The sequence below is a fragment of the Glandiceps talaboti genome, chromosome 4 (assembly GCF_964340395.1).
Source record: "Glandiceps talaboti chromosome 4, keGlaTala1.1, whole genome shotgun sequence".
In the NCBI taxonomy this organism is placed as follows: domain Eukaryota; kingdom Metazoa; phylum Hemichordata; class Enteropneusta; family Spengelidae; genus Glandiceps; species Glandiceps talaboti.
Genome location: NC_135552.1, coordinates 1,914,495 through 2,040,516, shown reverse-complemented (window position 1 = coordinate 2,040,516; position 126,022 = coordinate 1,914,495). Strand labels below are relative to the sequence as shown.

Here is a 126,022-nt window from a genome sequence, read left to right as displayed (position 1 = left end):
ACTTTACATTTGCACAAATACCTCGAGTACTTTACATTTGTGCAAATACACCAAGTACTTTACATTTGCACAAATACACCCAGTACGTCACATTTGCACAAATAAACCGAGTACTTTACATTTGTGCAAATACACCCAGTACTTTACATTTGTGCAAATACACCGAATACTTTACATTTGCACAAATACCTCGAGTACTTTACATTTGTGCAAATACACCGAGTACTTTACATTTGCACAAATACACCCAGTACGTCACATTTGCACAAATACACCGAGTACATAACATTTGCACAAATAAACCGAGTACTTTACATTTGCACAAATACACCGTGTATGTCACATTTGTGCAAAATACCTCGAGTACGTAACATTTGCACAAATACACCGAGTACTTTACATTTGTGCAAATACACCGTGTACGTCACATTTGCATTCGTGCGTCGTGGTGAGTCATTGTCCCTTCATTAGTCATATTATGTACATGTATAATTTAACAAAAATTACTCAAAATATTTTTAATTTTTTTTTTATTATTGTCATAAAGTATATTAGGTATTATGATGAAAGCTCGTCTGTGCAAAAGTTCAGTCGAGTAAACCGAGCTGAATATCATCCGGAGTTCAGTCGAGTAGGCCCAGCTGAATATCATCCGGAGTTCAGTCGAGTAAGCCGAGCTGAATATCGTCGGAGTTCAGTCGAGTAGGCCGAGCTGAATATCATCGGAGGTCTCCAGACATCTACACAAGGATCACCCAGGTCATTCACTCAACCCGGACAATGTTACAATCTTTACTTGGATCGTGAGTCGGACTGGTTTAGGCGAGGGCGATTCATATTCGGATTTTAAAACCATCTATGAACCGTGATGGGGGACGTTAACAACTTCCAAGAATTCGGGACAATTGTCTGAAGTCACGAAGCCATGGTGGATACCTGGTGAAAGCTTTGGTAGGCTGATTAAATTTTGGTGCAATACGAAGTTAAACCTGTTAACTTATATCAGATATATTTATAAGTAAAACATGTCTGTCAGTTTCCATGGTGAATGTTTCAAGACAATAATTATATTGTATATGTCGTAACTCTAAGTTATAATTTCGACACGGCAATATATGTTATGTCTGCCTTAAATTGGTGACTTTATGTTTACCTGGTGAACCCAATCTATGTCTTGATCAAACTTTCGAATTGTTCTTATAAGTTATGAAAACAACAGTCCTTTTTCAAAAGATCGTATGAGGGCGCCACTATAAACCCTACCAATAACGTTTCAGGATATACTGATTTTTATAAACTATCATTGTGGTTTGTTTTATTGTTTAACAAGGTATATATGTTCCTGAGAATATATCATTCAACCGACTGGCTACAAATCGTCTATCTGATTCCTCACGGAAACATAAACACACCGAGAACTGGGTAATGATCAGATAAGTCCCGAATTTTATGTCGTTTGGCACACACCGGTGAATGTGGGTAGATGTAGCCTGGTTTAATCGGCCCACTCTTACAAACTGGAAACGGTTTCTCCGCCATAAGTTTGACTGCTTCAAGTGTTGCTAAGTACGGTTGCTGTTTATCTTTACTGAACACAACATAGTCTAACCACTCCTGAACATGAGATTTATCTTTAAACTTAAACAAATCATTGTTGTTTGCGTCAAACGTTGTATACACATCACCGACCCGCTGTGGGATTCCGGCAACAAGATTTTCTAGGATGTTCCTTACATGGTACGGATTAGCAATGATGTCACAGTTAAAGTCACCGGCGTAAATCACTGGTTCATGGTACGGTATGTTTTGCTCGTTCATAAACTCTCTCATTTCTTTAGCTTGTGCTTCTCTCACTACATCACGTGATTTGCCAATCTGAGCCTGCATGTGAGTACCAATGATATGATATACGGCTTCCTTGCCAGACACACTTTTCAGTATTTTAGCGTATATCGCTCCTTTTGCAGCAAAAGCATCCGGTTCACCATAGTGTGTTGCCTCAAATATAAGTTCATGCTCTTCTTGGATAAACCATCGGGATGCGATATATACGCCACCGTCTTCAATAACACCGGAATCTCTTGTTCCTACTTTCTGTGTAATGAATGGGAAACCATGGTAACGCATCAAATCTGCCAGGGACACTTTATCAGGGAAACACCCACCCATGAAAACTTCTTGTAATACAACGACGTCTACATCCCCAAGCTGTTGCACAATCTGACGCGGTATTTGGCATGTTCTTTCTCTCTGCCCGTCGTGTACGTACATGTATCCTAGTTCCCGAACATTGTAGGACAACACTTTGAGTACATTGGATGGTGCTGGAGCCCATAGTGACGGGGGCTCAGGTACAACACACATGGCTTTCTTTCCCGTTATACAAGTACCGCCGTCCCCGGTCCTGTCTCTCGCCATACATTCCATCCCAAACAATGCACAGTCTTTGCATTTGCCATTACAAAACGGTGCCGAACCTAATAAAACACAATATAATACAAAATAAATATAAAATTCTCCTTCAGTAACCAATCATTGACCGAATTACAGCTTAGCATATACATCAACGTTACGTTATGGCGTTTACAAGTTTTTTCACTTTTTTTTTCAAAAGTCAACTTTTATCTATATCCCTTTGAAAGAATATATACACCGTACAGCTCACAAAGCATTAGCAAATTCTTTCAACATTTTGTTCTTCTTATTATAATTGATATAAAATATTTCTTCTCTTACTATTTTTTCAATATCTCTTGTTTCCAAAATTCTCGCTTTATATACGGCAAAAGTCGCCACCATCAAGATTAAATTAAATACATCAAAAGTCTTACAATATATTCTGTATCCATACACAATGTGCTTCCACAGCAGTCTTACGTTCATTTTATACAATTGATTGATTATATTTATACATTTTCTCCAGAACTGCTTGACAGCTTTACATTCATAAAGAAAATGTTTACTGTCTTCAATATTTTTACAAATCTCACAGAATGGATTACTCATTATTTTCCATTTAAACAATTTTTCTTTGTGTGGGATTTTGTTGTATAATAAATAATCAAATTGTGCTATTTTTTAAAACTGGCATACATTAAATTTTTTTCTACCCATATTTCCTTCCAGTTACAGTCTTTCCCACAATCCTTTTCCCAAATCTTAGGAGCATACGTTTTAACACCGCTATTATTCACTATGTTCCAGTAAAAATCTTTACATGCAAAATCAAACATGTCTTTGTATTCTCCGTTGAAAGCTCTTTTCTTAACCTGTATCCTACCAAATTCACTGTTTCTTATACGTGTGAAATTGAAACTCACAATTTTAGACAGACATTTTGATTCCGTTTGCTATTTTCTTTCAAATTTCTGGGTGGGGTGGGGAATGAAATCAAATTCAGGCAAAGATGATGTAGACTATTTATTACAAGTTGGAATAGTCAACGACGAACATGATATCAAACTTACCAAGCCATACTTTTAATCTTGGCTTCTCGCTTACACTAAGTTGCAAGGCACCCATTCTGGCAGCTCCAGCCCTATTTTCCAGTGCCATGGGCTTGCTGGGTACACATAATTGCTTGTAACCAGACACGCAACACGAACCATCACCGCACTTTGCAGTTGCTACATGTTCCATGAATCTGACACCGCAATCACTCGGTTTAGTGTCACAAAAAGGTGACGACCCGATCCATTGTTGTCCTTTGACGGTCTCCCTTCTCTGACACCAAACTTTATTCCCTGTCCAACAAGAGTCCTTGAAGTAGGCTACGAAGGTGTCTCCGTTGTCCGTACAGTCATCAGGACTGGCACTGCAGAAAGGTCCAGTGCCAACATCATACAAAGTACCTGAAAGTGGTAATATAGGAAAAATACATGTAAGTGAAATTATCAACTTTTAGCCGTCTACTCTATAAAGGAGACTCTCCCACAACCTCATATCACTATTATAGAGGTATGAATCACAACTAACCCATATCGGACACCCTTTTCACTGCCCTGATGCCGGCAATTCAAGACCAGGACATTGACTTCCATCGCACGCGCGATAACACTCCAACCCTCTTCTTTACCCAACTAATTGCCCTACAGTCTGTGCAGGTACAACGAGAAGTAGAAATAACATTTTGAATATATTTATTTCTGTCATTTCCATAACCTTTATGGTACTACTTTATGTTGGAATCCAAGGTGAAATCAGTGGATTCTCCTTGTCATTAACATTATAATGAAAATTGAAGGTCGGATTTCGATATCGAAGGTACAGCTCTGTTTACAAATTCAGGGCCATTCTTTCCATATCAAATTGTCGCTTCAAAATGAATTGCGGAATAACTGTTACGCTAGTGTCAGTGCAAATGCAATGAGATAATTATATCAAACAACATTTCAACCAAAGAGAACGTCGAACACGATTGAAAGTAGATCTTCAAAGAGTGGATCTTAAACTGCGTACCTAGTTTTAATACTTTTTCAGGGCCACCAAAATATTGTAAAAAGAGACCTACAGTTTTATCAGTAAATGTTTTAATATAATGAACAAGACGTAAATTAGATCGAGAGCATCTTCGGAGTCACTGCATACAGGCGACCTCACGTTGAACGACTTTTTCCTTTGATGTGATACATAATGGTATGTTTACCCTGTCTGTTTCCTGACAAATGTCAAAATAGACTGCTGGATACGACATCGTTTTTTGGAGTTTCACTCGCTGACATTATTACGACTAGTCTTGCTGTCTTCAAATGAAGGAGACTTTCAAGACTACTGTTATTCGCGGAAAATGCAAAGTGCATGTGAACACTTCTTTTGCACTTTCCCGCACAAAGAATTTTGAATTCGCTGCACTGCAGTTACAATTTACAAAAAGTTAATTAAGTCAGCGTACAATATAGAGACGAGGAATCAGAGTGTAAGTACAATCACTTTTGACTTTTGTGAACCATCAATTCAAAACGCGTATGCTAGGAATGTCACGTAAATAACGATTTTAATATATAATATCGCTATGTATTCGAAAAGTTGCTTTTTTTCTTTCTTTTTTCCTAAAAATCTCGGGGTGGGGGGCACCTGCCCCTCCCCCGCAGGCTAGGTACTGAACATTCAATGTCACCGGTGCTCTAAACTGACTATACCATCGGAATATATGAACTAACATAAAATTGACATTACATAGTTATTTCTTGGCATGTCAGGTATGGCATATACTGGAAAATGCAAAGAACTTGGAATTATTTGCACAAAGACATTAGTATTGCAACTGTCACTTCTTTATATTGCAGTTATGTGGTTGTACTGAGTCTCCTAAAAGGGTTATGGACTGTACAATCGATATGGCATGGGTCTCAAATTACCGTTCCATGCCCTATAACTAAAGGTCGGGGTAGTTGGCGTGAGAAACAAGTAGGAAGAATCACTTTGCTGAAAGTCAAAATGTGAGTTCGATTTGACATCCCACGTATTCGAGGTTAGCATGCATGGACAGTCAAATTGAAACAACAAACATGTGTAATGTTGAAGTACCCACACAAACTATCTCAATTCTGAATCAACGATAGACCTTAAGTAAATCACTGATAGAGGGACTGCGTGGGTGCATCATACATCAGCTCACACGTGTTACAAATGGCAGTCTACATATTTCCGAGCTGCGAGATAGTCAAATCAGACAAGACCTTCAGTAGTAATTGATATTGACACATTTAATTCCAAGCCCTGTTATTTTCCATACCAAAACTTGGAAGAGTCACGTCCAACTATCCTCCCCTATTATCTCGGACATTATTGATTGCTTGAAATCAGAACATTAGGTGATAAGATGAAAGCTTTTACACACCATTACTGGTAGATATGGGTCACCAAGATTTAGTCACCATACAAGTGATGGTAAATGTCAAGTAAATGTTCAAATATGCGTCAACTCGTTTACCCATTTTTCAACGATAGTATAAATACATGTAGGTCGGTTGAAACTCTTAATTTACTGATTGTAATAAAGCTAAAATAAAAAGATAGGGTGCTTACCATAAATAGGGTCTATAAATAAGGGTATATAGAACTATTTGTGGTCAAATATGTACAAAGATATACTCATCGGTACTTGATATAGCAGTGTGAGAAGTCACCGTGGTGTATACACTTTGCAGCTACATACGATTTCTATCTATTGTCTATATTATCTACATCTTTCAAATCACTAATTGATAGATATTGGGAATCCACACACACACACACACATATATATAATATTTAATGAGCTATTTAATTTATACTTTTTCATGTAGATTTCTAATAGTGTTACATATCATTTTTCTGAAACTCCAATGATTTATTAAAAACATCTTTGATAAATTCTGATGCATTTTCTTCAAATATTTTACTTCTTGTGTAGGTTAATAATTGTTTGTAATTTTTGTGTTGTACTTTAAGATTTTCTTCTTTATCAGTGAGTTTTAAATTTGAATTCATTATACTCAATACCACAGGCACAGCTGCAACACCAGATAAAAAAACCCAGGTATAGCTGGAACCATTGCTAAGATTGCTGTTGAAGTTAATATACCAGAGGTTATTAATATAGCTTTATTGAATCCACCAAGCAATTTGTATGATCTTCTATAAGCACTACAAACTCGTTGTAAATAGTTAATTAATGTATTTTGTCACTAATCATATATTATATATACATATTTTAGTCAATAATTTTATATATATATATATATATATATATATATATATATATATAATACAGGTTTTGAAAATATGAACAAAATTACATGTTATTGACCCTACAGAACTGTTTCGTGAGGTGTGTATTCCTCACTCATCAGGGGTTTCTACCCCTGATGAGTGAGGAACAGTTCTGTAGGGTCAATAGCATGTAATTTTGTTCATATTTTCAAAACCTGTATATAATTCGCTCTACTAACCGTATTGAGCACTTTTATGTGGTTATATCAACACCCAGTCAATTATTTATATATATATATATATATATATATATATATATATATATATATATAGTTTTGGTAGTACTGGAACTCTTTCTTGGGTTGTCTGATGATCGCACAATGCGTGAAACTCCGAGTTACAACCAAGAAAGAGTTCCAGTACTACCAAAACTATTACGCTCTGCCACTGCGGTATAGAGCACTGTCTTAGCAGATTGATACTCACCGGTGAGTGTCAATCTGCTAAGACAGTGCTCTATACCGCAGTATCCAATATATATATATATATGAAATCAATTGATACGATTCTTTTCAGTGTAATTATTGCTGTATCCAATGCAATGAATCTAAATTTGTATTATTAGAACCTTAAGCTTGATATTGAATTTCAACTGACTGGGTACTTTGGCTCGTATATGAGATTAACACCTTACTGATATGTTAATAAACAGTAAATCATATTCTCCCTTCATATTCATTTTGATACAATCAGTGATTAATATACCTTTAGTTCTTATCTTATTATCATTTGTCATTTGTACGAATGCCGTATGCATGGATAATTTTGTTTGATTTTCACTTTTTTAACCTCAAACACTTTTCGTGTGTGTCATAGAATTACTAGAACTAGGATCTGGTAAATAGTGTCTAATATCAGATACAGTATACACTATTCCGTGGAAATACAAATAGTATATTGACTGTATTTTGCATTTCTATTAGTGTTTCATTGACGTCATCCAAATTCAGATTACAGTAGTGTCCATTGACATTTCAATTCATAACAATGGTTGGAATCTAACCACCTCCATTCTACACGTGTTGTGAGCAAGAAACCGCATATTGTTCGCTAGTGATCCTCAGAACATAATGACAGGGTTGTTTTGACCATACATATACCACGACGCTCTGTGGACTTCGTCATATAAAGCTACGGGGTATCAAACGTGAAGAAATAGTCTTTTAACACGTGACGTTTTTCAGAAGGTTCTCACAATGCTATATGTTGTATATACTTTACGTCATATTATCTAGTATCGACATTTTACGGCCAATCTTTTCTGTTACATGACAGCAATACCACTAAGCAAGAAAATAAAATGACAATTAGTTTGTCACAAAAATTTTGAGAACCAGATTGGCGCAAAACGAAAATCATGTTACTGGTATGTCACAAAACAAGTACATCTAGTGCAAGATATGGGGTTGCAAAACGAAAAACGTGCCACTGGTTTGTCACAAAACAATGTCAAGTACTAGTGACTAGTTTGTTGCAAAAAGACTATCATTTAATAGTTTTCCACCCACAGCTCGCTACAACATATATCTATCTAGGTGTAGTCTAATATAAACATCAGATCAATTCAAAGATAATTTTAATATAATTACTATAGCAGGTAAAAGGGTCTGTAACTTATCTTCTATATTTTTAGGAGAGTACTAGTGGAGAATTTGGTAAATTACTCCCACTTGACTAGGTAAATGATAGGGGTATTGTATCCATACTAGTTATTACGTGTATCAAATAGAATTCAGTTGGCAACGAAGGGGAGGCAATGTCCATGACCAAATTCAACCTTTACCCGACTCTTTATTTATCTAAAGACTGGGCAGGATAAAGACTGCATGCAGTGAGTAAAACAGTAGTGATTCTGACTCATGCCATTTTGAGTACTAGGAGTAACCCGTGTAATTGACAGGGTAGAATAGCCAGCAACCACAGAAGGTGACACCATGTAATAATGTCAGGGACGTGGTATTTTGGAATCAATGGTTTGTGGATCGAATTACTGTGTTACATTGATACACACTAGATGTTAATAGGATACACACATATTGTTCGATTGAGTGAATCGGATTCAGTACATACCATGACGTTACTGTGTTGGTAACATATAATATGCATGTAGTTTAATAACTTCAATAAACAGATAACAGTTGGGGGATGGCCCGTCAAAGTGTCACCAATAACCTTTGGTGTATTTTCAAAGGTTAAACACAAAAGCCTGCTGGTGAGAAAGATCTACACTACTTTCTCAGTATTAGCAGCAATCAAATTAACGCCATTTCTGTTTTTCGATGTCTGGGTTATTTTGAACCATTCCGAAGACGTGTTTTTTCCTTGTTCGATAGAGCAACTAAGCTATGCTAAAGTTTCATCCACGCACGAGTACAAACGGTAATTACACATCTTACACAAGTCACAACGACATGAATGCGGATGGTGCGAAGTTCAGGTTACTTCACATATGTAATTTGCAAAAAATTGTTTTGTTTATATAAAAAAATTGTGTGGTCCCGATTATGCTCAATTTTAGAATAGGGTAGGTAGCAGTGAGTGTTTAGAATCGCGGATCGGGTAGGTAGTACACAAGGTGCCGAGGCTCATTTAGTTCTGTTTACAAATATAAACAAAACAAAATAAACATACAGGTAAACAAACAAAAAACAAAAACAAACAAACAAACAAACAAGTAAACAAACAAACAAACAAACAAACAAAACAAACAAGTAAACAAACAAACAAAATAAACTGACAAATGAGTAGATACATACATGAGTAAACGTGTAAACGACAACAAACCAACGAACTAAACACTGCCCCCCCCCCCCCCCCCCCCATGGTCACATATGGAAATAACCCACGTTATTTCCATATGTGACCATTGGGGGGGGGCAGTGTTATCTACTCATTTGTCAGTTTATTTTGTTTGTTTGTTTACTTGTTTATTTATTTGTTTTTGTTTGTTTGTTTACTTGTATGATTATTTTGTTTTGTTTATATTTGTAAACAGAACTAAATGAGTTCGTGTAGTTATGTTTTCCGTTGTTTTTCATATTGTCTCTGTGTTATTGGTATTGGTTTCTTCTCATTAGATGTAAAGCCATTACAGATTGGAAGAACAATTTTATAATGTCATTTTAAGATGGTGTCAGTTTCCGCATCCACTATTTCTGGCAAGACTTCACAGTTTTCGCGATTGTATTATTTTTTCTCGACTACGTAAAAAAGTTTAGGGTCGGCGTGAAAAAAAACTAGATGGGGTCGGGTAACCGGAACCAAACAATTATTTTAGGCCTAAATGATCGAAAATTAAGTGGAACTTTACTCAGATTTGATGTTAAAAGATAGAAAGTTCTTACATTTTCGAAAGTAACTTGTTTGTCATTTGTGAAATTAAAAACTTGTAAGCGTTTTTAGAAAGAGTGATATCACGGTCAATAACTTTTGACTCGTATTAGAAGGCCTTCCGAGACAACCAGATCTGGTTTTGTATTTCAGCGTCCTTGGCATGGTGAACAACATTCTATCGGAAGGAGAACGAGGTATCATACAAATGTTAACAATCCTAGATCCTTCAAACTTACAAGACTTCAAACATTCTGTTACATAACTCGGCCTTTTAAGTAGTTATATTGTGTTTATTTTTAGATCTAAACTTGAAATGCATCCATTACAGCAAAGCATATTGCTGCATTTCATAAAATTATTGAATAGAAGTGATAAAGAATGGCTAGTGTATGAAAGTGATAAAGAATGGCCAGTGTATGAAAGTGTTCAAGAATGGTCAATCTCGCAAACCAGAGCTGTTATTTCTTCCGCTAAACTTTGAATCAGTGGGTTAAGAACGGTGCCGTAAAACAGGCCGTGGTTTGTGACGATGACGAATGGCCTGCGTATGAAAGTGTTAAAGAATGGCCAGTGAATGAAAGTGTTAAAGTCCAAGTTTTAAACTTACCTCCAAATGTGATAGATATCGCACAAATGATGACGAATACTATCATAAAAATCTCCATAACAGTTCTTCTATTTCTCACAAAAACCCCCAACTAATTTCAATCTGAAGGTTGAGCACGGTAGGCTTTCAAGACGTATTTACAAACCAGTGACCTGAATGTGATGTTGAACAGTGTGGTATTCACCAAGTCTGGATGTGATGTTGAACAGTGTGGTATTCACCAAGTCTGGATGTGATGTTGAACAGTGTGGTATTCAAGTACAATCTGCAACTTTTTCAAAACGTGTAGAGGCTTTATATGTCCTGATAACGATAACAGTTACTGTATGGTGAATCATTTGGATAAACACTGGCTGGCTTCCAAAAAACTTCACCATGGTTTGAGAGGCAAAATGCATGGATAGGGTATACAAAGATAGTTATACGCGTGCGCATTAGGGCAAAGTTTACAGCTAGGAGCCCGATATTAAGACTGTGTTGTCTTGACAACAATTTGCGTAGGACGTTGTGAACGTCGAAACGCCATTTGGGGCAGATTTACTACTGTTAAAGTAAGAATGTTGTGTGATGATTTTAAATCAAACCTTTTCTGGTGAAATAAATGTATATCGTGGTTGTCATGGTGGTCATATTCGTCAGTACACGGTGTACTTCCATTAATCAGATCAGTAGATGTTTACACAAAAAGATTTTTTAAAACTAATATGGAACAGTTGAGGTTAGATATACTAACATTTGAAGCGTTATCTCTCTCTCTCTCTCTCTCTCTCTCTCTCTCTCTCTCTCTCTCTCTCTCTCTCTCTCTCTCTCTCTTTCTTACTTCTATGCGGTTTCTGTTAGTGCCACTCCTAACATGTTTAGTGACCCCTGATACAAAAGGGATACAATAAATAAATAAATAAATATATAAATAATTGCACATCATTATAAATTGACAATAACGAAATTTCGTATACATGGCTATCATATTTTCTGCGTTGTCTTTTATGGTAAAAAATATATAATTTCAATTCGGTATGGGCAACGTAGAACGTAAAATAACCCATGGGGACGCGTAGTATTTCTTTGATTATTCCTTTCCTTGTCTACAGTCTAAATACTAGTGAAACAACGTTTGACTTGAACATATTTTCCCTACCTTTATGTAAAGAACACTATATAGTTATCTTGTAGTATAGAGAGTATATTGTTACATTTGTAGTAGCAGGATTCATGTAATATTTTCCTTAATATCACACAACCCGTATTATTAGGAAAAGTAAATCTAAGCAATAATAGGTGTCCCTTGATATAACCCACAGACTTGACTACCTGAGACAAATTACTGGCTTTCAGAACCTTTTGTGGCGAACGACATTGTCAAACCGGCGAGTAGCCAAATCTATGTGCTCTCTCTCTGTAGTGTGAATATTTATCTATAATGGATTTACTACACTTCAAATATACTCGAAATGACATCGGTTTCCTTTGGCGTTGTTGAATCATTTGACAACCAATGATACATAGTTTTCAGAATCTTCGACGAAAGCAGATTTGATGTATTCATGGTATTGGGGCCTCTATCTGCTACATACTACTGGTATCACTATAAATGGCTGATGTATTCAGTAACTAGGTTAATTGTGTTAATGAATTATCGGTGGATACGATTATTTATTGCTATCACTAAATGATAGCATTTTGACTCAGAGCCCACACTGGCATCTAGACAACAGATGGAAGGATTACATAGACCACCGGAAGTACATCATGTACTCATCGGATGTAAATATATCTTAACTACAGTAATCTGATTTACTTTATTAAAATGGGATTTACTGCAAGATTTGACAGTGTTTACTCATCAATTATATTACCTGATATGAAGGATTATTCACATCAGCTGGTAATCAGCTGGTCAAAAAGAAGGGCAGTGTATGCCAATCTCACATCGTATCCACCAAATGCACCAAACGCTTCGCTGGTACTTGAAGGTTACAAGTCTACAAAAGTGCAATTTCAAAATTTTGAGTTTTCAAAACAACAGTTGTGCTGTACAAAAAAGAGAATTCTTAGTACAGATGTTTCTTATTCATTTGGTGTGACCCATTTTACCACGTTTTGTGTGACCCATTTATTATATACATCGGATACTCTAACAAATTTAATCGAGAATCCAAAAAAGAAATATTATAACAGGTCACCGTGCAAATTTTTGAACAAGGTGTCAATTCAATAATCATTTCAGTCTCTTTTTTTACGGGAAACTAACACGGTGTGAGCGGGGGTGGGTATGCAATACAGTTAATACAGAGAAAGATCAAGAAAATATGTTGGAATTCGAATTTATGAAGTAGAGAAATAACAGTCAAATTGTTTTTACGTCACAAACACAATTTACAAGTCATGAAGAAAATATAACCAGCTTTACATTTGACATCAATTGGAATTTTCAAAGTTTTCAACATGCAACCAGTATGATATCAATTTCTTCCATACTGTGCTATGTCGCCTTCTGAAAGTATTGTTAACACTTTCATTGTACCCAAGGGATGATCTCACATAGTGAGGCGTATAACAGTTTGGCCATAATCGTTCACTTTGTGATACAAGCATGAAATTTGGTACTTAAGGGTCAATGAGTCAGAAAATACGGTAGCCACCCGGAAATCAAATATGGCAGCTATTTTTCAAGATGGCCGTCAACTTAAATTGTTAAAACCTGCTTCTCAGCTTCAAAATGTACTGCGCTTCTTTATCATAAATATTCCACCATCTCTCTATAATTTCTCCTCTCTCTCTCTCTATAAGGGAAGAACCATTTGATTTTGGGGGGTGGGGGGCAGGAGGAAGTGGGTATGGCAGCAAATGTTTTTCCCATCACTGTGACAGCAATTTTTTTTCTATTGTCAGTCCTGTATCAAATTATTTTTTTCAATATGCAGAAGCAATGCAATTTTTTCTTCTTCTCGGTTACCAATTTTGTAACGTGCGGTTCATAACTATACCTACATGTCACTGGTTCACAGCTAACTTGAATTCTGTGTAAGTAGCAATAAGTAGCAGTTAACAATCCATGCTTCTATTTAAGATAGATAGCTGGTAAAAAATCCATGAGGAGCTAACTGCTCACTTGGCTAACTGACCTTTAAACCAATTTCTTATTACCAAACAAAATAATCAAGTTTGAACCAACCTTGGAAAATGCTTCGTTATTTTCAAACTTGATCTAATAACCCACTGTTGGTTATATGGTAAACCCAATGTCATATACTTGTTTAATATTGATAGTGTTAGGAATTCCCATCCCTTTATTACTATCGGCCCTTTTCAAGGCCACCACATCCTCCAAAAAGTGAACTGCCAAACCACTGAACTATTAGTTTCAACAAATAAAGTCTTGAGAATAATCTCCCGATATGGATAGAAGAAAATTTTCAAGACAAACACACGAAACACATTTAAACACTTTGGTAAATTACAAATAAATCCAAGAGAAAATACAAACGGTGGTTTTCCTCTCGTAGCCTCTGTTTGTAGATGTCTACAAACAAACATGGGCTGACATCGCACTCCACAAACTTGAGTGTTACATTATTGAAACATACATGGATAAAATATCACTTTGGACACATTTCAGAGATGAATTATTCGTGCTATGCCATGGCACACAAACTGAACTCAATATTCTGAGTGAAAAGATAAATGAAATGCACCCAACATTAAAATTTTCGTTGGTCAGCTCAGAAACAGAAGTGGTATGCCTTGATTTGGTGATTTACAAAGGTCATAGGTTCAAACAAACCAAAAGGTTGGATATTAAGACGCACGGTACCAAACTAGTCTAGTTCCTATACAGTATCGATCGTTACGATTTATATAATGTGTGGTTATAGAAACCACATTCTGGTCATCCAGACTACACCAAACCAACTGACACTTTTCAGTACCTCCACAGACAATCATGTCACCCAAATTCGGTCTTTAATGGTATTTTATTAAAGGGGAAACAATGAGGTATGAACGTGCAGTAACAAAGAAGATTTCCAAAACAAATTGAAATTCTTCATAAACAAATTGACACAAAGAGGATACAACAAATCAGAAGTGATTCGCTCGTTACATGTAAGGTCCGTTATGAGAATAGGGAGACTTATCTCCAAAATCGGACACCAACTCTAGAGATTCCTCTAGTCTTTAAAACAACATATATAGTTCCACCATCAAAGCGTCTAAACTAAAAGACGCATTAACAAAACATTGGGAACTGTTAGAAAATAATTTAACCTTGAACCAACCAAACCAATCATAGCACAGACAAGAACGAAACAAAAATCTTAAAGACATACTTGTCACAACTAAACTGAAGTCCTCTGCCTCTAAAAGCAAGGCTGAAAATAGCCTTGCTGGTCATAATGTGATTGAAATACTAGCATCTCTGCTTGATGAACAATATTAAATTTTAAGCCAAACAAATGCGAGAATGCTGTCTTGTTCGACATGACTGCGATTGGTGAAGGACTCCAACAGCCGGTCCGTAACGTCTTAAAATAAGGGTCAACTAGGTATCGACCAGGGGACGTATCGCTAATGTCTTCCCTGCTAACCTACCCTAATACCAAGGTCAATAACCTCAAGACAAACCGGTCACTTGGCTAACTGACCTTTAAACCAATTTACTATACCAATTTAACAAAATAATCAAGTTTGAACCAGCTTTGGAAAATGCTTCCACTTATTAACAAACTTGAATTAACAACTCTGTGGTTATATGGTAATCACATTCACTCACCTCATTGCACACTCTCAACCCCTTTTTAACCAACTTAATGTTCTAAATATCTTTCAACTCGGTAAATTTTACTCCTTTATTTTTTGTTTTTGATCTTAGAAATAATCGTTATCCCCACAATTTAGAATTGTGACTGTCCAATTCATATATATCACCCATTCAGCTGCCAGTGGTAACTTCCGTCCACCATCAACAAAACTGAATATCACCCAACATAATTTTATATATGCTTTTACCATGCCCCCTTAAGAGTAAAATGTCAAGGCAAAAATTCAAGATGGAACTAAGAAATTCTATTTTATTAAAGTACTCCATGACTTACAAATTCCAACCCTCGCATTGCTATGTATGGTTTCTCTTTGGTTTGTTCGGTAACATTTCTTGATTTTGTTGTTTTTGTATTGCTTCTCACTTCATCTGTACTGTCCTTGTATTATAAGCACTTTTCATTGAGTTATGTGTATACGTACATGTGTGTATATCGCTGTGTTTATGTTTATGCGACCGAGTACATTTATTTCACTATTGTCTTTATTTTGAGCACTTTACATTATTGAGATATGTATATAAAGGTATATGCATATTTGTGTGTGTGCACACACTTTGGATTTACTTTTCTTCTGAAAGTTCATTGTGTCCCATTATCAATATGAAATGTAGAAAAATGTACAGGCTATGGACAAGACTAGTTCCACTGAACTATTAGCGTGGTCCACATCAGATAACAATTGTACAGGCCATGGACAAGACTAGTTCCACTGAACTATTTCCATGGTCCACATCAGATAACAATTGTACAGGCTATGGACAAGACTAGTTCTACTGAACTATTTCCATGGTCCACATCAGATAACAATTGTACAGGCTATGGACAAGACTAGTTCCACTGAACTATTAGCGTGGTCCACATCAGATAACAATTGTACAGGCCATGGACAAGACTAGTTCCACTGAACTATTTCCATGGTCCACATCAGATAACAATTGTACAGGCTATGGACAAGACTAGTTCTACTGAACTATTTCCATGGTCCACATCAGATAACAATTGTACAGGCTATGGACAAGACTAGTTCCACTGAACTATTAGCGTGGTCCACATCAGATAACAATTGTACAGGCTATGGACAAGACTAGTTCCACTGAACTATTAGCGTGGTCCACATCAGATAACAATTGTACAGGCTATGGACAAGACTAGTTCCACTGAACTATTAGCGTGGTCCACATCAGATAACAATTGTACAGGCTATGGACAAGACTAGTTCCGCTGCACTATTTCCATGGTCCACATCAGATAACAATTGTACAGGCCATGGACAAGACTAGTTCCACTGAACTATTTCCATGGTCCACATCAGATAACAATTGTACAGGCCATGGACAAGACTAGTTCCACTGAACTATTTCCATGGTCCACATCAGATAACAATTGTGTATTTCTTTTGTATATTTGTATCATATATTTCTTTGAAAGTGTAGATTATTTCCGTAATCTGGTGAAATAAATTTCATTCATTCATTCATGAAGGTCTGTGTGTGTATATGTGTTTGTTTGTATGTATGTATGTACCAGTATGCATGCATGTGTGCGTGTGTGTGTGTACGTCTGCGTGTGTGTGTACTACACATACATGTACTGTACATATCTATATGCAATGTTCCATGGCTGTAAACTCCATTAATTGGAGTCAATCTTTTAAGATCGGTAGAAATAAATACATTATCCAATCACAACTATGTTACTCATTTCTATTCTATGCTAATTTCCTTCAAATCTATTTTGTCATCCAGGTCAAATATGGGTCACACCTTTCTTCATGGATTATAAATGTACTTCATTACAAAAAGTAGTCACTTTGTTCAAAAGCTTGATGGATTTCCAACAATTAAAATGAAAAACTGGAAGTAACAAGAAATGAAACAAATGATTTGTCAAAAAGTACTTTACAATACTGAATAACTGTGGTCTAGCTGTCCGCTGCAAATCTGTGAATAGCGCCACCAGTGGTCACACTAAACAATGTTTTGTCTTTCTGATCACTAGAATATAACATATCGGATGTATTTTATCAACATTAACTGTCTATTTTACTTCAATCGTTGAACAATAACTGCATTTAATAGGCTTGCTTCTGCTAATGTCTGGCTGTCATCTGTTAATTCCCGATTAGGAAAAGTTGTCATAAGAGCAAAGACTTGACTAACATATTGAGGTCGTGAGCTGAAAGTCAAATAGTTAAGGAAAGAATTAGTAAACGATTACTACCATGTTGCCATGGACAACCAATATCAAGCTGGTACATTGTGAACTTAGTGTAGTAAAGAAGAAGTACCTAAATGTAATCAGAGCTGACAAATTGCTTTTCTGATTTATAACATCAGTTCCAATGAACACTGTATTGTGTACATTTCATGATATCAGACACACTGTGATTACTGAGTTCCAGTGAACACTGTATTGTGTACATTTCATGATATCAGACACACTGTGATTACTGAGTTCCAGTGAACACTGTATTGTGTACATTTCATGATATCAGACACACTGTGATTACTGAATTCCAATGAACACTGTATTGTGTACACTGCATGATGGCAAACACACTGTGATTACTGAGTTCCAATGAACACTGTATTATGTACATTTCATGATATCAGACACACTTGATTACTGGGGTCCCGTTAGACTGTCGACAGTCGCTCGCGCCTTTTTTTCCTATGTTTTATCTAAACTCCGGTCTGGCGCAACACTAGTATTGCAAACTGATTTCGAGGGCCGAATTGCGAAGCCCGGCCCTCGGTCACTCGGGCCTTCGGCCCTCGATATGAAAGTCTAGGGTCCCGTAAACACTGTATTATGTACATTTCATGATATCAGACACACTGTGATTACTGAGTTCCAATGAACACTGTACTGATGTTTGAGCAAGTTGTCTTGGCTTAAAGTGGTGCCAATTTTTTTCCCCTCACCAGTGAATTGTACACAAAGGAATGTCATTTCAGGATCTTGTGTGTGCATGTGTAAGAAGGTATGCATGTGAATGTGGGTGTGCGTGTGAATGTAGGTGTGCGTGTGAATGTAGGTGTGCATGTGAATGTAGGTGTGCATGTGAAGGTAGGTGTGCATGTGAATGTGGGTGTGCATGTGAATGTGGGTGTGCATGTGAATGTAGGTGTGCATGTGAATGTGGGTGTGCATGTGAATGTAGGTGTGCATGTGAATGTGGGTGTGCATGTGAATGTAGGTGTGCGTGTGAATGTAGGTGTTCGTGTGAATGTAGGTGTGCATGTGAATGTGGGTGTGCATGTGAATGTAGGTGTGCGTGTGAATGTAGGTGAGCATGTGAATGTAGGTGTGCATGTGAATGTAGGTGTGCGTGTGAATGTAGGTGTTCGTGTGAATGTAGGTGTGCGTGTGAATGTGGGTGTGCATGTGAATGTAGGTGTGCGTGTGAATGTAGGTGTGCGTGTGAATGTAGGTGTGCATGTGAATGTAGGTGTGCATGTGAATGTGGGTGTGCATGTGAAGGTAGGTGTGCATGTGAATGTAGGTGTGCGTGTGAATGTAGGTGTTCGTGTGAATGTAGGTGTGCGTGTGAATGTGGGTGTGCATGTGAATGTAGGTGTGCGTGTGAATGTAGGTGTGCATTTGAATGTGGGTGTGCATGTGAAGGTAAGTGTGCATGTGAATGTGGGTGTGCACGTGAATGTAGGTGTGCACGTGAATGTAGGTGTGCATGTGAATGTAGGTGTGCATGTGAATGTAGGTGTGCATGTGAACGTAGGTGTGCATGTGAATGTAGGTGTGCATGTGAATGTAGGTGTGCATGTGAATATACACATTTTAGTAAGACTTGAATGTGTAAAAAGGATACTCTATTATAAATCTTCTAATATCTCCAACAGTGTGTGTATGATTAAACTTGTTTACAAGCCTAGAAAAAAAAGAAGAAAGAATGTTAGCATTAAGAAAGTCTTCAATAAATACAGAATTTACAGATGTTTATGTTTGATATCATTCTATCTGTGGATTGATTCTACTCTTTTATGGTCTTTTACTTTATGGTGAATCCAGCAAATTGTCAGTTGAATTTTATGTTAATTTATCAGCTGTACTGTCCACATGGAGTTGTATATGTGAAATGATGTAAAAGTAACTTTTTACACTGTAGTAGTGTACATGCACATTAGACATTTTCAAATGAAAATTACCCATTCTCGGTATTAAAGCCATTGTATCATTCTATGTCATTCTGTTGACAAAGTGTTTACTTGAAAATTTCATGTAACAAATTTTCAATTTTGTGTTTAGTAATAAAAAAGACATTAGAATTGAATGTTGCAAACCTTGAACCATCTGCCAACCTAACTTGGAGAGTAGTGATGGGTTGAGAAGTATCTAATTGCACTGATGTTGGGGGCGCACTTTCATTCTTTTGACTTTGTGCTGCTGGAGGTTGGCTGACCACAGTTGGTGTTGGACTAAAAGATAAAACACAGAGACAGAAATATAGTTACACATTCTATGATTCTGATATAGTTTTGTTTATAGCACAGTCCATGATAGAGGGACTGTGTTTATAGCACAGTCCATGATAGAGGGACTGTGTTTATAGCACAGTCCATGATAGAGGGACTGTGTTTATAGCACAGTCCATGATAGAGGGACTGTGTTTATAGCACAGTCCATGATAGAGGGACTGTGTTTATAGCACAGTCCGTGATAGAGGGACTGTGTTTATAGCACAGTCCGTGATAGAGGGACTGTGTTTGTAGCACAGTCCGTGATAGAGGGACTGTGTTTGTAGCACAGTCCGTGATAGAGGGACTGTGTTTGTAGCACAGTCCATGATAGAGGGACTGTATTTGTAGCACAGTCCATGATAGAGGGACTGTGTTGATAGCACAGTCCATGATAGAGGGACTGTGTTTATAGCACAGTCCGTGATAGAGGGACTGTGTTTATAGCACAGTCCGTGATAGAGGGACTGTGTTTATAGCACAGTCCGTGATAGAGGGACTGTGTTTATAGCACAGTCCATGATAGAGGGACTGTGTTTATAGCACAGTCCATGATAGAGGGACTGTGTTTGTAGCACAGTCCGTGATAGAGGGACTGTGTTTATAGCACAGTCCATGATAGAGGGACTGTGTTTGTAGCACAGTCCATGATAGAGGGACTGTGTTTGTAGCACAGTCCATGATAGAGGGACTGTGTTTATAGCACAGTCCGTGATAGAGGGACTGTGTTTATAGCACAGTCCATGATAGAGGGACTGTGTTTATAGCACAGTCCATGATAGAGGGACTGTATTTGTAGCACAGTCCGTGATAGAGGGACTGTATTTATAGCACAGTCCGTGATAGAGGGACTGTGTTTATAGCACAGTCCATGATAGAGGGACTGTGTTTATAGCACAGTCCATGATAGAGGGACTGTGTTTATAGCACAGTCCATGATAGAGGGACTGTGTTTATAGCACAGTTCATGATAGAGGGACTGTGTTTATAGCACAGTTCATGATAGAGGGACTGTGTTTATAGCACAGTCCATGATAGAGGGACTGTGTTTATAGCACAGTTCATGATAAAGGGACTGTGTTTGTAGCACAGTCCATGATAGGGACTGTGTTTATAGCACAGTCCATGATAGAGGGATTGTGTTTATGGCACAGTTCATGATAGAGGGACTGTGTTTATAGCACAGTCCATGATAGAGGGACTGTGTTTATAGCACAGTCCATGATAGAGGGACTGTGTTTATAGCACAGTCCATGATAGAGGGACTGTGTTTATAGCACAGTCCATGATAGAGGGACTGTGTTTATAGCACAGTCCATGATAGAGGGACTGTGTTTATAGCACAGTCCATGATAGAGGGACTGTGTTTATAGCACAGTCCATGATAGAGGGACTGTGTTTATAGCACAGTCCATAATAGAGGGACTGTGTTTATAGCACAGTCCATGATAGAGGGACTGTGTTTATAGTGATTGCTACACTGAGGTCAAGGCACTTTCAAATAATTACCTCTTGACAAACTAGCATATAGACTCCTAAAACCACACAGCTGTGTTTGATCTAGGATTTGTACAATAGAAAATACATATCAATTGGAATAAACATAACACAGATAAGTACTTTTCAGAATTCTAGTTGTGATACTGGGGCTTGGAATTGGCAATATTTGTTTTTGTTTAATATATATATATATATATATTGTTTACCTTTCTCTTTGCTTTTAAAAATATCTTTTCCCTACAATAGTACAAGGTGCCATGCAATAAAGTAATGATTTGGAAAGTTTGTGTTGTGTTTTTTTGCTGGTTTGATATAAACCTGCTTTACTATTACTATGGTATTAATTATTTAAGAGTGACCTTTCCAAACTGTGACCTTTCATCGTCCCCACTCACCATGAGAAGAGATCTCTTCAAATCATTAATCTATTACATGTCACCTTGTAGGCAAAACATATTTTTAAAAAGCAAAAAAAAGTAAACAATAAACAAAAAACTGTACAACAAAAATAAATTTGTAAACAACTAATTGTGACTTAGAGGGTACACTGAAGCCAACTAACTGTGACTTAGTGGGTACACTGAATCAAGGCCAACTAACTGTGACTTAGAGGGTACACTGAATCAAGGCCAACTAACTGTGACTTTAATAGTGGGTACACTGAATCAAGGACAACTAATTGTGACTTAGTGGGTACACTGAAGCCAACTAGTTGTGACTTAGAGGGTACACTGAATCAAGGCCAACTAACTGTGACTTAGTGGGTACACTGAAGCCAACTAACTGTGACTTAGAGGGTACACTGAATCAAGGCCAACTAATTGTGACTTAGTGGGTACACTGAAGCCAACTAACTGTGACTTAGTGGGTACACTGAAGCCAACTAACTGTGACTTAGTGGGTACACTGAATCAAGGCCAACTAACTGTGACTTAGTGGGTACACTGAAGCCAACTAGTTGTGACTTAGAGAGTACATTGACTCAGGGCCAACTAACTGTGACTTAGAGGGTACACTGAAGCCAACTAGTTGTGACTTAGAGGGTACACTGAAGCCAACTAGTTGTGACTTAGAGGGTACACTGAAGCCAACTAACTATGACTTAGAGGGTACACTGAAGCCAACTAACTATGACTTAGAGGGTACACTGCAGCCAAATAATTGTGACTTAGAGGGTACACTGAAGCCAACTAACTATGACTTAGAGGGTACACTGAAGCCAAATAATTGTGACTTAGAGGGTACACTGAAGCCAACTAACTATGACTTAGAGGGTACACTGAAGCCAAATAATTGTGACTTAGAGGGTACACTGAAGCCAACTAACTATGACTTAGAGGGTACACTGAAGCCAAATAATTGTGACTTAGAGGGTACACTGAAGCCAACTAACTGTGACTTAGAGGGTAAAATGAAGCCAACTAATTGTGACTTAAAGGGTACGCTGAAGCCAACTAATTGTGACTTAGTGGGTACACTGAAGCCAACTAGTTGTGACTTAGAGGGTACACTGAAGCCAACTAATTGTGACTTAGTGGGTACACTGAAGCCAACTAGTTGTGACTTAGAGGGTACACTGAATCAAGGCCAACTAACTGTGACTTAGAGGGTACACTGAAGCCAACTAAATGTGACTTACCTGCCAAGTTTGTGTCCTTCACCTGTGAATGGTTTAAGTTTAGATTTAGGTGGATTGTACTCTTCATCTCTATGATCTTCCATGTCTAAATTCACTTCACCTCCCTTGGCCATCCGTACTAATTCTCTTGGTATCTCACTGCATCGTAAAATCACAGAAAATTATTATAACCCTCACCCCAAGGACATTTTCTATGAAACCATAGCAAGAACATTCACTACAGGTCAGAACTGAAACAGAAATACAATCCAGTGGATTTGTCACCTGTAGACAAAGATTTGTCCATTTTTTTCCTTGTTTTCCATGTCTGTATGTGTATATGTGGCTGACATAGTGTTTTGGAACTGTTTCAAAAGTTCAAGAGGATGCACAATGAGAATACATTAAGAGAATGCATATCATGAGAATACATTAAGAGAATGCATATCGTGAGAATACATTAAGAGAATGCATATCATGAGAATACATTAAGAGAATGCATATCATGAGAATACATTAAGAAAATGCATATCATGAGAATACATTAAGAGAATGCATATCATGAGAATACATTAAGAGAATGCATATCATGAGAATACATTAAGAGAATGCATATCGTGAGAATACATTAAGAGAATGCATATCATGAGAATACATTAAGAGAATGCATATCATGAGAATACATTAAGAGAATGCGTATCATGAGAATACATTAAGAAAATGCGTATCATGAGAATACATTAAGAAAATGCATATCATGAGAATACATTAAGAGAATGCATATCGTGAGAATACATTAAGAGAATGCATATCGTGAGAATACATTAAGAGAATGCATATCATGAGAATACATTAAGAGAATGCATATCATGAGAATACATTAAGAGAATGCATATCATGAGAATACATTAAGAGAATGCATATCATGAGAATACATTAAGAGAATGCATATCATGAGAATACATTAAGAGAATGCATATCATGAGAATACATTAAGAGAATGCATATCGTGAGAATACATTAATAGAATGCATATCGTGAGAATACATTAAGAGAATGCATATCGTGAGAATACATTAAGAGAATGCATATCGTGAGAATACATTAAGAGAATGCATATCATGAGAATACATTAAGAGAATGCATATCATGAGAATACATTAAGAGAATGCATATCGTGAGAATACATTAAGAGAATGCATATCGTGAGAATACATTAAGAGAATGCATATCATGAGAATACATTAAGAGAATGCATATCATGAGAATACATTAAGAGAATGCATATCGTGAGAATACATTAAGAGAATGCATATCATGAGAATACATTAAGAGAATGCATATCGTGAGAATACATTAAGAGAATGCATATCGTGAGAATACATTAAGAGAATGCATATCATGAGAATACATTAAGAGAATGCATATCATGAGAATACATTACGAGAATGCATATCGTGAGAATACATTAAGAAAATGCATATCATGAGAATACATTAAGAGAATGCATATCATGAGAATACATTAAGAGAATGTGTATCATGAGAATACATTAAGAGAATGCGTATCATGAGAATACATTAAGAGAATGCATATCGTGAGAATACATTAAGAAAATGCATATCATGAGAATACATTAAGAGAATGCATATCATGAGAATACATTAAGAAAATGCATATCATGAGAATACATTAAGAAAATGCATATCATGAGAATACATTAAGAAAATGCATATCATGAGAATACATTAAGAAAATGCATATCATGAGAATACATTAAGAGAATGCGTATCATGAGAATACATTAAGAGAATGCATATCATGAGAATACATTAAGAGAATGCATATCGTGAGAATACATTAAGAGAATGCATATCGTGAGAATACATTAAGAGAATGCATATCATGAGAATACATTAAGAGAATGCGTATCATGAGAATACATTACGAGAATGCATATCGTGAGAATACATTAAGAAAATGCATATCATGAGAATACATTAAGAGAATGCATATCATGAGAATACATTAAGAGAATGTGTATCATGAGAATACATTAAGAGAATGCGTATCATGAGAATACATTAAGAGAATGCATATCGTGAGAATACATTAAGAAAATGCATATCATGAGAATACATTAAGAGAATGCATATCATGAGAATACATTAAGAAAATGCATATCATGAGAATACATTAAGAAAATGCATATCATGAGAATACATTAAGAAAATGCATATCATGAGAATACATTAAGAGAATGCGTATCATGAGAATACATTAAGAGAATGCATATCATGAGAATACATTAAGAGAATGCATATCGTGAGAATACATTAAGAGAATGCATATCGTGAGAATACATTAATACAATTTCCACCATAAGAATACATTAATACAATATACACCATGAGAACACTTTAATACAAAATAAACCATGAGAATACATTAGGAGAATGTATATCGTGAGAATACATTAATACAATTTCCACCATGAGAATACATTAATACAATATACACCATGAGAACACTTTAATACAAAATAAACCATGAGAATACATTAAGAGAATGCATATCGTGAGAATACATTAATACAATATACACCATGAGAATACATTAATACAATATACACCATGAGAACACTTAAATACAATATTCACCATGAGAACACATTAAGAAAGTGCATATCGTGAGAATACATTAATACAATATACACCATGAGAATACATTAATACAATATACACCATGAGAATACATTAAGAGAATGCATATCGTGAGAATACATTAATACAATTTCCACCATGAGAATACATTAATACAATATACACCATGAGAACACTTAAATACAATATACACCATGAGAACACATTAAGAAAGTGCATATCGTGAGAATACATTAATACAATATACACCATGAGAATACATTAATACAATATACACCATGAGAATACATTAATACAATATACACTGTGAGAATACATTAATACAATATACACCATGAGAATACATTAATACAATATACACCATGAGAATACATTAATACAATATACACCATGAGAATACATTAATACAATATACACTGTGAGAATACATTAATACAATATACACTGTGAGAACACTTTAATACAATATACACTGTGAGAATACATTAATACAATATACACCATGAGAATACATTAATACAATATACACCATGAGAAAACATTAATACAATATACACCATGAGAATATATTAATACAATATACACCATCCAGTTTTTCTAATCTGTATTTAATCGTACTACACTAGATGTAAATGGATTTTTTTCTGTCATACTTCAGGTACTAAATGTACCTACATGCTATACATCATTAAAGTGCTACTGCAATTCTATTTCTTTCTTTACACTAATATGTTCATACTGCCCCCTAATGACAGGCATGTATGATTAAATGTTGATTTACTGCATGCGTCATATAGAAATGGGAGGGGGAAAATCTGTACCTCCCAGCCTGCTTCCTTCGACTTTTTTCGTGTTTCCAGAATATGCCGAGCACTCACGTGTTAGCAAAGCCAAAGGTGTTGTTTACATTTGTAATATTACGTCATCCTTGAGGCCAACCTTGTCTTGGTGTTGTTAGCCTAGCGGTTCACTTTGGCAGTACCGTTAGTCGACAATGGTTCAACGTTGTGTTTTCAGAGGCTGCAGTAACACAAAGAGTGATTCGATAACCTTACATTTGGCACACATAAAGGATATAAACTAAAATTTTAGTATTCAAAATTTGGTGTTGTTTCGAGCATTATGAACCTATTTTGTCAGCCACGGTAAATTCAACACAGACGTACGTATGTACCCACAATCACTAACTTGAGAACTTGCAAGGTCAGATTGAAATCTGTACGAAATATAGACCACATAAGGTAGAGACACCAAATTTGGCACAGATAATGAATATAAACTAAAATTTTAGTCCTGAAAATTTTGTGTTGTTTCAACTTCAAGCATCGCAACACACCTTGCCGCAGGACAAAGTTCGACACAGACACAACACAGCTACAATCATTAGCATCGACCATAATTTGACAACTTGCAAATTTCCTGCTATAACATTTATTCAATATAAATACGCATTGTATGGGTTGATAAATACAGAATAAGAAAATTTTTAAAAATCCCTACATCTGAAAACACAAGAAATTACACTATTAACCCAGACTTAATTCAGAAAAGTCCCAAACCTGAATGTCAATATCGCGTCCGAGGTGCTAGATGCTAGATGTGGACCGGGGTTGTTGACTTTCGCCAAAGTGCATCAAGCATGTAAGAGTTGCATTCATAATACACTACAGTGTAGGCCTATTACAATTCCGGGAACATGATGTAGGCTACCATGTCATGTCAAAACACACTCCAATACATGCAGATCACAGTCACAGCACGTGAATTTACGAGTATTTAGGTAGAAAGTGACAGAACAGTGATGTGCAACATGACGAACCAGACATGATATTATACGAGCATTTGCGTTGGTGCATTGCCGCCCACAATACTATAATATGGATGACACATCGAAATGTATGTACAAGATACACATGGATAATATACTGCATGTAAACTCTATCATCCTGAATATTGCCTTTTAGTATGACGAACTCTTTCCATTTACAACAAGTCATTGAAAATGACATACTCCCCGCTATGATTGGGTTTTAAGGAACTGGCAGTTTATGTTGTCATTTTCAAACCTGGTTAATGTTGTTTGGCCTCATATGGTTGTTTTTGATATCACTACTCTGTTCAAGCATGTCTCAGTTATGGCTTTGGACATGAAAACTGCGCCAACAAAATGGCTGCCAGGCAGCCATATCGGATTGTATCACGACGAAAATTGATATGCACATGTATGCCACAGAACACTGTGCTAATACCAACTTTGAATGAGATCTGTTCAAGCATGTCTGAGTTATGGCTTTGGACATTGAAAATTCGCAAACAAAATGGCTGCCAGGCAGCCATATTGGATTGTATCATGACAACAATGAATATGCACATGTATGTCATAGAACACTGTCCTAATACCAACTTTGAACGAGATCTGTTCAAGCATGTCTGAGTTATGGCTTTGAACATGGAAAATTCGCAAGCAAAATGGCTGCTAGGCGGCCATATTGGATTGTATCATAAAACAAATCGACGTGCATATGTATGCCATAGTATATTGCCCCTGTACCAAGTTTGAAAAAAATCGGTCCAGGCAACTTCAAGAAACGGCTGCGGACGGACGGACACACACACAGACAGACGGAACCCAATCCATAAGTCCCTGTCTGGACTTTGTCCGGCGGAGACTAACAAAGTCAACCTCCATGAAGTGAAGAAGCCAAAGCTAGCAAAGGTCAATTTGTATTACTAGCATGTAACAAAGGACGCGTCGCGTCGCCGTCACTCAAACATTCTTTTTCGATGTGCCACTTTGCTTAGAAAGCACTGGAGTGAATTGAATACCACGGAACACGACTACACAACAACACATTGTAAAGACATACTAGTACCAGACAGGACAGGACACTATAGAAGACAACTTTAATACCAATTCTTGTTTAAAAGTCTGTCTTGATCTTGTGTACAGGTGGCCTGTTAAGATCATCATTGCCGGAACCACCCGTCGAACTTTCACTTGTACCATCCGGTTCAAAGGAATAGGGTTCAATAATACCGTCAAAGATGAAAGCTAGGCCGTGATCCTCTTCACTTGAAAAATCTGATGAACATTCGCCGTCCCGTTCGAAAGATACAGTTTCTAGAACTTGTTGTTGTGACTGAGCCTCTATAGCAATGCATGTTAGGAAGGTGAAGTTCAAGGTTATGTGTTCCTACTATGACGACATAACAGGAATGCTTTCATATGCAAATATAAATACTCGCTCAGCAGAAGGTGTCATGAATGTGGAAGCAGCATAATTTCTAACAAGATTTTCACTATTCATGGTCACTTTTTTCTCCTCAACACTATAGAAATGTGTTAAGTGGCTATTTTTTATTGATTTGATGAAAAGTGAAAAATAGAATTGCAGTGGCCCTTTAAATACAAAGTGATTATAGCTTACCCATTTGTAACTGCATTTAAAAATTCTGCATTGTTTGGATCTTTGTATGACCTCATATCTCCATCATCAACACTGAATCCATTTTTCCATAATTTTAAAACTACATGCATCTGTGGGAATAATCACATTACAGGATATAATTTAAGTTTCAATACTTGCTTTGAACGGCATACACTATGACTGGTAATTACAATTCAATACAGTCTGCTTAGGTCAAAGGTCAATTAAAATACTTGGTTCTGATTATATATTTTTCAATATTAGATTTTGGGCAGGTGGCAATAACTCTCTTTCTTAATGTTTAGTTTTTTTTCTGAAACCACATATTGTAACGGCATTATGACTCCTAAGTGGTTATTACTTTTAGATAGTTTTGAATATTTATGACTCCTAAGTGGTTATTACTTTTAGATAGTTTTGAATATTTATGACTCCTAAGTGGTTATTACTTTTAGATAGTTTTGAATATTTATGACTCCTAAGTGGTTACTACTTTTAGATAGTTTTGAATATTTATGACTCCTAAGTGGTTATTACTTTTAGATAGTTTTGAATATTTATGACTCCTAAGTGGTTACTACTTTTAGATAGTTTTGAATATTTATGACTCCTAAGTGGTTACTACTTTTAGATAGTTTTGAATATTTATGACTCCTAAGTGGTTACTACTTTTAGATAGTTTTGAATATTTATGACTCCTAAGTGGTTATTACTTTTAGATAGTTTTGAATATTTATGACTCCTAAGTGGTTATTACTTTTAGATAGTTTTGAATATTTATGACTCCTAAGTGGTTATTACTTTTAGATAGTTTTGAATATTTATGACTCCTAAGTGGTTATTACTTTTAGATAGTTTTGAATATTTATGACTCCTAAGTGGTTACTACTTTTAGATAGTTTTGAATATTTATGACTCCTAAGTGGTTATTACTTTTAGATAGTTTTGAATATTTATGACTCCTAAGTGGTTACTACTTTTAGATAGTTTTGAATATTTATGACTCCTAAGTGGTTACTACTTTTAGATAGTTTTGAATATTTATGACTCCTAAGTGGTTACTACTTTTAGATAGTTTTGAATATTTATGACTCCTAAGTGATTACTACTTTTAGATAGTTTTGAATATTTATGACTCCTAAGTGGTTATTACTTTTAGATAGTTTTGAATATTTATGACTCCTAAGTGGTTACTACTTTTAGATAGTTTTGAATATATATGACTCCTAAGTGGTTATTACTTTTAGATAGTTTTGAATATTTATGACTCCTAAGTGGTTACTACTTTTAGATAGTTTTGAATATTTATGACTCCTAAGTGGTTACTACTTTTAGATAGTTTTGAATATTTATGACTCCTAAGTGGTTACTACTTTTAGATAGTTTTGAATATTTATGACTCCTAAGTGGTTACTACTTTTAGATAGTTTTGAATATTTATGACTCCTAAGTGGTTATTACTTTTAGATAGTTTTGAATATTTGACTCCTAAGTGGTTACTACTTTTAGATAGTTTTGAATATTTATGACTCCTAAGTGGTTATTACTTTTAGATAGTTTTGAATATTTATGACTCCTAAGTGGTTATTACTTTTAGATAGTTTTGAATATTTATGACTCCTAAGTGGTTATTACTTTTAGATAGTTTTGAATATTTATGACTCCTAAGTGGTTATTACTTTTAGATAGTTTTGAATATTTATGACTCCTAAGTGGTTACTACTTTTAGATAGTTTTGAATATTTATGACTCCTAAGTGATTACTACTTTTAGATAGTTTTGAATATTTATGACTCCTAAGTGGTTATTACTTTTAGATAGTTTTGAATATTTATGACTCCTAAGTGGTTATTACTTTTAGATAGTTTTGAATATTTATGACTCCTAAGTGGTTATTACTTTTAGATAGTTTTGAATATTTATGACTCCTAAGTGGTTACTACTTTTAGATAGTTTTGAATATTTATGACTCCTAAGTGATTACTACTTTTAGATAGTTTTGAATATTTATGACTCCTAAGTGGTTACTACTTTTAGATAGTTTTGAATATTTATGACTCCTAAGTGGTTACTACTTTTAGATAGTTTTGAATATTTATGACTCCTAAGTGGTTACTACTTTTAGATAGTTTTGAATATTTATGACTCCTAAGTGGTTACTACTTTTAGATAGTTTTGAATATTTATGACTCCTAAGTGGTTATTACTTTTAGATAGTTTTGAATATTTATGACTCCTAAGTGGTTACTACTTTTAGATAGTTTTGAATATTTATGACTCCTAAGTGGTTACTACTTTTAGATAGTTTTGAATATTTATGACTCCTAAGTGGTTATTACTTTTAGATAGTTTTGAATATTTATGACTCCTAAGTGGTTACTACTTTTAGATAGTTTTGAATATTTATGACTCCTAAGTGGTTATTACTTTTAGATAGTTTTGAATATTTATGACTCCTAAGTGGTTATTACTTTTAGATAGTTTTGAATATTTATGACTCCTAAGTGATTACTACTTTTAGATAGTTTTGAATATTTATGACTCCTAAGTGGTTATTACTTTTAGATAGTTTTGAATATTTATGACTCCTAAGTGGTTACTACTTTTAGATAGTTTTGAATATATATGACTCCTAAGTGGTTATTACTTTTAGATAGTTTTGAATATTTATGACTCCTAAGTGGTTACTACTTTTAGATAGTTTTGAATATTTATGACTCCTAAGTGGTTACTACTTTTAGATAGTTTTGAATATTTATGACTCCTAAGTGGTTACTACTTTTAGATAGTTTTGAATATTTATGACTCCTAAGTGGTTACTACTTTTAGATAGTTTTGAATATTTATGACTCCTAAGTGGTTATTACTTTTAGATAGTTTTGAATATTTGACTCCTAAGTGGTTACTACTTTTAGATAGTTTTGAATATTTATGACTCCTAAGTGGTTATTACTTTTAGATAGTTTTGAATATTTATGACTCCTAAGTGGTTATTACTTTTAGATAGTTTTGAATATTTATGACTCCTAAGTGGTTACTACTTTTAGATAGTTTTGAATATTTATGACTCCTAAGTGGTTACTACTTTTAGATAGTTTTGAATATTTATGACTCCTAAGTGGTTACTACTTTTAGATAGTTTTGAATATTTATGACTCCTAAGTGGTTACTACTTTTAGATAGTTTTGAATATTTATGACTCCTAAGTGGTTACTACTTTTAGATAGTTTAAAATATTTATGACTCCTAAGTGGTTACTACTTTTAGATAGTTTTGAATATTTATGACTCCTAAGTGGTTACTACTTTTAGATAGTTTAAAATATTTATGACTCCTAAGTGGTTACTACTTTTAGATAGTTTTGAATATTTATGACTCCTAAGTGGTTACTACTTTTAGATAGTTTTGAATATTTATGACTCCTAAGTGGTTATTACTTTTAGATAGTTTTGAATATTTATGACTCCTAAGTGGTTACTACTTTTAGATAGTTTTGAATATTTATGACTCCTAAGTGGTTATTACTTTTAGATAGTTTTGAATATTTATGACTCCTAAGTGGTTACTACTTTTAGATAGTTTTGAATATTTATGACTCCTAAGTGGTTACTACTTTTAGATAGTTTTGAATATTTATGACTCCTAAGTGGTTATTACTTTTAGATAGTTTTGAATATTTATGACTCCTAAGTGGTTATTACTTTTAGATAGTTTTGAATATTTATGACTCCTAAGTGGTTATTACTTTTAGATAGTTTAAAATATTTATGACTCTTAAGTGATTATTACTTTTAGATAGTTTTGAATATTTATGACTCCTAAGTGGTTATTACTTTTAGATAGTTTTGAATATTTATGACTCCTAAGTGGTTATTACTTTTAGATAGTTTTGAATATTTATGACTCCTAAGTGGTTACTACTTTTAGATAGTTTTGAATATTTATGACTCCTAAGTGGTTACTACTTTTAGATAGTTTTGAATATTTATGACTCCTAAGTGGTTATTACTTTTAGAGTTTAAAATATTTATGACTCCTAAGTGGTTACTACTTTTAGATAGTTTAAAATATTTATGACTCCTAAGTGATTACTACTTTTAGATAGTTTTGAATATTTATGACTCCTAAGTGGTTACTACTTTTAGATAGTTTAAAATATTTATGACTCCTAAGTGATTACTACTTTTAGATAGTTTTGAATATTTATGACTCCTAAGTGGTTACTACTTTTAGATAGTTTTGAATATTTATGACTCCTAAGTGGTTACTACTTTTAGATAGTTTTGAATATATTTATGACTCCTAAGTGGTTACTACTTTTAGATAGTTTTGAATATATTTATGACTCCTAAGTGGTTATTACTTTTAGATAGTTTTGAATATTTATGACTCCTAAGTGGTTATTACTTTTAGATAGTTTTGAATATTTATGACTCCTAAGTGGTTATTACTTTTAGATAGTTTTGAATATTTATGACTCCTAATTGATTACTACTTTTAGATAGTTTAAAATATTTATGACTCCTAAGTGGTTATTTCTTTTAGATAGTCTTGAATATTCAGTGTACATCTAATACATATGTATGTGTATTAAGTCCCATCAGACACAAGTGGACAAGAGTGAGAACAATAGAGGTGACGAAGAATTTCAGTTTGGTGTTTTTTGGCAATTGTGGAAAAGACATGTGATGTGAAATTATGAAATGACTCTCCAGTGGAATACAATCATGGGCCACAGGAATGAAGCAAACACTAAAACTTTTGAGTATGGATAAGGTCTGGACAGCTGAACCAAACCACTCCAACAGTGAAAACCTAATTGCTAGATTTAAAGAAAAGTTTCTTCTCCACAAAAATATAATGGACACAATGCAGGACAACAAGGACAAACAACATAACCAGATTTAAACTGAATGCCTCCCATAAGGGAATCACTAATTATGCAAACAAATCATTAAACTAAAAAAACTATGGTAACAGGCTTTGTTTTTTGGACAAGCGTGCTTTCTTAGGTGAATGTATGTAAGAGTGTATGATACTACTTAATGCAGTCTTAAGATATAGCCTAATTACTGAAAATCATTAATTATGCAAATTATTCATTAACAGTGTAAGGTACATCAACTAACTTTATAGGACATACACAATTTGTTATGGTTAATGTATGTACTGAATTGTGTTAAAATTGAAGGATGCAGTTGTAAGATATAGCTTAATTACCAAGAATCATTAATTATGCAAATTATTCATTAACACTGAAAGGTACACCAACAAACTTTACAGGACATATGCGATTGTTATGGTTAACGTGTGTACTGAATTATATTGGAATTGAAGTATGTAATCTTAAGATATAGCCTAATTACTGAAAATCATTAATTATGCAAATTATTCATTAACACTGTATGGTGCATCAACACACTTGATAGGTCATATGCGTTTTCTTATGGTTAATGTGTGTACTAAATTATGATGAATTTGAAGAATGTATTCTTAAGATATAGCCTAATTACCAAAAATAATTAATTATGCAAATTATTCATTAACGCTCTAAGATACATCAAGGAATTTTATAGGACAAATGTATGTTGTTATGTTTAACGAATATACTAAATTATATTGAAATTGAAGTATGCAGTCTTAAGATATTGCGTAATTAGTTGATTTCATTAATATGCAAATTTCTCTAATTAAACATTAACAGATCTGGCTCAAAACCTAATCAGGTCTAGCCTTTACCCTAAAGATTATATATCCCAAATTTCATTACAATTGAGCTAGCCAATTTTTAGAAAATGATGACACAGACAGACAGACAGACAGACAGACAGACACACAGACAGACATTCCCCTTTTAATACCTCCCGTACCCTTACGGGTGGTAAAAACAAACTATGTACATATAGACAAATATAGACAAATTAAAACTGATATGAACTTTGAAAACTATTTAGATGACATTAAAAACCCACAATACAGATCAGCAATGACAAAACTTAGAGTAAGTGCACATATTTTACATATAGAAACTGGAAGATACACAAACACCACCTTATCAAGCAGGACATGCCCTGTATGTAAACAAGGTGAAATAGAAGACGAGGAACATTTTTTATTATGCTGTACAGGATATCAAAATGAAAGGAGAGAACTCTTTAACAAATTAAATATATATTCTGGAACAAGCATGGATAATCTCATAAAGATTCTCAAAATGAAAGTCACAAATAAATTAGTTGAAATAAGCAAATTTATTCAACAAGGATTCAAAATTCGAGAATATCATTTGAACAAAAATATACCAGTTGCCTCGTGATATACATTCAACAATTACATTTACATCACTATCTGTATAATCAATATGCTGTGTTGATTTTCACATTGTGAAATTACTGGTTTTTTGTGTATGGTCAATACAAGCATTTTCTTTTTACTTTATTGTACTGTACTGATATTTGGAATTATAGATAAGGTTACAATAAAGTTTATTATTATTATTATTATTATACATACTTACTTTTAATTCCTATATCTCAATGGTATAGAAATATATGTGTTATATAAATGGTATGACCAGTATACTTACATACTTACTTTTAATTCCTATATCTCAATGGTATAGAAATATATGTGCCATATAAATGGTATGACCAGTATACTTAAATACTTACTTTTAATTCCTATATCTCAATGGTATAGAAATATATGTGCTATATAAATGGTATGACCAGTATACTTACATACTTACTTTTAATTCCTATATCTCAATGGTATAGAAATATATGTGCTATATAAATGGTATGATCAGTATACTTACATACTTACTTTTAATTCCTATATCTCAATGGTATAGAAATATATGTGCTATATAAATGGTATGATCAGTATACTTACATATTTACTTTTAATTCCTATATCTCAATGGTATAGAAATATATGTGCTATATAAATGGTATGACCAGTATACTTACATACTTACTTTTAATTCCTATATCTCAATGGTATATAAATATATGTGCTATATAAATGGTATGACCAGTATACTTACACACTTACTTTAATTCCTATATCTCAATGGTATATAAATATATGTGCTATATAAATGGTATGACCAGTATACTTATATACTTACTTTTAATTCCTATATCTCAATGGTATATAAATATATGTGCTATATAAATGGTATGACCAGTATATTTACATACTTACTTTTAATTCCTATATCTCAATGGTATATAAATATATGAGCTATATAAATGGTATGACCAGTATACTTAATATACTTACTTTTAATTCCTATATCTCAATGGTATAGAAATATATGTGCTATATAAATGGTATGACCAGTATACTTATATACTTACTTTTAATTCCTATATCTCAATGGTATATAAATATATGAGCTATGTAAATGGTATGACCAGTATACTTACATACTTACTTTTAATTCCTATATCTCAATGGTATATAAATATATGTGCTATATAAATGGTATGACCAGTATACTTATATACTTACTTTTAATTCCTATATCTCAATGGTATAGAAATATATGTGCTATATAAATGGTATGACCAGTATACTTACATACTTACTTTTAATTCCTATATCTCAATGGTATGTAAATATATGAGCTATATAAATGGTATGACCAGTATACTTACATACTTACTTTTAATTCCTATATCTCAATGGTATATAAATATATGTGCTATATAAATGGTATGACCAGTATACTTATATACTTACTTTTAATTCCTATATCTCAATGGTATATAAATATATGTGCTATATAAATGGTATGACCAGTATACTTACATACTTACTTTTAATTCCTATATCTCAATGGTATATAAATATATGTGCCATATAAATGGTATGACCAGTATACTTACACACTTACTTTTAATTCCTATATCTCAATGGTATGTAAATATATGAGCTATATAAATGGTATGACCAGTATACTTACATACTTACTTTTAATTCCTATATCTCAATGGTATATAAATATATGTGCTATATAAATGGTATGACCAGTATACTTATATACTTACTTTTAATTCCTATATCTCAATGGTATGTAAATATATGTGCTATATAAATGGTATGACCAGTATACTTACATACTTACTTTTAATTCCTATATCTCAATGGTATAGAAATATATGTGCTATATAAATGGTATGACCAGTATACTTACATACTTACTTTTAATTCCTATATCTCAATGGTATATAAATATATGTGCTATATAAATGGTATGACCAGTATACTTATATACTTACTTTTAATTCCTATATCTCAATGGTATGTAAATATATGTGCTATATAAATGGTATGACCAGTATACTTACATACTTACTTTTAATTCCTATATCTCAATGGTATATAAATATATGAGCTATATAAATGGTATGACCAGTATACTTAAATACTTACTTTTAATTCCTATATTCCAATGGTATATAAATATATGTGCTATATAAATGGTATGACCAGTATACTTACATACTTACTTTTAATTCCTATATCTCAATGGTATATAAATATATGTGCTATATAAATGGTATGACCAGTATACTTACATACTTACTTTTAATTCCTATATCTCAATGGTATAGAAATATATGTGCTATATAAATGGTATGACCAGTATACTTAATATACTTACTTTTAATTCCTATATCTCAATGGTATATAAATATATGAGCTATATAAATGGTATGACCAGTATACTTATATACTTACTTTTAATTCCTATATCTCAATGGTATATAAATATATGTGCCATATAAATGGTATGACCAGTATACTTACATACTTACTTTTAATCCCTATATCTCAATGGTATATAAATATATGTGCTATATAAATGGTATGACCAGTATACTTACATACTTACTTTTAATTCCTATATCTCAATGGTATGTAAATATATGTGCTATATAAATGGTATGACCAGTATACTTACATACTTACTTTTAATTCCTATATCTCAATGGTATGTAAATATATGTGCTATATAAATGGTATGACCAGTATACTTACATACATACTTTTAATTCCTATATCTCAATGGTATATAAATATATGTGCTATATAAATGGTATGACCAGTATACTTACATACTTACTTTTAATTCCTATATCTCAATGGTATATAAATATATGTGCTATATAAATGGTATGACCAGTATACTTACATACTTACTCAGTGTTCTGCCGAGGCCGCGGCCTTGCGACATTGGCCCCCTAAAATTACAAATGGCGCAACAATTTTCCCACCTTGCGTCAATTTGGCGCATTCATTTTACGGCAGACACCTAAGTCCAGGGCAAACCCCTGCCCTGGCCGGCGTCAATCCCACAAAAAAGTATACTGACTCCGTAAGCGACAGTTTTGTTGACATCATATAAGATGCAGTGACAACGCGCAGTTCTATTGTTAACATGCAAACAAATTGATTAAAATGAAACAAAAAGATACAACTTTGATAAAACATAATCTTCAATTGAAACATTAGAGGGAGTAGATGAGACGCCGAAATGGACGTCTCTCTTCACATGTTTTGTCTACCGACGCATCACTGTCTCGACCTCTGACCTACTCACTGACGTGTGTGAAACACTGAACTTGCTACGGGAAATCGGAACATCTCTCTGCCACATAAGCCTTAGGAAACCAAATTTTATGGGACAGGTTGTGATTTTCATTTGTTGATGGGTTAAATTAATGGAAACAAAACTGAGTACATGTGTATTTTGATCCCGACAAAGCTGTGTTAGGGGATCGTGTTGCATGATGTTGACAGTGACACATGTGAATGTTGGGCACTGAATCAATGAGTGATCACTGGCATAACCACTCGAGACGGCCGATGCATGTGCGCCCGGTCAGACATGAAGAATGAACTCAGATGAAATAAGAAAATAATTACAGTTGTATTTACAAAGCATCCTAACTTTGACGTTGTTGATAGTTTTAGTTCAAGATCTCTGAGTTTCAAGGACACCTAATGTCAGCTTTCCGTATCAAGTTTACGGTATGTAACTAATGCTGTCATTTGATATAGCAGGACCAAATCATGTTACACAGCCAGTGATGGTAATTAATAAAAATAAATTATTTGAAAGTTTGTTTGACTGTATTATTTGTAAGTTTTTTGTTCACATTTGGTACTTTTTAAAGTCAGGGAGTTTATTTTCTTCAAAATGTTTTTTTTTAAAACTCTTGTCATGAATTTGAAGAGGGAATGATAAACACTGCAGTGTAACAGTTGTAAAAATGAAACAAGTGGTTACAAGATTAGGATTTCTCAAATTTTTTATTCAATCATATGTTCACTAATTTTGAAGTTGTTCTTTGTCCTTGTCTGAGAAAAGGAATCATAAATTTGAGCACTGCTATTCATTGATAGTCAGATTAAAAATTGTGACTACCTGGCTGTCCAATCTTTCTAAACAATATATAATATACTCTGTACATTTGTAGATATGACTTTAAATTACATAATTGTAATTGCCTTCTTTTTCTAAGGTGTAATGTGTAGTACACAATTTTCAAAAAATAGCTTACTGGGAACTGTTATTATGAATGGAATTTTTTTATGTAGTTGGGTAATAGTCTATGTGTAATGGAATATCTCAGACCACAGTATCTCTATAGTGGTCTGAGGTAATATATATAATTTCATAGACAATAAATAATTGACCCCACTCCCTGTCAAATGACCCCACTTTTTGCAACCAGGGGGGCCTTTGTCCCCACTAGTTGGAAACCTTGGCAGAACACTGCTTACTTTTAATTCCTATATCTCAATGGTATGTAAATATATGTGCTATATAAATGGTATGACCAGTATACTTACATACTTACTTTTAATTCCTATATCTCAATGGTATATAAATATATGAGCTATATAAATGGTATGACCAGTATACTTACATACTTACTTTTAATTCCTATATCTCAATGGTATGTAAATATATGTGCTATATAAATGGTATGACCAGTATACTTAGTATATACTTACTTTTAATTCCTATATCTCAATGGTATGTAAATATATGTGCTATATAAATGGTATGACCAGTATACTTATATACTTACTTTTAATTCCTATATCTCAATGGTATGTAAATATATGTGCTATATAAATGGTATGACCAGTATACTTACATACTTACTTTTAATTCCTATATCTCAATGGTATGTAAATATATGTGCTATATAAATGGTATGACCAGTATACTTATATACTTACTTTTAATTCCTATATCTCAATGGTATATAAATATATGAGCTATATAAATGGTATGACCAGTATACTTATATACTTACTTTTAATTCCTATATCTCAATGGTATATAAATATATGAGCTATATAAATGGTATGACCAGTATACTTACATACTTACTTTTAATTCCTATATCTCAATGGTATGTAAATATATGTGCTATATAAATGGTATGACCAGTATACTTATATACTTACTTTTAATTCCTATATCTCAATGGTATAGAAATATATGTGCTATATAAATGGTATGACCAGTATACTTATATACTTACTTTTAATTCCTATATCTCAATGGTATATAAATATATGTGCTATATAAATGGTATGACCAGTATACTTAATATACTTACTTTTAATTCCTATATCTCAATGGTATATAAATATATGTGCTATATAAATGGTATGACCAGTATACTTATATACTTACTTTTAATTCCTATATCTCAATGGTATATAAATATATGTGCTATATAAATGGTATGACCAGTATACTTATATACTTACTTTTAATTCCTATATCTCAATGGTATATAAATATATGTGCTATATAAATGGTATGACCAGTATACTTAATATACTTACTTTTAATTCCTATATCTCAATGGTATAGAAATATATGTGCTATATAAATGGTATGACCAGTATACTTACATACTTACTTTTAATTCCTATATCTCAATGGTATGTAAATATATGTGCTATATAAATGGTATGACCAGTATACTTATATACTTACTTTTAATTAATATATATCTATGGTATATAAATATATGTGCTATATAAATGGTATGACCAGTATACTTACATACTTACATTTAATTCCTATATCTCAATGGTATAGAAATATATGTGCTATATAAATGGTATGACCAGTATACTTACATACTTACTTTTAATTCCTATATCTCAATGGTATGTAAATATATGTGCTATATAAATGGTATGACCAGTATACTTACATACTTACTTTTAATTCCTATATCTCAATGGTATATAAATATATGAGCTATATAAATGGTATGACCAGTATACTTACATACTTACTTTTAATTCCTATATTCCAATGGTATATAAATATATGTGCTATATAAATGGTATGACCAGTATACTTACATACTTACTTTTAATTCCTATATCTCAATGGTATATAAATATATGTGCTATATAAATGGTATGACCAGTATACTTACATACTTACTTTTAATTCCTATATCTCAATGGTATAGAAATATATGTGCTATATAAATGGTATGACCAGTATAGTTACATACTTACTTTTAATTCCTATATCTCAATGGTATATAAATATATGTGCTATATAAATGGTATGACCAGTATACTTACATACTTACTTTTAATTCCTATATCTCAATGGTATAGAAATATATGTGCTATATAAATGGTATGACCAGTATACTTACATACTTACTTTTAATTCCTATATCTCAATGGTATATAAATATATGTGCTATATAAATGGTATGACCAGTATACTTATATACTTACATTTAATTCCTATATCTCAATGGTATAGAAATATATGTGCTATATAAATGGTATGACCAGTATACTTATATACTTACTTTTAATTCCTATATCTCAATGGTATATAAATATATGTGCTATATAAATGGTATGATCAGTATACTTACATACTTACTTTTAATTCCTATATCTCAATGGTATAGAAATATATGTGCTATATAAATGGTATGACCAGTATACTTACTTTTTAAAACGTTTATGGAGACAAAGAAAGTGATGATAAAATTATGAAGGACTCACATCTTTAGGTTTAGGTTGGAATGATCCAGCCGTGCCTGGTATAGGAGCAGTCTCACCCCCCTCAGTATCTCCTAACCTATACCCAGCACCTCTAAATAAAGGTCCTTGGGGCTGACTCCCACTTGGAGCAGGTGTTCCTGCTTCTACCTCCTGGGCACCGTGTCTGTTAGGATAAATACACCAAATTACAGTGATTTACAACAATGGTACATCAACTATCATCAATCAAAGTCAGACACAAACTAAAACTACAACTATTGCAGATCAACTATTGGTAAGCTGTGTTGACAGTGTTGGTACATCCCATCTCATTACATTCATAGTACAGTAGGACAACATTTCTGACAGTGTTGGTACATCTCACCTCATTACATTCATAGTACAGTAAGACAACATTTCTGACAGTGTTGGTACATCCCACCTCATTACATTCATAGTACAATAGGACAACATTTCTGACAGTGTTGGTACATCCCACCTCATTACATTCATAGTACAGTAAGACAACATTTCTGACAGTGTTGGTACATCTCACCTCATTACATTCATAGTACAGTAGGACAACATTTCTGACAGTGTTGGTACATCCCACCTCATTACATTCATAGTACAGTAAGACAACATTTCTGACAGTGTTGGTACATCTCACCTCATTACATTCATAGTACAGTAAGACAACATTTCTGACAGTGTTGGTACATCCCACCTCATTACATTCATAGTACAGTAAGACAACATTTCTGACAGTGTTGGTACATCTCACCTCATTACATTCATAGTACAGTAGGACAACATTTCTGACAGTGTTGGTACATCCCACCTCATTACATTCATAGTACAGTAAGACAACATTTCTGACAGTGTTGGTACATCCCACCTCATTACATTCATAGTACAATAGGACAACATTTCTGACAGTGTTGGTACATCCCACCTCATTACATTCATAGTACAATAGGACAACATTTCTGACAGTGTTGGTACATCCCACCTCATTACATTCATAGTACAATAGGACAACATTTCTGACAGTGTTGGTACATCCCACCTCATTACATTCATAGTACAATAGGACAACATTTCTGACAGTGTTGGTACATCCCACCTCATTACATTCATAGTACAGTAAGACAACATTTCTGACAGTGTTGGTACATCCCACCTCATTACATTCATAGTACAGTAGGACAATATTTCTGACAGTGTTGGTACATCCCACCTCATTACATTCATAGTACAGTAGGACAGCATTTTTGACAGTGTTGGTACATCCCACCTCATTACATTATAGTACAGTAGGACAACATTTCTGACAGTGTTGGTACATCTCACCTCATTACATTCATAGTACAGTAGGACAACATTTCTGACAGTATTGGTACATCCCACCTCATTACATTCATAGTACAGTAGGACAACATTTCTGACAGTGTTGGTACATCCCACCTCATTACATTCATAGTACAATAGGACAACATTTCTGACAGTGTTGGTACATCCCACCTCATTACATTCATAGTACAGTAGGACAACATTTCTGACAGTGTTGGTACATCCCACCTCATTACATTCATAGTACAGTAGGACAACATTTCTGACAGTGTTGGTACATCCCACCTCATTACATTCATAGTACAGTAAGACAACATTTCTGACAGTGTTGGTACATCCCACCTCATTACATTCATAGTACAATAGGACAACATTTCTGACAGTGTTGGTACATCCCACCTCATTACATTCATAGTACAGTAAGACAACATTTCTGACAGTGTTGGTACATCCCACCTCATTACATTCATAGTACAATAGGACAACATTTCTGACAGTGTTGGTACATCCCACCTCATTACATGCATAGTACAATAGGACAACATTTCTGACAGTGTTGGTACATCCCACCTCATTACATTCATAGTACAATAGGACAACATTTCTGACAGTGTTGGTACATCCCACCTCATTACATGCATAGTACAATAGGACAACATTTCTGACAGTGTTGGTACATCCCACCTCATTACATTCATAGTACAATAGGACAACATTTCTGACAGTGTTGGTACATCCCACCTCATTACATTCATAGTACAGTAAGACAACATTTCTGACAGTGTTGGTACATCCCACCTCATTACATTCATAGTACAGTAGGACAATATTTCTGACAGTGTTGGTACATCCCACCTCATTACATTCATAGTACAGTAGGACAACATTTCTGACAGTGTTGGTACATCCCACCTCATTACATTATAGTACAGTAGGACAACATTTCTGACAGTGTTGGTACATCTCACCTCATTACATTCATAGTACAGTAGGACAACATTTCTGACAGTGTTGGTACATCCCACCTCATTACATTCATAGTACAGTAGGACAACATTTCTGACAGTGTTGGTACATCCCACCTCATTACATTCATAGTACAATAGGACAACATTTCTGACAGTGTTGGTACATCCCACCTCATTACATTCATAGTACAGTAGGACAACATTTCTGACAGTGTTGGTACATCCCACCTCATTACATTCATAGTACAATAGGACAACATTTCTGACAGTGTTGGTACATCCCACCTCATTACATTCATAGTACAGTAAGACAACATTTCTGACAGTGTTGGTACATCCCACCTCATTACATTCATAGTACAATAGGACAACATTTCTGACAGTGTTGGTACATCCCACCTCATTACATTCATAGTACAGTAGGACAACATTTCTGACAGTGTTGGTACATCCCACCTCATTACATTCATAGTACAATAGGACAACATTTCTGACAGTGTTGGTACATCCCACCTCATTACATTCATAGTACAGTAGGACAACATTTTTGACAGTGTTGGTACATCCCACCTCATTACATTATAGTACAGTAGGACAACATTTCTGACAGTGTTGGTACATCCCACCTCATTACATTCATAGTACAATAGGACAACATTTCTGACAGTGTTGGTACATCCCACCTCATTACATTATAGTACAGTAGGACAACATTTCTGACAGTGTTGGTACATCCCACCTCATTACATTATAGTACAGTAGGACAATATTTCTGACAGTGTTGGTACATCTCACCTCATTACATTCATAGTACAGTAGGACAACATTTCTGACAGTGTTGGTACATCTCACCTCATTACATTCATAGTACAGTAGGACAATATTTCTGACAGTGTTGGTACATCCCACCTCATTACATTCATAGTACAGTAAGACAACATTTCTGACAGTGTTGGTACATCCCACCTCATTACATTCATAGTACAGTAGGACAACATTTCTGACAGTGTTGGTACATCTCACCTCATTACATTCATAGTACAGTAGGACAACATTTCTGACAGTGTTGGTACATCTCACCTCATTACATTCATAGTACAATAGGACAACATTTCTGACAGTGTTGGTACATCTCACCTCATTACATTCATAGTACAATAAGACAACATTTCTGACAGTGTTGGTACATCCCACCTCATTACATTCATAGTACAGTAGGACAACATTTCTGACAGTGTTGGTACATCCCACCTCATTACATTCATAGTACAGTAAGACAACATTTCTGACAGTGTTGGTACATCCCACCTCATTACATTATAGTACAGTAGGACAACATTTCTGACAGTGTTGGTATATCTCACCTCATTACATTCATAGTACAGTAGGACAACATTTCTGACAGTGTTGGTACATCTCACCTCATTACATTCATAGTACAGTAGGACAACATTTCTGACAGTGTTGGTACATCCCACCTCATTACATTCATAGTACAGTAGGACAACATTTCTGACAGTGTTGGTACATCTCACCTCATTACATTCATAGTACAATAGGACAACATTTCTGACAGTGTTGGTACATCTCACCTCATTACATTCATAGTACAATAGGACAATATTTCTGACAGTGTTGGTACATCCCACCTCATTACATTCATAGTACAATAAGACAATATTTCTGACAGTGTTGGTACATCTCACCTCATTACATTCATAGTACAATAGGACAACATTTCTGACAGTGTTGGTACATCTCACCTCATTACATTCATAGTACAGTAGGACAACATTTCTGACAGTGTTGGTACATCCCACCTCATTACATTCATAGTACAGTAGGCCAATATTTCTGACAGTGTTGGTACATCCCACCTCATTACATTCATAGTACAATAGGACAACATTTCTGACAGTGTTGGTACATCTCACCTCATTACATTCATAGTACAATAGGACAATATTTCTGACAGTGTTGGTACATCCCACCTCATTACATTCATAGTACAATAAGACAATATTTCTGACAGTGTTGGTACATCCCACCTCATTACATTCATAGTACAGTAGGACAACATTTCTGACAGTGTTGGTACATCCCACCTCATTACATTCATAGTACAGTAGGACAACATTTCTGACAGTGTTGGTACATCCCACCTCATTACATTCATAGTACAATAGGACAACATTTCTGACAGTGTTGGTACATCCCACCTCATTACATTCATAGTACAATAGGACAACATTTCTGACAGTGTTGGTACATCCCACCTCATTACATTCATAGTACAATAGGACAACATTTCTGACAGTGTTGGTACATCTCACCTCATTACATTCATAGTACAATAGGACAACATTTCTGACAGTGTTGGTACATCTCACCTCATTACATTCATAGTACAGTAGGACAACATTTCTGACAGTGTTGGTACATCCCACCTCATTACATTCATAGTACAGTATGACAACATTTCTGACAGTGTTGGTACATCTCACCTCATTACATTCATAGTACAATAAGACAACATTTCTGACAGTGTTGGTACATCTCACCTCATTACATTCATAGTACAATAGGACAACATTTCTGACAGTGTTGGTACATCTCACCTCATTACATTCATAGTACAGTAAGACAATATTTCTGACAGTGTTGGTACATCCCACCTCATTACATTCATAGTACAGTAGGACAACATTTCTGACAGTGTTGGTACATCTCACCTCATTACATTCATAGTACAATAGGACAACATTTCTGACAGTGTTGGTACATCCCACCTCATTACATTCATAGTACAGTAGGACAACATTTCTGACAGTGTTGGTACATCTCACCTCATTACATTCATAGTACAGTAAGACAATATTTCTGACAGTGTTGGTACATCCCACCTCATTACATTCATAGTACAGTAGGACAACATTTCTGACAGTGTTGGTACATCCCACCTCATTACATTCATAGTACAGTAGGACAACATTTCTGACAGTGTTGGTACATCTCACCTCATTACATTCATAGTACAGTAAGACAATATTTCTGACAGTGTTGGTACATCCCACCTCATTACATTCATAGTACAATAGGACAACATTTCTGACAGTGTTGGTACATCCCACCTCATTACATTCATAGTACAGTAGGACAACATTTCTGACAGTGTTGGTACATCCCACCTCATTACCAATAGTACAGTAGGACAACATTTCTGACAGTGTTGGTACATCTCACCTCATTACATTCATAGTACAGTAGGACAATATTTCTGACAGTGTTGGTACATCCCACCTCATTACATTCATAGTACAGTAGGACAACATTTCTGACAGTGTTGGTACATCTCACCTCATTACATTATAGTACAATAAGACAATATTTCTGACAGTGTTGGTACATCCCACCTCATTACATTCATAGTACAATAAGACAATATTTCTGACAGTGTTGGTACATCCTACCTCATTACATTCATAGTACAGTAGGACAACATTTCTGACAGTGTTGGTACATCCCACCTCATTACATTCATAGTACAATAGGACAACATTTCTCACAGTGTTGGTACATCTCACCTCATTACATTCATAGTACAGTAGGACAATATTTCTGACAGTGTTGGTACATCCCACCTCATTACATTCATAGTACAGTAGGACAACATTTCTGACAGTATTGGTACATCTCACCTCATTACATTCATAGTACAGTAGGACAATATTTCTGACAGTGTTGGTACATCCCACCTCATTACATTCATAGTACAGTAGGACAACATTTCTGACAGTGTTGGTACATCCCACCTCATTACATTCATAGTACAGTAAGACAACATTTCTGACAGTGTTGGTACATCCCACCTCATTACATTCATAGTACAATAGGACAACATTTCTGACAGTGTTGGTACATCTCACCTCATTACATTCATAGTACAATAAGACAACATTTCTGACAGTGTTGGTACATCTCACCTCATTACATTCATAGTACAGTAGGACAACATTTCTGACAGTGTTGGTACATCCCACCTCATTACATTATAGTACAGTAGGACAACATTTCTGACAGTGTTGGTACATCCCACCTCATTACATTCATAGTACAGTAAGACAACATTTCTGACAGTGTTGGTACATCCCACCTCATTACATTCATAGTACAGTAGGACAACATTTCTGACAGTGTTGGTACATCCCACCTCATTACATTCATAGTACAATAGGACAACATTTCTGACAGTGTTGGTACATCCCACCTCATTACATTCATAGTACAGTAGGACAACATTTCTGACAGTGTTGGTACATCCCACCTTATTACATTCATAGTACAGTAAGACAACATTTCTGACAGTGTTGGTACATCTCACCTCATTACATTCATAGTACAGTAAGACAATATTTCTGACAGTGTTGGTACATCCCACCTCATTACATTCATAGTACAGTAGGACAACATTTCTGACAGTGTTGGTACATCTCACCTCATTACATTCATAGTACAATAGGACAACATTTCTGACAGTGTTGGTACATCCCACCTCATTACATTCATAGTACAATAGGACAACATTTCTGACAGTGTTGGTACATCCCACCTCATTACATTCATAGTACAGTAGGACAATATTTCTGACAGTGTTGGTACATCCCACCTCATTACATTCATAGTACAGTAGGACAACATTTCTGACAGTGTTGGTACATCCCACCTCATTACATTCATAGTACAGTAGGACAATATTTCTGACAGTGTTGGTACATCTCACCTCATTACATTCATAGTACAATAGGACAACATTTCTGACAGTGTTGGTACATCCCACCTCATTACATTCATAGTACAGTAGGACAACATTTCTGACAGTGTTGGTACATCCCACCTCATTACATTATAGTACAGTAGGAGAACATTTCTGACAGTGTTGGTACATCCCACCTCATTACATTCATAGTACAATAAGACAACATTTCTGACAGTGTTGGTACATCCCACCTCATTACATTCATAGTACAGTAAGACAACATTTCTGACAGTGTTGGTACATCTCACCTCATTACATTCATAGTACAGTAAGACAATATTTCTGACAGTGTTGGTACATCCCACCTCATTACATTCATAGTACAGTAGGACAACATTTCTGACAGTGTTGGTACATCTCACCTCATTACATTCATAGTACAATAGGACAACATTTCTGACAGTGTTGGTACATCCCACCTCATTACATTCATAGTACAATAGGACAACATTTCTGACAGTGTTGGTACATCCCACCTCATTACATTCATAGTACAGTAGGACAATATTTCTGACAGTGTTGGTACATCCCACCTCATTACATTCATAGTACAGTAGGACAACATTTCTGACAGTGTTGGTACATCCCACCTCATTACATTCATAGTACAGTAGGACAATATTTCTGACAGTGTTGGTACATCTCACCTCATTACATTCATAGTACAATAGGACAACATTTCTGACAGTGTTGGTACATCCCACCTCATTACATTCATAGTACAGTAGGACAACATTTCTGACAGTGTTGGTACATCCCACCTCATTACATTATAGTACAGTAGGAGAACATTTCTGACAGTGTTGGTACATCCCACCTCATTACATTCATAGTACAATAAGACAACATTTCTGACAGTGTTGGTACATCCCACCTCATTACATTCATAGTACAGTAAGACAACATTTCTGACAGTGTTGGTACATCCCACCTCATTACATTCATAGTACAATAGGACAACATTTCTGACAGTGTTGGTACATCCCACCTCATTACATTCATAGTACAGTAAGACAACATTTCTGACAGTGTTGGTACATCCCACCTCATTACATTCATAGTACAGTAGGACAATATTTCTGACAGTGTTGGTACATCCCACCTCATTACATTCATAGTACAGTAGGACAACATTTCTGACAGTGTTGGTACATCCCACCTCATTACATTATAGTACAGTAGGACAACATTTCTGACAGTGTTGGTACATCTCACCTCATTACATTCATAGTACAGTAGGACAACATTTCTGACAGTGTTGGTACATCCCACCTCATTACATTCATAGTACAGTAGGACAACATTTCTGACAGTGTTGGTACATCCCACCTCATTACATTCATAGTACAATAGGACAACATTTCTGACAGTGTTGGTACATCCCACCTCATTACATTCATAGTACAGTAGGACAACATTTCTGACAGTGTTGGTACATCCCACCTCATTACATTCATAGTACAATAGGACAACATTTCTGACAGTGTTGGTACATCCCACCTCATTACATTCATAGTACAGTAAGACAACATTTCTGACAGTGTTGGTACATCCCACCTCATTACATTCATAGTACAATAGGACAACATTTCTGACAGTGTTGGTACATCCCACCTCATTACATTCATAGTACAGTAGGACAACATTTCTGACAGTGTTGGTACATCCCACCTCATTACATTCATAGTACAATAGGACAACATTTCTGACAGTGTTGGTACATCCCACCTCATTACATTCATAGTACAGTAGGACAACATTTTTGACAGTGTTGGTACATCCCACCTCATTACATTATAGTACAGTAGGACAACATTTCTGACAGTGTTGGTACATCCCACCTCATTACATTCATAGTACAATAGGACAACATTTCTGACAGTGTTGGTACATCCCACCTCATTACATTATAGTACAGTAGGACAACATTTCTGACAGTGTTGGTACATCCCACCTCATTACATTATAGTACAGTAGGACAATATTTCTGACAGTGTTGGTACATCTCACCTCATTACATTCATAGTACAGTAGGACAACATTTCTGACAGTGTTGGTACATCTCACCTCATTACATTCATAGTACAGTAGGACAATATTTCTGACAGTGTTGGTACATCCCACCTCATTACATTCATAGTACAGTAAGACAACATTTCTGACAGTGTTGGTACATCCCACCTCATTACATTCATAGTACAGTAGGACAACATTTCTGACAGTGTTGGTACATCTCACCTCATTACATTCATAGTACAGTAGGACAACATTTCTGACAGTGTTGGTACATCTCACCTCATTACATTCATAGTACAATAGGACAACATTTCTGACAGTGTTGGTACATCTCACCTCATTACATTCATAGTACAATAAGACAACATTTCTGACAGTGTTGGTACATCCCACCTCATTACATTCATAGTACAGTAGGACAACATTTCTGACAGTGTTGGTACATCCCACCTCATTACATTCATAGTACAGTAAGACAACATTTCTGACAGTGTTGGTACATCCCACCTCATTACATTATAGTACAGTAGGACAACATTTCTGACAGTGTTGGTATATCTCACCTCATTACATTCATAGTACAGTAGGACAACATTTCTGACAGTGTTGGTACATCTCACCTCATTACATTCATAGTACAGTAGGACAACATTTCTGACAGTGTTGGTACATCCCACCTCATTACATTCATAGTACAGTAGGACAACATTTCTGACAGTGTTGGTACATCTCACCTCATTACATTCATAGTACAATAGGACAACATTTCTGACAGTGTTGGTACATCTCACCTCATTACATTCATAGTACAATAGGACAATATTTCTGACAGTGTTGGTACATCCCACCTCATTACATTCATAGTACAATAAGACAATATTTCTGACAGTGTTGGTACATCTCACCTCATTACATTCATAGTACAATAGGACAACATTTCTGACAGTGTTGGTACATCTCACCTCATTACATTCATAGTACAGTAGGACAACATTTCTGACAGTGTTGGTACATCCCACCTCATTACATTCATAGTACAGTAGGCCAATATTTCTGACAGTGTTGGTACATCCCACCTCATTACATTCATAGTACAATAGGACAACATTTCTGACAGTGTTGGTACATCTCACCTCATTACATTCATAGTACAATAGGACAATATTTCTGACAGTGTTGGTACATCCCACCTCATTACATTCATAGTACAATAAGACAATATTTCTGACAGTGTTGGTACATCCCACCTCATTACATTCATAGTACAGTAGGACAACATTTCTGACAGTGTTGGTACATCCCACCTCATTACATGCATAGTACAGTAGGACAATATTTCTGACAGTGTTGGTACATCCCACCTCATTACATTCATAGTACAATAGGACAACATTTCTGACAGTGTTGGTACATCCCACCTCATTACATTCATAGTACAATAGGACAACATTTCTGACAGTGTTGGTACATCCCACCTCATTACATTCATAGTACAATAGGACAACATTTCTGACAGTGTTGGTACATCTCACCTCATTACATTCATAGTACAATAGGACAACATTTCTGACAGTGTTGGTACATCTCACCTCATTACATTCATAGTACAGTAGGACAACATTTCTGACAGTGTTGGTACATCCCACCTCATTACATTCATAGTACAGTATGACAACATTTCTGACAGTGTTGGTACATCTCACCTCATTACATTCATAGTACAATAAGACAACATTTCTGACAGTGTTGGTACATCTCACCTCATTACATTCATAGTACAATAGGACAACATTTCTGACAGTGTTGGTACATCTCACCTCATTACATTCATAGTACAGTAAGACAATATTTCTGACAGTGTTGGTACATCCCACCTCATTACATTCATAGTACAGTAGGACAACATTTCTGACAGTGTTGGTACATCTCACCTCATTACATTCATAGTACAATAGGACAACATTTCTGACAGTGTTGGTACATCCCACCTCATTACATTCATAGTACAGTAGGACAACATTTCTGACAGTGTTGGTACATCTCACCTCATTACATTCATAGTACAGTAAGACAATATTTCTGACAGTGTTGGTACATCCCACCTCATTACATTCATAGTACAGTAGGACAACATTTCTGACAGTGTTGGTACATCCCACCTCATTACATTCATAGTACAGTAGGACAACATTTCTGACAGTGTTGGTACATCTCACCTCATTACATTCATAGTACAGTAAGACAATATTTCTGACAGTGTTGGTACATCCCACCTCATTACATTCATAGTACAATAGGACAACATTTCTGACAGTGTTGGTACATCCCACCTCATTACATTCATAGTACAATAGGACAACATTTCTGACAGTGTTGGTACATCCCACCTCATTACATTCATAGTACAGTAGGACAACATTTCTGACAGTGTTGGTACATCCCACCTCATTACATTATAGTACAGTAGGACAACATTTCTGACAGTGTTGGTACATCTCACCTCATTACATTCATAGTACAGTAGGACAATATTTCTGACAGTGTTGGTACATCCCACCTCATTACATTCATAGTACAGTAGGACAACATTTCTGACAGTGTTGGTACATCTCACCTCATTACATTATAGTACAGTAGGACAACATTTCTGACAGTGTTGGTACATCCCACCTCATTACATTCATAGTACAATAAGACAATATTTCTGACAGTGTTGGTACATCCCACCTCATTACATTCATAGTACAGTAGGACAACATTTCTGACAGTGTTGGTACATCCCACCTCATTACATTCATAGTACAGTAAGACAACATTTCTGACAGTGTTGGTACATCCCACCTCATTACATTCATAGTACAATAGGACAACATTTCTCACAGTGTTGGTACATCTCACCTCATTACATTCATAGTACAGTAAGACAATATTTCTGACAGTGTTGGTACATCCCACCTCATTACATTCATAGTACAGTAGGACAACATTTCTGACAGTATTGGTACATCTCACCTCATTACATTCATAGTACAGTAGGACAATATTTCTGACAGTGTTGGTACATCCCACCTCATTACATTCATAGTACAGTAGGACAACATTTCTGACAGTGTTGGTACATCCCACCTCATTACATTCATAGTACAGTAAGACAACATTTCTGACAGTGTTGGTACATCCCACCTCATTACATTCATAGTACAATAGGACAACATTTCTGACAGTGTTGGTACATCTCACCTCATTACATTCATAGTACAATAAGACAACATTTCTGACAGTGTTGGTACATCTCACCTCATTACATTCATAGTACAGTAGGACAACATTTCTGACAGTGTTGGTACATCCCACCTCATTACATTATAGTACAGTAGGACAACATTTCTGACAGTGTTGGTACATCCCACCTCATTACATTCATAGTACAGTAAGACAACATTTCTGACAGTGTTGGTACATCCCACCTCATTACATTCATAGTACAATAGGACAACATTTCTGACAGTGTTGGTACATCTCACCTCATTACATTCATAGTACAATAGGACAACATTTCTGACAGTGTTGGTACATCTCACCTCATTACATTCATAGTACAGTAGGACAACATTTCTGACAGTGTTGGTACATCCCACCTCATTACATTCATAGTACAGTATGACAACATTTCTGACAGTGTTGGTACATCTCACCTCATTACATTCATAGTACAATAAGACAACATTTCTGACAGTGTTGGTACATCTCACCTCATTACATTCATAGTACAATAGGACAACATTTCTGACAGTGTTGGTACATCTCACCTCATTACATTCATAGTACAGTAAGACAATATTTCTGACAGTGTTGGTACATCCCACCTCATTACATTCATAGTACAGTAGGACAACATTTCTGACAGTGTTGGTACATCTCACCTCATTACATTCATAGTACAATAGGACAACATTTCTGACAGTGTTGGTACATCCCACCTCATTACATTCATAGTACAGTAGGACAACATTTCTGACAGTGTTGGTACATCTCACCTCATTACATTCATAGTACAGTAAGACAATATTTCTGACAGTGTTGGTACATCCCACCTCATTACATTCATAGTACAGTAGGACAACATTTCTGACAGTGTTGGTACATCCCACCTCATTACATTCATAGTACAGTAGGACAACATTTCTGACAGTGTTGGTACATCTCACCTCATTACATTCATAGTACAGTAAGACAATATTTCTGACAGTGTTGGTACATCCCACCTCATTACATTCATAGTACAATAGGACAACATTTCTGACAGTGTTGGTACATCCCACCTCATTACATTCATAGTACAATAGGACAACATTTCTGACAGTGTTGGTACATCCCACCTCATTACATTCATAGTACAGTAGGACAACATTTCTGACAGTGTTGGTACATCCCACCTCATTACATTATAGTACAGTAGGACAACATTTCTGACAGTGTTGGTACATCTCACCTCATTACATTCATAGTACAGTAGGACAATATTTCTGACAGTGTTGGTACATCCCACCTCATTACATTCATAGTACAGTAGGACAACATTTCTGACAGAGTTGGTACATCTCACCTCATTACATTATAGTACAGTAGGACAACATTTCTGACAGTGTTGGTACATCCCACCTCATTACATTCATAGTACAATAAGACAATATTTCTGACAGTGTTGGTACATCCCACCTCATTACATTCATAGTACAGTAGGACAACATTTCTGACAGTGTTGGTACATCCCACCTCATTACATTCATAGTACAGTAAGACAACATTTCTGACAGTGTTGGTACATCCCACCTCATTACATTCATAGTACAATAGGACAACATTTCTCACAGTGTTGGTACATCTCACCTCATTACATTCATAGTACAGTAGGACAATATTTCTGACAGTGTTGGTACATCCCACCTCATTACATTCATAGTACAGTAGGACAACATTTCTGACAGTATTGGTACATCTCACCTCATTACATTCATAGTACAGTAGGACAATATTTCTGACAGTGTTGGTACATCCCACCTCATTACATTCATAGTACAGTAGGACAACATTTCTGACAGTGTTGGTACATCCCACCTCATTACATTCATAGTACAGTAAGACAACATTTCTGACAGTGTTGGTACATCCCACCTCATTACATTCATAGTACAATAGGACAACATTTCTGACAGTGTTGGTACATCTCACCTCATTACATTCATAGTACAATAAGACAACATTTCTGACAGTGTTGGTACATCTCACCTCATTACATTCATAGTACAGTAGGACAACATTTCTGACAGTGTTGGTACATCCCACCTCATTACATTATAGTACAGTAGGACAACATTTCTGACAGTGTTGGTACATCCCACCTCATTACATTCATAGTACAGTAAGACAACATTTCTGACAGTGTTGGTACATCCCACCTCATTACATTCATAGTACAGTAGGACAACATTTCTGACAGTGTTGGTACATCCCACCTCATTACATTCATAGTACAATAGGACAACATTTCTGACAGTGTTGGTACATCCCACCTCATTACATTCATAGTACAGTAGGACAACATTTCTGACAGTGTTGGTACATCCCACCTTATTACATTCATAGTACAGTAAGACAACATTTCTGACAGTGTTGGTACATCTCACCTCATTACATTCATAGTACAGTAAGACAATATTTCTGACAGTGTTGGTACATCCCACCTCATTACATTCATAGTACAGTAGGACAACATTTCTGACAGTGTTGGTACATCTCACCTCATTACATTCATAGTACAATAGGACAACATTTCTGACAGTGTTGGTACATCCCACCTCATTACATTCATAGTACAATAGGACAACATTTCTGACAGTGTTGGTACATCCCACCTCATTACATTCATAGTACAGTAGGACAATATTTCTGACAGTGTTGGTACATCCCACCTCATTACATTCATAGTACAGTAGGACAACATTTCTGACAGTGTTGGTACATCCCACCTCATTACATTCATAGTACAGTAGGACAATATTTCTGACAGTGTTGGTACATCTCACCTCATTACATTCATAGTACAATAGGACAACATTTCTGACAGTGTTGGTACATCCCACCTCATTACATTCATAGTACAGTAGGACAACATTTCTGACAGTGTTGGTACATCCCACCTCATTACATTATAGTACAGTAGGAGAACATTTCTGACAGTGTTGGTACATCCCACCTCATTACATTCATAGTACAATAAGACAACATTTCTGACAGTGTTGGTACATCCCACCTCATTACATTCATAGTACAGTAAGACAACATTTCTGACAGTGTTGGTACATCTCACCTCATTACATTCATAGTACAGTAGGACAACATTTCTGACAGTGTTGGTACATCCCACCTCATTACATTCATAGTACAGTAGGACAACATTTCTGACAGTGTTGGTACATCCCACCTCATTACATTCATAGTACAGTAGGACAACATTTCTGACAGTGTTGGTACATCCCACCTCATTACATTCATAGTACAGTAGGACAACATTTCTGACAGTGTTGGTACATCTCACCTCATTACATTCATAGTACAATAAGACAACATTTCTGACAGTGTTGGTACATCTCACCTCATTACATTCATAGTACAATAGGACAACATTTCTGACAGTGTTGGTACATCTCACCTCATTACATTCATAGTACAGTAAGACAATATTTCTGACAGTGTTGGTACATCCCACCTCATTACATTCATAGTACAGTAGGACAACATTTCTGACAGTGTTGGTACATCTCACCTCATTACATTCATAGTACAATAGGACAACATTTCTGACAGTGTTGGTACATCCCACCTCATTACATTCATAGTACAGTAGGACAACATTTCTGACAGTGTTGGTACATCTCACCTTATTACATTCATAGTACAGTAAGACAATATTTCTGACAGTGTTGGTACATCCCACCTCATTACATTCATAGTACAGTAAGACAATATTTCTGACAGTGTTGGTACATCCCACCTCATTACATTCATAGTACAATAGGACAACATTTCTGACAGTGTTGGTACATCCCACCTCATTACATTCATAGTACAATAGGACAACATTTCTGACAGTGTTGGTACATCTCACCTCATTACATTCATAGTACAGTAGGACAATATTTCTGACAGTGTTGGTACATCCCACCTCATTACATTCATAGTACAGTAGGACAACATTTCTGACAGTGTTGGTACATCTCACCTCATTACATTCATAGTACAGTAAGACAACATTTCTGACAGTGTTGGTACATCCCACCTCATTACATTCATAGTACAATAGGACAACATTTCTGACAGTGTTGGTACATCTCACCTCATTACATTCATAGTACAATAAGACAACATTTCTGACAGTGTTGGTACATCTCACCTCATTACATTCATAGTACAGTAGGACAACATTTCTGACAGTGTTGGTACATCCCACCTCATTACATTATAGTACAGTAGGACAACATTTCTGACAGTGTTGGTACATCCCACCTCATTACATTCATAGTACAGTAAGACAACATTTCTGACAGTGTTGGTACATCCCACCTCATTACATTCATAGTACAGTAGGACAACATTTCTGACAGTGTTGGTACATCCCACCTCATTACATTCATAGTACAATAGGACAACATTTCTGACAGTGTTGGTACATCCCACCTCATTACATTCATAGTACAGTAGGACAACATTTCTGACAGTGTTGGTACATCCCACCTTATTACATTCATAGTACAGTAAGACAACATTTCTGACAGTGTTGGTACATCTCACCTCATTACATTCATAGTACAGTAAGACAATATTTCTGACAGTGTTGGTACATCCCACCTCATTACATTCATAGTACAGTAGGACAACATTTCTGACAGTGTTGGTACATCTCACCTCATTACATTCATAGTACAATAGGACAACATTTCTGACAGTGTTGGTACATCCCACCTCATTACATTCATAGTACAATAGGACAACATTTCTGACAGTGTTGGTACATCCCACCTCATTACATTCATAGTACAGTAGGACAATATTTCTGACAGTGTTGGTACATCCCACCTCATTACATTCATAGTACAGTAGGACAACATTTCTGACAGTGTTGGTACATCCCACCTCATTACATTCATAGTACAGTAGGACAATATTTCTGACAGTGTTGGTACATCTCACCTCATTACATTCATAGTACAATAGGACAACATTTCTGACAGTGTTGGTACATCCCACCTCATTACATTCATAGTACAGTAGGACAACATTTCTGACAGTGTTGGTACATCCCACCTCATTACATTATAGTACAGTAGGAGAACATTTCTGACAGTGTTGGTACATCCCACCTCATTACATTCATAGTACAATAAGACAACATTTCTGACAGTGTTGGTACATCCCACCTCATTACATTCATAGTACAGTAAGACAACATTTCTGACAGTGTTGGTACATCTCACCTCATTACATTCATAGTACAGTAGGACAACATTTCTGACAGTGTTGGTACATCCCACCTCATTACATTCATAGTACAGTAGGACAACATTTCTGACAGTGTTGGTACATCCCACCTCATTACATTCATAGTACAGTAGGACAACATTTCTGACAGTGTTGGTACATCCCACCTCATTACATTCATAGTACAGTAGGACAACATTTCTGACAGTGTTGGTACATCTCACCTCATTACATTCATAGTACAATAAGACAACATTTCTGACAGTGTTGGTACATCTCACCTCATTACATTCATAGTACAATAGGACAACATTTCTGACAGTGTTGGTACATCTCACCTCATTACATTCATAGTACAGTAAGACAATATTTCTGACAGTGTTGGTACATCCCACCTCATTACATTCATAGTACAGTAGGACAACATTTCTGACAGTGTTGGTACATCTCACCTCATTACATTCATAGTACAATAGGACAACATTTCTGACAGTGTTGGTACATCCCACCTCATTACATTCATAGTACAGTAGGACAACATTTCTGACAGTGTTGGTACATCTCACCTTATTACATTCATAGTACAGTAAGACAATATTTCTGACAGTGTTGGTACATCCCACCTCATTACATTCATAGTACAGTAAGACAATATTTCTGACAGTGTTGGTACATCCCACCTCATTACATTCATAGTACAATAGGACAACATTTCTGACAGTGTTGGTACATCCCACCTCATTACATTCATAGTACAATAGGACAACATTTCTGACAGTGTTGGTACATCTCACCTCATTACATTCATAGTACAGTAGGACAATATTTCTGACAGTGTTGGTACATCCCACCTCATTACATTCATAGTACAGTAGGACAACATTTCTGACAGTGTTGGTACATCTCACCTCATTACATTATAGTACAGTAGGACAACATTTCTGACAGTGTTGGTACATCCCACCTCATTACATTCATAGTACAATAAGACAATATTTCTGACAGTGTTGGTACATCCCACCTCATTACATTCATAGTACAGTAGGACAACATTTCTGACAGTGTTGGTACATCCCACCTCATTACATTCATAGTACAGTAAGACAACATTTCTGACAGTGTTGGTACATCCCACCTCATTACATTCATAGTACAATAGGACAACATTTCTGACAGTGTTGGTACATCTCACCTCATTACATTCATAGTACAGTAGGACAATATTTCTGACAGTGTTGGTACATCCCACCTCATTACATTCATAGTACAGTAGGACAACATTTCTGACAGTGTTGGTACATCTCACCTCATTACATTCATAGTACAGTAGGACAATATTTCTGACAGTGTTGGTACATCCCACCTCATTACATTCATAGTACAATAGGACAACATTTCTGACAGTGTTGGTACATCTCACCTCATTACATTCATAGTACAATAGGACAATATTTCTGACAGTGTTGGTACATCCCACCTCATTACATTCATAGTACAATAAGACAATATTTCTGACAGTGTTGGTACATCTCACCTCATTACATTCATAGTACAATAGGACAACATTTCTGACAGTGTTGGTACATCTCACCTCATTACATTCATAGTACAGTAGGACAACATTTCTGACAGTGTTGGTACATCCCACCTCATTACATTCATAGTACAGTAGGCCAATATTTCTGACAGTGTTGGTACATCCCACCTCATTACATTCATAGTACAATAGGACAACATTTCTGATAGTGTTGGTACATCTCACCTCATTACATTCATAGTACAATAGGACAATATTTCTGACAGTGTTGGTACATCCCACCTCATTACATTCATAGTACAATAAGACAATATTTCTGACAGTGTTGGTACATCCCACCTCATTACATTCATAGTACAGTAGGACAACATTTCTGACAGTGTTGGTACATCCCACCTCATTACATTCATAGTACAGTAGGACAACATTTCTGACAGTGTTGGTACATCCCACCTCATTACATTCATAGTACAATAGGACAACATTTCTGACAGTGTTGGTACATCCCACCTCATTACATTCATAGTACAATAGGACAACATTTCTGACAGTTTTGGTACATCCCACCTCATTACATTCATAGTACAATAGGACAACATTTCTGACAGTGTTGGTACATCTCACCTCATTACATTCATAGTACAATAGGACAACATTTCTGACAGTGTTGGTACATCTCACCTCATTACATTCATAGTACAGTAGGACAACATTTCTGACAGTGTTGGTACATCCCACCTCATTACATTCATAGTACAGTATGACAACATTTCTGACAGTGTTGGTACATCTCACCTCATTACATTCATAGTACAATAAGACAACATTTCTGACAGTGTTGGTACATCTCACCTCATTACATTCATAGTACAATAGGACAACATTTCTGACAGTGTTGGTACATCTCACCTCATTACATTCATAGTACAGTAAGACAATATTTCTGACAGTGTTGGTACATCCCACCTCATTACATTCATAGTACAGTAGGACAACATTTCTGACAGTGTTGGTACATCTCACCTCATTACATTCATAGTACAATAGGACAACATTTCTGACAGTGTTGGTACATCCCACCTCATTACATTCATAGTACAGTAGGACAACATTTCTGACAGTGTTGGTACATCTCACCTCATTACATTCATAGTACAGTAAGACAATATTTCTGACAGTGTTGGTACATCCCACCTCATTACATTCATAGTACAGTAGGACAACATTTCTGACAGTGTTGGTACATCCCACCTCATTACATTCATAGTACAGTAGGACAACATTTCTGACAGTGTTGGTACATCTCACCTCATTACATTCATAGTACAGTAAGACAATATTTCTGACAGTGTTGGTACATCCCACCTCATTACATTCATAGTACAATAGGACAACATTTCTGACAGTGTTGGTACATCCCACCTCATTACATTCATAGTACAATAAGACAATATTTCTGACAGTGTTGGTACATCCCACCTCATTACATTCATAGTACAGTAGGACAACATTTCTGACAGTGTTGGTACATCCCACCTCATTACATTCATAGTACAGTAAGACAACATTTCTGACAGTGTTGGTACATCCCACCTCATTACATTCATAGTACAATAGGACAACATTTCTCACAGTGTTGGTACATCTCACCTCATTACATTCATAGTACAGTAGGACAATATTTCTGACAGTGTTGGTACATCCCACCTCATTACATTCATAGTACAGTAGGACAACATTTCTGACAGTGTTGGTACATCCCACCTCATTACATTCATAGTACAGTAAGACAACATTTCTGACAGTGTTGGTACATCCCACCTCATTACATTCATAGTACAATAGGACAACATTTCTCACAGTGTTGGTACATCTCACCTCATTACATTCATAGTACAGTAGGACAATATTTCTGACAGTGTTGGTACATCCCACCTCATTACATTCATAGTACAGTAGGACAACATTTCTGACAGTGTTGGTACATCCCACCTCATTACATTCATAGTACAGTAAGACAACATTTCTGACAGTGTTGGTACATCCCACCTCATTACATTCATAGTACAATAGGACAACATTTCTGACAGTGTTGGTACATCTCACCTCATTACATTCATAGTACAATAAGACAACATTTCTGACAGTGTTGGTACATCTCACCTCATTACATTCATAGTACAGTAGGACAACATTTCTGACAGTGTTGGTACATCCCACCTCATTACATTATAGTACAGTAGGACAACATTTCTGACAGTGTTGGTACATCCCACCTCATTACATTCATAGTACAGTAAGACAACATTTCTGACAGTGTTGGTACATCCCACCTCATTACATTCATAGTACAGTAGGACAACATTTCTGACAGTGTTGGTACATCCCACCTCATTACATTCATAGTACAATAGGACAACATTTCTGACAGTGTTGGTACATCCCACCTCATTACATTCATAGTACAGTAGGACAACATTTCTGACAGTGTTGGTACATCCCACCTTATTACATTCATAGTACAGTAAGACAACATTTCTGACAGTGTTGGTACATCTCACCTCATTACATTCATAGTACAGTAAGACAATATTTCTGACAGTGTTGGTACATCCCACCTCATTACATTCATAGTACAGTAGGACAACATTTCTGACAGTGTTGGTACATCTCACCTCATTACATTCATAGTACAATAGGACAACATTTCTGACAGTGTTGGTACATCCCACCTCATTACATTCATAGTACAATAGGACAACATTTCTGACAGTGTTGGTACATCCCACCTCATTACATTCATAGTACAGTAGGACAATATTTCTGACAGTGTTGGTACATCCCACCTCATTACATTCATAGTACAGTAGGACAACATTTCTGACAGTGTTGGTACATCCCACCTCATTACATTCATAGTACAGTAGGACAATATTTCTGACAGTGTTGGTACATCTCACCTCATTACATTCATAGTACAATAGGACAACATTTCTGACAGTGTTGGTACATCCCACCTCATTACATTCATAGTACAGTAGGACAACATTTCTGACAGTGTTGGTACATCCCACCTCATTACATTATAGTACAGTAGGAGAACATTTCTGACAGTGTTGGTACATCCCACCTCATTACATTCATAGTACAATAAGACAACATTTCTGACAGTGTTGGTACATCCCACCTCATTACATTCATAGTACAGTAAGACAACATTTCTGACAGTGTTGGTACATCTCACCTCATTACATTCATAGTACAGTAGGACAATATTTCTGACAGTGTTGGTACATCCCACCTCATTACATTCATAGTACAGTAGGACAACATTTCTGACAGTGTTGGTACATCTCACCTCATTACATTCATAGTACAGTAGGACAACATTTCTGACAGTGTTGGTACATCTCACCTCATTACATTCATAGTACAGTAAGACAACATTTCTGACAGTGTTGGTACATCTCACCTCATTACATTCATAGTACAATAGGACAACATTTCTGACAGTGTTGGTACATCTCACCTCATTACATTCATAGTACAGTAGGACAACATTTCTGACAGTGTTGGTACATCCCACCTCATTACATTCATAGTACAGTAGGACAACATTTCTGACAGTGTTGGTACATCCCACCTCATTACATTCATAGTACAGTAGGACAACATTTCTGACAGTGTTGGTACATCTCACCTCATTACATTCATAGTACGATAAGACAACATTTCTGACAGTGTTGGTACATCTCACCTCATTACATTCATAGTACAATAGGACAACATTTCTGACAGTGTTGGTACATCTCACCTCATTACATTCATAGTACAGTAAGACAATATTTCTGACAGTGTTGGTACATCCCACCTCATTACATTCATAGTACAGTAGGACAACATTTCTGACAGTGTTGGTACATCTCACCTCATTACATTCATAGTACAATAGGACAACATTTCTGACAGTGTTGGTACATCCCACCTCATTACATTCATAGTACAGTAGGACAACATTTCTGACAGTGTTGGTACATCTCACCTCATTACATTCATAGTACAGTAAGACAATATTTCTGACAGTGTTGGTACATCCCACCTCATTACATTCATAGTACAGTAAGACAATATTTCTGACAGTGTTGGTACATCCCACCTCATTACATTCATAGTACAATAGGACAACATTTCTGACAGTGTTGGTACATCCCACCTCATTACATTCATAGTACAATAGGACAACATTTCTGACAGTGTTGGTACATCTCACCTCATTACATTCATAGTACAGTAGGACAATATTTCTGACAGTGTTGGTACATCCCACCTCATTACATTCATAGTACAGTAGGACAACATTTCTGACAGTGTTGGTACATCTCACCTCATTACATTATAGTACAGTAGGACAACATTTCTGACAGTGTTGGTACATCCCACCTCATTACATTCATAGTACAATAAGACAATATTTCTGACAGTGTTGGTACATCCCACCTCATTACATTCATAGTACAGTAGGACAACATTTCTGACAGTGTTGGTACATCCCACCTCATTACATTCATAGTACAGTAAGACAACATTTCTGACAGTGTTGGTACATCCCACCTCATTACATTCATAGTACAATAGGACAACATTTCTGACAGTGTTGGTACATCTCACCTCATTACATTCATAGTACAGTAGGACAATATTTCTGACAGTGTTGGTACATCCCACCTCATTACATTCATAGTACAGTAGGACAACATTTCTGACAGTGTTGGTACATCTCACCTCATTACATTCATAGTACAGTAGGACAATATTTCTGACAGTGTTGGTACATCCCACCTCATTACATTCATAGTACAGTAGGACAACATTTCTGACAGTGTTGGTACATCTCACCTCATTACATTCATAGTACAGTAAGACAACATTTCTGACAGTGTTGGTACATCCCACCTCATTACATTCATAGTACAATAGGACAACATTTCTGACAGTGTTGGTACATCCCACCTCATTACATTCATAGTACAGTAGGACAATATTTCTGACAGTGTTGGTACATCCCACCTCATTACATTCATAGTACAATAGGACAACATTTCTGACAGTATTGGTACATCTCACCTCATTACATTCATAGTACAGTAGGACAACATTTCTGACAGTGTTGGTACATCCCACCTCATTACATTCATAGTACAGTAGGACAACATTTCTGACAGTGTTGGTACATCCCACCTTATTACATTCATAGTACAATAGGACAACATTTCTGACAGTGTTGGTACATCTCACCTCATTACATTCATAGTATGAATATTAATTAGGCCATATTATCTAGGACTCGGACTGTTAAAAAAACCACTTTACTGTGGAGAGAACTTTTCAGTACCCACAGAAACTTTCAAATAGACATTTTTTGATAAAATAAACAAAAGAAAGACCAATCAATCACAACAGTGCATTTGTAAGCCACAAAAAAATACCCCACTATTTGGAATGGGCAAGCACTTTTTGATTTGGGAAAGTACTTTTTGTTTTCTACTTGCCCAGTGGACAAGTGAAATGTTTTCATTATTTCGACCCCTGCTGTAGAAACTATTGCTAGTTGAAAATTAAAGTAACAGTCTGCTCAATGTACAATAAGTATGGGATTTTGGCAAGAGATGTGCATACATACATTTTTCCTTTTCCAACATCACGTTGTAAATCATACTCAACATGCACTCACTCTTTTGCTGCTTTGAACATTTCTTCAACAATTTTGCTAGCTCTCTTCTTTTTACCTGGACCAACTATCTGTTGTCCACTGTAAAAAAAAGACCACATAAAATCAATTTTAAGCAGTGAACCAATCAAATGATTTGTTAGTGATGAACTTGTCTATCACATGCCTTGTTGATAATAAATCTGCCAATCAAATGATGTGTAAGTAATAAACTTACAAATCAAATGATCTGCTTGTCATAAAAATACATTCGCTATTAAAAGATACATTTAACCCATTACAGATGATATTAGAAAACTGATATGCACACATGTCTACCTTAAAAGATAGGCTATGTCTACAAACAATCAGAATTTATATGATCAGTACAGTGCAAAATCAAACTTTTATAACAGTCTAATTCTTGAAAGTATGTCAAAATCTAATAAGCTATTGTCAGCTGTCAAGCAGTCTCTTCCATCTGAATTACAATTGAGTTTGCAATAGTGACAGTAAAATAGTCTGATAAAAGATTTAGGGACAATCACACAATGTCACACAAACTCAATAAACAAACTTTGTTCATTTAAATGGGAGGGGGTCTGGCATCAATGGTGTGACCACTACAACATGGTTTATATCAAAGTTTGTTAATTGACCTTGTGTGACACTATGCAATAGTCCCTTAGTTATTGACCTCGTGTGACACTGTGCAATAGTCCCTTAGTTATTGACCTTGTGTGACACTGTGCAATAGTCCCTTAGTCACTGGCCTTGTGTGACACTGACTGTGCAATAGTCCCTTAGTTACTGACCTTGTGTGACACTGACTGTGCAATAGTCCCTTACTTATTGACCTTGTGTGACACTGTGCAATAGTCCCTTAGTCACTGGCCTTGTGTGACACTGACTGTGCAATAGTCCCTTAGTTACTGACCTTGTGTGACACTGTGCAATAGTCCCTTAGTTATTGACCTTGTGTGACACTGTGCAATAGTCCCTTAGTTATTGACCTTGTGTGACATTGACTGTGCAATAGTCCCTTAGTTATTGACCTTGTGTGACACTGTGCAATAGTCCCTTAGTTATTGACCTTGTGTGACACTGACTGTGCAATAGTCCCTTAGTTATTGACCTTGTGTGACACTGTGCATTAGTCACTTAGTTACTGACCTTGTGTGACACTGACTGTGCAATAGTCCCTTAGTTACTGACCTTGTGTGACACTGTGCAATAGTCCCTTAGTTATTGACCTTGTGTGACACTGACTGTGCAATAGTCCCTTAGTTATTGACCTTGTGTGACACTGACTGTGCAATAGTCCCTTAGTTATTGACCTTGTGTGACACTGTGCAATAGTCACTTAGTTACTGACCTTGTGTGACACTGACTGTGCAATAATCCCTTAGTTACTGACCTTGTGTGACACTAACTGTGCAATAGTCCCTTAGTTATTGACCTTGTGTGACACTGTGCAATAGTCCCTTAGTTACTGACCTTGTGTGACACTGTGCAATAGTCCCTTAGTTATTGACCTTGTGTGACACTGTGCAATAGTCCCTTAGTTACTGACCTTGTGTGACACTGTGCAATAGTCCCTTAGTTACTGACCTTGTGTGAACATTATTATAATTGTATCATGACCATTACATGTACTTGAATGCAGTCAACAGTGTGTTTTACTATCTCCACATCATGATCCCCCCCCCTCCCCCTTAAACTTACCTTCCTCCACGTTCTGAGCCCCCAGCATAAAATGCTTGTCCATCATCTCCACTATCACTATCTTCCTCTTCCCCATGCATATCTGACAAAGTGGCAAATCTGGAACTGAAAACAATTCATTTTTAAACTAGTAAACATTTGGAAGCAAAAGTATAGTTCCAGAGGTGCTGTATGGCTGTAAGTTTAGGGTTGTCAAAATTCATTTACAGAGGTCATGGTTGTGTGGAGATAAAATAAGATGTATTTATCTAAGGGTTGGGACACAATTGGTATTATCGTATATCAAAGGATCATGATAGCTGTCGCATGAAGTTGCAAATGTCATTTAAAACACTAATTCTAATCTTTGATCTATTTTTTCTCAAACTTTTGTTTGAATAATCAAGTTTTTGATTATTTTTTCTAAGAAAAGCTAAAATTGTTTCAAAATAAATATCCAATGATGACTACATTTTCAAAACTCTAAAAAGTTGCGATAAGTACACAGACGTCGAGAAACTGGATGATCTTGTGATACATGAGACTTGCTGTACCTTACTGATAGAGACTCCAAAATCTTGCGATAGTTTGTTACGTCGCTACCTGCCATTTTGAAATTCATGATGAATCATCATCGTGCAAGATAAAATTGAACATAAAACTAATGATCAGACACGATGTCCACACTTAAGCAAAAGGTATTTGAATAAGCTATAATTTTTTATAAAAATACTAGTTGAAGTCTGCAGAATCGTGTTTGACATCACACAGTACATACATACATAGTGTCAGTATCTATGGTTCAGTGTTCACACTCACAGTTAGTCTTTTGTAAATTGTTGAGTATTTGTCATAATTGTAATTAATGGTCATCTACATTGTTCCTTCCTCAAAGACATTTGTATACTTCATAGTCTCTTTTAAGTCAATCAATATGCATGTTGGAAGAAAACTTCACGGACAATAATCAACAAAATGAACAAAATGGGAAAAATGTGTCCCAAATAGCCATCGACCGCTGTGAGCCAAACCCTTATTTACTTCAAAACCCCATTTTGAACTTTAAAACTAAAGATGAACTGAAAATGCTCCCGTATGAGGGTAAATGTTATTAATGTGCTTGCTGAGACTTTGAAATGTCTTTCTGTACTGTCGTACTTTTGTGTAATCAATATCTATAGCAAATTCACTGGAATTCAGTACAGTCCTGGCTATATATCGGTTATTGCAAGAGTTCATCAAATATGGAAATTAACAATTTAATCGATACCATCATATCTTTGCTTGGTCAATATCTTTAGCAAGTCTCATCAAATTTGGTGCAATCTTTATTGGAATAGGCCCTAATTGCCAAAGTTCAATAATTATGCAAATGAGCAATTAATTGACAGCACTAAATTTCATTTAAGAACTATCATATCTCTGTATGATCAATATCTGTTGCAAGTTTCCCTAACTGCCAGAGTTCATTAATTATGCAAATGAGTAGTTAATTGACAGCACTTAATTTGTGTAAGTGTCATTAAATTTGGCCTAGTCCTTTTTAAAGGCCCTAATTGCTAAAGTTTGTTAATTATGCTAATGAGCAATTACTTGACAGCACTTAATCTCATTAAGAACTATCATATCTCTGTATGATCAATATCTGTGGCAAGTGTCATCAAATTTGATAAAGCCATTCTAGATGCATAACTTGACTTACAAACATTCATTAATTATACAAATTAATTAACTTGACACAAGTTAACATCTTTTAGTGATTTTATATCTATGTATGATCCATAGATGCAGCAAGCTTTGTTGAATTTGGTGCAGCCATATGCATATATAGCCCCATTTTTATAAATCATTAATTATGCAAAATATCATTAATTACGCAAGCCACTCCCACCAAAAACTAATCAGCACTAAGTTACAACCTGACAATGCCACATAATGAATTGTAGAACATTTGCTTCAGTACTTTTTGAGATATCAGTGGAACAAAATTTCTGCACAGACAGACAGACAAACAGACTGCCAAATTAGCTCCCATATGGAAGCTTAAAAACGTTACCGTTTATCAATTCACTAACTTAACTTATATAGTCATCTTATCAAATTAACAACAACTCCCCAAGGTCTACTAAGTAGACTAACACCGAAGTATACAGATATATGAGGCAGAAAGCAGCTTGTTTGATAGGCTGGGTGATCTCCTTATGAGGATGTCTCAAGAACCAATCACCTAAAGGGCATACAAGCGTGGTGTCATGGCCGCAGCCCATTCTGGGTAATGACAAATCTATAAATGCTTTACCCACGTGGGGGCACTCTATAGAATGTAGCCACGATGGAGTCAGAAACCAAGAGTTAGAGAGAATTCTAAAGTTTCAGAACAGTAGGGGCGCTCTGGAACTAATTAATGACTTACATCAACACTAAACGGTAAAATACATTGTATTGTTCAGTCCTATCAGACTTCTAAACCACTATAAGATACACTGTGTTGTTCAGTCCTATCAGACTTCTAAACCACTATAAGATACACTGTGTTGTTCAGTCCTATTAGACTTCTAAACCACTATAAGATACACTGTGTTGTTCAGTCCTATTAGACTTCTAAACCACTATAAGATACACTGTGTTGTTCAGTCCTATTAGACTTCTAAACCACTATAAGATACACTGTGTTGTTCAGTCCTATTAGGCTTCTAAACCACTATAAGATACACTGTGTTGTTCAGTCCAGAGGAGATGGATACATGTACGTGTCAGACTCCACCGTTAGAACAATGCAGTTTATTCAAATCTTGACCAGTGCACTGAATACTTCCAGTTTCCGTCTCTCGGTGCTCAGTCAATGTGCTGATACTGTTTCCGTGTCTCGGTGCTCAGTCAATGTGCTGATACTGTTTCCGTGTCTCGGTGCTCAGTCAATGTGCTGATACTGTTTTCGACAGATCCTTTCATAGTGTTATTCGTTTGCAAGTGTTATCACGTCATCTGTAACATGTTTCTTTTGGTAAATGGTAAAGGCTAATTAATTTGCCAAATTCACTGATGATATGCGATATGGACCTTGGATAGTACCTACCCAGTCCAGGCTACCATAGTATTGGTACTCGGTACATTAGTATATTAACATGCATGCACACGGAGTGCAGTATGAAACAAACGACTAGTAAAAGAATATATCACCAACATTTGTTCGAATTGACGTAACTGTCTAAACTTACAAATGTATTCTATGTTAATACGTAACCCTAGGGCAACATGAGCCATGAGTATTCAAGCGATAGCACTGGACAACATGTACAGCGTGCCCTGAGTGTACAAAAATGTACGTACATGGTGATGACCCCATACCCTAATAGGCATACAAAACTACACTGTTGACTGTGTGGTGTGCTGGACTACCGCGTCACAAAGTCTTAGAATTCTTAATTCAGCTTAGTTCTTCTTTCAATAGGACAATTCCTGCTGTATATTCTTCAAACATAGTCCCTATTGCCAGATCAATATTTAAAGAATCTATAAATGATTAAATTTTTATAAAAAATACCGCCAGCACAACTGTACAGTTTTTAAAAATGTTCATCCATATGCTAGTCCATGCTAACAATAGGTGTTCATTTGCTGAATGATTATCCAGTTGCCTATCCAACCATGTTGCTATCTTTACAATATGCTATCATTTGGCTGTTGCTATGGGCGAGGTCATGTTGTTAGATATATTTGCATACATTTTTGTATGTTTTGTATAAATTCCTGATATTATCTGTGCAATATACGTGATCATTTGGCTGCTGCTATAGGCATGGTCTTGCTAGGCATATTTACATACATTTTTTGAATGTTTATTCAATTGTCTATTAATTCCCGTTATCTTCGCAATATATGTGATAATTTGGTTGTTGCTATGGGCATCGTCTTGTTGCTAGGCTCATTTGCATACATTTTTTAATGTATATTCATTTGTCTTTCTATTACTGTTGTTATCTTTGCAATATACATGATCATTAGGCTGTTGCTATGGGCATGGTCTTGTTGCTAGGCAAATTTACATACATTTTTTGAATGTTTATTCAATTGTCTATTAATCCCTGTTGTTACCTTCCGTAAGGAAGGTTATAATATACCGATGAAGTCTGTGTGTCTGTGCGTGTGTGTGTGTGTGTGTGTCTGTATCACCATTTCCGAAAAAACGGCTGCATCAATTCGAACGAAATTTCATAGACATGTTCCGTAGGGTAATGGCCAGAACTGATTAGGTTTTGATTATAATCCGATGAATATTAATGACCAATTTGAGTAATTAATCGATCGAACGAGTATAAAGTTGCTGTCAGATTCAGATTCAGGTAGTGTTATCTTATGAACGTTATATTGAGCGTCAGATGGCCTCAGACCCGAATCTGAATCTGATGCCAACTTTATACTACTGAGAAAGACTCTGTTTTCAGGGGTTTCATGCCAACCTTATTTTGTGTTTCCCTTGGATCTGCACTCTGCATTGGCTGCACAAACACGAGAAAAAAGAAGACCGAGGCAGGGTATTTAAGTGATTCAAACTCACCAGAAAACAATTTGTTTTTCTTGGCCTTAAAATAGGTTTACAATGAGCGCGGAGTTCACAAACAGGTGAAATATTTATCATCGTTTCAATTTCGTCAAATATGGACTTATCATTTTCAAATTTCACACACTGATGCGCAGATGAATAAAGAGAAATCGTATCTTTTTAGATTTTCGATTAGAAGTTTAGGAAGTATTATATTGACCATAACCGTCTCCTTTTTACCGTGTTCTTTTCCGATTTCTCTCGATAACAAACTACCACTGTTTGTTGCAAGGCTTGTACATAATCATTTATCTAGCTCTGTATCTCAGGATATAAATACACTCTCACATATTTATCTAGTGTAATAATCTATAATTTATACCCAAATGTGTGTGTGGTCAAAATATGGAAAATAGACCAAGCCTCGCCTAGCCTACGATGAAAACTTCGAGATAATGTATCAATAATGGTGACCTATACATTGACCTCTATATAATTAGTGTACAGTGAGGGCGTGCCACTCCACAAAATCTTGAGAATGTGTAAACTCATGGTGGGACAGAAGGAAGTTCAACACGCACATGACATATCCCGGGTATGTAGGGGATCACAAAAGCCGAGTGAAGTCAAGGACGGCAAGCTTTCCTGTGCTGAGAATAGGAGGTGTGGCGGGCATTTGAACAACATTTTTGACAACTAACTTTCATTGGGACTTGACGAATCACAGATATAGAGCTAAATTTCTTGCATAAATCCTTACGGAAGGCATTCAGTTTAAATCTGGTTATCTTTGTGAAATACACGACCGTTTGGCTTTTGCTATGGGCGTGGTCATGGTTGCTAGGGTATTTGCATACATTTTTTGAAAGTTTACTCACTTGCCTACCACATGATGTTATTTGACCAAATTATACTGACATTTGGTTGTTGCTAAAGGCGTGGTCATGGTTGCTAGGGCCAATTTTGTCAAAAAATATTTTAAAGAAAATCTGCAGAATAACACTTTCAGAAACATCCCACCAAGTTTCAGACTCATTGACCAAGTACTTTTTGAGATATAAGTTTTTGATCAAAAATGAACATTTGTACACCTAATTTGCATATCACTCATGGAATCATTGTATGCGTAATGTTTCTTCATCCATACATCCCTAGATGCATTCCCATTAAATTTCAGTCCAATCTGCTCATTAGTTTTGGAATGATAGATTTTTGACCAAAAAGACACATTTTTAGCCCTAATTTGCATATTACTGATGGAATCATCATGTCATAACAAATCCTACTTTACACCTTCTTAAGAATGTTCCCACCAAATTTCACACCAATCTGCGCAGTAGTTTCTGAGTTTAAGTTACTTTCCGTATCATGTGCCCTCAAGGAATCTCTGTTCCCACTACACTTTTAAAATGGCTCGTGTAATTCTATTCAAAGGAAAAACTCATTTTTACCTAGGACCTTCAGCTTTATCAACACCTTGCAAAACACTGATATATTTTCCAGTCTCATTAATTTTAGAAAAGATGTCCTAAATGAAATAGTTGATTTGTGAATTTATCGGTAAAGTTATCTTCTTTTATTTTATTTTATTATTTATTTTGTAAATATTGAATACATTTTAAGTCTTATCTAATTTCTGAGTGTCTGTAAATGGGGTAATCCTGTAGACATCTCAAATAATTAAATAATGAATAGAAAGAGCAAATAAATGAAATCTATATGTTTTGCCCATGTTATGTACATGTAGGGAAATCATGTTCTTCAACCACACATGTTATTTTAGTTTTTATGTTGCATCAACATTTGATCGAATGGCATCGGCCTAACTGATGTTTATGTAGTATTTCACAATGGAAAACTGCTAGTAGCAACTAATTTATTTCTATTCTCAATGGCTAAGGCCCCTCTAATTAATTTGTGAACTTGATGTGTTCAAGTTTTTGAAACCAACAACTTTGTTTGGGGCCACAGAACCTGGTGATGCACTTTCAAGATATAGATATCAAGATCATTCATTCTAGTGTGTGTAATAATAGCAGCTCACATTGATGATGTCCAGTTGAGTTCTGCCATGATGATGTTGTGATGTCCTGTGACAGTTGTCATCATCCATATTTCATTTTATGTCAGATGTACAATATTAATAAATCATGTCATCATTTCTTGCAACAGTTCTGTATGTGCATAATACAAATGTACACTACAGGTGTGCCTACAGCACTTCTATGTGTGTAGAATAGACTACTGGAGTGCCTACAACAGTTCTATATCTGTACAAAAGACTATACTGGAGTGCATGCAACAGTTCTATATGTGTAGAATAAACTACTGGAGTGCATACAACAGTTCTATGTGTGTAGAATAGACTAATGGAGTGCATGCAACAGTTCTATATGTGTAGAATAGACTACTGGAGTGCATACAACAGTTCTATATGTGTAGAATAGACTACTGGAGTGCATGCAACAGTTCTATATGTGTAGAATAGAATAATGGAGTGCATACAACAGTTCTATGTGTGTAGAATAGACTACTGAAGTGCATACAACAGTTCTATATGTGTAGAATAGACTACTGGAATGCAAACAACAGTTCTATGTGTGTAGAATAGACTAATGGAGTGCATGCAACAGTTCTATGTGTGTACAAAAGACTATACTGGAGTGCATGCAACAGTTCTATATGTGTAGAATAGACTACTGGAATGCATACAACAGTTCTATGTGTGTAGAATAGACTACTGGAGTGCCTACAACAGTTCTATATCTGTACAAAAGACTATACTGGAGTGCATACAACAGTTCTATATGTGTAGAATAGACTATTGGAATGCATACAACAGTTCTATGTGTGTAGAATAGACTACTGAAGTGCATACAACAGTTCTATATGTGTAGAATAGACTAATGGAATGCATACAACAGTTCTATATGTGTAGAATAGACTACTGGAGTGCATACAACAGTTCTATATGTGTAGAATAGACTACTGGAATGCATACAACAGTTCTATATGTGTAGAATAGACTACTGGAGTGCATACAACAGTTCTATGTGTGTAGAATAGCCTACTGGAGTGCATACAACAGTTCTATATGTGTAGAATAGCCTACTGAAGTGCATACAACAGTTCTATATGTGTAGAATAGCCTACTGAAGTACATACAACAGTTCTATATGTGTAGAATAGACTACTGAAGTGCATACAACAGTTCTATATGTGTAGAATAGACTACTGAAGTGCATACAACAGTTATATATGTGTAGAATAGACTACTGAAGTGCATACAACAGTTCTATATGTGTAGAATAGACTACTGGAATGCATACAACAGTTCTATATCTGTAGAATAGACTAATGGAGTGCATACAACAGTTCTATATGTGTAGAATAGACTACTGAAGTGCATACAACAGTTCTATATGTGTAGAATAGACTACTGAAGTGCATACAACAGTTCTATATGTGTAGAATAGACTACTGAAGTGCATACAACAGTTCTATATGTGTAGAATAGACTACTGGAGTGCATACAACAGTTCTATATTTGTAGAATAGCCTACTGAAGTGCATACAACAGTTCTATATGTGTAGAATAGACTACTGAAGTGCATACAACAGTTCTATATGTGTAGAATAGACTACTGGAGTGCATACAACAGTTCTATGTGTGTAGAATAGACTACTGGAGTGCATACAACAGTTCTATGTGTGTAGAATAGACTACTGAAGTGCATACAACAGTTCTATATGTGTAGAATAGACTACTGGAGTGCATACAACAGTTCTATATGTGTAGAATAGACTACTGGAGTGCATACAACAGTTCTATGTGTGTAGAATAGACTACTGGAGTGCAAACAACAGTTCTATGTGTGTAGAATAGACTACTGGAATGCATACAACAGTTCTATATGTGTAGAATAGACTACTGGAGTGCATACAACAGTTCTATGTGTGTAGAATAGCCTACTGGAGTGCATACAACAGTTCTATATGTGTAGAATAGACTACTGAAGTGCATACAACAGTTCTATATGTGTAGAATAGCCTACTGAAGTGCATACAACAGTTCTATATGTGTAGAATAGACTACTGAAGTGCATACAACAGTTCTATATGTGTAGAATAGACTACTGAAGTGCATACAACAGTTATATATGTGTAGAATAGACTACTGAAGTGCATACAACAGTTCTATATGTGTAGAATAGACTACTGGAATGCATACAACAGTTCTATATCTGTAGAATAGACTAATGGAGTGCATACAACAGTTCTATATGTGTAGAATAGACTACTGAAGTGCATACAACAGTTCTATATGTGTAGAATAGACTACTGAAGTGCATACAACAGTTCTATATGTGTAGAATAGACTACTGAAGTGCATACAACAGTTCTATATGTGTAGAATAGACTACTGAAGTGCATACAACAGTTCTATATGTGTAGAATAGACTACTGAAGTGCATACAACAGTTCTATATGTGTAGAATAGACTACTGGAGTGCATACAACAGTTCTATGTGTGTAGAATAGACTACTGGAGTGCATACAACAGTTATATATGTGTAGAATAGACTACGGGAGTGCATACAACAGTTCTATATGTGTAGAATAGCCTACTGAAGTGCATACAACAGTTCTATATGTGTAGAATAGACTACTGAAGTGCATACAACAGTTATATATGTGTAGAATAGACTACTGGAGTGCATACAACAGTTCTATATGTGTAGAATAGACTACTGGAGTGCATACAACAGTTATATATGTGTAGAATAGACTACTGGAGTGCATACAACAGTTCTATATGTGTAGAATAGCCTACTGAAGTGCATACAACAGTTCTATATGTGTAGAATAGACTACTGGAGTGCATACAACAGTTATATATGTGTAGAATAGACTACTGGAGTGCATACAACAGTTCTATATGTGTAGAATAGACTACTGGAGTGCATACAACAGTTCTATATGTGTAGAATAGACTACTGAAGTGCATAACAGTTCTATATGTGTAGAATAGACTACTGGAGTGAATACAACAGTTCTATATGTGTAGAATAGACTACTGGAGTGAATACAACAGTTCTGTGTGTGTAGAATAGACTACTGGAGTGCATACAGCAGTTCTGTGTGTGTAGAATAGACTACTGGAGTGAATACAACAGTTATATGTATGTAGAATAGACTACTGGAGTGCATACAACAGTTCTATATGTGTAGAATAGACTACTGGAGTGCATACAACAGTTCTATATGTGTAGAATAGACTACTGGAGTGAATACAACAGTTCTATATGTGTAGAATAGACTACTGGAGTGAATACAACAGTTCTGTGTGTGTAGAATAGACTACTGGAGTGCATACAGCAGTTCTGTGTGTGTAGAATAGACTACTGGAGTGAATACAACAGTTATATGTGTGTAGAATAGACTACTGGAGTGCATACAACAGTTCTATATGTGTAGAATAGACTATACTAGAGTGCCTACAGTTCTATATGTGTAGAATAGACTACTGGAATGCATACAGCAGTTCTGTGTGTGTAGAATAGACTACTGGAGTGAATACAACAGTTATATGTGTGTAGAATAGACTACTGGAGTGCATACAACAGTTCTATATGTGTAGAATAGACTATACTAGAGTGCCTACAGTTCTATATGTGTAGAATAGACTACTGGAATGCATACAACAGTTCTATATGTGTAGAATAGACTAATGGAATGCATACAACAGTTCTATATGTGTAGAATAGACTAATGGAGTGCATACAACAGTTCTATATGTGTAGAATAGACTACTGGAATGCATACAACAGTTCTATGTGTGTAGAATAGACTACTGGAGTGCATACTACAGTTCTATATGTGTAGAATAGACTAATGGAGTGAATACAACAGTTCTATGTGTGTAGAATAGACTACTGGAATGCATACAACAGTTCTAAATGTGTAGAATAGACTACTGGAGTGCATACAACAGTTCTATATGTGTAGAATAGCCTAATGGAGTGCATACAACAGTTCTATATGTGTAGAATAGCCTACTGAAGTGCATACAACAGTTCTATGTGTGTAGAATAGCCTACTGAAGTGCATACAACAGTTCTATGTGTGTAGAATAGACTACTGAAGTGCATACAACAGTTCTATATGTGTAGAATAGACTACTGAAGTGCATACAACAGTTCTATATGTGTAGAATAGACTACTGAAGTGCATACAACAGTTCTATATGTGTAGAATAGACTAATGGAATGCATACAACAGTTCTATATGTGTAGAATAGACTACTGGAGTGCATACAACAGTTATATATGTGTAGAATAGCCTACTGGAGTGCATGCAACAGTTCTATATGTGTAGAATAGACTACTGAAGTGCATACAACAGTTCTATATGTGTAGAATAGACTACTGAAGTGCATACAACAGTTCTATATGTGTAGAATAGACTAATGGAGTGCATACAACAGTTCTATATGTGTAGAATAGACTACTGGAATGCATACAACAGTTCTATGTGTGTAGAATAGACTACTGGAGTGCATACTACAGTTCTATATGTGTAGAATAGACTAATGGAGTGAATACAACAGTTCTATGTGTGTAGAATAGACTACTGGAATGCATACAACAGTTCTAAATGTGTAGAATAGACTACTGGAGTGCATACAACAGTTCTATATGTGTAGAATAGCCTAATGGAGTGCATACAACAGTTCTATATGTGTAGAATAGCCTACTGAAGTGCATACAACAGTTCTATGTGTGTAGAATAGCCTACTGAAGTGCATACAACAGTTCTATGTGTGTAGAATAGACTACTGAAGTGCATACAACAGTTCTATATGTGTAGAATAGACTACTGAAGTGCATACAACAGTTCTATATGTGTAGAATAGACTACTGGAGTGCATACTACAGTTCTATATGTGTAGAATAGACTAATGGAGTGAATACAACAGTTCTATGTGTGTAGAATAGACTACTGGAATGCATACAACAGTTCTAAATGTGTAGAATAGACTACTGGAGTGCATACAACAGTTCTATATGTGTAGAATAGCCTAATGGAGTGCATACAACAGTTCTATATGTGTAGAATAGCCTACTGAAGTGCATTCAACAGTTCTATGTGTGTAGAATAGCCTACTGAAGTGCATACAACAGTTCTATGTGTGTAGAATAGACTACTGGAATGCATACAACAGTTCTATGTGTGTAGAATAGACTACTGGAGTGCATACAACAGTTCTATATGTGTAGAATAGACTAATGGAGTGCATACAACAGTTCTATATGTGTAGAATAGACTAATGGAATGCATACAACAGTTCTATATGTGTAGAATAGACTAATGGAGTGCATACAACAGTTCTATATGTGTAGAATAGACTACTGGAATGCATACAACAGTTCTATGTGTGTAGAATAGCCTACTGAAGTGCATACAACAGTTCTATGTGTGTAGAATAGACTACTGGAATGCATACAACAGTTCTATGTGTGTAGAATAGACTACTGGAGTGCATACAACAGTTCTATATGTGTAGAATAGACTAATGGAGTGCATACAACAGTTCTATATGTGTAGAATAGACTAATGGAATGCATACAACAGTTCTATATGTGTAGAATAGACTAATGGAGTGCATACAACAGTTCTATATGTGTAGAATAGACTACTGGAATGCATACAACAGTTCTATGTGTGTAGAATAGACTACTGGAGTGCATACTACAGTTCTATATGTGTAGAATAGACTAATGGAGTGAATACAACAGTTCTATGTGTGTAGAATAGACTACTGGAATGCATACAACAGTTCTAAATGTGTAGAATAGACTACTGGAGTGCATACAACAGTTCTATATGTGTAGAATAGCCTAATGGAGTGCATACAACAGTTCTATATGTGTAGAATAGCCTACTGAAGTGCATACAACAGTTCTATGTGTGTAGAATAGCCTACTGAAGTGCATACAACAGTTCTATGTGTGTAGAATAGACTACTGAAGTGCATACAACAGTTCTATATGTGTAGAATAGACTACTGAAGTGCATACAACAGTTCTATATGTGTAGAATAGACTACTGAAGTGCATACAACAGTTCTATATGTGTAGAATAGACTAATGGAATGCATACAACAGTTCTATATGTGTAGAATAGACTACTGGAGTGCATACAACAGTTATATATGTGTAGAATAGCCTACTGGAGTGCATGCAACAGTTCTATATGTGTAGAATAGACTACTGGAGTGCATACAACAGTTCTATATGTGTAGAATAGACTACTGAAGTGCATACAACAGTTCTATATGTGTAGAATAGCCTACTGAAGTGCATACAACAGTTCTATGTGTGTAGAATAGACTACTGGAATGCATACAACAGTTCTATGTGTGTAGAATAGACTACTGGAGTGCATACAACAGTTCTATATGTGTAGAATAGACTAATGGAGTGCATACAACAGTTCTATATGTGTAGAATAGACTACTGGAATGCATACAACAGTTCTATGTGTGTAGAATAGACTACTGGAGTGCATACAACAGTTCTATATGTGTAGAATAGCCTACTGAAGTGCATACAACAGTTCTATGTGTGTAGAATAGCCTACTGAAGTGCATACAACAGTTCTATGTGTGTAGAATAGACTACTGAAGTGCATACAACAGTTCTATATGTGTAGAATAGACTACTGAAGTGCATACAACAGTTCTATATGTGTAGAATAGACTACTGAAGTGCATACAACAGTTCTATATGTGTAGAATAGACTAATGGAATGCATACAACAGTTCTATATGTGTAGAATAGACTACTGGAGTGCATACAACAGTTATATATGTGTAGAATAGCCTACTGGAGTGCATGCAACAGTTCTATATGTGTAGAATAGACTACTGGAATGCATACAACAGTTCTATATGTGTAGAATAGACTACTGAAGTGCATACAACAGTTCTATATGTGTAGAATAGCCTACTGAAGTGCATACAACAGTTCTATGTGTGTAGAATAGACTACTGGAATGCATACAACAGTTCTATGTGTGTAGAATAGACTACTGGAGTGCATACAACAGTTCTATATGTGTAGAATAGACTAATGGAGTGCATACAACAGTTCTATATGTGTAGAATAGACTACTGGAATGCATACAACAGTTCTATATGTGTAGAATAGACTAATGGAGTGCATACAACAGTTCTATATGTGTAGAATAGACTACTGGAATGCATACAACAGTTCTATGTGTGTAGAATAGACTACTGGAGTGCATACTACAGTTCTATATGTGTAGAATAGACTAATGGAGTGAATACAACAGTTCTATGTGTGTAGAATAGACTACTGGAATGCATACAACAGTTCTAAATGTGTAGAATAGACTACTGGAGTGCATACAACAGTTCTATATGTGTAGAATAGCCTAATGGAGTGCATACAACAGTTCTATATGTGTAGAATAGCCTACTGAAGTGCATACAACAGTTCTATGTGTGTAGAATAGCCTACTGAAGTGCATACAACAGTTCTATGTGTGTAGAATAGACTACTGAAGTGCATACAACAGTTCTATATGTGTAGAATAGACTACTGAAGTGCATACAACAGTTCTATATGTGTAGAATAGACTACTGAAGTGCATACAACAGTTCTATATGTGTAGAATAGACTAATGGAATGCATACAACAGTTCTATATGTGTAGAATAGACTACTGGAGTGCATACAACAGTTATATATGTGTAGAATAGCCTACTGGAGTGCATGCAACAGTTCTATATGTGTAGAATAGACTACTGGAGTGCATACAACAGTTCTATATGTGTAGAATAGACTACTGAAGTGCATACAACAGTTCTATATGTGTAGAATAGCCTACTGAAGTGCATACAACAGTTCTATGTGTGTAGAATAGACTACTGGAATGCATACAACAGTTCTATGTGTGTAGAATAGACTAATGGAGTGCATACAACAGTTCTATATGTGTAGAATAGACTAATGGAGTGCATACAACAGTTCTATATGTGTAGAATAGACTACTGGAATGCATACAACAGTTCTATGTGTGTAGAATAGACTACTGGAGTGCATACAACAGTTCTATATGTGTAGAATAGACTACATTGTATACTAGAGTGCCTACAGTTCTATATGTGTAGAATAGACTACTGGAATGCATACAACAGTTCTATATCTGTAGAATAGACTAATGGAGTGCATACAACAGTTCTATATGTGTAGAATAGACTACTGGAGTGCATACAACAGTTCTATGTGTGTAGAATAGACTAATGGAGTGCATGCAGCAGTTCTATATGTGTAGAATAGACTACTGGAGTGCATGCAACAGTTCTATGTGTAGAATAGACTACTGGAGTGCATACAACAGTTCTATATGTGTAGAATAGACTATACTAGAGTGCCTACAGCTCTATATGTGTAGAATAGACTACTGGAATGCATACAACAGTTCTATATGTGTAGAATAGACTAATGGAGTGCATACAACAGTTCTATATGTGTAGAAGAGACTACTGGAATGCATATAACAGTTCTATGTGTGTAGAATAGACTAATGGAGTGCATACAACAGTTCTATATGTGTAGAATAGACTACTGGAGTGCATACAACAGTTCTATGTGTGTAGAATAGACTATACTATATGTAGAGTGCCTACAGTTCTATGTGTAGCTATGCAGGTGAGTGTGCCCTACAATGGAAGACAACATTTTTTTCTTGTGGCTCAAAGTGATAAACATTTGGTTTTCTTGTGAGCTACCACAATAACAACAATAACAACAATAACATTTGATAGGTCACAAGTAATTGATGTGCTTGAGTGGTGTGTAAAATTGACTAAGAGAGCATTGTTGAGTGGTGTGTAGAATTGACTTAGAGAGCATATTGTTGAGTGGTGTGTAGAATTGACTTAGAGAGCACATTGTTGAGTGGCGTGTAGAATTGACTTAGAGAGCACATTGTTGAGTGGCGTGTAGAATTGACTTAGAGAGCACATTGTTGAGTGGTGTGTAGAATTGACTTAGAGAGCATATTGTTGAGTGGTGTGTAGAATTGACTTAGAGAGCACATTGTTGAGTGGTGTGTAGAATTGACTTAGAGAGCACATTGTTGAGTGGTGTGTAGAATTGACTTAGAGAGCACATTGTTGAGTGGCGTGTAGAATTGACTTAGAGAGCACATTGTTGAGTGGCGTGTAGAATTGACTTAGAGAGCACATTGTTGAGTGGCGTGTAGAATTGACTTAGAGAGCACATTGTTGAGTGGTGTGTAGAATTGACTTAGAGAGCATATTGTTGAGTGGTGTGTAGAATTGACTTAGAGAGCACATTGTTGAGTGGTGTGTAGAATTGACTTAGAGAGCACATTGTTGAGTGGTGTGTAGAATTGACTTAGAGAGCATATTGTTGAGTGGTGTGTAGAATTGACTTAGAGAGCATATTGTTGAGTGGTGTGTAGAATTGACTTAGACAGCATATTGTTGAGTGGTGTGTAGAATTGACTTAGAGAGCATATTGTTGAGTGGCGTGTAGAATTGACTTAGAGAGCATATTGTTCAGTGGTGTGTAGAATTGACTTAGAGTGCACATTGTTGAGTGGTGTATAAAATTGACTTAGAGAGCATATTGTTGCAAGGTTTGCCTACTGAGGATAATTATGTTTGCATAGGTATAATAATGTTAATCCCCAATATGTTTCTATATTCAGGAAAATACTATGGTTTTGTCATTTTTTTTCTTCAACTCACAGTGTCAATGCCGCATTATACATGACTCATATTTTCCTTGGCTGAATGAAGACAAATTTAGTGAATAATATTTTCATTAGCTGTACCTTGGACCTTTTGTAGTTCCACTGCCAGGACCTGTTAACGGTGGTGCTGCTGGCTGATGACTACCCCCTCCTCCAGTGGGTAGTGTGTCTGGTGTGTCATCCATTTCACCCTCATCATAAAATGAAGCTAGGGCTACCTGTGAAACAAATAATGAGCAAGATAGAAGGTTCAAGGTTCACTTCTACTGATCAAAAAGCACTTTACATTCGCATCATTTACACTGGCTACAAAATAAACAAGTCTTGTACATTGGAAGACGTTACATGTATCAATGTAGGTCTAAATACAAATGTACTATGTGAACATTGGAAGATGTTACATGTAGATGTACATGTAGGCCTAAATACTATGTGTACATTGGAAGACGTATTACATGTAGATGTAGGCCTAAAAACTATGTGTACATTGGAAGACGTATTACATGTAGATGTAGGCCTAAATACTATGTGTACATTGGAAGACATTACATGTAGATGTAGGTCTAAATACTATGTGTACATTGGAAGACGTTACATGTATCGATGTAGGTCTAAATACTATGTGTACATTGGAAGATATTACATGTAGATGTAGGTCTAAATACTATGTGTTCATTGGAAGACATTACATGTAGATGTAGGCCTAAAAACTATGTGTACATTGGAAGACATTACATGTAGATGTAGGTCTAAATACTATGTGTACATTGGAAGACGTTACATGTATCGATGTAGGTCTAAATACTATGTGTACATTGGAAGATATTACATGTAGATGTAGGTCTAAATACTATGTGTTCATTGGAAGACATTACATGTAGATGTAGGCCTAAAAACTATGTGTACCCGATACCACACGCCAACTCGTTGGATTTCCTATACATATTGATGAAATGGTTACTGATTTGAATGTATTATCATCACTTGGCAAGAGTGATCATGCCGTGATCAGCTTCACATGTAATTGTTAATTGTTATTATGTAAAGACGTCATGTCAAACACAGTTTAGATACTGCTTAGCTACAGTAAAGGCAACCGTCATGTCAAACACAGTTTAGATACTGCTTAGCTACAGTAAAGGCAACCGTCATGTCAAACACAGTTTAGATACTGCTTAGCTACAGTAAAGGCAACCGTCATGTCAAACACAGTTTAGATACTGCTTAGCTACAGTAAAGGCAACCGTCATGTCAAACACAGTTTAGATACTGCTTAGCTACAGTAAAGGCAACCGTCATGTCAAACACAGTTTAGATACTGCTTAGCTACAGTAAAGGCAACTATGATAAATTAAAGGATTCACTGAATATTGACTGGAATAATGACTTTCCAGACTGTTTACAAGATGTTGAGATGCAGTGAAATTTATTTAGTATGCGTCTACAGAATGCTATTAACTGTCATATCCCACTACATAGAGTAACAAGGGACATTAATCAATAGACATCAAGAGTGCCACTTGATAAAACAATAGTAGCCAAGATTAGAAAGAAACACAGAGCATGGCAAAGTTATATGGAGACTAGAGACATAGCAAGGCAAGCGAAGTCCAACCCAAAGAAATTCTGGAGATATGTAAACTCTAAGTCTAAACTCAAACAAGGAATACCAGAACTAATAAAGAATAATGATGCTGAAAACCAAGATTAGGCTAACTCAGACACAGATAAAGCAGAGGTGCTTTCAAAGTTTTTTACAAGTATTTTCACAACTGAAGATGATAATATAGAAATACCAGATACCCCCATTGAAGACTGAATCTCATCTATAGAAATACCAGATACCCCCACTGAAGACTGAATCTCATCTATAGAAATACCAGATACCCCCACTGAAGACTGAATCTCATCTATAGGAATACCAGATACCCCCACTGAAGACTGAATCTCATCTATAGGAATACTAGATACCCCCATTGAAGACTGAATCTCATCTATAGAAATACTTCCCTGTTGACTACCAGTTTTAAAAAGTGGTAGTCAAAGTGACTACCAACTAAATAAGTTAATTTCGAGCCCTGCTTGAACCAGAGGTTTTTGTTTGATACAGGCTTCATTAAAAGATCAAATGGCCAATATAAAGGTAATGTGTTCATGTTTATCATAATTATTACTGTAGCTATGAGTTGTAATGTATACATGTACTCGGAAATCCACCATTTTGAACACGAACTGAGTGAAGGCATAAGTCAAAACAATTACTAACTTAGTGGTCTCGCCAAGTTCATGGAATAACACCAACAGTTTTAAGAATTTTCAAAACCTACCAATAAATCACATAATACAAATTTTCTTCAGAGGAAACCTGACATATGTGTCATTTTTTTCTAAATTAAATATTCAACCAGTAAATGACAATGTATAATTAAATGGTGTCCATACTTCTGAAAGATGCTCTAAATGGCCTCTCAAAGGTTTCTGTTTTTCAAAAAATTTTCACCATGGGAGAACCCCCCCCCCCCCCCCCGCGCCTGCATAGCAGTCAGGGTGCACGCTACACATGCACTTCTCCGCCTCCTATTATAATTTCTCCCTCTACTTTAAAAATTAATGAAACCCCTGTAGATGGTATCGATGTATCGAGCTGCCCTGAATGTACTTGCGTGATTACGATTCACCGCGGGGCCGCATTAGTCGCGGTGCCGGTTACATGGGGGAAAGGGACGCTTTCGGAGTGGGACCGCTCGGCAGGTGAGGTTGGTACAAAACTATTTCGAGGCCTGTTGAACCCTTGGTTGTACCTCGGGCAGTCTGTATTGTGCCAAGGGCAGTATACAGTAGGATCGCTATTATAGTAGCTGTTCAGCTTGCGGACGGAGTTAGTCTGGACTCGATTCTGATATTGTCCCTCGTGTAGAACTCGTCACAATGTCAAAATAATGTCCCAACGTACTCCGTCTGCACGCTGGACGAGCGGTGTGACATCTTTGTTCATGTGCGCGCGCCACACAATATACATCATGTATTTCTATTTAAAAAGGCAGTGCTAACTTTTGTAACATCTCTTGTTTGGAAACGTTACCTGAAGCTGCCATCCTGATGATTCAAGATAAAATTGTGCTCTGCCGCTATCACAGCCTGTAATATTTGAAAACTGTGCAATCATCGCATCGTGATCCGCCATTCTGACAACTTCCTGGTTTGTTTGTTTGCTTTCTTTCTTTCCTCAACACTCATCGTCGTACATGTCCCACAGGAACACGTAGTTTTGCTTATTTATATTTTCTGTTATTATATTGTTGTTTTCCTAATGAAAATATCACACGAATCCTGCTATTATAAATGTATCAATTTCAATATACGCTCTATACTAAAATATTGATATGTGGAAGCAATCTTGGCAAGTAAGGGAGCGATCAGTTTTTACGGCCGGGGTGGGCCGGTAAATCAGAGGGGGGGGGCACCTGTCGGAGACATCAGAGGTCATTCAAGCTCAAGAATACTCTCGTAAATCTCATCACTGTCAGTAATATCATCGCTTACATAAACAGTTGTTGTATATATCTACCAACACGATCATACACCCGTTATACCAATATTAGTTACCACCCACTTCCTATACACTGAGCTTTTAACATTACTTATCCTGTGTAATAAAGTATTCTGATTTTAGCCACAACTGGAGTGACTCCTCTCTCTCTGTTCATCGTTCCCCACACTCTGCCTCACAACAACCTGCCCTTCTAATGTGCCTAGCCACATTTTGGTGCCGAGACCAGGATTCGTGAGACAGTTTAACTACTTCGCAAACGGTGAAAAAATACAGTACAACACTCGACCACTCCAACAACAGAACTCAAACAATCAAAGTTATGGTGGGATGGACCGACTTGGTTAAGCCAAGGTGACTGGCCGATATGTGAATTATTCGACAGCACAGTCTTACTACAACATGAAATTCACTCAGAATCACAAGATGCTACACAAGTTGACAAGGACGAGAAACCTGCTATTCACAGCATCAGAGAACTCATAGACATAAATCGATACAGCTCGTTAGACAAACTACTAAGAGTTACTGCGCTGGTATTGAGATTCGTGACTGCTACTAAAGGAAAAGACGAAAATTGCGCTACAGGTTCACCCTCGCCAAAAGAAATAAAAGAAGCTGAAAATGTATGGATCAAAACAATACAAGCTGAAACTTTCGACAAAGAAATTGCTGCCTTGTCTAAAAAATCTACAGTGAAAGAACCGCTCGTGACACAACTTCGTTTATTTCTAGACGGAAAAGGAATACTTCGTTTAGGCGGGAGATTACACAATGCCCCAATCGACTACTCTACGAAATTTCCCGCTCTTCTGCCACGAAATCACGAGTTTACTCATCTACTGATTAGACACGCCCACTTTAAAGTCTTTCACGCCGGAATACAGTCTACAGTGACACACATTCGACAACGCTATTGGATACCAAGTATACGCGAAGCTGTCAAGGCGGCGCTTCGAAAATGTGTGACATGTAAGAAGGTTAATGGCAAATCATACGACATGCCGGTATCTCCACCATTACAGTCATGCCGCGTCAACAAAGCCCCACCCTTCACAGTGACTGGAGTTGACTTCACCGGAACTCTCTACGTTACTAACGGTAGCCATGCCAACGAAGGTAAAGCATACATCTGTTTATTCACATGCGCTGTCACTCGTGCCATCCATCTCGAAGTTGTGACAAATTTATCAACAGTTTCCTTCCTCAACGCATTCCGCAGATTTGCTGCAAGAGGATCGCTACCCACTAAGATGATATCAGATAACGCGATGACATACGTCAACGCTGCGGAAGAAATTACAAATTTGTTGAATTCCCGCGAAATCAAAGATTACATGAATAATCATCGTGTAGAATGGATGTTCATCCCCAAACGAGCCCCATGGTTTGGCGGATTTTGGGAAAGATTAATCGGACTGACTAAAACCACACTCAAAAAGGTGTTAGGTCGCGCTCACATCACCTTAGATGAACTCACTACTCTGACAGAAGTAGAAACAATACTCAACGATCGCCCAATCACTTACGCCAGTGACTGCCCGGATGACTACGAACCATTAACGCCATCACTACTACTACATGGACGTCTCATGAATACTCTACCGTACGAACTAATTGACGACGATACGCTAACGGACCCCACATTCACCGTTCGTGATCAGACTACCCTGGTCAAACGTAAGCAACATCTCGCTAATTTACACGAACATTTTTGGCATAGATGGTCCTCAGAGTATTTACCTGCACTCCACGAACGTCATAACCCGAACGGTAAAACGAACAACACCATACAGGTTGGTGACGTAGTACTAATACAAAGCGACGACAAACGGCGCGTTAATTGGAATCTAGCATTAGTTCTAGAGCTGCGATACGGCAATGACGGACTCGTACGATCTGCCAAAATTAAAACAAAGGGTGGACAAACAAATCGCCCCATTAATAAATTGTATCCGTTGGAACTAACTTGTGACGACCCAAGGAACTCTACAGGAAATGTACACATACCCAAGGATACTGCAAACAACAACAATCAGATTGTACAAAAAGAAACACGTCCTATCAGACAAGCCGCTATTTCTGCGAAAAATAAAATAAAGAACTGGACTCGTCAATTACAAAATTGACAGACGATGAAAGTTGAACTCATATTAGTTTAGGGTCATAAGTCTGACCATTTATTGAAACCTTTCCAATATATATTCGAGTTGAACTATTATTATATTGATTATTTGTACATATTACTGATTTGATTACATACCTCAATACACTATGAATGCAAGACTTTAGCGTTTTAGAATTCTAATACTTGTTATTTGATATCAAGTTTATTTTCTGTGCCCCCCGGAGCAATGTCGGAGACATCAGAGGTCATTCAAGCTCAAGAATACTCTCGTAAATCTCATCACTGTCAGTAATATCATCGCTTACATAAACAGTTGTTGTATATATCTATCAACACGATCATACACCCGTTATACCAATATTAGTTACCACCCACTTCCTATACACTGAGCTTTTAACATTACTTATCCTGTGTAATAAAGTACTAGTATTCTGATTTTAGCCACAACTGGAGTGACTCCTCTCTCTCTGTTCATCGTTCCCCACACTCTGCCTCACAACAACCTGCCCTTCTAATGTGCCTAGCCACAGCACCTCAATTTGGGACTCAAAGAAGGGGGGTCATCATTTTTACGAGGCGAATAAAGGGGGGGGGGTCACCTTGTTTTCAACTAAACAAAATCACGAGCCATGCTCCTGTACTTCAATGTCCATACATTTAATATCATAACTAGGCCAAAGCCCCTAAGCTCACACAGCTGGGTAGATTCATTTGTGACCAGCTGCCTCACAATGATATCATAGATAGCGCCCTTGGTGTGGAGATTGTACATCGTACATACATGTAGAACTTGCATGCGTAGTCATTGTACCGCAACGCATCCTTGGGTAAAACCACCAAAAAAACATCGCTTAGTGTATAGGACACGCATGCGTACTAGTCATTGAGCCGCTATGCTGCCACTTGTGGGCGCTCACATGTGCAAGCTATTAAACAGAAAAATGTAAGTGCATAAAATAAACCATACACAAATAGCTATAAATATACATTCAAATATAACATGAACTCTGTCTCTTGATACATCCAATACATATGGTATGGCATCACAACACTGCACCATGGCCAACAGTTATTTGTTAGAAAATTGACTTCTCGCTATTGCACACCATGAGTTGCATTGTGTCATCTTGTGGTACAAAAACTTGCATGTGTAGCTGTACATGTAACACATAAGAAATAAAATACCTTAAGATTTACTGGCTCTAAAATCTGTTCCTCCATTGACCTGAACATGTGGAATTGTGTACAAACATAACCACTTTAGGACACTTTGAAATAATATGTGGCAAACTCTGTGACTGAAAGTGCCTGACCCAGCCTGTGTCTAGATATTGGATATTCAATGTCCATGTGTATAGTTAGTCTAGTTCCTGTACATTTTTGTACATATAATGTATGATAACTATGATCATCTCCATTAGAAGTTCCAAATTGATTTATGGTTGAGATCAATAGTTCAATTTAGGGTAAAAACTAAATTCTTTTAGTGAGGGGTGGGGTGAGAGGAGGTCCTTTATAATGAAATATGTTTTGTACCCCAACACAAACATTTCTAAAAATGTCAAATTGAAAAATGGGAAAAAAATGTGTTGTGCATGGCCCTAAAATACATTATTGTGCCAATTAAAAAGCTATTTTTTCCTCACTACATACTGGTTTTGTATTCATAGCACTACATGATACTACATACTGATTTGGAATTGATTGTGCTGTCTGCAACAATTTTACCAATTTAGTTAGAAGGGGTGAGGAAGGGGTTCTGAGGCCTTACTAAAAGAATTAGTTTTTTTACCTACTGATCTCACCCCAAATATGTTGATTTATCATACATGTACAAACTATTGAACTGTTACTTGGCATAGCTATAGTACGAACCACATGTCTTATAAACATAACTTTTCTGTGTTTGTGTTTCACTTCTTTTCTGATACCTGTGACCATCACCAAGTTTAATACATGTTACTAGGCTACATGTGAAACCCCCTTTTCTCTTGCTATTGTTTTACACCATAAACTACCAAGAAAGAAATATATTCCAAGGTGAATACAATATTAATCGGATTCTCAGGGAATATATATTATGTGCATGACTGATAAACAAAGTTATAAACACAGACTTGTTTGATGATGATCTAGTAAAGGGCTATTTACTGTAGCCAGGACTTCTATAGTACTGACACGGTGCAAAGTTATGAGAAAAATTAGATATTACATCTCCTCTGGAATATCTAGTATCCACATTGAGTGACTGTATACTAAGAGTAAAATTTTGTCAGCAGATCATAATGTTACATTTCCTTGGTATTAGAGTGTATTTATTTTCAAGGCTATCATGTTGCCAACAATATACTGGACAACATAGCCAGTAGTAAGTGAATTGAATTAGTAATCTAGTTTAGAAACTGCTGTAGTACAGAAAACATTTTTATGACATTTTTTAATTTCTATTTTGAAACAATGACATTTATCACATTTCATTATTCAAAACCTTGAGGAGTGCAAACGTGTACAAGTATGGAAAGCCACAGTTGTGTTAAGTCTAAAGAAAACAATATATTGACTATATGATGTGAACATATCTTTATATGATGTAAACAATTCATTATATGATGCGAGTACATCATTATGTGTGACAGTTATTGACATGGGTTTACAAGTATATTAACTCCATTTATAATACTGTACTTGATAATTAGCTGAATTAATAAATATTAATAGTTCACTCAATCTAAGAGATATCCTAGAACTTTTGGTTACTAAACCATGAATATTGTGTACGTCCATGAACAGACAATCATATTTTTCATAGGGTTCCTATCTAAAGAGCTTTATACATGTGAAGCAATGGCTTTGGGATAGCAATTTACCAGATACACTTAAATTACTGAAAATGTAACATGAAAAATTAACTGTGCAGTGTGCGGTATTATGCTTTGAGAATAGAGTGTCTTTTGCAAGAACAAAAAGAGTGTTTCTTGTCAACAGATGGGGGGGGGGGTCATTGTGTTTTTTTATTTGTCAGAGGGGGGGGGGGGGTTGGATTGTTTTGTGAATGAATTGCAGGGGGGTCACTATTTTTAAGTACAACATGAACAAAAAGTCACCGGCCCACCCCCGGCCGTAAAAACTGATCACTCCCTAACCACAAACTTCATGTTTATTCAAAAATTAAGTTAACTTTTCAATGTAAAAAATATTTATCTGTTGTTAGAAACACTTTTGATAGAATAGCTGTTACAAAATTAAGGATTTCAAACCATATATTGCCAATTGAAACTGGCCGTTACAAGAACATTGAAAGGAAACAGAGATTATGCACCTTGTGTAGCTCGAGTATTGGAGATGAATTTCATGTGCATTACTGTGTAAAAATGAAAACATTCAGAAGATAAGAGATGAATACTTGGACATTTTATTTAGTTTACAGTCGCAGTTACTTAAATTTGATAATCATTCTCTATTTAAGTACATTTTTTTCATTTGTAGATGATACTATAGCAAGTGTCACAGCTTGGTATCTCAGTGATATATTTAATATTTTCAAGACATTGTAAACATCAGTGTTTCTCTTGGTATATTTCCTTGCCAATGTCACTTCTTGTGTACACGGCTTAATAAATAAATAAAATATATGTATGTATGTATGTATGTATGTATGTATGTATGTATGTATGTATGTATGTATGTATGTATGTGTGTATGTATGTATGTGTGTGTGTGTGTGTGTGTGTGTGTGTGTGTGTATAACAAGATGGTGGTTTGGCAAGTCACATTGATTTGTGTCTGTTTACTAGCCTTCCTCTTGGATACAACATCGATCCGTCGTAGCAGCCGCCGATAACGCTGAAATGGCATATAAACGTGTAACGTGTATAAACGTCACCACCCAGGAACCGACAAAACAAAACAAAACAAAACAAAACAAAACAAAACAAAACAAAACAAAACAAAACAAAACAAAACAAAACAAAACAAAACAAAACAAATAAATAAATAAATAAATAAATAAATAAATAAATAAATAAATAAATAAATAAATAAATAAATAAATAAATAAATAAATAAATAAATAAATAAATAAACTATCAAATAAATGACAAATGAACAAGCAAACGAACGACAAGTATAGGGACAAATAAAATAATTAAATAAACCAGCAAATAAACAGATACTCTTGGGGGTATACCTAGATACGTTTTTTGTCCCCATCACTATATGTATGTGTATTCCTTTGTGTGTGTGTGTGTGTGTGTGTGTGTGTGTGTGTGTGTGTGTGTGAGTGTTTGTGACGAATAAATAAATAAAGCTAAAACAAATGATTGTTTATTTCGTTTGGTATGTTTATCTTTCCTACGAAAACTACAGTCTATCACCCTTTATAGTCAGTGCTACCAGCAACTAAATGACCATCCAATTATACATGAACTCGGTCATCAAAATAACAAGAGAGACACATGAAAAGAATATTGCCAATTACAAGGGATTTTTCCAGTTCTAAAAAACTGTAACCATATGTTAAAAGCTATTTACAGCTTTACAGAGAGGGAATAATGCGGGCTATGTCGGTTGTACATGGCACCAGACCCTTTGGAGATTTTAATTATCTATTTATTTTTTGTCTCTTAACCTTTTGAATTCGTTATTCATTTCAAATTTGGGGAAGGAAAATGTCACCTTTTATAGAATATTAAGTTGTCTATATCACGGATCTGATGATGGTGGATATCTATAGAACATTAAGCTGTCTATATCACGGATCTGATGATAGTGGATATCTATAGAACATTAAGCTGTCTATATCACGGATCTGATGATGGTGGATATCTATAGAACATTAAGCTGTCTATATCACGGATCTGATGATGGTGGATATCTATAGAACATTAACCTGTCTATATCACGGATCTGATGATGGTGGATATCTATAGAACATTAACCTGTCTATATCACGGATCTGATGATGGTGGATATCTATAGAACATTAACCTGTCTATATCACGGATCTGATGATGGTGGATATCTATAGAAGATTAACCTGTCTATATCACGGATCTGATGATGGTGGATATCTATAGAACATTAACCTGTCTATATCACGGATCTGATGATGGTGGATATCTATAGAACATTAACCTGTCTATATCACGGATCTGATGTTGGTGGATATCTATAGAAGATTAACCTGTCTATATCACGGATCTGATGATGGTGGATATCTATAGAAGATTAACCTGTCTATATCACGGATCTGATGATAGTGGATATCTATAGAACATTAACCTGTCTATATCACGGATCTGATGATGGTGGATATCTATAGAATATTAACCTGTCTATATCACGGATCTGATGATGGTGGATATCTATAGAATATTAACCTTCTATATCACGGATCTGATGATGGTGGATATCTATAGAACATTAACCTGTCTATATCACGGATCTGATGATGGTGGATATCTATAGAAGATTAACCTGTCTATATCACGGATCTGATGATGGTGGATATCTATAGAATATTAACCTGTCTATATCACGGATCTGATGATGGTGGAAATCTATAGAATATTAACCTTCTATATCACGGATCTGATGATGGTGGATATCTATAGAACATTAACCTGTCTATATCACGGATCTGATGATGGTGGATATCTATAGAACATTAACCTGTCTATATCACGGATCTGATGATGGTGGATATCTATAGAATATTAACCTGTCTATATCACGGGTATGATGATGGTGGATATCTATAGAACATTAACCTTCTATATCACGGGTCTGATGATGGTGGATATCTATAGAATATTAACCTGTTTATATCATGGATCTGATGATGGTGGATATCTATAGAATATCAACCTGTCTATATCATGGATCTGATGATGGTGAATATCTATAGAACATTAACCTTCTATATCACGGATCTGATGATGGTGGATATCTATAGAACATTAACCTTCTATATCACGGATCTGATGATGGTGGATATCTATAGAACATTAACCTTCTATATCACCGTCGGATCTGATGATGGTGGATATCTATAGAACATTAACCTTCTATATCACCGTCGGATCTGATGATGGTGGATATCTATAGAATATTAACCTGTCTATATCATGGATTTGTGTCCTGGCTATTCAACATTGGTTTCAAATAATTTGAATTTGCATTTTCGGTATTATAGAGAAAAGAGTAGAGTAAAGTCTGTTATTTCGGTGTACTAGAGAAAAAAGTAGAGTAAAGTCTATGTTATTTCGGTGTTATAGAGAAGAGTAGAGTAAAGTCTTTGTTATAAAAAACATAAACCCATTCCACATTGTTTTACAAAGACCTAATAAAAAACCCATAGATCCTCATGTATGACTTGTCACAGTTACACTTTAAACTTTACAATAGAAGCTATAAAAAGTGAAACAGTGTCGGCTGGTCCGACAGTAATCTTACCAACAATATCGCTTCTTAGGTTATCATCTAGTTCCACACATTTTTGCTTCGCTACCTTGGCGGTCTGAGCTTGACGTGATGTGCACGCTTAAAATCACTAAACTGTAGCAATTACTAAATAAGGTTTTGTCGACTCAGAAGATTAAGGGTAGCAAAGTGAGTCAGTCATGTTTCAGGTTTATCTTCTATAATATTTACTTCCTACGTGTACCTTTCAAGCTATACGAGTAAACAAGCAGAAAGAGTACAACGATAATTGTGAATTTAAAGACTGAAATCATTTTTGTGCAATTAATTACTTTCAAATGATGTTTGGCAATTACGTAAGAAAGTTTTAAAGGACTTTAGTTTCGGTGTCATTAAAATGTGGTATATAAGACACATGAATCTATCAGATCTCAGACTGGTATGATGACCATTATAATGTACAAATAGTCAACATTGATATGTGTAACACTTTATTATGAATTGTTAAACCACGATTTGTTATGTTACTATATAATAGGCGCAGTTCCTTGTCTGTGACATAACGGACCTACTTTTTGGCAACATTTTGGTCGAACCATACAAAGTGGAGGGTCCACTCACAGAAACTTGTTAACCAAGATATGTTTCAGAATATAACAAAATACCGATAACATTAACAGATTTGACCGATGATTTGTGAAAGGGGTAAAATAACACGGGTTTATAGGATCGCCTAAGTACACACATCGCATAATATACAACGCGTTTTATTTTACCCCTTCGCATATTATCGATATTTTATTATATTATATTATTAAACATATATTGAGTCACAAATGAATATGGGTAGGTTCACTGTCTATGGTTAAACCACTTTGCCTGTAGTCAAATCACAAATCTTGGCGGGAACATTCAAGAGCTATGGTCAAACCTCAGACCTCAGTTAGGCGGTCTGAGGTTAAACTTATCTAGCGATGATTACCTGAAAGTGCTAACGTGTTACGAAAACTAAGTGCACTTTTCCATTTGTTTTATAAAATTAATTGGGAAAAGAATATTACCTTGACTTTTTCCTCAGACATTGTCGTGTTGTAGATGTTTAAATTGAAAATGACGATTCGGGAATACATAATCCCATTCTTTGACAAATATTATTGCGAACAATGTAATGAGGTTATTATTTGAACTTGTAATGTATACCGGTATACTAAGTTAGACCTGCCATGGATGTAATAGCCTCACTAATTATATCAGGGACGACGTACATGTTGACTTGCTCAAGTCGATGGAATTTTCTCTAATTTTGATTATAAATCGAGATAATGTGTGGACTTTACTGTCACTTGTAAAATAGCAACCTGTGTGTGGAGTATGCGAAATCCCACGACTTGTAATAAATGAATATGTGTGTGTGTGTGTGTGTGTGTGTGTGTGTGTGTGTGTGCGTGCGTGCGTGCGTGCGTGCGTGTGTGGTGGGAGGTACATCTACATTAGTCTGGATGCCAACGTGGTATCGAGTCATCTACCTTCAAATTCAAAGTCGATGGATGACCTCTAGACTACATCTACATACAAGTACACGTATACATACACTCACACGGGGGGAGTGCACCCGACTAGTAAGAAGCTAAAACTCTTAACTGTATTGATATACACCTATTGTATGTACCCGCGTTGTTCATTCTTGTACGTGTTGTACCGGTATAACAGGACGGTTAGTGGTACATACCTGTGTAACTAAAAAAATCTCCGAAATACAACTGCTGATGATAGAATCGATATGTCGACTATGATTGCATGTTTAGTAGTATTGTGCTTGGTTCAAGCAGCTGATCAAGCCAGTGTTGACGTCCAAGTTGACAACTTTCAGTTATCTCTGAAAGATTCACGTCTTCTACCTTTACCTGAAGTATTTGTTGACGATCTTGTCAATGAGTTCGGTACGAATGGCAAGCTATCTGTTCAGCAACTGGAACAACTACTAGAGAGGCTACGTCAGAATGGTGGTGGTAACACCGATGAAATTGTCCACATAACACACGGTGGTGTCACCGTAAAAAGTGTACAAGACCGGGTAAGTTATGTGTAGTTTTCTGATACATGGTGACCGACTTACAGTAGTAATTACATATCAGTGCAGAGTAGGGGCGTTTCCACAAGACCTCGTTGTGTAAGTGTTTACTGCGTCAGGTGCAACTGTTGCCCCGTTGATCAACATATCGTCTATTTTTACTTTTGACGACTTATACTATGATGGTACGACATAAGGGCGAGCGAATAAATGAGTATGGGAAATAACTTAGTTTTGGCCTGGCGTCATTATACGAACAAACACCTCATGATACTAACAGGCTTTAATATGATACTAACAGGCTTTAATACACCAAAAGTAAAGTGGAACAACATATAACATGCATAATAAAACCACAATCATAACGTTACACTAGCTACTCTTAATTTTCACATATGTACAGAATACAAAAAAAAACAATATGTAGGCCTTCACCGTGATAAGCATGGAATAAATCGATGACAGAATTAACAAAACTAAAATAGTCATCGTTTTGGGCTTTTTAAATTAGGATCCATCAACTTTATTTGCCGTCCACGTGTGTGGGTAGGTTTGTCGAGTCGGTAGTTTTCGGAAAAAACCAAACACATTTCGTTTTGCTCAAATTTCTGGGCCGTATTTCATATTTAAATGGCAAGAGCGTGCAAATACGTTGAGAATTAACTACACCTACAGGACGGGTGTATATCTAATTGTAAAAGTTGACATTTACATTTCACCAGTCTAGTAATTTAATGAACATAAAAGTTAAATTTTACATGTCATGCTAGTGTTGTGGTTTTTTTTCTTTTTTGTCTATCTGTCTGGTAGGTTTGGAAAATTCAAGGACTGCAATAAAAGTATAAATTGATAGAGGTTTAGATGTTTAATACATTAGTACAGCAATGTGGACCGCGACATGGATACAACGGGCCGTATCGATCGTAACAGGTGCAGTCATCGACGCTGTACTTGTAAAAAGCTGTCCTTTCGCGCTTTTTCAGTGGACGGGCAATTTTTTCGATCAGCAACTACAGTTGGTCGAGGGGAGCAAACAAGGAAAGGTTGCGGCGGGGAAGTCGTGATTTTTATACAGTTGAAGGCACGGGGAGTGTTGTAGTCTGTGTAGGGGGCCGGGCATTAATTATTAATCCCGACAGGGGGGGGGGGGCGTTGTTTTGGAGTTGAACATGGGTTCTCTCAAACTGGCCCTCGCAGCTCCGATGACCAAAGCCAAAGTAATGTCCCCAAGTAAACACCACGTTTTATATCTTAACATCATTTTTAGCACAACTGAACTGATAAGGTTCAGTAGTGCTATAGGCATGGCAAAGTGTCTGTCTGTCTGTCTGTCTGTCTGTCTGTCTGTCTGTATGTATGTATGTATGCATGTATGTATGTATGTATGTATGTATGTATGTATGTATGTATGTATGTATGTATGTATCTTGGAACTAATAGATTATTCTCGTCTTTCCAAATCTAATTATCATGATTATTGGGTATTTTTTTAAATTTCAGGCGTATTCTATTGGGTTCTATTAGGTGCGTGCGAATTTAAGAACTTGTCCCACGTATAACCGTTTATTTATATCACGCGCGGTTTTGTTCCATTATATTTAGAAATGTTCGGGTTTTCACCTGGCATTTCTCTGTCTCGCCAATTTTTCCTTTGAAAAAGAATATTTATTCGAAACGTCGGATTTAACAGCTATATATACGGACTGATTTATTAGTTCCTTATGCATTTCTATGTATGTATGTATGTATGTATGTATGTATGTATGTATGTATGTATGTATGTATGTATGTATGTATGTATGTATGTATGCCCGTCCGTCTGTGTGTATATATATATATATATATGTGTGTGTGTGTGTGTGTGTGTGTGTGTGTGTGTGTGTGTAAACAACTTAAAGTAAACAAGCCATTGAGAATGACACAGTCCCCGCTATGATTGGGTTCTAAGGAGCTGGCACATTATGTTGTCATTTTCAAACGTGGTTTTAATGGTGTTTGGCGTCACATGGTTGTGTCTGATATCAGTAGTGTGATCATGCAACAACACTTGTGATTTATATCAATCAGTGTTAGATTTGTTGTGTGTTTTGATATGGAACATGAGTGTTTTTGTTGTGTGTGTTTGTTGGTGGTAATGTTGTAGATGACGTTTTTGAATAAGTTCAGTAGTAAAGGATGTGTTGGGCTTAGTTGGGGGGGGGGGCACCTAGCACTAACAGCATACCACTATAGTAGATATAAAAGACCAGTTGGATAAGCCACCTACACGTAGCTTTCTTTATATTGATCATACACTGTATGGTATAAAAGCATTCCACACACTTACTGTATTGTTCAAGACTAATTCCCATGGTATTGTATGTTATGGTATTGTTGTCAGTAGTTATAGTATTGATCTTGGTTATAGTATGGTTCTCAGTTATAGATAGTTCTCAGTTATATTCTTCTTCTCAGTTATAGTATGGTTCTCAGTTATATTATTCTTCTCAGTTATAGTGTGGTGCTCAGTTATAGTATTGTTCTCAGTTTTGGTAGTGTACTGGGTTCTCTGTTCAGATTTCTGTTCTTTTGATACTGTATTTGTTTCCTTCTATAATTGTTCATTTATTGATAGGTGAGCAGACTGGATGGAGCGTCTTTCTAACCTCTGCTTATCTCCCTATTTGGGAGTGTACAATAGTGTAGTACTTTATAAGTATTTGTATTCTAGAACAGGTGCGCTGGTTTAAGGAAGACACTTGGATGGTATGTGAAACCTGAAACAAAAACAGAAATTGCACAAAATCAGATCATTATCCTTTGACAGAATATGTGCACAAAAACATGTAAGTTGTGAACTGTATTAATTTTTGTTCTACTCATTACAAACTGAACATTGTAATCATCACTTACAGTTTCATCATTGACAGTCGCACAATTTGATTTGAGATATTCAAACAAAATCAACATGCATCTTAATTGTGGTCAATATTACATATGATATAACCTGTGTAAAACGAAAAACACCACATGTATTCTTCACACTTTCATTAATTAAAAGTAAAAACTAACCTCAAACCACCAAGTCTTTGAAGTACAGCTGTTAATGACACTGAAAAAGAGTACAAATAACAATATTGGATTACATGAATTCTCAAAAGGAAGTCTATTACAAAACACATCACGAACACTCAATCTTTACAGTCAGTGATCGCAAAGAATAACGCAGCACCCATTGATCACACTCAGTGATCACAAAGAGTATCACTTGTGATACAAAAATAAATTCACACTAACATTTTAACGTACCATACAACGATTCTAGTTTGGAACAAAATGAACCACGTAATACAGAGGAAACTAAGTCATACATTCAAAACAAAGTATAACGCAGCTACAGAGTCAATGATCTCAAAGAGTAGTATTTAGCGAAACAAAATGTCGGACAACAGACAAACTATATATCGCCTTGCCATCACCGTTCACATTTTGTAACTCGACCGTAACCAACCTCTATGCCAGCACCGTTCACGCTTTGTACCTCGACCGTTACATACGCTACTACACCGTTCACGCTTTGTACCTCGACCGTTACATACGCTACTACCAAAAGGACGACTATATGTCTCGGCACATTCACTCACACTAATAACAACATCGATTCTAGATTGGCAAAAAATGAACCACGTACAATACAGAAAACTAAATCATACATCCAAAACATAAGAAATAACGCAGCTTCAGTGATCTCAAAGAATAGTATCTAGCGAAAAAAAAAATGTCGGACAACAGCAGAGAATCTACATATCGCCATGCAACCACCATCCACTCTTTGTACCTTGACCGTACAAACGCTACTATAGCAAAAGGACGACTACATGTCTTGGCATATTCACTCACACTAATAACATTCAATCACACTAATAACATGGACGAATCCACCTATACTTGACGAACTTGTGTTGGCCCGACCTATATTTGAAGAAGGTACATTCATCGATCATGTCGATAGAGAGTTACTCCATATGACAGTTTTATAGTCACGTGGTCTGAGACCATATTCTTGACACAGATAGCATCAACCCACCGATATTTGAAGTGTCTACATCGTAAAAGAGGTAAATAGTGTTACTGGTAATAAAGCATGATTTACGCAGATTAGCAGACATAAGACGTTGTCATGGAAAAGTAAACAGAATGAGTTGATACGTTTTAAAAAGTACATGTATATGAAACAGGAAAACTAGTTAATCTAAAGGGATCGAAAGTAAAAACTTGTAACTGTCACACACAAGTAAACAATCTTTTTAGTCATATGCGTCATACCACTTAATGTAATTTGACAATATTACGCATTTTGCAAAAATTGCGTAACAAACATGGTTTATGTTGTTAGACGTAGACTCAATGTTCGTTATTAATTGAAAATCTAAAATAAATACCTTTATCTTCATCCACAATGCCATGTTCACCTTCAATTCCACAATCACAACAGAGACTATAAAACCATATTTAAACTGATTAATGTCTTAAGTAAGGCAAAGTCTTTAGATTTTTGTTCATACACACAAAAATGCTGAGCTAAGATCGTCATATAAGATATCTATCCCTTAATTTTCAAATTAGTTATACCAAACTATATAAGAGTTGAAGCTTGCATACTTAAAGGTGTTTATTATTACAAATTATTCATATATTATTTATGCAAAATTTAACAAAATTCACTTTAATTATGCAAATGATTGATTACAATTAAAACAACACCAGCAAACAATGACAAGCTGGTGTGTTTTATTTATATCATCGATGACAATGTATGTATCAAGTTCTATGTAATTTTCAACTGGCACTGTTCTGCTTGGGCAACGTGTAACGTTACGTTGTCTGAGAACGGCTGTGGTTCGTTGAACTTCAGTTATCTTTTCCGTTTTATAGGGAGGGGGGGGGGGTGTTCAACATTTGGACCATTTTGAGAAGATCACAATGATACATTGAAGAATTGAAGATATATACTATCGCTAGACGTTATTTGTTTGACCTTTTACGTTTATTTTTTGTATATTTCCAAGCTCTCGAATTAAATCCACAAAGTCTGTGTCGCTCCTTTAAAAATACCTTTCTAAACTTTATAAACTACCCGATATTTAGACGGTCTAAAGATCACTCTAAACAATTGACGATTACCTTATTTTAGCACATCTGTTATACCCCATAGGAAATCTGGGGTTATGTATATGAATCAACTTTATAAACTACCCGATATTTAGACGGTCTAAAGATCACTCTAAACAATTGACGATTACCTTATTTTAGCACATCTGTTATACCCCATAGGAAATCTGGGGTTATGCATATGAATTACCTTATTTTAGCACATCTGTTATACCCCATAGGAAATCTGGGGTTATGCATATGAATTACCTTATTTTAGCACATCTGTTATACCCCATAGGAAATCTGGGGTTATGCATATGAATTACCTTATTTTAGCACATCTGTTATACCCCATAGGAAATCTGGGGTTATGTATATGAATTACCTTATTTTAGCACATCTGTCATACCCCATAGGAAATCTGGGGTTATGTATATGAATTACCTTATTTTAGCACATCTGTCATACCCCATAGGAAATCTGGGGTTATGCATATGAATCAACTTCATACCCCATAGGAAATCTGGGGTTATGCATATGAATCAACTTCATACCCCATAGGAAATCTGGGGTTATACATATGAATTACCTTATTTTAGCACATCTGTCATACCCCATAGGAAATCTGGGGTTATGCATATGAATCAACTTTGAAACCAATCTTTATCTTGTAGAAAAAGATGCGACTAATAAGATTTTTTTTAGATAGATGTGAACACTCAGGTTCCAATGTTTAGAAATTAAAAGTATAAAATTTGAACATTTACAAGCTGTGTAAATTTAAAACATTAATATTAATTCATGACCTTAAATGTGTCAATTACGAAAAAGATGTGATACTGATTATTTAAAACAAATACAAATACTACACACTGTTACGATATGCGATCCATACGCAATTCAAACTATTACATCCCTTGAACAAAGATAACCCAAGCTCAACATACTTTTGATTATAATGGTGCCTCTCTTTTGAACTTCCTACCAGCAGATCTCAAAAACAGTGGTTCCAGAGATGTTTTCAAAAGGAAATCATGGAGCCTTCAATAATTACAAGGGGGGGGGGGGATTAGGCTCGGACTGTTGCATACAATGTCATCCTCTCCTAAAATGTGGTTCTTTCTCTAAAACACGACCCTCCCTCTAAAACGTGAGTTCATGCTGTCAGATATGTAAAATGACATGAGTTCCTGAATCAATGATAATGACTTCATCCCACCGCTGCCACCAATGTTGAAAAGTTTTAAAGGCATTGGATACTTTCCCACTACTACCGCCATGTGGATGTGTGTGAGGGCACTTTATTAATAAACATCTGTTTTGATCTCATTCGCTGAGCGGAAGGCCACAATTTAAATCCCAATGATTAGATTGGTACACTCCTGACATCATCAGGAGAAAGGTCAACAGCTACACAACATTATCCCTAGTATCTTACACAACTGCTCCCGTTTTACACCTGTGAGACCCACTCACCTTTTCGCACCACAATAACTGTAATCCTAACCCTAACCACAATCGCAGGAATGGGATTTGGAACCGGTGGCAGCTATGGGATGACAAAACCAAAATAATGCAATGTTAGGCAATACAGTGGGTCAGAGTTTAATGTGACCCCTCCCCCTAATCCCATTTGCTAAATCATGGCCCTTCCTTGAGACCCGATTTGTAAAATTGACCCCACTAATTCCCCTGGTTCTCCCCTTGTAAATACTGAAAGCTCCCTTACTACATTACATATTCGCATAAATTTTTATTTACCATGTTTTACAACGCTTGATCAAAAAAGCATGTATCAATTTTCCGATGAGTATGTTTTGATCAATTGTTATACAAATAATATTCAGATTTGTAAGTTTTATTTGATCAATTGTTATACAAATAACATTTAGATTTGTAAGTTTTTCAACACGTTTTTGGTGAGTGTAATATTATTTACTTAAAACTGTTTAATCAAGTGGTGGACTTCGACGTCTCATTAGCTCTGTTAGAGCTATTTGTCATGTCCTTCAGTATTGTAACTTTAGGGATCGGTCAGTTTCCACGGCCTGGGGGGGGGGGTTGGTAAATTTTTCCATCGGGCCGACGAAAAGTCACTGACACCCCCCCCCATCACTTAATTCTAAAACATAGTGAAACCCCCCCCCCCCCCATATATCATATTTACATTACAGGTGTTTCGTGATTTAGAGTGGACTGCTTCACTAAATACTTTATAAGATAGCATCATACTAAATTAGCGACTACACAGGGTAAATATATTGGAATTCAATAGCTTGTTGACTGTAAAAACTAGGGGGGGAGGTCTACATGGGGGTCCCAAGGGGTCTGACCATAGAAGATCTGAAGGTCTTCTGACACTTAAAGCATTCACACCCTTTTTGGGCAATAATTTCCAAGACAGCACCAACATTATAATTAGCAACTACATAAGGTTGAAATCTTTTTTGATAGTTTAAGAGCATGCATCCTGATGGTAATAGGTAGAGGGAAGCTTGAGATGGGAATGATATATGTACATCCATCATGGGAGGGGAGGGCGTCTCCGCCTAGAAGCCCTGGAGATTTTTCACTCTATTTTTAGGCTATTCAGACCCTTTCAGACAATAATTTCCAAGCTTTACAAAACAGCAACAACATGTAAAAAGCAACTACATAGGGTTGAAATATTAAAAGAAAAGTTTAATAGCATCTTGACAGTAAGAGGAGGGGGAAGGGCATTAGACTAGGATATGTCCACCTCTTGTGGAGGGGGTCCTTGAGGGTCTCCCCCTTAGAAGCCCTGGAGCTCTTTACTCTTAAAGCCAACTTTTATTCAGAGCCTCTCAAGGCAATAACTTCAAGACAGCACCATCAAATAGCAGAAATCAAACTATTCTTTACACATAGGGTTGAAATATGTTCTTAAAAAAGTTAAATGGCATCATTATGGTAAAGGTCAGCACATCTCATGGTTGTATCATTGGAGGGGAGAGTTGGAGAGTTTCTTTATTTTAAGAGTCTTTTAAGGCAAGTTTTGAACTATCCTATTTCACATCTCTACTGGACAGTACATCTAGCAATTAATGTTTAAGAAAAGTTTAATACCAGTATGACAGTAAAACATTGGTGCATCTGATTGTTGGTTGACCGCATGAGTGACCTCTGGGGTGAGGTAGTCCTAGGAGGTCTCCCCTAGCAGATCTGGAGATTTGTTTTGGCTATATTAAGGCAATTTTAGGGTATTCATACCCTTTATATGTAAAATAATATTTCATAGCTTCAAAAAGCTGAAGTTAATGTAATTTGTAAATAGTTTTGCATGACACATACAAATGGGCCAGATAGTGTCCGTAACATTGTTATAGTAAACTCATTGTTGGTATGTTAGAGAATGTAAGGTCCTCATACCTGATGAAATGTTGTGATTTGTAGTGTTGATAACATGTATTGTCCGAAATAGAAAGCATACAATGTGTATTAATTCCTTCATGCTGAAGAGTAGAACAATTTAGAAGTTAATCTACTTTTGCTCCAAAGTGCAATATGTGAAGAATATTGACATGTTCTGTAACTAGTGTGTTAGGTAATGCATTGTATATGTATAACATGTAAAGTTATATTTGAGCGTCACTCCCGGTGAAGTAATATTTAAAAAGGGGGACAAGAGAAAAAATTCCACAGTTCAGACAAGGTCATGCCACTGTAGATTCATGGATTTTTTTCTTCCATCAAACCGAAAACACAAGGACCCCCCACTATCCAAACTTTTCAAAACAGGATTACCCCCCCCCTGCCGATTTAGAAACCAGGGTGACCCCCCTACTAATCCTCTTCCCCCCCCAAAGAAACTGATCGGTTCCTTAGTGTCTGTAAGTGTGTGTTTATTATTCATACACTGTGAAAATAAAGCAATACAATACAATAGAACTTTAGATGGCATGTCCTTCTTGAAAAACGTTGTTAGGGAGCGATCAGTCTTTATGGCCGGGGTGGGCCAGTGACTTTTTGTTCATGTTGTACTTAAAAAGGGTGACTCCCCTGCAATTCACCAACAAAACAAACACCCCCCCCTGACAAATAAAAAAACACGCTGATCCCCCTCCCCCTCAATCTGTTGATAAGAAACATTCTTCTTGTTGTTACAAAAGACACTCTACTCTCAAAGCATAATACCGCACTCCGCATAGTTAATTTACATGTTACATTTTCAGTAATTTTAAGTATATCTGGTAAATTGCTAACCGAAATCCATTGCTTCACATGTATAAAACTCTTTAGACAGGAACCCTATTAGAAGTATGATTGCCTGTTCACAGACATACAAAATATTCATGATTTAGTAACCAAACGTTCTAGGATATCTCTCTGATTGAGTGAACTATTAGTACCATAGATTAATTCAGCTAATTATCAAGTGCAATGTTAGAAATGGAGTTAACATAATTGTAAACTCATGTCAGTAACTGTCAATGCATGTGTACACACATCGACCAGTTTGCACTCATCATATCAAGGCACTTGTTTTGTCCTGTTCACAATTGTTCAGTTTAATCATGTTACTGACTCAAAACTCACCTCCCTTCATGACCAGACTGCTAATTTTAACGAAAATGTTTTTGAACATGTTTTGAATAATGAAATGTGATAAATGTCATTGATTTCAAAATAGAAATTAAAAAATGTTATTAAAAGGTTTGCTGTACTACAGCTGTATCAGAACTAGATTACTAATTTAGTTCACTTACTACTGGCTATGTTGTCCTGTATAATGCTGACAACGTGATAGCCTTGAAGATAAACACATTTTAATACTAAGGAATATATTTCTTGGTAGTTTATGGGGAAAAACCATAGGAAGTCAAGGGGGTGTCGCATGTAGCCTGGTAACGTATTAAACTTGGTGATGGTCACAGGTATCTGTCTGAGAGAAGAAGTGAAACACAAACACAGAAAGGTAATTTTTGATAAGAAGACATGTAGTTCATACTATAGCTATGCCAAGTAACAGATCAGTAGTTTGTATATGTATGATAAATCAACACGTTAAGGGCGAGATCAGTAGTTAAACAAAACTAAATTCTTTAAGTAAGGCCAGAGAATCATTTTCCCCCACCCCCTTCTAAGTAAATTGGCCACAATTTAAAATTGTTGCAAACGGCACAATCAATTTCAAATCCGTATGTAGTACTATGAATACAAAACCAGTATGTAGTGAGGACAAAATAGCTCTTTTATTGGCACTAATGTACACGCCATGCATTTACTACATGTATAACAACAATTCTTCCATTTTTCAATATGACATTTTTAGAAATATTTGTATTGGGGTACAAAACAGATTTCATTATAAAAGTAAAATCTTCTTGATACATGTAGGATGAGACCTCACCCCCATCCCCACCCCCTCACTAAACGAATTTAGTTTTTATCCTACATTGAACTATTGATCTCATCCCTAAATCAATTTGGGACTTCTAATGGAGATGATCGTAGTAACTAACACGTACGTACAAAAATTAGGAAATAGACTTAAACTATATAAAAGTCATGGACATTGAATATCCAATATCTAGACACAGGTTAGGTCAGGTACAGTCACAGTGTTTGTCACGTATTATTTCAAAGTTTGTCTCACCCGAGATTGGTTATGTTTTGTGCCCAATTAAACATGTTCAGGGCAATGGAGGCACAGATTTTAGAGTCAGTCAGTCAGTGAATTTTAAGGTATTTCATTTCTTATGTGTTATGTGTACAGCTATACATGCACGCTTTTATACCACAAGATGACACATTGCAACTCATGGCGTGCAATATTGAGAAGTCATTTCTAACCGAACTGTTGCTTAAAAGTGGCCATATTGCAGTGTTGTGACTACAAGAGACAAATAGTTTACGTCACATTTGAATGCTACTTATTGTTTATGGCTTATTTTATGCACATGCATTTGTTGTTTAATAAATGTATGGAAATCGAAGTACAGCAGCGTGGCTCATGATTTCTTTTAGTTGTTGAAAATAAGGTGAGCCCCCCCCCCTACTCACTTTGTAAAAATGATGACCCTCTCCCCCCTTCTTTGAGTCCCAAATTGAGGTGACCCCCTCCCCTCGTTCTAAATTTTATAAACTATCTACTGACGGTAACCTTCAGTGAAAAGAAGATATTTCTGTTATTTAGACGATATGTTGTGAACCATGACCATATAGAAATAGAAAAATACCATTTTGAGCTATTTCAAAGAATGACAGACCATTCTCACTTGAGCTTTATGGAAATTTCCACGACTTGAGCCATTGCTGTTCATGAAATATGTGGACAAATGTATAAACCATGGAGGTATAAGAGGAGACTTGACATTCTCCCCCTTAATGGGAAACCTGTTTCCCCATATACCTCCATAAACCAATCAAAAAGCTCAAGGTTTAGTGTGAAAACTGTAAGGTTTGAAAGTGATTGACAGGTAGATGTTATTTAACTACGTCATAGACGTTGACTACGTCAACTATTACACCCTAATTTGGGCCATGGTCTGCATTTTGTTTAATCCGAATTGCATTGGACGATATACAGAATAGGTAGCATATTGAACGGGTCACCATTGAGGGCGTCATCTGCCTAACTAATAACAAGTTAGGGACCGGACAGTTTCTTCGGCCACCCTGTTTTTGAAATTTGCAGGGGGAGGGGGTCATTGTGGATGGGGGAGGGGGTCACTGTGTTTTGGATTGTGATGGAAGAAAAGAACCCTTTTCTACAATGGCATATAGCCTTGTCTGAAATGTGATACATGTAAATATTTGTTCTTGTCCCTGTTTCTTACATGGATTCTTTAATATTACTTATTAGTTCAAACATAACTATACATATACATATACATGTATTACCTGGCTACCACATTAGTTTCAGAACATGTCATGTAAATGCTTGGCTGTTTCACAATCAGTGCTTCACTTATATTGCACTTTGGGGCAAAAGTGAACTTGAAGGTTTCGTAATGGTAATCTTCATAGATAGTTTATATAAGAAGTTAATCTAAAATGTTCTACTCATCAGTATGAACTTGTCAGAAGGGATTAATACACTTTCTATTTGGACACTACATGTTATTGACACTTCAAATCACCACATCTCATCAGATTCCAGTTTCTATTATACATTAGGTACGACCACCTAAAGTTCTCTAACATACCGGTGACTTTACTATAAATGCAATATTAATGTCCCTATACCAATGTTATGGGCCCATTTTTATGTGACATGGGAAACTCATTTAAAACTTACATATACGTTAGCTTTTCGAAGCTTGGAAATATTACCTCAAAGGCTATGAATAACCTAAATACTGCCTTAATAGAAGCAAAGAACTCCAGATCAGCCAGGGAAAAAAACCCAAGGACTCCCTCACCCTCAGAGGTTATTCATGCATTCAACCAACAATCAGATGCACCAAAAACCTTTTTTACTGTCATAATGGTATTAAACTTTTCTTAAATATTTTCAACCTATTCTAATTTGAGATGATATTGTCTTTTAAAGATGTGAAATGTTTGCCAAGATAGTCTAAAATTGCCTTAAACTCCAAAGCTTTGTTGGTTTTTCGTTTTCTCCCGTTTCAGTAGTTGTTGATGGAGTATCTGGTGATGTTATCATCTCATCTCCAGTGTCTGTTGTTATTACCGATGGTGGAGGTTTCTCATTTGTTTTCAATAGATGTTTTCGGTTGCGATGATACTGTTTTCCTCCCAGTGTTTCGATGATGTATGAACGTGGAGTTTGAGCATAGCTTGTAACTTTGGCTGTTTTCCATTGACCTTGTTGTTGAACTTGTATGGTTTCATTTGTGTTGAGTTTTGGTAGATGTTTTTGCACTTCTGTCGTATTATTATAGACTTGAGTTGTTTTAACGAATCATCCTTTTCAGTTTTCTCTTTTATTTCTTCAAGTTTCTCATCAGATACAGGTGCGTTTTTCATTACTAGATGAACAAGTTGTGAAAGTTCTTCATCCATGTTGGAGTCGCTTTCATTTCTTGGGATGTATGCCCTTGACAATGTGTCTGCTGTGATGAGTTCTTTCCCTGGTTTGTACGTTAGAGATATGTCGTATTTTTGCATGCGTAGTAGCATTCTCTGTAGTCTTGCTGGTGCTGATGCTAGAGGTTTCTTTAGAATCGACTCTAATGGCTTATGGTCGGATTCTACTTGTACTTCTTTTCCATATGTGTACATGTTCTGTAACTAGTCGTTCTACTCCCTTTTTATCTGTTGGGTGGCATTTCATTTATTGCTCGGAATTATTTTGGATCCGGTTTAACTCCTTCTGCTGTGAGTTGATTTCCTATGTAGCCGATTTGTAGTGACACCAATTTCACACTTTTCACTGTTTAGTGTGAGGTTCATCTCTTCACATTTTCTGACAGCTGCTTTCAGGTTGTCGTCATGATCAGATTGACCTTTGCCCCATACTAATATGTCATCGATACGAGTGTGAAGCTACCATCATATTCATATTCATCTTCACTTTCAAAAGTTGACCTCTACGCTCAATGTGAATATGATGATAGCTTACACGTTCATCATCAGATTCGAATATGGGTACGAACACACGTTCGGCAAATCACATATCCTTCATTGGCAGGTTGAAATCATGTGATTGTAATTACTTTTCACTTGATTTGCCTGGATTTGCATGCTCTCTTGTTACTTTTGCCAGAGTATCCAATTTGCACCATGAATTATTGTTGTCATGGACCATTATTTTTTCACAATCGATTGCGTTGACCGATCCCGATCAAGGGAACTACACACATTGTGATAATTATGGCCTTGACAACACTATTTTGTGTAAATTTCACCAGTGTAAGTGTTAAGTTGTTAACAGTTGGCTTGATTCGTCTAGTGGAATTTGTCAATATTGATATGATCTAGATCTATACATTAATATCTAATGAATAATACATGAGATGCCTATAACAATGACATCATCACCATCATATGTATATCATTGCAACAGTACAACACAACGTCCTGAGCCTCACTGAATATAACATGGTGTCAGAAGTAGGATTTGCCAATAGCCGTGGTTGGCGTCCAACTCAGAGAATACTTTTGCCTCAGACATGCGTGTAGTTATATATTCAATTGTGGGTAATTGGAAAGTGTTCGCGTTTTATTGCTTTCTTTAGATCTCTTGGGTCTAAACATATTCGCAACTTTGGAGTTTTTGGCTTTTCAACTACTATCATAGAGTTAACCCAGTCTGTTGGTCCATCTACCTTACAATTTCTTCTTTCATATTCTCCAGAATTTTCTTCAACTTGTCTCTGAGTGATGCGGGTATTTTTCTAGGTGGATGCACAACAGGTTTCACTGACTCATCGATTTTGATGTGGTATGGTACATCTAGGCCTTTGAATTCTTTTGGAAATTCTTTCATCAATTTATATTTCTTCTCCTGACTTTAGATACTCAGGATAACCTTTATCAGCTCTAATTCTTGCGATGCTTTGAATCCAAGTAATGGTGGCTGGTTGGTGTCTGTGATGAAGAATTCTAGTTGTGTATCCATGCACATCAGTTTGCACTTACCAAGGACTTGTATTTTGTCGCTTGAGTAGCTTATCAGTGTATAGACACCATCCTATAAGCTTCGCATTACTAAAGTTAAAGAACTTCTGACACCATGTTATATTCAGTGAGGCTCAGGACTATTGCAACTATATAACTTTATTTACATAATGTTGATATATACATATGATGGTGATGATGTCATTGTCACAATGATCTCATGTATTATTCATTAAATATTAATGTATATATCATATCATTACAAGTTGTGTTCTTAGTTTTGGTCTTTGACTATCCTGAAATTTACCGAGTGACAGTGACAACCTTGTAGACTCAAACTACAAGAACCACAATTACACTAGTATGAAATGTGTATGCAGAACTATAGACATTGATTGGTAATGTGGATGTTTAGCACTTTACTAGGGTAACTAAAGGAAATGTAAACATTCAAAACTAGTGACACAATGAACTACAAAACAGGGTTGAATGTGTTCAAGTAAGGGAGCAATCAGTTTTTACGGCCGGGGTTGGGCCGGTGACTTCTTGTTCGTGTTGTATTTAAGAATAGTGCCCCCCCCCTGCGATTCATCTACAAAACAATCAAACCCCCTCTCTGACAAATAAAAAAAACGACATTGACTCACCCCGACATCTGTTGACAAGAAACATTCTTGTTCTTTCAAAAGACACTCTAGATTCTCAAAGCACAATACAGCACACTGCATAGTTAATTTTACTTGTTACATTTACAGTAATTTTAAGCCATTGCTTCACATGTATAAAGCTCTTTACATAGGAACCCTATGAGAAGTATGATTGTCTGTTCATGGACATACAAAATATTCATATTTTAGTAACCAAAAGTTCTAGGATATCTCTTAGTTTGAGTGAACCATTACCATTATAGATTAATTCTGAGCTAATTATAAAGTACAATATTAGAAATGGATTTAATATAATTGTAAACCTAGTACCTAGGGGTTTCAGTAAATGTCAAAGTAGGGAGAGAACTGGAAAAAGTATTGGGAGAAGTGCACGCTATGCGCGTGCATGCCTGCTATACAAGCATGGGGGTTGGGGTGGAAGGGGTGTCCCCCTCCCATGTCAAGAGCTTTTTGAAAAATGAACACCTTTTGGAAGCCATTTAGAGCACCATTCAGAAGTAAAACACAACTTAGTTACATCATAAAAGTATCACTAATTTTAGGGTTTCAAAAGTTTAATCATTTAAAGTCATATTGACATAAATAATAATTATTTATAAATTGCAATATTGAGAAGTCATTTCTAACAAAACTGTTGCTTAAAAGGTGCAATGTTATGACTCCATGTCATATGCTTGGGATGTATCAAAAGACAAAGAGTTTATGTTATAGTTGAAGGTATATTTATAGCCACTGTTTATGGTTTATTGTATGCACATACATTTGATGTGTATGGAAATGTAAGTACAGCAGGGGGTTCATAATTTTGTTTAGTTGTTGAAAATAAGGTGACCCCCCCCCTTTGAGTCCCAAATTGAGATGCCCCCCCCCCCCACTGCTTTACCACCCCCTGGCCGTAAAAACTGATTGCTCCCCAACCATCGTTGAAGGTCATCATTTTTTTCGGGGGGGGGGGGGATAAATATACAAAATTATGTGTGCAATTAACCCAGCACGTAGGTTCTATAGAAATAGTACAGTGCATGTAGAATGTGAATGTGGCCAGCAAACAAGTTTCTTGGGTAAAAAAGTAATTAAAATAATAAAAGACAATCAGATAACACACACAGCAGTTACACTCCCAGGCCCGCAGCAGCCCGCAACCCACGCAAAGTGACCCGCATCAGCCCACAATGACTAGCAGCAGCCCACAACCGCACAATAGTTACACTCATTTGTCGCAATGTAGGTAGGTAGGCAATCTTGAAGTGAAAGGGGCACACACTGCGGTCCTTCAAGACAGTCCCCAATGCAATCATCAAGTGTATCGCATTAACTAATACTCTTTGGACTTTCTTATTTCTGTAGTGCTACTCTGCTGTGGAAATGATGCAAATTCACAATCTAGACAGTGGGGCAGAAATCGACAGATACACGTTGTCAGAGATGTGTCCACTAATTCTCCGTCAAATCGAGAGAAGATATTGTGCGGAAGGAGAAAACAAAGACGAAAATGAAGTACTTGGGTTCGAAGAATTTTGGTCGAGAAGAGTACGTCGCAGCAGTTCCAATGATACTGACCCTGAAAATCCTCCAAGCACTGCCGAAAGTAACTATAAGCATGATAAATGTAGGGGAATGAAGGTGGGAGGTGGAGGGGGGGGGGGAATTGTAGACAAGATTGTGCCATCCACGTTGCAAAACACTCGCCCATTAATCCAAGGATGTTTTTGGCGAAACAACCCATTATTAAGCTGTGTGTTTGCGATGCTGTTCGCCGTTGACAATCTCGGGCCGGACCACCCATCTTTACAGTAAATACATATAAGAACTCCCCGCATAGAATGTTGGAGGACATAATTTGTAAGACTTTTTGATGCTATTTGACGTTTCAGGCCTACTCGCGGATTGTACACACACATCGTACTGGTGATCATGACTGTAATACTGAAGATACCATCGCCTTCTGCTTCCAGGGGCCAGCATTGCCTTCTGCTTGGGGCCAGCATCGCCTTCTGCTTCCAGGGGCCAGCATCGCCTTCTGCTTCCAGGGGCCAGCGTCGCCTTCTGCTTGGGGCCAGCATCGCCTTCTGCTTGGGGCGAGCATCGCCTTCTGCTTGGGGCCAGCATCGCCTTCTGCTTGGGGCCAGCATCGCCTTCTGCTTCCAGGGCCCAGCATCGCCTTCTGCTTCCAGGGGCCAGCATCGCCTTCTGCTTCCAGGGGCCAGCATTGCCTTCTGCTTGGGGCCAGCATTGCCTTCTGCTTGGGGCCAGCATCGCCTTCTGCTTGGGGCCAGCATTGCCTTCTGCTTGGGGCCAGCATTGCCTTCTGCTTGGGGCCAGCATCGCCTTCTGCTTGGGCCAGCATTGCCTTCTGCTTGGGCCAGCATCAACAATATTACAGTTACGACCACCATCCCTCGGGTGGGGAATAAATCCTGATATTGCCCTTACTATGATGTGTTATTATGTACATGTCAATATCATTATATGTCAAAGTCTGATATTACTTTTATACACTTGTCTGGTATCACTGTTATGTCAATGTCTGATATCACTGTTGTGTCAATGTCTGATATCACTGTTATGTCAATGTCTGATATTACACTGTTATGTCAATGTCTGATATCACTGTTATGTCAATGTCTGATATTACACTGTTATGTCAATGTATGATATTACACTGTTATGTCAATGTCTGATATTACAGTTATGTCAATGTCTGATATTACAGTTATGTCAATGTCTGATATTACACTGTTATGTCAATGTATGATATCACTGTTATGTCAATGTCTGATATTACACTGTTATGTCAATGTCTGATATTACACTGTTATGTCAATGTCTGATATTACAGCTATGTCAATGTCTGATATTACACTGTTATGTCAATGTCTGATATTACACTGTTATGTCAATGTCTGATATTACAATCTTTATGTCAATGTCTGATATCACTGTTATGTCAATGTCTGATATCACTGTTATGTCAATGTCTGATATCACTGTTATGTCAATTGATTCATATCTATTTCTGATATTGCTGTACATTCTAATTACGTCATATTTCCTTTCGTTGTTTTCAGAGTGGGGTTATGGTTTCCTCTGTGTCACCATTATCAGTTGTTGTTCACTGGTTGGTGTCTTCATTGTACCATTAATGTCTAAGAAAGCCTATCAGTATGTTCTCATGTTTCTGATCTGTTTGGCAGTAGGAACTCTCTCTGGTAGTGCAATCTTTCATCTCCTGAAAAAGGTAATTAGTATAGACCAATAAACATAGAAACGAATTAAGAATTATTTATTTGAATACGAACATGTACATCCGCTGTCCAGTTCACATCTTTGCTCATCATTAGAGTCCCACACTATGACAATCTTTATTTCAGAACTGAAATGTACATGGTTTATAAACCCCTCCCCTCGAAGTGAACTGAAATGTACATGGTTTATACACCCCTCCCCTCCAAGTGAACTGAAATGTACATGGTTTATACACCCCTCCCCTCCAAGTGAACTGAAATGTACATGGTTTATACACCCCTCCCCTCCAAGTGAACTGAAGTGTACATGGTTTATACACCTCTCCCCTCCAAGTGAACTGAAGTGTACATGGTTTATACACCCCTCCCCTCCAAGTGAACTCAAATGTACATGGTTTGTACACCCCTCCCCTCCAAGTGAACTGAAATGTACATGGTTTGTACACCCCTCCCCTCCAAGTGAACTGAAATGTACATGGTTTATACACCCCTCCAAGTGAACTGAAATGTACATGGTTTATACACCCCTCCCCTCCAAGTGAACTGAAATGTACATGGTTTATACACCCCTCCCCTCCAAGTGAACTGAAATGTACATGGTTTGTACACCCCTCCCCTCCAAGTGAACTCAAATGTACATGGTTTGTACACCCCTCCCCTCCAAGTGAACTGAAATGTACATGGTTTATACACCCCTCCCCTCCAACTGAACTGAAATGTACATGGTTTTACACCCCCTCCCCTCAAAGTGAACTGAAGTGTACATGGTTTATACACCCCTCCCCTCAAAGTGAACTGAAATGTACATGGTTTATACACCCCTCCCCTCCAAGTGAACTGAAGTGTACATGGTTTATACACCCCTCCCCTCCAAGTGAACTGCGATGTCATTCATATAAACCAAAATTGTGATGGGTATAAGAGCTTGCATAATTTAATACCAGAATGAACTTGTTATATGGCTTAAAGTGGGTAAAATCTAGCATACATGTATATTCCACTATCACTATACAAAGAGCTGCTAAAGTACTGATATGTGATATCTATATATGAATAATGATATATTTGTTATCACATAGCAGTACATGAATATATTGATGACTTAGGGTTTACAACCACATCTTGTTGCTTTAGGGAGCTGTCATTATTTATAACCTGGGAGGGGGGGGGGGTCGGAGGAAATGCTTTGAAAATCCAGAAAATTTTGAGTAACCCCTGCCCAGCTTGAAATTTTTTTCATAACCCCCTTCCTTGATTCAAATATTTTTTTCATAACCCCACCTCCCCCACCAGTCATAACTGTTACTGGCATTCTACAAACATTAAACAAATTGAGGTTGAGTGTTCCATTGAGACATACATACATACATACATACATACATACATACATACATACATACATGCAGACATACATACATACATACAGACAGACAGACAGACAGACAGACAGACAGACAGACAGGCAGGCAGGCAGGCAGGCAGGCAGGCAGGCAGGCATACATACATACATACATACATACATACATACATACATACATACATACATACATACAAACAAAACCAAACTGTTTATTTTGAAATTTAATTTCCTCATAACATGATGGATGTAGCTTATTTCAAACAGAAGAGGTAACAAAAAAGTACAGCTTATTCCCAAAGTAGCTTGGAAATTAGGTTGTATAAGTTGAATCGAAGTTTGAGAGAGCCTGGCCAAGTGGGGGTCCAGAGTACGGTCTCTGGAGATTTTTGAAAATCAAGGACTAAATGAACGCTTTCTGGTGCTATTTTAACATGTCAAGGTAGTAATAATGCTCCATAAAATTTGAATCAAAACAAAAGGGAGCCGTGTGAGTGGGTAGGTACAGGAGGGGTTCCCCTTGAGACCCTAAAAAATTGTGAATTATATTATTTTAACATTTCAAGGTGATAACAATACCCTCTCCTGATCACAGTTGAAATTTTAATTCAGAATACTAACACTAAAAAAATTCTCAAAGTAATAGTTGCATGCCATACCATTTAAAATTATTTTATCATTATGAAAAAATACAGTATACTTATATATTCATTTCATGTAACAGAACGCCATGAACTAGTATCTGTGCAATGAAAAGTTAGCTATATATTACCATATTCTTTGTTTTCAACATGTTTTAATATTTGTAATCAGTATTTACAAGTTATAAATATTTGTGCAATGAAACCTGTCAGAGATTTTCAGCTCACAAAGTCACCATATCATCCCAGTATCTGATATGCTTTCACTGACTGACATACATGTATAATCTACACCATGATATTCTAGATGAGTTGATCCTATTTTGTCAGACTTTGCCCTAGCTCCTATGTGGCTTCTACTGTTTATTTAGTTACCCAGGTAATATTCCTTACTACTTTATCAATTAATGATTTGTTTCATATAACAAAACTCAATGTACTACTATAAGTTCAATCAATTTGTGTTACGACTTATTGTTATTGTCCACAGTACTGGCTTCGAAAACTACATGTATATGTCGAATGTGTATGCATTTTTATACGGGTCATGTATATGCAATATTACCATTCAGTGTAGGCAAATGCCCATCACTATTGATGGTACATGATATCATGCAGGCAAATATATTTATACCCTGCCCGCTTGATGGTACACCATTTGATGTTGGCAAATAATATTCATACCCAGCACTAGTTATGGTACACCATTTGGTGTAGGCAAATAATATTCATACCCAGCACTGGAGATGGTACACCATTTGATGTAGGCAAATAATATTCATACCCAGCACTGGAGATGGTACACCATTTGATGTAGGCAAATAATATTCATACTCAGCACTGGAGATGGTACACCATTTGATGTATGCAAATAATATTCATACTCAGCACTAGTTATGGTACACCATTTGGTGTAGGCAAATAATATTCATACCCAGCACTAGTTATGGTACACCATTTGGTGTAGGCAAATAATATTCATATCCAGCACTGGAGATGGTACACCATTTGATGTAGGCAAATAATATTCATACCCAGCACTGGAGATGGTACACCATTTGGTGTAGGCAAATATATTCATACCCAGCACTGGTTATGGTACACCATTTGGTGTAGGCAAATAATATTCATACCCAGCACTGGAGATGGTACACCATTTGGTGTAGGCAAATAATATTCATACCCAGCACTGGAGATGGTACACCATTTGGTGTAGGCAAATATATTCATACCCAGCACTGGAGATGGTACACCATTTGATGTAGGCAAATAATATTCATACTCAGCACTGGAGATGGAACACCATTTGGTGTAAGCAAATAATATTCATACCCAGCACTGGTTATGGTACACCATTTGGTGTAGGCGAATATATTCATACCCAGCACTGTGATGGTACACCATTTGATGTAGGCAAATATATTCATACCCAGCACTTTTGATATAGTTGAACATGATACTACTAGTTGTTGGGTGTGTCCATAGTTACTACATTAATGTCTATTGGAAAAGTATGCATTTTTTAATGATGAACTATTTTATATGTTTTATTAATTCTACTTGGGGTTTCTAAGATTAATTCATTTATTTCAGGGACAGTTTTCTGCTAATGATGGCCATATTGTATGTGATATGAATTATGTGCTGACGAAACAGCTATCAAACCTAGAAATTAATAAGTAAATGTCTATTTCTTATTCAAGACACATCAGTTCGAAGGTGTTACATTGACATACTACCTGAAAAACCTGACGATCCTTGGCGGTATCTATCTTTTCTTTGTCGTTGAGAAGCTGATGAAGATGGCTCTGGCAGGAAGAGAGGTGAGCAAATCAAGTTGACAAATTTCCCTAAAATCAAAGTTCTCCTATTCTCTCCAAACTTTGAAAGCCTGTTTCTGGTCCCTTTCAAATAGTAAACAAATCATTTGTCTTATTTTCAAGAAAATCATCAATATTTTATTTTCCCATAGAATTAACACACTGGGTATTCAGCAGTCATATTGGATTCAAAGTTGACTAAATTTTAATACCATTTTTAGCACAACTGAACTGAGGTTCAGTAGTGCTATAAGCATGGTGAAATGTTTGTAAGTGTGTGTGTATGTATTAAAGTGAAAACAACTTAAAGTGGGAAATTGTTCAAATAAAAGTGATCGCATCAGAGATGTGTGTTTTGGGTCGAAAAACATGATTCTTGGTGTGAAAAAATGTTTTGACTAGAAATGAAAGATTATTGTTTTATTGATGCAATGAAATCATTAAATCTTTTATGGGCTACGTACTTCACACCTTTGTCAATGGCATCAAGATTAACCTCTGTTTGAGGTTGCTTGGAAACGCTGTTTCTAGCACATTTGAATTAAAACACGGTCTGTCTATCAGATTAAAACATGTTCATTCATACTACAGACATGGCAAAAAGTCTTGTCCATCTGTCTGTCTGTCTGCCTATCTGTAGACAACTTAAAGTGGCCATATGGATGAGGATTGGGTATTTATTTTGAATGTTAATTTATAAACCAAATTTATCCTGGTTTCCTACTTGAAAAATCAATGTCAAAGAACACATGCCAATTCCTTGTTTGTAACTCAATAAATTGCAGAAGATTAATAAACATGTAAAATGTTTGTTATTGTACGTACAATAACAAACTTTTTACGCATTGTTTAGCTCTTTGCTATTAAAGTATTGAGTAACAAACACAGACGCGGTCAATGTTGTTTCACATGGATTTTTCAAGTAGGAAACCAGGATAAAATTGTTTTATAAGGCCAAATAAAAAAAAGTTGTTTGGTTCTGGTTACCTGAAACCACCTACTTTTTCATGCTGATCCTAAACTTTTTTTTTTTTTTTTTTTTACATATTTGAGAAAAATGATAATAACATCGCGCAAATCATGAAGTCTCACAAGAAATAGTGGGTGCGGAAACTGACATCAACTTAAAAAGACAATATAAAACTGTTCTTCCAATCTGTAATGGCTGTACATCTGATAGGAAGAAATAAACAACACAGAGAGCATTTGGAAAACAATGGAAAACCTAAACTAGACACTCACACATGAAAAAAAAATATAATAAAATAAAAAAACTACCTACCCCACCTATTTCAAAATTGAATGTAATCGGAACCACACAATTTGTTTAAAGCCTAAATTAAAAATCCAAAATAAATATCCAATTCTCATCCATATGCCCACTTTAAAAGTCACTGGGAAAAAGATGTTGATATTTGGTAGGGATGTTAATTTCAGTCTCTTAGGTAGCACAACTGAACTAATGAAGTTCAAGTGCTATAGGCAGGGTGCAGTGTCTGTCTGCCTGTCTGTCTGTCTGTCTGTCTGTCTGTCTATATGTATGTATGTATGTATGTATGTATGTATGTATGTATGTATGTATGTATTGTATTGTATGTATGTATGTATGTGTGTATGTATGTATGTATGTATGTATGTATGTATGTGTGTATGTATGTATGTATGTATGTATGTATGTATGTATGTATGTATGTATGTATATCATTGTCAGTCTGTGTGTGTGTAAAACTGCTCATCCAATTGCCTTGGTATTTGTTGGGGACATTACCTTTGGAGTTTAGTTTGGAAGTTGTTCAATTTAAAATGATCGCATTTGAGATGTGCATTTTGGGTTAAAAATGTGATTTGTATTATATGCTATAGCTACTATACAGAAATATCTAAGAGTGAGATGTGGTAAATTCTATTGTCTTTTTATTGACTTCTCCAAAGCATTCGACCGTGTTAACCATACATTGTTATTGTATAAACTTCAATCAATAGGAGTTAGAGGTAAAATGTACAAGATTTTACACTCCATGTATGGTAGTGTAAAGGCGTGTGTTAAATCAGAACACAACTTATCCTCGTATTTTGAGTGTCCAAATGGTGTATGGCAAGGCTGTATTCTAAGCCCACTATTATTTTCTTTTTTCATTGAAGAGCTTAACTCTATGCTTTTAAAGTCAGGTCAAATGGGTATACAGCTGACGCAAGCAAGAATTTTACAACATTTTCTGTCTTCTTTAATTTACAGAAGCTTATTGATATATTATTTCAATTTTGCACTAAATGGCACATGGATATTAACTTAGAAAAAACCAAAGCAGTTATCTTCCGGAAAGGAGGGCATTGATCACAATTTGAAAACTGGTATTTCGGGGAGTCCAAAATAGAAGTAGTTTCATACTATAAATACTTGGATGTCCTTTTATCGTGCAGAAATTCTTTCTCTAAAGCCATTTCGAATTTAGCAGACCAGGCAAGTAAAGCTATGAAAATTATTTCTGTCGCATCGTATCGTATCGTCAATTTGCCATACAACTGTCATTTCAGGGTCTTCGATACCATGATACTACCAATTTTATGTTATGGCGCAGAGGTCTGGGGCCACCAATATTATGATGCCATCGAAAAGGTCCAAAGAAAGTGGTGTATAACTTTCCTTAGTGTCTCCTATAATTCTTCTAATGAAGCAGTTTTGGGAGAATTTGGCCGACTACCTGTGTACTTTCATACTCTAAAGCGATGCATAAACTACTGGCTGAAATTAATTGAAATGCCAGATGACAGGCTGCCAAAACAAGCTTACATGATGCTGTATAAACTAGATGCGTTAGGCAGACACACTTGGGCTACGTCCATAAAGAACACGCTATTTTCTTATGGCTTTGGTTATGTTTGGCTAGCCCAAGAGGTCGGCGACAAGCAAAAGTTTATAAATGAGTTTACCACTTGTGTGTCAGATATCTGTAAACAACAATGGCGTACCAGTCTGTCTCAGAAACCAAAACTGCGCACATATATAACTTTCAAAAATATACTCGAACAGAAAAATATCTAACTTTGAACTGCAACAGAACATGTATTCAGGCATTTGCCCGTTTTCGCTGCTCATCAACCTCATTGGCGATTGAGGAGGGAAGACATCATGATATTGACCCACACCTCAGAGTCTGTAAGATATGTAACTCGAGTGAAGTAGAGGATGAATTTCATTTTCTCTTAGTGTGTTCACAATATGACGTTCTTAGGAAGGAATACCTTCCACTTGAATACCAGTCAGAACCAACCATTATTAAATTTCAACGAATTATGAGGACTAGGGACACAGATGTTCTGTACAAACTTTGTAAATTTATTCAATTGGCGTTTAAGAAGAGAGATTCTATTTTGATTTGCAACCGTGTGATGTAATATAATATTTTGTGCTGAAACGATAATTTGTATATGGGCCGGAGGCCTTTGAATACAATAAACTATATTATTGTATGTATGTATGTATGTATGTATGTATGTATGTATGTATGTATATATGTATGTATGTATGTATGTATGTATGTATATCATTGTCAGTCTGTGTGTGTGTAAAACTGCTCAACCAATTGCCTTGGTATTTGTTGGGGACATTACCTTTGGAGTTTAGTTTGGAAGTTGTTCAATTTAAAATGATCGCATTTGAGATGTGCATTTTGGGTTAAAAATGTGATTTTTGGTCAAAAAACTTAAAATTACAGGGCAGATCAGTCTGAAATTTAGAGGGCACATTCTTAGGGGTGTTTATATTCAGAATTATGTATGACATTATGATCCAATCAGTAATATGCAAATGAGGGCTATAAATGTGTCTTTTTGGTTTAAAAAAAAACTACAATTTCAAAGCTACTGAAATTTACTAGTGATCCATTTAGAGATGTGTAAATGAAGGTTTATTCACAACATGATGATTCCATTGGCAATATGCAAATTAGGTCTAAAAATCTCAATTGTAGTCAAAAACTTAAATCTTGAAAACTACATGGTGAATGGGGCTGAAACTTGGTAGGATTGTTTCTGGAGATGTTATTCTGCAGTTATTATTCAAACCAATTTGACACAACTGGCCCTAGCAACCATGACCACCATGCCCTCAGCAACAGTGAAATGATTATGCATATTACAAAGATAAGAACAGGTAGGGTAAGTGAATAAAGATTTTTAAAATGTAAGC

At 36.1% G+C, this 126,022-nt stretch overlaps 2 protein-coding genes across 2 annotated transcripts; one reads left to right on the top strand and one right to left on the bottom strand.

The window, feature by feature from the left end:
- Window positions 1-12,588: 12,588 nt before the first annotated feature.
- On the bottom strand, window positions 12,589-88,442 carry LOC144433841 (NSFL1 cofactor p47-like). The gene is made up of 10 exons (XM_078122221.1): window positions 88,337-88,442; window positions 85,336-85,472; window positions 68,923-69,027; window positions 67,222-67,299; window positions 42,284-42,446; window positions 29,198-29,307; window positions 23,128-23,265; window positions 19,815-19,949; window positions 19,343-19,402; window positions 12,589-17,688 (listed from the first exon to the last, which is right to left on the bottom strand). Exons 1-10 carry the CDS (start codon window positions 88,436-88,438, stop codon window positions 17,556-17,558), a joined length of 1,161 nt encoding a protein of 386 aa, XP_077978347.1. The 5' UTR covers window positions 88,439-88,442; the 3' UTR covers window positions 12,589-17,555.
- Window positions 88,443-88,637: 195 nt separating this feature from the next.
- On the top strand, window positions 88,638-90,933 carry LOC144433645 (uncharacterized). Its single transcript, XM_078121989.1, has 2 exons — window positions 88,638-88,654; window positions 89,190-90,933. Exons 1-2 carry the CDS (start codon window positions 88,638-88,640, stop codon window positions 90,931-90,933), a joined length of 1,761 nt encoding a protein of 586 aa, XP_077978115.1.
- The last annotated feature ends 35,089 nt before the right edge of the window (window positions 90,934-126,022 follow it).

Coding starts and splice junctions, on each gene's coding strand:
- LOC144433841 (XM_078122221.1), bottom strand. CDS start 88,438: ATGGCGGATCACGATGCGATGATTGCACAGTTTTCAAATATTACAGGC. Junction 42,447..67,221: donor ATGTTCAAAGCAGCAAAAGA/GTGAGTGCATGT, acceptor TTATCCTAACAG/ACACGGTGCCCAGGAGGTAG. Junction 19,403..19,814: donor AGGTTGGCAGATGGTTCAAG/GTTTGCAACATT, acceptor TTTTTTTTCTAG/GCTTGTAAACAAGTTTAATC.